This window comes from Anguilla rostrata, chromosome 2, assembly GCF_018555375.3.
Source record: "Anguilla rostrata isolate EN2019 chromosome 2, ASM1855537v3, whole genome shotgun sequence".
Taxonomy (NCBI): Eukaryota; Metazoa; Chordata; class Actinopteri; order Anguilliformes; family Anguillidae; genus Anguilla; species Anguilla rostrata.
Window position 1 is genome coordinate 57,825,751 of NC_057934.1, and position 142,804 is coordinate 57,968,554.

Genomic DNA, 142,804 nt, shown 5'->3' on the forward strand with positions numbered 1-142,804 from the left:
GAAAACACAGCTTTACTGAGGAAACTACCCACTGTGTACACCCCTGAAAACACAGCATTACTGAGGACACTACCTACTGTGTACACCCCTTGCTAACACAGCTTTACTGAGGACACTACCTACTGTGTACACCCCTTGCTAACACAGCTTTACTGAGGACGCTTACCCACTGTGTACACCTCTGGCTGAAGCCCTTTTACTGACACTCACCAGTATATATATATATATATATATATATATATATATATGTATATATATAACATTTTTTTTATGACTGATAGAATACTCCAGCACAGTAGATTCCCCCCCCCCCCCCAATTTTCTGTGTCAAGCCTTCTAAACGAGACGGAGGACTGAAACGTCCCTTCTGCCCTTCAGTCTTTGTTGTTTCTTGCCTGTATTGCCTTTTATTTTCTTTTATTGGTGGATTTTTGGTTTGCTTTAATGTCTCCGCTTCATTCTGGAAACCCAAACCAGCGAATGTTTTGTGGCTGTTCCTTGCCTTGAGTGTATGCAGTACACAAATGCTGTAATCTTAGGAAATGGAAAAGGAGAAAACATGCAAGCTCAGGCAAGAGAAATCCTTCTGGGGAGGGTTCATTTTGGAGTGGGGTAGCCTATGTAGCCTACAAGTGTCTCCTGATTTTCTGTCTGTCTGGCTGGAGAATGTGACCTCACAGAGAGCGTCCCCCTGGCCGCTGCTGGTGGGGGTCTAATAAATGGAGCTGATTGGTCAGATTACCTCATGACCTAACAGGAGAGCCCAGCGAGATCAGAGAATCGATTGCCCTCCTATGTACCTGTGCTGTTTAGTTTTTTCATTTTGGCTGGTCTAGATGGAGTGGGGTTGGGGGGGCATTTTAAAAAAAATGACTCCTCATTTTGTGCAATGGACAAAAAAAAGAAATGTTTTTATCATGCTGCCATTTTTTTCTCTTCAAACAAAACACACCAGGTACAGAAATGAATATTAAAAAGAAAAAAAAGAAAAAAAAAACTAAACCTACCCGTTTGCTTTATTTTCATTGGATAAATGATGCACTGAACTTTGGTCCAGTTTCTTTGGGAAACTGATGTGTTGTGTGACATAAGGAAGCCAGTCTGTTGCTGCCTTCTGCAGGTATAGTTGATGCATTGCATCATGGGATGTGTCAAAAGTAGGTGTGAGTTAATGATGCCTGAAATCAAAAGGTTGCAGGTAAAATTCCCTTATGTCCTTGTACCAGTGAGACCAAAATTAATCTTGATTTGCTTGATTTTTCAGCTGTGTAAATGGATAATATGCCAAATGTGAGATGTGTAACTTTAAAAGGATGAATGAGTCTGCCAAGGAAAACACTGATGTAAAAGGAGACGGGTTTGTTTAACTTTTTCTTTGAGAAATATGAAAACGTTAACGTTCTCATCAGTGCTTGCCTGGAAGGAATAAGCAAAACAGGGTGAACTCCTGGCAACATCACCTGAAGTCACGTGTGCAGTCGTTAGTCTCCTGGGGACCTTTCAGAAAGGAACTAGTTATGAATTATGAAATGTTGCTTACTGTGTGGCCTTCAGGACCTTTCATGGGGCTATTGCCTATTCACAGATATGGTGACCAGATTCAAACAATCCAAATTCAGGACAAGAAGGCTTATTTTGTGGGACCGGATCAAAAGATACTGTTAATATCTACATATTTTTGGGAGCCTAGTCTTGCATTTTTGTTGATAGAGAGTTGGAACAGCATAGCATAGTTGTACACTTTTCCAATGATCAGTTGAAGCAAAATATCTGAGTATTTGGACAAATAAGAGTAGTTCAAAGGGGAGACACAAAATTAGGTTAAAAAAACAATAATGTAATCACTTGCACCACTTAAGAAGAGTTCATGTTTTAATATTGTTATGGATAGGTTTGGTCATTAGATTCACTGGAATTGTAAAAATAGATGCAGAGTAATAGCATATTTGTAATTTACGGTCAGGTTAAAAATTGTAGGTACCCTTGATGATGAAAGGAAAAAAATATGTAAAGTGTATGTATAAAATAGACACTACAGATAATGAGCTGTTTTTTATGCTCAGACCTATGGGGAAACTATATATTTTATTCCAAGACATTTTATTTTAATATAACCTTTTAAAGTAATACTATTGATTTCTCAAAAACAGGTGTCAAAATTTTGGGAACCGTGAACAAATTATTTTAAATAAAATCATGCAATAAAATTCTACTGATCTGAGCTCATCTCAGTCTTAATGAACCGTAATGTGTGCATAAAATGAGGTAACCCACGTGTAAAATCCCTGTGTCATTCATTACCATGGTGAAAGCCGAAGAACTGTTCAATGAAAAGGAGACAGATGGAAGTTGACCAACACACAGAAAGTATTTGGTACAAAAAATGAATAAACGGTCCACCAAGCACTGTTAAGACAAAAATCTAATGGTTTCATATATCTCAAACGATTGTGAACATGCCAGGGGAGCAAGTGTATGATATCCCAAAGCACAGAGAGAAAAATGACATGGGTGGCGAAGAACCCAAGATTCACCTTTTAAGTACTGCAGTTTAGCTACATCCTGCACCAAGTCTTAATATCAACCCAAAACAAATGCAGATGTTATTTGGAACTATGGCTGGAGTGTGAGTGCTCTGGTCAGATGAAACCGAAATTAAACTTTTTAGCCTTGTGCATCGTCTGTCTGATGACAAAATAGGGATGTGAACAAGGAAAAGCACTTATCTACTGTCAAATGTAGTGGTGGATTATTGATGCTTTGTTTTTTTTTTTGGTGTCTGTTGGGCTCTTGTTAAGAAAAATGGCGTTTATAATTTAATCATTTACCTGGACATTTTGACCAAAAACCTGGTTGACACTGCCAGAGGTCGGAGACCTGGCCATAGGTGGACCTACTAACAAGACAATGATTTCAGACACTGGTTTTGTGGAAACAAAATAAATGTTTTCCAGTGGCTCCAAACTTAATCCCTATCAAAAATCTGAGGCCTGAATTGAAGAGGGCAGTGCATACGTAGAAACCTGAGGAAATTAAGGATTTTGAAAGGGTCTACATGGAGGAATGGATCAAGATGCCCAATGAGTTCTCCAGCCTTGCCAAACATTATAGGAGATTGATTGTGCTTGCCTGGGAGGTTGTACAAAGTACTAATCACAGGGGCCTCAATAATTGCAAACAATTTAAAAAAAAGAATTTTTCATTTGATACCACACGTGGGAGAATTACAGTAGATTACATCTTATCTTAGTAACGGTAGTACTTGTTTTCTACGGGTTTATTTTGAATATTAATCAGGTATGTCAATTTTGGACCTGATATTAGCTCAATTAGTGTCCACCAATGTGGACATTTTGAAGTAGGGAAATAAATCATCTAAAAATGTATGTATTTATAAAATGTACTGAGTTTTCTCCTGCTAGTAATAGCATATTATTCTGTTTCTTAAATATGCGATTTGCCATTTTACCTAAATTATTCAGAAAATCTTCGGGATTTTCCGCCCCTAGAGGCAGTTTCGTCAAATCTCGTGTGACGCACACCGGAGAAATATTAGCATAGGTTTGCGTAGGGCGTGATTGCGTAGCCCCTCCCCCTCCACAGTCTATCTGGAAAAAGAAAAAAAAACTTTTTGTATCGAAGGAATCAACAGCCGCCATCTTGTCGCGGGTCGGAATCTGGATTTCGGTAGATCATTATTTTTATTTAGCGACGGGACATCCAAACCTTGAACAAAGGGCTTTATTCCGCCTGAAATTAAACGCTTATGCGGTTTTGAAGAAAATTATTGCGAAAAACGGGGAATTGGGTCGGTTTTCGTCGGTCAGAAAACCCCCCAGTATATCTGATTTCCCCTTCAGAAAGCGCTGCTTCCCTCCGTATCTCCGTTCCTGTCTGTATTGTTTACCGGGAGCTACCGACGGAGAGACAGCGGCAAAGGAGCGAATTAGACCCGGTAGCTATTTTTTTCTCAGTGGTGCATTTTATCGGGGGCAAAAATGGATTTTGCAGAAATTAATTTGACGTCAGAAAAAATGGGTTATTTAAAGATGCAGCTGTAACGACTCGTGGGCGAAGGGACATAAACCATTTTTTGGGATTATTTTTTAATTTATTTTATCTTTTATTTTTTTCGAACTAAAATATTTTTCTTCGGTGCAGTTATTAATGATAATAATGTGGGTGTTGGGTGTTGGATTATCATGGGTTGAATGGCGGTGGCGAAGCGGGGCGCTATTGCTACTTTTTTGAAAAAAATTGCTCCTCGCTTACTGCTGGGCTAAACCAGCTAATTATTTACTCCAAAACCGTGAGGGAAAAGGAAAGCTCACGGGCTGCTTGGTTCAGATTTGTCCCCCCCCCCCCGACAACGTGGGATTTTGGCATATTTTTCGGTTATTTGATTAGAAATAACCATATTTTGGGTCACGATGGCTGAAAACCTTCTGGATGTCGGACCTCCCAACCCAAAGCGACAGAAGCTGAATTCACCTGCCCTGACCGGCTCGGATGGTCCAGGTAAGGGAGCCCGTATCGTCACTTTCGGTTGTGCACCTCCCCAGTAAAGTTCCCTTGCAACTTTCCATACGTATTCAGCTGGAAGATGTTAGATGGAACGGTATTTTCCTCGCTAGCTAGCATGCAGAAGTTTAATTTCTGAATGGGCAATTGTCTAGCTGGCCAAATTTAACTTAACCTCGTATAGCTAGCGTTCGTGACTAAAGTTGATGCAAAATCGCAAGCAGGCTCAACGTTGTTAACCCGACAAATGCATCAGTTCACAGGTTATCCCAATGTTTCTGACCGCTTCGCTGTTCTGACTTGGAGTCCTGTGGAAACAATTGACAGTATTTGCAGTGCAATCGAATGTAGCACGCGAGCTAACTTTCCAGTGTGAGCTAATCCATGCTGCATGATTTCACCCAGTTGCACGGCTAACGTTAGCAAATACTGACAGCTCTGGATAGTCAGGCCAAGTAGCTAACCGATTAGTTGGCAAGCTAATGTCACTCATGAGCATGTAAGTAACTAACGAGCTAACAGTGATTTATTTGTAGCCAGCTTGACATCACAATCTTAAACAAAGTACGTAACGTTTGCTAGTGCTTCAAACCTTAGCCAGTCTTCACTTTTGCGTCATTGTCATTAAAACATGAGCAATCGCATTCATTGCATCGAAAGGGATGCCCGACCACCCGTTGTATCCAAGGGACGGGGATATATCATCAGGCATTGAAATTGGCCATTGCTGGATGTCTGAGTTGGTGTTTAAATGTCAGTTTGATTACTGGGAAGACCTTTCTCCTGGTCTAGCGCGACCCATCCATACATTGGATTGCATTGATAGGTTTTCTCGTGTGCCTGTCAAGCGTTATGTAAAGCATAACGCTAGCAAACTGGGAAGTGCTTTACATTTACCATACGTTTACAGGGGGTTCGTAACTCCACGGACGCAGAGCAAAGCCGCTGTCCAGTGACTTTTGGTTTAGTTGACGCTTATATTGCTGAAATCTGTTCACACTCCAGACGGCAGTGAAGCAGATTGCGAGTCGGGGCTATCGGAAGCGTGGGCCAGCTCGGTCTTGCACATCGTTCGCGGCTGCCCGTGCGGAAGACTGCGTTGTCCAGACACTCGGTATAATGCTCTTACAAGCAAGTTTTCGCTTTTATGCCTCCAAAGACACGGCCTTCTGATCAGTGCAGTCAACCATAAATGCAAGTAAAACGATCAGTTGCAGCTAAAAGAGGTAGTAAATAAGGGAACGTGTTCTCCGTTGTACACATACGCATAATGAGAGGCTGTGTCGTTTCCTATGTTGTGTGATTGCAGCGTGCTTGGCACAGATGCAGTTTCAAAAATATTTTTTAAATGACGGGGACTAAAGTTGTAAGAAAATGTAAAACAACATTCCATAACATTACTCGCTTGTGTGCTCTGCATCAGAATTCGTATTGTATTTTTCATATCGAAACGTGAATGGATCACAATGAAATCTTGGTAAAATATCGACTATGACGCTTTCCTTGTTGACAAGCCAAACAGTTCCAGTACCGGTCTGAAACACTGTTTCAGAAATCTCTCACAAGGGCGAATTGCGTCAGTAGATGTACAGCCTCTGCCGCTACAAGAATGTAACGCCGATATATTTACGCCGTTACTAGGACTGCTTAAAAGTGTAAGAAAATGGTAAGAAAATTGTGTCACACTGGCCCACCTCGCAGCGCGTGTGCTTGTTCTCGGTGAGCTACGCGGTGCATGCGTTTCAGTTAGATAAGTATTGAAGTCAGCACGCTTACCATTGTGGTCTTTCAGTCGGTTATAATACGCGGTCAGTAGCCCGCGCGGAGCGTTCTTAATCCGGTTAGCTGCCCTGTTGTGGTCGGGCGTTGCACTGAAGGGATGCTCGCCGCCCGCATTCACGCCGGGCTGCAGCAGTATCTGTCTAAGCCAGAGGAGGGGGGATGAGAACCACACCCCCCTCCCTGTTTGTGAGACCCTATAGGGCAGGGCTATTCAGCTGGTGACCCAGGGGCTAAACGTGACCTTGCCGTATACACTGCCTGGTATATTTGCTCATTGAGACAATTCCATTCCGATGCATCAGAAACGGTCTAGGTCTGCACCTCTGCGGTGTAAACATGGCTCCTCTTAATGACAGTAGTAATGCACAGCTGTGCATATGTAATGAAGTCATCTTCTATGTTTACTCGCCTACAGCACACGGTGTGCCCGCGTGTTTGTGAATGGCATGTGGAGTGGGTTGGGCTCGCATGCACCATTTTGAGAGCCAGGAGGAAGTAGTCAGAGAGTGCCGTCGCAGTGTTCCGCGCGTGGTGGAGGCGTCGCTGTGCGCGTGGCTCGGAGCCTGCAGGACGGGTGGAGTTCCTTACGCCGAAAAGGCTGACGACACCCTCACGTGTTCACCTCAGGAGCGGCTGCTGCTGCTTCTGTCTCAGAGGTTGTGTGCGGGTTTGGTGTTACCGCTGCTTCTCTCTCAGAGGCTGTGTGCGGGTTTGGTGTTAGCGCTGCTTCTCTCTCAGAGGCTGAGTGCGGGTTTGGTGTTACCGCTGCTTCTCTCTCAGAGGCTGAGTGCGGGTTTGGTGTTACCGCTGCTTCTGTCTCAGAGGGTGAGTGCGGGTTTGGTGTTACCGCTGCTTCTGTCTCAGAGGCTGTGTGTGGGTTTGGTGTTACCGCTGCTTCTCTCTCAGAGGTTGTGTGTGGGTTTGGTGTTACCGCTGCTTCTCTCTCAGAGGCTGAGTGCGGGTTTGGTGTTACCGCTGCTTCTCTCTCAGAGGCTGAGTGCGGGTTTGGTGTTACCGCTGCTTCTCTCTCAGAGGCTGAGTGCGGGTTTGGTGTTACCGCTGCTTCTCTCTCAGAGGTTGTGTGCGGGTTTGGTGTTACCGCTGCTTCTCTCTCAGAGGCTGAGTGCGGGTTTGGTGTTACCGCTGCTTCTCTCTCAGAGGCTGAGTGCGGGTTTGGTGTTACCGCTGCTTCTCTCTCAGAGGTTGTGTGCGGGTTTGGTGTTACCGCTGCTTCTCTCTCAGAGGTTGTGTGCGGGTTTGGTGTTACCACTGCTTCTCTCTCAGAGGCTGAGTGTGGGTTTGGTGTTACCGCTGCTTCTCTCTCAGAGGCTGAATGCGGGTTTGGTGTTACCGCTGCTTCTGTCTCAGAGGCTGAGTGCGGGTTTGGTGTTACCGCTGCTTCTCTCTCAGAGGTTGTGTGCGGGTTTGGTGTTACCGCTGCTTCTCTCTCAGAGGCTGAATGCGGGTTTGGTGTTACCGCTGCTTCTGTCTCAGAGGGTGAGTGCGGGTTTGGTGTTAGCACACTGCTTCTCTCTCAGAGGTTGTGTGCGGGTTTGGTGTTACCGCTGCTTCTGTCTCAGAGGGTGAGTGCGGGTTTGGTGTTACCACTGCTTCTCTCTCAGAGGTTGTGTGCGGGTTTGGTGTTACCGCTGCTTCTCTCTCAGAGGGTGAGTGTGGGTTTGGTGTTAGCGCTGCGCTGCAGTGTTGAGTGTTTGGCCGGTGCTGAGTTTGTCAGAGAATGAGACGGTCGTGCGGGCGGTGTGCTGGGTTTCTCTGTATGAGCTGCATTTCCTCTCCAGGAGCACGCCGCTCTCCCTGTTTTTGCAGAAGAGTGCAGAGTAAAGCTCTGCTGCTGGGTTTTGGGGGGTGGGGGGTGGGGGGGGTGTGGCCCGTAGCGGGAGCAGACAGCCTCTCACTTCTCAGAGGCTGGTTCTCACGGCGGTCTCAGAGTGCCCTAGACAGCAGCGCCGCCCTGAAGCAGGGCTCTGCGGTGCGCCCTTTCTCACAGCGCTTGCTCCTGACCACTGATGTGCCCCTGAATGGATATCCTGCGCTCCCTGAGGATCGGCTTTTCTGAAGGACCGCTGCGCTGATCCCCTGAGGGGGAGCGGGGGGCGTTAACGCGCGCGGTGTGTTTCCCGCGCCGGAAAGCGATGGCGGAACCCCTCTCTTCCCTTCGCGCTGCCTGCCGTTCACCCCCGACGCCGGATTCCTCAGCGACGCCGTCGCGCCAGTTAGCGCCCGATCGCGCATTTCACGACAGCCGCGGGTTCCCGGAAGCGCGCGCTACGCTCAGCCCGCGTCGTATCGGGGCACAAAAACAAATTCTTCAAGAGCCGTCACGTTTGATTCCATTCGCGGGTAGGAGCGGAACGTGTCCGTCCGGAATGAAATGGCATCCGAACGATGATGACATCAGAAAGATAATATGCATTTGAATAACGGAGGCTTCTCTAGTTCCTTGCTTGTAGGTATGCTGCCTTAATGTTTTCAGTTGTCATGTGGTGTGGTGCACAAATAGAATAATTTAGTCGGTTGAAAGTGGAGAGCATTCAGAACCGGGCAGATGTAATGTGTGGGACGGCATGGCACGTACCTTCCTGATCTGGTCTGGCTGGGACTTGTAGTTTGCGTTCAGCACAAAGTAGCCCAGGCAACTTGAGTGGTGTTTAAGAGTCAGATGATGTCACCGATTGTCAGCGGGGAATGTTTTGCCGTGGAGCAGGACGGGCGAAAAATGTTCTGCCTTGTCCCGCGGGCTGGAATTCGTTCAGGTGCTGCGTGGACTGCTTCCTTCTCAGGAAAGCCCTTTTCCGCCGAAGGTCCTGGTGACGAAACCTGGGTGCCGTGCTTTCTCTCTGCTCGTTCCTCTCTGGGTGTGCAGCCAGGACTGTCTGTGTGGTTTTCCTGTCTGCAGAAGACACGTGAGCTGGGCTGATTTGTGGTAGTGTGCTGGCGCCCGCGCGGGTGCCCAATCCGCTGGGGTTTCTGTGGAAAGCTGCAGTGCTGCTCAGGTGTTCGTCCCTCTCTTTTTTTTGGCTGTGATCTGTCAGACGAATCTGAATCCTGGAGCCGATCCGCAGCTCCTGGACTCGGAGGGAAGCCCAGTCCGACTGTGCGTTGCTCTGAGTGCGCGGACCTACCCCTCTTACGGTGGTCTGTCCCTTTTTATGGAGGTCTGTTGCCTCTTTCAGGGGTCTGTCCCTTCTCACAACAGTCTATCCCATCTTACGGCAGTCTGTTCACTGTTACGGCAGTCTGTCCCCTTTCGGTGGTCTGTCGGTGGTCTGTCCCCTCTTACAGAGGTCTGATTGCCCTTTCGGTGGTCTGTCGGTGGTCTGTCCCCTCTTACAGAGGTCTGATTGGCCTTTCGGTGGTCTGTCGGTGGTCTGTCCCCTCTTACAGAGGTCTGATTGCCCTTTCGGTGGTCTGTCGGTGGTCTGTCCCCTCTTACAGAGGTCTGATTGCCCTTTCGGTGGTCTGTCCCCTCTTACAGAGGTCTGATTGCCCTTTCGGTGGTCTGTCCCCTCTTACAGAGGTCTGATTGCCCTTTCGGTGGTCTGTCCCCTCTTACAGAGGTCTGATTGCCCTTTCGGTGGTCTGTCGGTGGTCTGTCCCCTCTTACAGAGGTCTGATTGGCCTTTCGGTGGTCTGTCCCCTCTTACAGAGGTCTGATTGCCCTTTCGGTGGTCTGTCCCCTCTTACAGTGGTCGGATGGCTCTTACGAAGGTCTGACCCCATAATGTGCGATGTCGTCTCACATCTTTGTCTGATAACAGCTCGTGAATTATGGCTAATACAGTATTCATTGGCAGGAGGTCTGTGCTGGAGCAGCCAGTTTTTCCTGGGGCCTCATACATAATGTACTCAAACTGCACAACCCCCCCCCCCCCCCATGAGACATGGAGTAACCCGACACGGCTGGCCAGTCTTCCATGACGCTTTACGTTTAGCGTTTTCGGGATTTGGCAGACGCTCCTATCCAGATCCACTCGTGTGCAGCTTTCGGTCGTCGTACCTCCAGCTCATTCACTCAGCTGGATACGTGCCGAAGCGATGCCACGGCGATGCCTTGCTTAAGAGTGCAGGGCCAGCGTCCCACCTGGGAATGGAGCCTTCATCCTCATGCACTCCCTTCCGAAAAACTGGCGGGGCAGTTCTGAGGTCTCAGGGCTGGGACCGCACTCTCTCCCTTTCTATATGTATATATATATATATATGTGTGTGTGTGTGTGTGTGTATATATATATATATTTATGTCCATTCTCTCTCTCTCTCTCACGGATGCATTACCCAGAGGGCCGTGCGCTTCACCAGCTGTGTGGGATTTAGCGGCGGGACTCTTTCTCTTTTTCAGAGCGGTCTGCCGACGCTGCAGGTCCGCTCCGCTCTGCGCCCCCCGAATTCCGCACTTCTGCGGGGAACCGAGTTAGCCGCCAGCCCAAACGTGCTCAATGTCCCGCACGCGTGCGGGCAGTGAGCACGCTAACATGGAGGGCGTGCAGCGCCTCACACGCCCCAGCTGCTCGACTGCGCGTCGCAGTGTGACGGGCATAACAGTGAATAAAACTTGCGTGGATGTCCGTGCTCTGAGTCGAGTTAACGGAGAGGGCGATTGAGACGGCAACGCAGAGAGAGTGCAGTAACACACTCTGGATTACATCAGCGTCTGTAACATTGATTTGCAAAATATTCTGAAATTTGCAGAGTACAAATTTTTTTCTCTTCACAGACGCTTTTCGGAAAGTTAAGTTGGTCATCGCTGAACTCGCCAAACTTTGTTTGTGGAGGAAAATGAAAAATAAAAAACTAATAGGGCTCTACGCTAACATTGTTTCCAAGCAGAGCATGGGCTCCTAAGGTGAAAAATTTAGGAGCACATTAATGCAGTCCAGTCAGAAGATGATTTTTCCAGCTCCTAAATAATTTTTACAGTTAGTGCGCATCAATCTTGAAGCGGAAATATCACTAAAATGAGAGCACTGTCAAGCCCTGTCGGGCACTTGGGTTGCAAACCAAAATGAAGGATGAACTTAAAGACAAATGTCGATTGAATACCCGTTTTTGTGTCGGATTTAGATTAGATTCCACCAGCTGCCATTCAGGGCACAGCAGGTAGAGTGGGCGGAGCCTGTGAGGAGTGGGCGGAGTCTGTACAGAGCAGGCGCCTGAGCAGCAGTGTGCACAGGCCAGTTTTGGAACTGAAGCGTAATCGCGGTTGTGTGGCGTGTGTGCTAGGGGTGGGACCGTTTGCTTGAGTAAACCAGTACTCGCCAGTACATTCTTAAACCTTTAGAAATAAAAATAAGAAAATGTAACAAATGTCTTTCTTTGCATTTTTCAAAAATAATTGCCATAATAATGGGTCAAATTGTGTCTGGCTTATGGTAATGCTGGGAACAGACCGTTGTGGCATGGGTTATAGCCTATACTGGAGAAGATGCTCTGTGGCACTGTTAAGCAGGTCTGCTGCAGTAAAAGGGGTTAAAAAAGAATACCTGAGGATAGGGCTGCCAAGCTTGGGAATTTTCCAGGTAACTTTCTGTAATTGTCCAGGAAAAATTACCGCTCGCTGTAATTTTGGGAATTTTCGAACTCCTGACACCACACATTGACACTAGCTGTGGTTGAGAGAAATAATTAGCCTAGCTCAAGCAAATCAAGGTAAGGTTTCTTGTTTAGCCATATTTTATGAATGGAGAGAACTTCACAGCCCTACTCAAGTAAACGTGAGAACAAATCAACTTGTTGAAAATTTGGAGAAAATGGCCTTCCCTTAGTGTGTAGGAGGCCACAGTGCTGTTCTGAGGTTAGGGAACTGCAGGCTAACGGCTGGCTCATCCTGTCACGGTGCGCGGATGAACCCGACGATCCGAGTTTGAATCCGAACTGTGCCTCTGCCCTGGTGTGTCCAGCGGCTTGGCTGAATTAGGCTGTCAGATGGAAAAGTGACCCCGGTAGAAAAGCGACTTGTTTGTCATTTTTCTATTATAATAAAAGGTGACCCCCCCCCCCCTTTTCAACCCACTGGTAAAATGTGAGTGAGTGTTTGGTTTCATAAGCTATGATGGTTATTCTACCATGGTAAATTCACCCCAATTGAAAAACCCACATTACACCTCGTGGGTCATTCTACCGTAATTGGGGTCAGTCTTACATACTATAAAAACGACCCAGGGGTCGTTTTTCTATATAGAAAGGTGGCCCTTGGGTCGGTTTTCCATGGGGTCATATTTCTGTATGACAGGGGCGTAATTGGCTATGACATCACCCTGGGAGGTTGGAGCTTCAGGTGTCGAGCCCTTTCTGGCCAATGGGATTCCCTCTGCCTCTCCCGGCTCAGTGCCTGAGCTAGTTTAGCTGGCGGTAAGCGGTGCAAAGAAGAAACAGCTTGATGTAATTTGTTTTTTGGGTGGGGGGGGGCAGGATGAGTGTGTGCTTGGCCGGTCGCTCCCAAATTCACAGAGGGTCACAGCGATGGGCACGAGCACTCACAAAATGAACGTCTTGTTTTTGGAGGAAATGGGCGTGAGATCCTTTAATAAAAGAAAGAAAGCGTGTTTGTGTCCGGAGAGTTGCGCAGGCTGGATCTGAAGCAGGGTCCTGCTGTTACACCTGTCAGGGAGGTACCTGCCCACAGCGGCTTCAGTACGTAGCCTTTCTGCACTGCCCGGTTTATAAACGGCCTGCCGGTTAAGGCCGCTCGCCCTCCCCATGAATAATGCATAGGACCAGCGTGCTTCTGCAAAATTTATGTGCCACTTGTCGGATGTATAAGTACATTTGCACCGGTCTGTCGGGGAGGAAACTGCACCTTTCACAGCCAAAAGGGTTTGCTGACGGGCATTGCCAGCACGGTCCGGAGGGAGAGGGTGTCGCTCCTGTGGCTCTGCGGGTTTTATCTCCCTCCTCTACGCTGGCGGCTCAGCCCGGCCCGAGCGCACGCAGGTGATTTCTGTGCGGGAGGACAGCGGCCGTCGTCAGGGCGATAAACTCCGCTGTCAGCGTTGGTCCGAGACGCCGCCGGCGAGCTCCCCCATCCTTTCCTGGGCCCCCCCCCCCCCCCCCTCCTGTGGGGAGTCCTTTCGAGGTGCAGACCTGAGTGGCCCCAAGCTTTCTGAGAAGCGGGCCGGGTGCCAGGCCAAATGCCCGGGTAGGGGCGGGTGTCGAACTTTCACACCAGGAAGTTCCCCTGGCAGTAATTGTAGTTCCCTTCTCCTTCCTTTCCCAGCCCACTCAACAACATTAATGTCAACTTTTTCAGTCTCCTTCTGCTGGTTCCATACCAGCCGCGTATCTTCTCTTTCCCTTAAAATGGCTGACGGGAGCTGGAGCGAGCGTCTGGCTCAGCGCAGGCTCGGTCGCAGCTCTCGGCTCCCAGCATGCTTGGGTGGTTAACAGCGTCTCCAGCTATGTGCTCAGCTGTTGAGCTGCGCGGATGTCGAGCTTTGGTGTGCCTTTCTGTGTGAGCTGTGTCGCTTGCCCCAGGGGCGGGTCCTGCGTGTTTCTGAGTCATCTGCCTGATTGCGCCTCGTTTGTCTTTGAAGTCGCTGTCACTGATAAAGCCTGGCAGGTAAGCTCTGTGACAGCCATGTGGACATCTGTCTTTGTATTGTAACCTTTCAAACGTTTGGTGTGTTACCCAAAGGTGAATCTGCTTGAGTTTGCACTAGTGCACGGAGTGGTGTGTCTTTTAAACACAGGTTTTTCCATAAACTGCATTTTACGCTAATTCACTTGGGTTCTGATCAAAATAACTTTTTGCCGTAATATACCAACGGTAATACGTTAACGCAATAAATGTGTGTCATTTCTATTTTTATTACAACATTTATAACAGAAGTGGGATTGAACAGCAGGATTATTTGGATGAAACAAGATACAAACGTTCTGACATTCTGATCAAAAGGAAGTTTTGCCACACAGGCTAATAATATTAAGAAACCCTTGGGAGTGATTTCTGTTTTAATTTACTCATGTTGAACTAGCTAGCTAGAGCGAGACATCTCGTTTTGGTCTTTCATTCAAATGAAGCATCTGCTCTTTGAATCTCACAGTGCTACCAACTGTGTAAATGTTATGATCAGTGAACAACACAAATGTCAGACACCGAAAGATGATTGGCTCAAAGGACACTGTCTTTCTCCCCCCGCATTTTGGCTCTTTTTTTCCTGCTTAAAAAATGCTAATTCCTGCGCTAACATGGTTTATAGCATGCGGTGTATTTTTCTTTGTGCTCTGGCTTTTCGTTCTTGGTGTGGAAAATGCAAACGCTCCAGCCTGTTGCTCACTTGCAGGGGCTGTTTTTAAACTGGTGTTGTGAAGAAAACCGACCCCGGCTTAAATTCTGCCTGCGGCTTAATCTTTTGGTGGGTCTGTGCTGTTTTGTTGTGATGTGCATTAGCGTTCACAGCTCTGTGTGAATACTCTGCATCCGTCTGGCACCCTTTGCATATGGCTTCTTCTGCTGGATGATGATGATGATGAGATTAAAGAGGATCTACAGGCTGTAATCACCGCTTCATGTTCTCCAGTAAACTGCAGTCCGATACACGCAGGTGTTAAATGCATTTGGCCCTGATTTCAGCGCTGCAATGTTTTCCTGAGGGCTGTGTGACCCCTGATGGCTTGCCTCTTTGTCTAAAGTACTAATCGTGCTTCATTTTGGGCAATTACAGCATTCCGATTGATACATTTTCAATTAAAATGCATTCACATTTAATAACTGTCAAAGTAAGCAATGCCACTTGTAACATTGAAATGCTGGTAATTTTGCAATTCGAAGTGATATTTTTCTGTAGAACGCGCATTAAATATTTAGTATGCATTAATGAATCCTAGCAGATCTGCTGAGCTAAGATGTTGAATGTGCATGCCAAGCAATGATGTCAGTGCTTTTAATTAATAATGAAAAGTAATTGTTACGAAAGTAATGATGAGTGCTTGCGTATATATTCGGTCACTGGAATTCATTGTTGAACATGCTAAATAGACACCATTTCTTATTTTTCACTATTCAAAACTCAGTTATCTAAACACCATGTCTACAGCAGAATTAAATCCTTTTACCTTCCTTTGTAGCAGCAGCATGTAGATTTATTTTGTAGATCACCTTGGTGGTGGTCCTATGAGACTGACCATCTGAGGCAATTTTTTAACTAGGTTGGTGATAGTCCTGGATGTCCAGGTGCTCCTAAGATTTGGTGCGTTGGGCATGTCGGTTTGTCAGGTTTGTCCCTCCAGTGCAGATTCACTCTCCTCAGTCACCTCCGCCCTTCACTGTCCTTATCTTCTTAGTTTTTGCTTTACTGTCGCCATTTTCCAAACCAATCACCGCTTGTAAATGTGTGCGTAACCTTTGTACTTAATGAGGGATTAAATGCGAAGGAGATCTATGTGATATTTCAGATTTATTGCATGCAGGCCAGGCTGTGTGCAATTGCAAATGACCATGTCCTTTTGAAACTTTCCGTACTTTCTTTTTTTCTTTTTGTTTATGTGTATGAACAGTGCGTGTGTGTGTTTATACATGCCCAGCCTAACTGTGCTCTGAGTAAGGGGTTTGTACGGGATATGGGATAAGCTGGCTGCAGTGTGAGGTCTCTGCTGCTTGATATTTGTGTGTAAATTCCTTTGTGGAAAACGGCTTTAGGTCTCCCTCCCGCATATTTTTTTGTTGCCATTGGTTGGCTAAAGAGTCCGCTCACCTTGTTCCCAGTTCCCGAATTGGCAGCTGTTTGAAAGGAAACCACCGAAATCTTCAGCTCTCCGGGGCTGGAGTGTGAGATCACAGCACTACTTCATCTGGAAAGAGAGGTTTGTGCGTGAGCTGTGTGCGCTTTCCCACAATCCTATTGGTTTTTCCAAGTCGTAGTCAGTGTTCTGTTATAGCTGTTTATATTTTGGATATGTTTTTTATTTTTTATTCAACCTTTATTTAACCAGGAAAATAAACCCCAATCGAGATTGATATTTTTTGCGAACACAGAGTTTCAGACAGCAGGCGACAACTTATAGACATCACATGGTGAATGAAACACTTGTGTGACGGGAATTAAAAGCACAGCAGAGCGTATGTCCAAATGGAGCCCCACCTGCGTGAGGCTGGGGTTTTTCAGCAGTAGTAAGTGATCATTGGTTTATAATTGGTGTTGATTTAATTTTTCCCTGATGAATGTGGAAATGCTGATTTTCAGACCCAAAACATCGCTGGGACCAGCAGCGTTTGGTCTTATTGCTGAATCTCCCGTCCTCCTTTAGTATGTGAAGAGAGAGCTGAAGCTCGGGATGTGTGTGCATGTGTCACACACCCTTGTGTCTGGCGGGCGAGGGGGAGTTTTAGGATGTGTGAAGATCGGGGGGAAATCAGAAGGGGGGAGGTGGGGGGGTGCGCACAGGCTCACACAACCATAAAGACCGCTGCCTGCGTTGAGCGGCGGGGCTTAGTGGGAGATGTGCGTTTCCCGCCGCGCGGAGTGGACGAGAACGTGCTGTTCTCTCCGCTCGAGATCCGGCTGCCCGCGCTCTCATGAAATAAAATAGAAAAGGGCCCCATGGCTGCCGCACCCTCTTCCCGGGCTGTGCTTCGTTGAGTAAAGACGTCCTGAGGTAATTGCACCCGACTTGTTGAAACACCTCAAGCATGTTATCCACTATTATCACAGACCGCAAAGCTTTGCCATTGCAATTATAATTAGAAAACGGGCTGAAAATAACAAATAAACAAACAAAGAAAAAAATTGGTCAGCAGTGCAACATTTGTAATTAATTTATTTTAAAGTTACAATCTCGAAGATTTCCATTTCGTTCTCTTTGGCGGTACCAATGGCGAGAAGCAGTAATTGCAGGTGTGTTTTTGGACCTCACTTCCCATAGATCCAACTGGATCCAACCAGTGTTGCCTGTGTGACGTCAGTCAGTTGGCACCTGGGCCACGCCAACTATAACGATATTTACTGAATAAAAAATGGTTCTATAAAAGTAACGTTATGTACATACTCATTCGTTGTCTAGCATTAGGCTAACTTAAGCCGCGTTTCCACCAAAATTACCCGGAACTTTCAGTCCCAGGAACTACTTTACCAGGAACTAAAAGGTTCCTTCAGCCAATGGTTGTCTGCGTTTCCACCGGGGTCTAAAGTACCGCGAAGATTAGGCAAATTAGCCCACTGACGTTGTCGTCGGTCCATCTGTCATATGATTTCTTCTATAACCCCATACTACCACCGAAGTAGCCTACATTATTTTCTAATAACTGGGACAGCCCGGAGGGGTTTATTCCACTTATATACAACGGGTTACCAACAATGACTATATATGGTTACTTTTGTATTTATTGATTTTCATATATCCTCTCAAACGCATTCATTAACAGCAGAAAACATGCACACGTTGTAAACAATTTGCTCTTTTATTACTTTCTCGTCGTCAATTCCATATAGGCTAATCGCAAAATGACAAGAATAGAACGAAAACTCGGACTTGCGTGAAAATGTAAATTAGTAGTGGTACAGCCACCGTTTGCTTTCCTTCGAAGTTACTGCTAGCCGAGCAGCGAAGTGTGCCCTCCAGATGCGAACCATGCACCATAAATGAGTCCATAGTCTTCCTGGTCTTTTCGTGGAATTGAAAAATGGCAGTAAAATTGAGTAAAATTACGGCAGTCTGAAAAAGCTAAAGCGAAGATTACTAGAATTAACCTGTTATTTTACCCGGATAAAAAGTGCGGAAGGTGATTTCCAGTTTGCTTGTACTGTATCACCAATTATGCAGAACTACCGCATACCTCACATAACTGTATCAAACGTTTTGAGTCAATTACAACGGACTAAGAAAATCCGGAAGAAAATATTCAGCAACCGAATTAATCCGTTTGAATGTTTTGGTAGCCTACGTAATATGCTGTCCCAGCACGAATGCTTAGCATTTTATAAAACGAATACTAAAGCAAGAAAAGAACAGAAGAGCACACGTTATAATTCCAAGACGTTGACAGGTTATAACCAAAAGTAGGCTACTGCGCCGCATAACATACAAGTTTGATTTGAAGTTATTATGAAAATAAATTGGTTTGCCGCTGCATATTTTCAAACATGCGGGTAATGGCGGAAAATAAATACAACACAAATGCTACGAGTACTCGACCAATCAGAAATGTTCAGCGCTGCAAGCTCCACCCAAAAGGTTCCTGTACCTTCGGAAAGTACTACCCCCCGAGCAGGAACGTTTTGGGGGGTAAAACAAAGCCCCCAGAACTAAATTTAGACCCTAGTTCCTGCGGTGGAAACGCACTGAGTTCCTCAAAAGGTTCCTAGTTCCGGGGTATAGTTCCTGCGGTGGAAACGCGGCTTTAAACTGTCTTTACACTGCCGAGCCGGGTTAAAATGCTGTAGCAGACGTGGGGTAGAATTAGTGATGATCAGTTTCCACAAACGTTCTTTATCCTTTCGCCCGGTATGAACATCTTTACACTGCAGAGAAGAATTTGCGGGATTCGCTGTGGCTCGTGCAATTATGTATCTCGTGCACAATAAACAGTCTTTTTCGTGAATTATTGTTGTGTGATACTTTTTGAAACAACTGCCTTGCAACAACTGCCCTGGTGTTTCTGGTTTTGCTAGCTAAACTGTTCGAGAATAAAGCTGAGCTGGGTGTTAAATTAGCAATCAGAAGAAAAAAACAAGAATAAAACAAAAATAAAGGAGATTTCATCAAAAAGGGCACCATGGCTGAAGGAGCATATGAGGAAGCGTAATAAAATAATAACGCTAATCCATACTGCTGTATTCTTTTATTTAGTTTTCTCCAGCTTGACAGCTTTACACAGAAATCAGACCCGGCTGTGCCCCACCTATACCTCGGCTTTATTCCGATCATTATAATATATTGATGAACTTGATGGCAATGTAAATAACGGTAACGTTAAGGCCAGTTCAGATCAATGATTTGCAACGAGACAAAACTGAATGTTGCAGATAAAATTGCAGCGGTGTGAACTGGTTAGTAGCAGAGCTGTTGCCTGCCCTGGGGTCTCAGAAGACCCACCTTGTCAAATCGCCAAGTGCAGTTTTAAAATGTTTACAATCAGACGTCTTGGAATTTAGCATGTTGCATCCAGTCTCGTTGCGAATCATTGATCTGAACTGGCCTTAAGTTAGCTACACTGCAACGTTGCATCAAGGTAGCATTGCATTCGAGAGACGGTTTGCGAGGTCGGTACCGGTTGGTAGCGTTAGCTAGCGTTTTTTCTAATTGTTAGCTGACATTAGATTGTGTTAATTACATTAACTAGCTAGCTAACGCAACATTACCTGATATGAGAGATGGATACTGTGCGCAACGTTGTCTAAACTAATGTTGTCTTTCTTGACATGGTCCGGTAGCTAGCGTTAGCTGTGCAAATAGCTATGTAATTTAGTAACGTTACATTGTCATCAAATGTAATATGAAATCTACATCAACAAATAATATTACCTCTCATGTTACACAAAAACGTTTTAGGGTTCCATAACCACCGCCGCCCCCCCCCCCCCCTTCTCTGTTATTGAAAAACAGTATGCCGCTCACACACAAGTGAGTTGAAGAGCAACCCTGTTGCATTAGCTCTGCCTACCCTCTCTGGCGGACCAACCACTGATGGGTGATGGAAAACGCGTCACTAACTATGCACCGCTTGTGATTTTTTCCCGGGAATGTCGCCACAGACACCCAATTCTTTAATCATAAATAATAATAATAATATAAATTCATATAATGCTCAATCACCATTGTGTTACCTAATTCGGCGATAGATAGTGACTTAACAGACATTTATTTTAATGAAAATCTTTGAGATTATTACTTTAAGAAGCCGTTTTAAAACTGAGTGGTTCAGTGCTTTGTAGTTTATGAATTATGAGTTTATAAAATTTCCCTGCACTGTGTGTGCATGTTTATATGTGTGTTTGTGTGTGCGTGTGTTTGTATGTCCATGTGCATGTAGTTGCCCACACTTACCCTGCTCTGCGTAAGCGATACTATGGGATTTGCTGTTTTTGGTGTGAGAGCGCTGCTGCTCGATAAGGATAAGTACACAGGGAGAGAGAGAGAGAGAGGGGGAGGGGACGGAGGAGGGGAAACCGCACCTGAAACCCGAGCCTGTGGCAGGAAGCAGCGGAGCGTCTGCAGGATCATTAGCGGCGTGTTACCAGACCGCACTGGCAGGAGAGTCCCCCTCACCGCGCGCTGTGTGCGCACGCTTTACCGCTAGCTCCAGGAGCGTCGCGGGCCGCCGCCCAGCGTTCTTACCTGCCCAGGCCGTCCGTCCGTCCGTCTGTCCCCAGCGCAGCCTCCTCCGCTCCTGCTGCCTGCGGGGATCAGTTCTGTTTTGTTGGGTTTCTGCTGTCGGGCGTGGTGTTGAAGAAAAGGAGAGCCGCCCCTTCGGCCTAAGCTTTGGTTCTGTGGGTCATGTGATTGGTCGTGCTGGCGGTCTTGCTCTCCTAATGTGGAACCAGGGTCATAGCGGAACTGGGTCATAGATGTACCGGGCTGTAGCTGGACCGGGCCGTAGCTGGACCAGACTGGCTTGGTGCAGCCCAGCTGCTTTAGCTCTCCTCATCCGGCTCAGTTCTGGCACGTGTCCAGGACTGGAACACTGCCCAGATCGTATACAGTCCAAGGCCGTGTTCCAACCCAGGAAAGAATGAAATCCATATTCTTTTACACACGTTGGTTCTGTCGCTGCGCTGAGTGAAGTGGACTCATCTCCTCAGCTTTCGTGCGAGGCGCGTCTGTCTCCTCTAACGTAATTAAGTCTGTCTTGCGTTAAATGAAAAGCGAAGGGCCCGGTTTATTTAAAGTGGGGACACACGTCAGTCATCCCCGGTCCGGGAACCGCAGTTCTGTTTGCAGAGAAAACACGACCGTCTCCTGCCTCGTCTGCTGCCGTCTGACGCTCCTCTTGCCAGCTGCTAATCAGTTCCACAGGTCCTCCGTCAGGGAGGCCGACAGCGATGGGGACACTGTGCTGTGCGAGCGGCCCTTCAGATAGCGAGCCAAGCCAAAGTCCTGACTCTGTAAAGTGCAAATCAAACGATTTTGACATTCAGCAGCTTTCCTCTCCATGATTCACGGAGAAGATGCTGATGTGCATTAAAATATTTGACGAATAAAAAAGGTTGTTTCAGTCCGCGCAGGAGGTGTGGAGAGTCGAGGCCGGCGCAGGTTCGAACGGCGGTCAGGCCGCTTGTTTAGCCTTAGGCTGCACCGCCGCATTCCCTGTAAGACGATTTACCCTCGAGCGGCGGCAGACGAGGACAGAACGGGTTACTGCCTCAAACCCCGGTGGAGCCCAGCTCCAAATGAAATGCACGTTTTTACACGCACGCCCTTCATGTTTAATCTGCATCCGTTGCCGTCCGACGGCAGAGAGGGAGGATTTCTCGCTGGTCTAAATTACAGGGCACACGTGCTCTTCCGTCAGAAAAGCGTGCGGCGCGCCGTTGTTTGAACTTTGAAAGTGCTTTTCGAAAAGGGCACAGAGAAAGTGCTATGGGAAAACTGGAGCTTACAATGCGGGGCAAAATTAGAGTGCCTTATTTAAATCAGAAAATCAGTCGTTTTGACAAGGCGCAGTCATATGCTTGTGTTCTGCCTTCACAACGAGCACACTCCAGGTGAATAGAGATCTCCTAAACTGGCTAATGTGAGTCATTATAATGTAAGAAACATGAAACTAGTACTTTTTGGCATTTGTCATCATTCCTGTTCTAATTTTCGTTAACGATTTAAATACCGGCTCATGAACCATGTGATATTTTCTATGCTCCGATTGGTCTTCACATTCGTGCTGATTTTGCTATGACTTCTGATTTTGCTATGATGGGTTGTTACTAGTACTGTGTGTTGTCTGACTGACTGACTGACTGACTGTGTGACTGTCTGAATGACTGTCTTACTGCCTGACTGTCTGAATGACTGCCTGCCTGCCTGCCTGCCTGACTGTCTGATTGTCTGACTGTCTAAATGACTGACTGTCTGTCTGAATGACTGACTGACTGTCTGTCTGAATGACTGACTGACTGTCTATCTGTCTGACTGCCTGAATGTCTGAATGATTGACTGTCTGTCTGAATGACTGTCTGACTTACTGTCTGTCTGAATGACTGACTGACTGTCTAAATGACTGACTATCTGTCTGAATGACTGACTGACTGTCTGACTGCCTGACTGTCTGAATGATTGACTGTCTGTCTGACTTACTGTCTGTCTGAATGACTGACTGTCTGACTGCCTGACTGTCTGAATGATTGACTGTCTGTCTGAATGACTGTCTGACTTGCTGTCTGTCTGAATGACTGACTGACTGTCTAAATGGCCGATTGACTTTGACTGATAGTAGGGGTCTGGGGGAAGGGGAGGGGAGGCCTTGCTGGTATTTTTAGCCCAGTGTTGGTACTGCATGGTGCACTCAAGGGAGAGGGGGACTGAGGGAAAGAGGGAAGGAGGGAGAGAGGGACGGAGGGAGGGGGGCTGAGAGAGAGAGGGAAGGGTAGAGCAAAGGGAGACTCCTGCCAGGGCTCCCGTTCCACAGCACCGCTAAACCAAAACGGTGCTTTTCATTTTGGCGGCAGTCCAAAGGATTGCAGGGGTATCACTGTCGGCAGCTGTGCGTGTGCGTGCGTGTGTGTGCGCGTGTGCATGTCCGTGTCTGTCTGTCTGTGTGTGCGTGTGTGCGCGCGTGTGCATGTGTGTCTGTGTGTGCGTGTCTGTCTGTCTGTCTGTCTGTGTGTGTGTGTGTGCGTGCGTGCGCGTGCGCATGTGTCTGTGTGTGTGCATGTCCGTGTCTGTCTGTCTGTGTGTGTGTGTGTGTGCGTTTGCGTTTGCGTGTGCGTGCACATGCACTTTTGTGTGCATATGCCTGGATGTTTATGTGCCACTTACTTGTCTAATGGGTGGAAAATAAAATTGGAAAAATAGGTATAATTTTCTTTGGGGGGGGGGGAAGATTGTGGCTTCCCAAGTCATTTTGAGATTCTATATGCCCAGAACATGTGAATCACAAAAACAAATTCCACATCTGGTTTCCTGACCTCAGACCTCTCTTACTGTGTTTGCGCTGGACCTAATATTATTATTGCTAATATTAACTTGCCAATAAGGTGACATGCTCCTATGGCAGGGGAGACATTCCTGAAATTATCAACTACCTCCCAAAAAAAGCCAAGCCTGCATCTTGTGAATGAATACAAATGACAGTTTTCCTACCAGAGCCGTGATTCAACTTTCCAAAATACACATACAGCAACTGGACCGGCTACAGTTGAGTGCTCCAATGCTAGCCAATGGGATTAATTTAAATCCTTTATTTGAATTCAGCTTGGCTAATGGTGATTTGTAGAGATTACTTTCACCTTTATTTTCCTATTGTCATTATGTGCCTAACTGAAGGTAATAGGAGGTTTTATCAGAATCTGTGAGAAGCTGAGGCTACATCTGATAGCATTGTAAGGTTAAACAGTATGGAATACGAGACATGCCCGCAAATTTAGATAGAAACCTCTCAATATCTTTGATTTTCCTGTTTCCACAAAGACACTTCCTACGGAGGAAGAACTTTTAACACGCATTTGGGTCACTTGGACTATTTTGGAAACATCCCAGCGCCAGTTTTAGGGATATTTTGGCCAAAAAGACCCTGGAAATTTTCTTAACTATAAATTGTTTTGACAAATATGATGAATTATTATCCTTAATAGGTGTGCTAAATTATGAACATAATAACAATTCTGTAAGATATTTTTGTATAATAATGACAGATATTAATGATGGATAATGAGGTTGGATTCTATAAATATTAATATATCAAAACGACATTTTAGATTTTGCTCTTAAACGCAGAAAGTTAGGGTGGGGTGTGCTTTTTGAGCTCCAGCTCAGATATGATAGTGTGGCCCAGGTAACGTGCGCTCTTAAAGTCATTCAGGAGTATTTGGACAGAACCCAGAAGTGTTTGCTTTCGCAGTTTCCTTGTGGAGGAATTTCAGAAAGATGTCGGGACTCCGAATGTCTCGTGCCTGGGAGATGTAGGGCCCTATGAAATCCATTTTATTTTTTTCTAAATTCTGTTTTATTTTTCCCCCCAAATTCAGTGTTTACCGTTTTAATTTTTCTGGATGCTGTGTTTTATGGTCTAATCCAATTTTATCATCAGAAATAGCATCTAATCAAATGAATTCATAAAACATTAACAGTTTAATAACAATTTATCATCCTTAATCAAATGAAAATATTAAATAAATATATAACAATGAACAGAATAGCTTAATCCAAAACAAAACATTGCTAATTTTGGTCAAATAAAGTGCTGCACAAAAGAGCTTCACAATGACAACATCTGAAAAAAAAAATCTGTTGTAGCAATGAACAAAACTTAAAGAACTGCTTAATGAACAGAGCTATCTGTGTCTAAGTTCCATCTCTCAGAGACCTCTCCATTGAAATACATGATTGTCAGCCTCTTTGTGTTCACCTCAGTGAGTGTTGTAATTTAACAGGTTACATGGTTAATTTATTGTAATTCTTTGAAAGCTGTTAAAACTATATCTATATTATTTACAGTTAAAAGAAAGAGTTAAAAGAAATACATTTCATTTGTATTATGTTTGATTGATATTGATTCGAGATGCATTTTTATGTTGTATTGGCGTTCGAATGGCTAAAAAACTTCAAGTATCAGAATGCCTTGCAGCTAGAAAGCTGCTGTTTTTTGTTTTTTTTTGTGATTTTATACGCGACTGAGACGTTAATGCCAAGTGAATAGCCTAGCGTTTGTTTATTGTTTGTAAGTACAAAATGTACGTCAACTGCTTTTCAATATAAAGAAAGCTTTCGTTTTCATATCCGACGTCCTGCTATTATTTCGAAGTTATACTACAGTTAGTGCCTCACGCTTGCCTGTGAGGAGTTTATTTTTCTAGGTTCGTTGATGTGTTGGACGCAGTCGCGCGCACATACAAAACCCCGCCACACACACAACTCCCCAAAACGGGGAAATGTTTCTCTTCGTCATTTTATTTAAGCAATATCATATGAGAGGGAGTGCTGTTATACTGTTTACAATAATTTATAAAGCCTTTTGATTAGTTTAATCAGAAACCTGTTAAATTCCACGAGATTTTGCGTTTCACCGTTAATTACATTTTTATGACTGGATTCCGCGATTCCGTCAGCGTTTTCCGCATCACGGAAAGATGGCGACAGAAACAATTCAGTGTCATTCAGAATTAGGAGTCTCATCTTAGAGGCAGCTGTTGGTTATAAAAGTAAGGTTCGAATTCCGCTGGCTGCCTCTGTGCTCTACGTGCGTGCAGTGAAATGTTTATTGCTGACTGTTCAACGTGCGGTGCTGTCGGTTGAGGTAGGAGGGAGTGGCTGAGTGGAACAGCCTCCCATTTAAAATAAGAGCCACAGACTCTGAACTTTGGAAACGAAAGTGTAAGCCAGTTTAGCAGCTTTCCTTTCCTCCTTTGAGCTGGCAGCTTTCTCTAACGACGGCCGTGGCTAAATGTGTCAGGGTGGGTCTTTTAGGACTTCAGGGAATACCCGTACCCGTAGAGCCATAGCCCTAAACCTGAGAAAGAAGGCCTGCTGGTGTCTCTGTAGATGTGTGGCTTCAAGTCAGGTAACAGGCTGAAACGGTGTGTGGTTTGGCCTCTGTTCATGAATATTATAATGAGAAATAAACCCGTTCCTCCCCTCCCACAGTAGCTAACGTAGTATTTTTTTTTTGTCATGTGGTCCCGCGTGGTGATGGGTTGATTGGGAAATTTCAGTGTCATCCCACCCACCCTGTGGACAGTGAGTAGGGGCTGAGTTAGGTGTTCGTTTGGCACATGGTAGTGCCATTTGCTCTCTCCTGAGGTGGTATAGGATTCCACTGGGCACGGTCACTGACCCTGGATCAGCATTATTATAACCCTGAGCACAACTGTGGACGTGCACAGCTGATTCAGAGTCTGTTTTCAGAATGCGTGATGATTAATATGGGCCATTAGGTCCAGCCTAGCTCATCCATTTACCTACAGGCCAGAGAGCAGCAGCACTGCCTCTAACCTGGATTTGAGCTGCCTGAGGTTCTGGGGCCTGTATCACGACACAGGATTACTGAGTTACCTGGGAAACTGCGCTGAGTAAAAACCTGGAACAGCACTTTTTACTTGAGTCCATGTTCCAGATGTGGGAGGGTTCTGGGTTTTACTCAGCGCAGTTATCCAGCTAGCGCAGTTATCCAGCTAACTCAGTCATCCTGCTTTGTGACGCAGGGCCCCGGGTCCTGCTGAGGACGCTGCAGCTGCACAGTTGCTGTTGATGCCTGTCTGTCAGAGCGAGCGGGTGCGTTGGTGTTTTCACCACACGCACGTCTGCCGTACGGGGGAACAGAAAGCCGCGGTTTCGCTGTGCAGGGATTTAAGGTTAGCGTAGCGACCGCCGCCCGCCGTCTGTGGCACGTCTGGGGGGCGTGGGCGGTCCCCGGGGGCTGATTTGTGCTGTGGCAAGTTTGCGGATAAAGCTGGTTTAGGCCAACCCCCCCCCCCCGCCCCCCCTCCACGTGCAGCTGTGCCCAGTGCCCATGGTTTCAAACAGAAAGATTTCTTCTGTGCAGCTTTGCCCTCAGACGTTTGCCTCAGATATTTGTGGCTGTTCGGCTTGTCGAGCCTCTGTGCTTTTTTTGACCCCCCCCTCGCTTTCAGCAGCATGTCTGCATCACTTAGAGCGTGTGGAAGTGTTGAGTCCTGCTTGTGTCGCTTATCTGCTGAGACAGTGCGGCCTGTGGGCTCCGGAGGCCTCTGCTGAGCGCCAGTCGGTTTCGGTCAGCGTCTGCTTAGCCAGATGGTCTGAGGGTCCGGGAAGAGCAAAGGGCTCGAAACAGGACGAGGGGTGCAGTCGCATCAAAGGGCTCAATTCGGAACAGAGCAGCAAAGCTTCAGGATCAAGAGAAATGTCGATCCCGAAGGAGGGATTTCCCAAAAATCGCCCTCTGGCTCCCTCCACTCTCTCACTGGAGTTAAATCGGTAGTCGTGGATCGTCATTTGCAGTGCATTTGTCTCGGTCAGAAATTATTTTTTGAAACATTTCCAAACAAAATTAAACCGTGTCTTCTCTGGTAATGTCTAACCACCTGTAAACATTAGCAGTCCTATTTCACATTAGATGCGCTTCTCTGCATGATGTCTGGCCAAAACAGGGATTTTGGGTAGGATCTTGTGTGGAATCAATGGACGCTGTTAGTTTAGAAAATGCCGTCTTTCAGTCCGTACTGGAGGAGGAGGAGCGTCACGTGGTGAACATAGGCAGTGACTAACTTTATCCTTCTCTCTCTCCTTCCCTCCCTATCTCCCTCAGTTGACTTGGTCTCCCTGTTCGACTTGGAGAACGACCTGCCGGATGAGCTGATTCCCAACGGCGGCGACCTGGGCCTGCTGTCCATGCCCTCAAACGGCGGGGGCGGAGCAGGGGGCGGGGCCTCGGTGGGCGGGATGGTCCAGGACGCCGCCTCCAAGCACAAGCAGCTGTCGGAGCTCCTGAGGGCGGGCAGCGGCTCGGGCCTGGGGCCCAGCCCGCAGCCACAGGGCATGCTGGGAAAGAGCCCCCTGAGCCAGGGCTCGCCGTCGCCCTCGCACCCCTCGCAGGCGCAGAAGCAGGCCGTCCCGCCCGGCTTCCCCCAGGCCGTGCTGAACAGCGCCCCCCCCCACGGCCTGCGCGGGCAGAGCCCCCAGCCCCCGCAACCTGCCCAGGTGATGAACGGCTCCCTGGGCCCCGCCGGGCGTGGCCGGGGCGGGGCGGGGCTGCAGTACCAGGGCTCGTCCATGCAGGGAGCGGGAGGGGGCGGAGCCGGCGCGGCGGGGGGCGGCGGAGCAGCGAGCGCGCTGGCGGAGACGCTGGCCCAACAGGGGGCGCCACAGGCAGGCGGTCACGCGGCCGTGAACGCCCAGCAGGCCGGCAACATGAACAAGGTGAGGCTCAGCATTATTCTCATTACACTAAGGTCTCGCTGGTAGTTGAGTCAGAATGCAGTTGGGAAGGGGCGGGGGGGTGGGCTCAAACACTTTTCGAGCCCAATTGTCTCATCCCAGAAAGACAAAAATGAAAAATGCGGGAGAGCGCTACATGTGTCCTGCATCTTAATTAACACGGTTCTCCAAGTGTTGGCAGTAACGTCGTCTTAAGGAAATGATATTTCTAATTTGGTGAAGGGGAAAAAATGAAAAGGTTAAAAGGCAATATTCAGCTGTGGCTGAAAGTTAGACTCGCTCTGAAGCAGGGTAGGAAATTAACTTTTTTTAACGAGGGCTTTTTTTGCCCTTGTGAAATATGTTTCGGGGGCATTTTGGATCATTTCCAGGGCAATTTTATCGGATCGCGTGCATGTCTCGTACCAAGTTTTTTATGAAAAGGGAAGGAATTAGACTTTACACACACACAAAAACCACGGCTGCTCTGGATGTAATTTCTTATTTGTTCGTCATGAAAGATGCACTGTTCGGAACCTCGTGAGCTAACTCGGTGTTTGGAACACAGTGAGTCTGCGTTACACTAGCAGGCTAGCTAGCGTGACTAGAACGGGTTACTCAGTGGTGCTCGCTTACCGTACGCGATCTTGTGAGCCCTGCTCTCTTGGTGCCGTTCAGCGGTGCACTTCTTCAGTGCTTTCGTCCCGCTGATGAAGCTATCCACAGTTCCCCGACACCGCTTCTTTGGAGGAGGTGGCGTATCGCGACAGGCCTGGCAGTATAGTGAAGTGTCTCCAGATGTTCTGTCGGTACATGTCGCTATCCAGTCCATCCTCCAGCCCACAATAGTAGACTCTTTGACAGCTTTTTCAGGGCCTGGGCAGACCGGGAGAGGGCCAGCGAGTGTTTCTGTTTCAGTTTGATCTGTTTCTAGTCGTGACTCAGCGGGTGGTTTGCGTATTGAGAAACGCTCCGTGTTCTGAAGTTAACGTTAGTCTAGCTAGTGAACTAGCTGGCGCTGCCTGTCTCTGTCTGAGGTAAATAACGCTAGTAGGAGGAGGGGGCAGGGGTTGTGCAGGTACGGACGCCTAGATGGCCTTTTTTTGAGTCGCGCTTTGCACAAACACAACAAAATCCGGACACGTAACATTAAAATACTGAAAGTTAACTCTTTATTTTACTCTTTATTTAAATGCCCCCGTCATCCCAATTCCAGGGCAATTTTAAATTTTTTAAGGGCATTTTGCCCTGAGCCCCCATTAATTTCCGACCCTGCTCTGAAGTTTCGGGGCCGTCTGGGCTGCAGCGGCGTTCGGCCGGTGCCCAGCTTGTGCCTGAAGGCGTCTGCGTCTCTTCGTTTGTGGTTTGTTTTGTATTTGTTAAGGTATCCTTGGATATGCCCAACAAGGCTATTGCGTTTCTGATTCTCCATCCAGAGTGCCTTCTGACTTTGGAAGGTTAAGCACAATAGCTAGTGAGAAGTGGATTAATGCCAAATTTGTAAATGAAAGTAAATGCATCTTAATTTCATTTCTTCATGCATCTTGTGAGAGCATGGCTGCTGTGGGTGTAGGCTTTTGTTTTTGCTGAGACATTCCATGTTTGACTTTGATTTTTCACTTAAAATACATTTATACAGCTGGGTATTTTCTGAAGAGATTCAGGGTAATTAGCTTTCTCAAGGGTACAATGGCAGTGCCCACGCTAGAAGTCAAACCTGCAACCTTGGAGTGCTCAAGCCCAGTTCCCTAACCACTATGCCACACCGGCCATTCTCAGATGAGCCAGTCCTAGCCTCTATACCAGGGCTGTGTGAGCCTCTATACCAGGGCTGTGTGAGTCTCTATACCTGGGCTGTGTGAGCCTCTATACCAGGGCTGTGTGAGCCTGTATACCAGGGCTGTGAGTCTCTATACCAGGGCTGTGTGAGTCTCTATACCAGGGCTGTGAGTCTCTATACCAGGGCTGTGTGAGCCTCTATACCAGGGCTGTGTGAGCCTCTATACCAGGGCTGTGTGAGCCTCTATACCAGGGCTGTGTGAGCCTCTATACCAGGGCTGTGTGAGCCTCTATACCAGGGCTGTGTGAGCCTCTATACCAGGGCTGTGTGAGCCTCTGTACCAGGGCTGTGTGAGCCTCTATACCAGGGCTGTGTGAGTCTCTATACCAGGGCTGTGTGAGTCTCTATACCAGGGCTGTGAGCCTCTATACCAGGGCTGTGAGCCTCTATACCAGGGCTGTGTGAGCCTCTATACCAGGGCTGTGTGAGCCTCTATACCAGGGCTGTGTGAACCTCTATACCAGGGCTGTGTGAGCCTCTATACCAGGGCTGTGTGAGTCTCTATACCAGGGCTGTGTGAGCCTCTATACCAGGGCTGTGTGAGCCTCTATACCAGGGCTGTGTGAGTCTCTATACCAGGGCTGTGTGAGTCTCTATACCAGGGCTGTGTGAGTCTCTATACCAGGGCTGTGTGAGCCTCTATACCAGGGCTGTGTGAGCCTCTATACCAGTGCTGTGAGCCTCTATACCAGGGCTGTGTGAGCCTCTATACCAGGGCTGTGTGAGCCTCTATACCAGGGCTGTGTGAGTCTCTATACCAGGGCTGTGTGAGCCTCTATACCAGGGCTGTGTGAGCCTCTATACCAGGGCTGTGTGAGCCTCTATACCAGGGCTGTGTGAGTCTCTATACCAGGGCTGTGTGAGCCTCTATACCAGGGCTGTGTGAGTCTCTATACCAGGGCTGTGTGAGCCTCTATACCAGGGCTGCGTGAGCCTCTATACCAGGGCTGCGTGAGCCTCTATACCAGGGCTGCGTGGAGCTCTATACCAGGGCTGGTGAGCCTCTATACCAGGGCTGTGTGAGCCTCTATACCAGGGCTGTGTGAACCTCTATACCAGGGCTGTGTGAGCCTCTATACCAGGGCTGTGTGAGCCTCTATACCAGGGCTGTGTGAGCCTCTATACCAGGGCTGCGTGAGCCTCTATACCAGGGCTGCGTGAACCTCTATACCAGGGCTGCGTGAGCCTCTATACCAGGGCTGCGTGAACCTCTATACCAGGGCTGTGTGAACCTCTATACCAGGCTGTGTGAGCCTCTATACCAGGGCTGTGTGAGTCTCTATACCAGGGCTGTGTGAGCCTCTATACCAGGGCTGTGTGAGTCTCTATACCAGGGCTGCGTGAGCCTCTATACCAGGGCTGCGTGAGCCTCTATACCAGGGCTGCGTGAGCCTCTATACCAGGGCTGCGTGAACCTCTATACCAGGGCTGCGTGAGCCTCTATACCAGGACTGTGTGAGTCTCTATACCAGGGCTGTGTGAGCCTCTATACCAGGGCTGTGTGAGCCTCTATACCAGGGCTGTGTGAGCCTCTATACCAGGGCTGTGTGAATCTCTATACCAGGGCTGTGTGAGCCTCTATACCAGGGCTGTGTGAGCCTCTATACCAGGGCTGTGTGAGTCTCTATACCAGGGCTGTGTGAATCTCTATACCAGGGCTGTGTGAACCTCTATACCAGGGCTGTGTGAGCCTCTATCCCAGGGCTGTGTGAGCCTCTATCCCAGGGCTGCGTGAGCCTCTATACCAGGGCTGCGTGAGCCTCTATACCAGGGCTGCGTGAGCCTCTATACCAGGGCTGCGTGAACCTCTATACCAGGGCTGCGTGAGCCTCTATACCAGGGCTGCGTGAGCCTCTATACCAGGGCTGTGTGAGCCTCTATACCAGGGCTGCGTGAGCCTCTATACCAGGGCTGCGTGAGCCTCTATACCAGGGCTGCGTGAGCCTCTATACCAGGGCTGCGTGAGTCTCTATACCAGGGCTGCGTGAGCCTCTATACCAGGGCTGTGTGAGCCTCTATACCAGGGCTGTGTGAGCCTCTATACCAGGGCTGTGAGCCTCTATACCAGGGCTGTGTGAGCCTCTATACCAGGGCTGTGTGAGCCTCTATACCAGGGCTGTGTGAGCCTCTATACCAGGGCTGTGTGAGCCTCTATACCAGGGCTGTGTGAGCCTCTATACCAGGGCTCGTGAGCCTCTATACCAGGGCTGCGTGAGCCTCTATACCAGGGCTGCGTGAGCCTCTATACCAGGGCTGCGTGAACCTCTATACCAGGGCTGCGTGAACCTCTATACCAGGGCTGCGTGAGCCTCTATATCAGGGCTGCGTGAGCCTCTATACCAGGGCTGCGTGAACCTCTATACCAGGACTGTGTGAGCCTCTATACCAGGGCTGTGTGAATCTCTATACCAGGGCTGTGTGAGCCTCTATACCAGGGCTGTGTGAGCCTCTATACCAGGGCTGTGTGAGCCTCTATACCAGGGCTGTGAGCCTCTATACCAGGGCTGTGTGAGCCTCTATACCAGGGCTGTGTGAACCTCTATACCAGGGCTGTGTCTGTGGCGGTGCGCTGTGTCTCTGGGGTTGCGCTGTGTCTCTGTGGCGGTGCGCTGTGTCTCTGGGGTTGCGCTGTGTCTCTGTGGCGGTGCGCTGTGTCTCTGTGGCGGTGCGCTGTGTCTCTGGGGGTACGCGGTTTCTCTGGCGGTGCGCTGTGCTCTCAGGCCAGGTCGTCTGGCTGTTTGCTTGCGGCAGACGCTGTTTGCTCAAGCCTAATTGGTCGGTTAATAGGTGTAATATTGTTCAGCAACGCACTGGGGAGGATAAGCCCCAGCTGTAATAGGGGGCGGGTTTTGGACGCGGAGTCCGTGCTGACGGGAGAGACGCTCCGCACAGACGAGCTCTTTCGCCTGGCCTCAGCTCCTGCCCTCGGCCCTCGGCTGGCTGGGCCGGTTCTGCTCCGGCGTGCTGGCAGTACACCCCCCCCCCCCCACAGGTCCTGCATCTCTCTTTACCCCTTTCCCTCTCTCACTCTTTCCCCTTTCCTGCTGTCTCCCTCCTTTTCTCTTTCTCTCTCTCCCTTCTCTTCTCTCTCCCTTTCCCTCCCCCTCCTCTCTCTCTGTATGTCTATCTCGATGCCCCTCTTCTCTCTCTCTCTATCCCTCTCTCTCTCCCTCCTTCTCACTCCCTCCCTCTCCCTCATTCTCTCTCTCTCTCTCCCTCCTTCTCTCTCTCCATCCCTTTCCCTACTTCTTTCTTTCTTTCTCTCTCGTCACTGTCTCTTGCTCTCTCCCTCCCTCGTCCCCCGTATCCCGTTTGAGAGGGCGTGCCGTACTGCAGGCTTATCTGGACCGTGGGAAGATCAGGTTCTTTGTGGTCCGTGTTTGACCGCTCAGCTGTAGAGCCCCAGGTCTCCAGCGGCCATGTCCATGCGTCCGTGTTCCTCACTGCTGGGGATGTTGGGCCTCTTTACTTGCAGGTGGCTGAAATGAATCATGCTTGATTGAGCTGGTGGCCCATTGGCTTGTTCAGATTTTATATGGCCAGCAGTTAGATGCTGTTAACGTTGTAAAGAGTAGTTGGGGTCGTGCCTGTGCTGCTACAATGATAGATTTATGCCCTTAATAATACGGGTTGCTTTTGAGGTAAATTATTGCTTAATTTCTGATTTAATTAGTTGTTTGTTTATTTATAGGGCTTCAAACAGTTTAATTGGTGGCCTAATCAGCGGAGGCTGCTGCCTTAATGTAGTCTGAGGGGAGGTACTAAAGCAAAAGGGACCGCACACACATTATTACGCACCGCTTTTACGGCCTGATTTACTACGACCTTTACCGCGTAAAACCAGTAACAAGGCCAATGATTGGTCATGGTATTTGTTAGGCACCAATCATTGCTTGTGTTATTAGTTTTCTGTGCGCTAAATTGTTTTGCACGTGTTAAAGTTCTTCGTAAATCAGTCCCTTAATCTGTTAATTAACTGCAGTTGACTGTTGAGCGATTTCCAGGGCAGGTCAGAATTGATGCACCGGGACAAGGTATGGAAACTACTTTAAGGTCCCCACAGGGTTTCTTTGGGCCTGTATGTATTTTTTCTCTTCTGGATTTTGGCATTGCAGTTTTTTTGTGTTGTGCCAGTTTGATTTGACGTTCGGTCTCTTCTGTGGGTTAATTTAATGTGTAAATACTTTCTGTAGAAGTTTATTCTGGGGCTCTGCTTATGGGACAAATGCAGTTGCGAGCGCAGTAAATCGCACGCGCTCTCGGGGGGAAGAATGGAAGGCGTGTCTTTTAGTTGGGTAATGTCCCGAGACTTGCGAAGCACCTGGAGCAGAGGTCAGATCCCTGACGTGCGCGGGGGCGACGGCGATGGTGGCGGCGGTGCCTGTGAGGCGTCTCTGGCTCTGCGTTCGTGCCCCCGGCCTGCAGGGACTGCGCGTCTGTGACTTCTGACATCTGCGGTTTGGCAGGAAGTCGATCGGAAGCCAGCGCGCTGCGGCACTCTCGGGGGGGGACTCGGGCGGCGTCTGCCACATGAAGAAGCGCCAGTCGCTTTGGGGGGGGGGAGGATATAGAAATGCTGAATGAATCCTCGCTCACAGACACGGGTTTGAATAGAGATGGTAGAGCGGGACAGTCCTCTCTCTCTTTCTTTATTCTATAGTGTCAGACAGTGCAGTCATCAGTACAGTACGAGAAGCTAGTAGCAGAGCAGCAGTAGTATGAGTAGTAGATACAGTAGTAGTAGCAGAGTAGTAGTAGTACGTAGTAGTACAGTAGTAGTAGTAGCAGTACAGAGTAAGTAGCGTAGCAGTAGTAGTAGTAGTAGCAGTAGTAGTAGCAGTAGCAGTAGTAGTAGTAGCAGCAGTAGTAGTAGTAGCAGTAGTACCAGTAGCAGTAGCAGTAGCAGCAGTAGCAGTAGCAGTAGTAGTAGTAGTAGTAGCAGTAGTAGCAGTAGCAGTAGTAGTAGTAGCAGTAGCAGTAGTAGTAGCAGTAGCAGTAGTAGTAGTAGTAGTAGCAGTAGTAGCAGTAGCAGTAGTAGTAGTAGCAGTAGCAGTAGCAGTAGCAGTAGCAGCAGTAGTAGTAGTAGTAGTAGCAGTAGCAGTAGTAGTAGTAGCAGTAGCAGTAGCAGCAGTAGCAGTAGCAGTAGCAGTAGCAGCAGCAGCAGCAGCAGTAGCAGCAGTAGCAGTAGTAGTACTGGGTTGTTGCTGTGCTGTGTGGGTTACACGGTGTTGCAGTGTCTGGTGTGGTATCTTGGCAGTGCTCGTGCTGTAGTAGAACGCGAGCGTGTGTAATCCCCAACCCCCCTCCCCTCTGTTTGTGCTCCATTAAGGAAGGAAGCCCCGTAAATCCTCCTGCAGGACTGGGCACACGCCAGTGTGTTAGAGCCAGTCTGCGAAACGGGTCACTGCCTGAGGCATGGGTCCCCCCCCCCCTCTCTCTGTCTGCTGTCTGTCTGTCCCTCCCTGTTCTCTTATGTTTTTAATCTCTTTCTCTCTCATTCCTTCTCTTCCTCTGTCTCCATCCCTCCCTCTTTTCTAGCCTCATTTTGATTTAGCAGTTGATGCTCAAACTGCTGTGTCTGGCAGCAGTGTAGCATAATAGGTGAGGAACTGGTCTTGCAAGCTAAAGGTGACAGGTTCGATTCCCGGGTAGGACACTGCTGTTGTAACCTTGAGCATGGTACTCAACCTGCATTGCTTCAGTATATTCAGTGTATTCAGGATGTGTTTTCTGGTTGGCTTGCTTAGCACACTGAAGTTGCGCCTGTGCTTCAGTGATGTCATACACTCGCTTGTCTGAGAATACTGTTGGCCTGGTCTGGCACTGTTGCTCATGCTGGAATTGCTCATTATGTTCTCCTGTACTGTAAGCCACTCTGGATTGAGAGCATTAGCTGGATGTAATGTAGTGTAATGTAATTTAGTGTAATGTAATGTAGTCTAATGTGATGTAGTGTAATGTGTTCTAATGTAGTGTAATGTAATGTAGCCCAATGTAATATGGTGTACTATAATGTGGCCTAATGTAATGCTGTTTAATGTTATGTATTGTATTTTAAACATAATGAGCCATTTTAAAGCGCTGATACTGTAGTGTATGAAGGCCTGTCAGCGTCTTTGTTAGCTGGAAACATAACTTATATTTTCAGCACAAGATGAATTTGATTCCAGACATTGAGGTGGCTGGCCTTGTGTAATCATTTATATGGTTTAAAGTGTGTGTTAATTATAGCGTTTGCGCCTGATGGAATGGTGATCAATGTTTTAAAGAGCGAGTAGACATTTTAAAGGAGGACTTGGAGCTTGTGAAAGCTGCCCTGAGTAATAAAGAGCATGGGATGTATTGAGTAAAGGGAGAGAGGGGGAGAGGGGGGATGAGAGAGAGAGATGGAGAAGGGGGGAGACAGAGAGAGGAAATGAGACAGAGGGAGAGGGAAAAGGAGGAAGGGATAGACAGAGTCTGAGAGAGAGGAAGACAGAGAGGGAGAGAAGGAGGGTGGGAGAGGGATAGGGAGGAAGGAATAGACAGAGAGCGAGGAAGTGAGACAGAGGGAGAGGGGGAGAAGGAGGGTTGGAGAGGGAAAGGGAGGAAGGGATAGACAGAGAGAGAGGAAGAGAGACAGAGCGGGCGACGGGGAGAAGTAGGGAGGGAGAGACAGAGTGAGCACAGCCTGGCCAGCGAAAAAGGCCGACACAGGCAGACCTGGCTGTCCAGAGAGGACAGACTGTGCTCACACTGCAGTCAAGGAGTGGTGGAGACAGAGCTACACTTTCTCACAACATGTGGAAAATACCTGGACATAAGAGAAACTCTAAATGATCACCAAAAACTCCCCTATTTATTAGGAGAACACAAAAAATGCATCAGACTAGCGGCAAATTATATCACAGCTTGCCATAAACAGAGGGACAACCAGTGAGCCTATTTGGGTAAGCCTATATGTCTGTAAACTGTATGTCCATGTATATGTTCATGTGTTCAATGGTGCATGTTCTTTATATGTTCTTTTCTATGCTTTGGCAACATAAGGTGCATCTTGTCATGCCAATAAAGCATTTTGAATTGAAAATTGAAATTGACAGGGAGGGAGGGAGAGTGAGAGAGAGTTTTAGTTACACCAACCCAGTGATGAAAGCCTGGCTGGTGGAATAATAGCTAGTGTAGCGTAGCGCCGTGCAGTGTAGATGTGCGAGTTTGTCACACTTCTGTTTGTGTGCTACGCAGCTAACAGAGACTGAGGGAGACTGAGACTGTTACTACAGTTTAAAAAAGAAAAAGTTCACTTTACTCAAATGGGTTGAGGAGATTGTTTGCCTTGAACCATTTGAGTAGGGCATCTTAACCTACTGAGCTATTCACTGGACATTAACTTTTATACTTCTTCTTTACCCTTTTTAAATTAATGATAATGATTTAATCCTTTTACAAAAAACTGCTGTGTTCATTTAGTAAATCTCTTCTCTTCCATTTCCCCTGGAAAATACCACTGAAAGGTCTTCATTCCCGCGTGGGCAGCGGCTCTTCGGATGTACTGTTTTGGAAATGGCACTTTCAGGCCACCGTCGGTGGAGTCTCCGGTCCGGGTGTTGCGATTGGCCCTCGCTGGTGACACCGGTTGCCTGTGGAGACCAGAGATTTCAACACTTTTGTGCACTTATTTATAGAGATGTTCTCTATTGCCGAGACCAGGTGTAAATTAGGCGTTTGCATTAGGGGTTTTCGGTGGAAATGCTGAAGTCCCTCGAAGAAATGGGCTCCTTACAAGAGGCTGAAGCAGAGGGGTGAAGGGTCGCTGGTTTTTGGGTCTGGAAGAGGACTGTGGGCCTGCCTGGGTCTGTTGGAAGGCTCTGTGTGTGTGTGTCAGCGGGACGCCTGCAACTGCACACCCCTCAGCCCCTCATACCCCTCCTGCTGCAGGGGTGAACCCTGAGCACACTGTGCGTGCGTGTGTGTGACTGCTGCTACGTCTAGCAGTGTGTGTGTGTGTGTGTGTGTTGCCACGTCTGTAGCAGTGTGTGTGTGCTTTGTATTCATGTGCGTTTGTGTGTGCACGTGTGCGTGTGGAACACACAAGTAGTAGATGTTGACCTTGGACCATGCGGGTGACAGTGGGCTGTGTAGCGATGGGTCCTGTGTCCTGTTCCCCACTCTGTGGGAGTGTGAGGGGAGGTCACTGTGAGAGTGCTGCCTAAATCAGAGGGATGCTGTTTGTATGCCTGCATAAGAACTGCGCTCTCATAGCAGTGTAAAATAGGGAAGGAAGCGCGTTTTTACCGCTGACAGCTATTATGGGGACCGAGTACGTCAGCTAGGCGTGAGAGCCAGGTGTCACTTCTGAAGCGTTTGACTGAAAATGCTTTTTTTTTAGCGGGTGAGAGAGTTGTAAGAGGGGTTTCTCATTCTGGGAATGATTCTGTAGCTGCCGTTTGTATTTCCTAGAGAATGTGCAATAGGTAATGTGCTGGGAGACCAGCAGAACTGAAGAAGCAGCAGCAAGCAGCTCAGGGTTTTCCATCTTTGGGAAAGGCCATGTGAAGAAAAAGTCTGTGGAGGTCGAGTCAGAAATCTGTGTACATCGCTGGAAAGCCATACGTGCCAAGCAGCAGGCCTGCTGAATGGTGAACTATGATAATCATATCAGTGGCGGTTTTGGTGTGTGAGCGTCTGCCACTGGTGTCTCCACACCTATGAGTGTGTTGGGGTTTTTTTTTTTTTTTTCATAAAACTGTGAATTTTACAGCTGATTTTAGGCTGCCTCAGTCCTCGACTTTCCACCAGTGCTACTCAACCTTAACTTAACCTCCCCTCCATCCCTCCCCTCTCTCCCCCTCTCTCTCTCTCTGTGCAGATGGGCTTTGGCCAGGCGTTTGGGCAGGGCTCGGGGGTGGGCGCTCAGCTGCAGGGCAAGGCGGGGCTGCCATCCTTCCCCTCGGACCTGAAGAGCGCGCCCGTGAGCGGCGTGCCCGGCCTGGTGAGTTCGAGTGCCATGGGGGCGGGGTTTACAGCGTTACACCATGCCGCTGTCTGCGGAGGGAGTGTGAAAGTGTAATAATGCTAATGATCTCTCTGTGTGTTTCTTTATTTTCCCCCTTCTCTCTTTCTCTGTGTTTGTCCTCTCCTCCGGTTTCTCTCCTGCACTCCGCCTTTCTCTCCCCCTCTTTCATTTTTCTCATTCCTTATTTCTTGTTCCCTCTCCTTGCCTTCTCTCTAATTCTTCCTTCCTTTCTTCTCGCTCTCTCCATACCTGTCCCCCCACCCCGATCTCTTTCTTTCCCTCTCTTTCTCCCTCACACACTCTCCCCTTTCTTTTCGCCTCTCTCTCCCCTTTCTTTCCTCTCTCTCCTCTCTTTCCATCTCTCTCCCTCCCTCCCCTCCCTCTCCCCTCCTCCTCACTCTTTCTGTCCCACCTCTCTCCCCCCTCTCTTTTTTTCTCCCCCCTCTCTCGGTCTCTCTCCATCTCTCTCCCTCTCCCCCCTCCTCTCTCTCTCTCACTGTCCTCCGGACCTGCGGGGGGCGCTGCAGTCTCAGATGCAACAGCAGCAGGCCCAGGCCCAGGCTCAGCAGCAGGTGCCCTCGGTGGGCGTGGTCCCGGGGCAGGGCGTGTCGGCGGGCCCCACGGCCGACCCGGAGAAGCGCAAGCTGATCCAGCAGCAGCTGGTCCTGCTGCTCCACGCCCACAAGTGCCAGCGGCGCGAGCAGGCCAACGGGCAGGTGCAGGCCTGTGCCCTGCCCCACTGCCGCACCATGAAGAACGTCCTCAACCACATGACCCACTGCCAGGCCGGCAAGTCCTGCCAGGGTGAGACCCCGTCATTACTGCTGCTGCTGCTCTACCGGTCCTTATCACTGCTGTTTTTGTCTTCGCTTTCGATCAGTGGGTGGAGCTTCTGTGGGTCTAATGGGGCAGAGTGTAGCGTTAGGGGGCGGAGCTTCTGCAGCTCTGATGGAGTGGCGTGTAGCGATCAGTGGGTGGAGCTTCTGCGGGTCTAATGGGGCCGAGTATATCGACAGCCATTTTTTTTCAGTTTGAGTTTTTTAATTTTTAATTAAAATCTTCTTTATCTAGAAAAAAAAGTGACGGACAGTTTAATTGTGCGCAGGGCTCGTGATGAAACAGCTTTGCAGTGTTATCTGTCGGAATGGGGCTTGTGGTGTCATAGAAAATGTTGAAATAAGTCATTTCCAGCATGTGGTAATTTGAACCCTGGGATCAAAGCCCTGGCCAGGGGCGTTTTGTGTCGCCCTCGGCGATCCCACTTCGCCTCGTGTTGAAGTGTTGAAGTACCACGCTCTCTCTGACCTGGGGTAATATTAGCCTCATTAGTCTGTGTCTGTGCTGGTTTCCCTGGTTACTTTCTTCAGTGTCTCCAGGTTTATGAAAAGCACTTTGTTACTAATGAGGAGTTTATCAATATGCTGATTTTTTTAGGCCCTGCATATTTCTCAAGTTGCTAGTTTTTCCCACTTTATTATTGAAAATTCTCTGTTCTTGCTGTCAGCCTTTAGAGAGTGCATTCATCTCTATAACATGGTTATAACAGCCTTCAGTGTGCATAAATCTCTATAACATGGTTATAACAGCCTTCAGAGAGGGTGTTAATCTCTATAACATTGTTATAACAGCCTTCAGAGAGTGCATAAATCTCTATAACATGGTTATAACAGCCTTCAGAGAGGGTGTTAATCTCTATAACATGGTTATAACAGCCTTCAGAGAGTGCATAAATCTCTAACATGGTTATAGCCTAGCCTTTAGAGAGTGCAGTAATCTCTATAACATGGTTATAACAGCTTTCAGAGAGACTTGATCTTTATAACATGGTTATAACAGCCTTCAGAGTGCATTAATCTTTATAACATGGTTATAACCGCCTTCAGAAAGTGCGTTAATCTCTGTAACATTGTTATAACAGCCTTCAGAGTACGTTAATCTCTATAACGTGGTTATAACCGTAATTGGTGAGTTGGAAGGTCTCAGGACTGAATGGCGAGGCCTGAGTGAGGTCACTGTGGGGGGTTTCCACTCTTAGTCACATTTCCCTCTGCTTTGATTTTGCCTTAGCCCTGTAAAGCGTTGGGATAGTTGAGGCTTAGTTAACCTTTCTGCTGGTCGCAGCTCAATATTTCTGAGGGAACTGGGTGTTAATGTCTGGCCTTTCGAAAGTAACTAAATTTTATTTAATACGGCTAGCCTGTTAACGTGGAATATCATTTTGGTAAAAACCCTGTTCGACTGTACGTGCCCGTGCCGTGTTCTCCTCATGGGTCTCTGTAATTTTCTTCAGGAGGATCACGAGCCTAATAGTGATGGTTGTAATTCAGAGCGTGTGAAATGTCAAGTGCAGTTCATTAAAGTCGCTGTTTGCACTGTGAGGCAGTCGCTGCTGATGGTCATTACGCTCCCTGTGTGCAGAACCCTGGGGGGAGGGGGCGGGGAATTCCTCTGAGGCTGTCCCAGCCCCGGACGGCCGACGCGTTTAACACGTCATTCAGGCATTTACCGGACTCTCTCACACAGCGCAGTCTGTAACATACTGTCCCTTCAGAGAGCTGGGTCCTGATGCAGTTCAGCTCAAGCACTGCGGCCTTTCACTTTCAGGTTGAGCTAAGCCTGCAGGTCCCTCCCCACGGGAAACAAACCTGCCACTCAGAGTTTGCGGGTTTGATTCCCCCGTGGGGCACTGCTTGTTGTCCCCGTACAGCTGGCGCTGAATCTGATTCCCGGCAGTGCATATCCAGCTGTGTAAGTGGAAGTGTGTGTTGGAAATGAAGCCGGCTGTGTGAGTCATGGTGGGGAGGGTGTGTGCTGAAGGCCTGAGTTACGGGCTCAGCTCGGAGCTGGTGTGAAACCGCTGCCGTGCGTTGTGCCAGGCGGGAGGGCCGAGCCGTGGAACAGGCCGCGCGTTTGGAGAAAGCCTTGCTTTACCGCCTAGCCTCAGCTCAGCGCATTCATTCAGTCACTGATAGAGTTGCCTTACTCACTCATTCAGCCCTAACCCAACCTGTTCATTCAGTCACTGATAGAGTTGCCTTACTCACTCATTCAGCCCTAACCCAACCTGTTCATTCAGTCACTGATAGAGTTGCCTTACTCACTCATTCAGCCCTAACCCAACCTGTTCATTCAGTCACTGATGGAGTTGCCTTACTCACTCATTTAACCCTAACCCAACCTGTTCATTCAGTCACTGATAGTTGCCTTACTCACTCATTCAGCCCTAACCCAACCTGTTCATTCAGTCACTGATGGAGTTGCCTTACTCACTCATTCAGCCCTAACCCAACCTGTTCATTTAGTCACTGATAGAGTTGCATTACTCACTCATTCAGCCCTAACCCAACCTGTTCATTCAGTCACTGATAGAGTTGCCTTACTCACTCATTTAACCCAACCTGTTCATTCAGTCACTGATAGAGTTGCCTTACTCACTCATTCAGCCCTAACCCAACCTGTTCATTCAGTCACTGATAGTTGCCTTACTCCTCATTCAGCCCTAACCCAACCTGTTCATTCAGTCACTGATAGTTGCCTTACTCACTCATTCAGCCCTAACCCAACCTGTTCATTCAGTCACTGATAGTTGCCTTACTCACTCATTCAGCCCTAACCCAACCTGTTCATTCAGTCACTGATAGTTGCCTTACTCACTCATTCAGCCCTAACCCAACCTGTTCATTCAGTCACTGATAGTTGCCTTACTCACTCATTTAACCCAACCTGTTCATTCAGTCACTGATAGAGTTGCCTTACTCACTCATTCAGCCCTAACCCAACCTGTTCATTCAGTCACTGATGGAGTTGCATTACTCACTCATTCAGCCCTAACCCAACCTGTTCATTCAGTCACTGATAGAGTTGCCTTACTCACTCATTCAGCCCTAACCCAACCTGTTCATTCAGTCACTGATAGTTGCCTTACTCACTCATTCAGCCCTAACCCAACCTGTTCATTCAGTCACTGATAGAGTTGCCTTACTCACTCATTCAGCCCTAACCCAACCTGTTCATTCAGTCACTGATAGAGTTGCCTTACTCACTCATTCAGCCCTAACCCAACCTGTTCATTCAGTCACTGATAGTTGCCTTACTCACTCATTCAGCCCTAACCCAACCTGTTCATTCAGTCACTGATGGAGTTGCCTTACTCACTCATTCAGCCCTAACCCAACCTGTTCATTCAGTCACTGATGAGTTGCCTTACTCACTCATTCAGCCCTAACCCAACCTGTTCATTTAGTCACTGATAGTTGCCATTACTCACTCATTCAGCCCTAACCCAACCTGTTCATTCAGTCACTGATAGATTGCCTTACTCACCTTCAGCTTAACCCAACCTGTTCATTCAGTCACTGATAGGTTGCCTTACTCACTCATTCAGCCCTAACCCAACCTGTTCATTCAGTCACTGATAGAGTTGCCTTACTCACTCATTCAGCCCTAACCCAACCTGTTCATTCAGTCACTGATAGAGTTGCCTTACTCACTCATTCAGCCCTAACCCAACCTGTTCATTCAGTCACTGATAGTTGCCTTACTCACTCATTCAGCCCTAACCCAACCTGTTCATTCAGTCACTGATAGTTGCCTTACTCACTCATTCAGCCCTAACCCAACCTGTTCATTCAGTCACTGATAGTTGCCTTACTCACTCATTTAGCCCTAACCCAACCTGTTCATTCAGTCACTGATAGAGTTGCCTTACTCACTCATTCAGCCCAACCTGTTCATTCAGTCACTGATAGTTGCATTACTCACTCATTCAGCCCTAACCCAACCTGTTCATTCAGTCACTGATAGTTGCCTTACTCACTCATTCAGCCCTAACCCAACCTGTTCATTCAGTCACTGATGGAGTTGCCTTACTCACTCATTTAACCCTACCCCAACCTGTTCATTCAGTCACTGATGGAGTTGCCTTACTCATTTAACCCAACCTGTTCATTCAGTCACTGATGGAGTTGCCTTACTGTCTCGGAAGCTGTGATTGACTGACAGTCTCTCTCTCTCTCTCTGATTGGTCCCCAGTGGCTCACTGCGCGTCCTCGCGGCAGATCATCTCGCACTGGAAGAACTGCACCCGGCACGACTGCCCTGTCTGCCTGCCGCTGAAGAACGCCAGCGACAAGCGCAACCAGCAGCGTGAGTACCCAGCCAATCGCCTCCCACCACTGCCCGCCACCCACCAATCACAGGGTACGGAGACCCAGGCGGCTGCACGTCAGCCGTCATTACTGTGGCCCCTGCCAAACCAACGCCTTCTGGTCACTCACTAATTAGCATCCTAGTGTCTCTCTCTCTCGAATGGCCCAAAACACAGGAAGCAGACTTTGGCCTTAAGAAGTATCATTTTAAATGATCCACATTCCTCTTAAAGAATGTAATAAATGAATGCAAATTTGCAGCATTCTGCGCAAGTTTCCCAGTTAATTTGGGTGGGGATTCGCACGGCTGTGTGTTTGAGGGAAACTGCGCCCCCTGCAGGATGGCAGTGTCTCTCGGCGCTGACTGTGAAAGCATGAGAGACCAAGTGGATTCCTGCAGGGCTGGTAATCTGAGACCCAGGGAGAGGGCTCAGAAAAGGGGGCGGAGTCCACTGGCAGCCCTGCTGCGATTGGCCGGCTGGCTGGTGACTCATTTAAATCCCCCTGCTGTACTAGAGTGCAGCAGCAGCCTGGCAGTTTTTCTCCTTCTTTCTCTTTCTTTCTCTTTCTTGTGCTCTCTCACTCACTCACGCTTTCTCTTTCGCCCTCTCTCTCTCTCTCTCTCTCTCTCTCTCGCTCTTTGTGAGAACCGTAGTGAAAAAGTTGGAAAGGCCTTTGTTGCTTTTGGGAATTTGATTTGTGTTGGAAAAGAACATACGATTTTTTGTTTTTTTTTTGGGGGGGGGGGGGGGCGTGTTTGTGTGAAAATCTATTTGGGTTTAATAGAAATGTGAGGACGTTTTTTCCTGGATTTCTCTTCAGTCAGCCCACAGTCCTCCACTGTTACACTCTGGCAGCTCTGTGGCCCTCAAAGCCAGAGTCAGCAAACCCTTTTCTTTCTCTGCGATTTCCGTCTAATTAAAGCCAGGAGAGAGCATGTGGAGCCAATACAATCATTGGCTCCATTAGGCCACGCACTGGGGGGGTTGTCGCTAGGCGGGCGTCGGCCGGTCTGTTGAGGGCCACGCCCTCATTTGAGATGGTAAATGGTAAATGGACTGCATTTATATAGCGCTTTTATCCAAAGCGCTTTACAATTGATGCCTCTCATTCGCCAGAGCGGTTAGGGGTTAGGTGTCTTGCACAAGGACACTTCGACATGCCCAGGGCGGGGTTTGAACCGGCAACCCTCCGACTGCCAGACAATCGGTCTTACCTCCTGATCTATGTCGCCCCAGAGATGATCTGCCGTCATAAGGATGCTGCTCAGCTCAGTCCTGCAGTTACACTCTGCCTGCTCCCCATTCTCTGCACGCCGACTCCTGCAGCACACACACACACACTCCTGCTACACTCTTACAGGCTTGGACGTTGTCTTTAGGGCAGGTTTGATCTGTGAGGAATGGGAGGTTGGCATGGACGTGGGCAGGATGTGCAAATAGACTATTCACTGATGAAAAACGTAGTGACTGGCAGCCTGAATAGTCACTTATGAGTTGAGGTGACTGCGCTTGCCTTACGTCATTAATGGAACAGCGTGTGTTCGATAAATACGAGACGCCTACACCATGAATCAGGTCGTTAAGAGGAGTCCAGAAAACTGTTTTCCATGTGAACGCCTTAAGGGTGTCTGTGTGTGTGTGTGTGTGAGAGAGCGTGCGTGCTTGTGCAAAGGCTTACTGTGTCTTACTGTCTCTCCCCGCCTCTCTACAGCCATGCTGAGTTCCCCCAACGCGGGGCTGCAGAACGCCGTCGGCACGGCGGGCTCCGGCCCACAGGCCACGCCCACCATAAGCACGGCCACGCCCATCGACCCCAGCTCCATGCAGAGGGCCTACGCCGCCCTGGGCCTTCCCTACGGCAACCAGCCGGCTGCGCAGACGCAGGTCCCCGGGCAGCAGAACGCGCAGACGCCGCAGCTTCGCACCGTCAACGCGCTCGGTAATGGCCCCGCCCCTTCCTGTGCGTGTGCAGGAGCGACTGACTGTCGGTCAGGAAAACCGTGTGTGCTGGAATTTCGCGCACTGACAGGGATGGACACGGATGCACGTTCCTTCAGTTCAGTTGAAATTTTATTTAATTGATTGAAAACAAAACATTACGGCCAGTTATATTCATGAAGTGGATTTTCAATGGATTTCCTGAAATGGCTGAATTGAAATTAATCTTTCACCCAGATCTGGTCACTACCCGGTTTTTACCCAGGTTGGGTCACTATCCTGTTTTAGCCAGGTCTGAGCACTACTCTGTTTTGGCTAGATTGCTTGTGTACCTCGTGTTTGCGCGTTGTATTTCCCCACATTAGACCTTGGTGGTTTGACTCTGACCCTTGCCCCTTACAGGCACTGGCCAGATGAACATGGGGGGCGGGGCAATGGGCGTGGCCTCGTCGGAGCAGACCAACCTGCAGTCGGATTCTTCTCTTCCGTCCTCGCTGAACACCAGGTGAGTCTGATCCCCACCCACCGACCTGCCTAGATTGATTCTAGATAAGGGCTGCACATCCATGTTCCTGGAGATGTACCGTCCTGTAGGCTTTCACTCCTACCCTAATTTGGCACACCTGCTTCCACTAATCAGCAGCTCAATAAGATCTCTAGCTCTTGAATGAGCTGTGCTTTTTCTGAGTTGGAGTAAAAACTCTAGGAACAAGATCTCCAGGAACAGGGTTGGGCAGCCTTGCTCTTGCTGTGAAATGAGGCGTGCTTTGTTAGGGTTGGAACGAAAACCTGCAGGACGGTAGATCTCCAGGAACAGGGTTGGGCAGTTCTGCTCTAGCTGTTGAATGAGCTGCACTTTATTAGTGTTAGATTGCAGATCTACAGGATGGTAGATCTCCAGGAACAGGGTTGGGCCACCCTGCTTTTGACAAGAATGAAATATCTGAGGACTTAAAAGCTCAGTTATGGCTGACTTAATGATGTAACTTAACAGCAGTCTGATGAAATGAGAAGCTGTTAGCCTGCGTTAGCCACCTCCTCGTTTCACACCGAGCTGTCCTTCACTCTGCCCCACAGCCAGCTGATGTCAGACGGGCCGGGCGTGGCCAACATGGGCAGCCTGCCCACTGCCGCTCCGCTGTCCACCAGCGGGGTGAGGAAGGCGTGGCACGAGCACGTCACTCAGGACCTGCGCACCCACCTGGTGCACAAACTGTGAGTCCCGCCCCCTACTGTAGCCTGACATACTGCACACCTGCTCATAATGTACGCTCATTACACACCTGCTGATAATGCACAGACTCATCACACACCTGCTGATAATGTACATACTGATTACACACCTGCTGATAATGCACAGACTCATCACACACCAGCTGATAATGTACATACTGATTACACACCTGCTGATAATGTACATACTGATTACACACCTGCTGATAATGTACATACTGATTACACACCTGCTGATAATGCACAGACTCATCACACACCTGCTCATAATGCACAGACTCATCACACACCTGCTAATAATGCACAGACTCATCACACACCTGCTGATAATGCACAGACTCATCACACACCTGCTGATAATGCACAGACTCATCACACACCTGTTGATAATGTACAGACTTATTACACACCTGCTGATAATGCACAGACTTATTACACACCTGCTCATAATGCACAGACTCATCACACACCTGCTCTTAATGTACCTGTGTACAATGTGTTCACAACACACCTCTTCATAAAACACCTATTTGTAACGTGTACCTACTCATACTGTGCCTGGAGAGCTGAAGGACCAGTGTGTGTGTCTGCGTGTGTGTCTGCGTGTGAAGCAGCATGCTGACGTAGCTCCTCTCCTCCTGCAGTGTTCAGGCCATCTTCCCCACCCCTGACCCAGCTGCGCTGAAGGACCGGCGCATGGAGAACCTGGTGGCCTACGCCCGCAAGGTGGAGGGGGACATGTACGAGTCCGCCAACAGCAGGGTACGGCTCGGCTCAGATCGGATCGGTCCGCGTGTGACCCGTCCTGGCCCGTCTCACGCCACAGTACCGCCCACGTGCAGAAAAGTGCAGAGAATACCGCAGCTGTGAATGCACGTACCCATCAGACCTGGATCCAGTGTGGTTTTATTATACTTTAACCCTTTATCTGCTGGCAATACACTCCCGTGGGACCCTTGAGAATATCCAAGAAATATTTTTATTGCTGAACAAAACATATAGTCAATTCACGAGAGAATTCTGTTTCAAACATTTCTGAGAACTACAAATTATTTGGTTTATGATGGTCAGTTTCTGCAGCCATCTGCAATTTTTACTGGTGTCTAATGTGTTAAAGCCTTTTAAATGATTATTTTATCCAGGTCTGGTTCTGACAGTGCAGTGTACAATGAACAAGTATGTTTCAGGCTTATTAAGTGACAACTTGGCGTAATGTCATTGTGGGTTGGAAGCGTTGTTGGACTGTGGATTACCCAGAATGCCCCGGCGAGCGCCTTACGTGTGTCCGTCCGTCTGTCCGTCCGTTTCTCTCAGGACGAATACTACCACTTTTTGGCGGAGAAGATCTATAAGATCCAGAAGGAGCTGGAGGAGAAGAGGCGGTCTCGGCTGCAGAAGCAGATCATTAACCAGGCCCCGCTCGTAGCCCAAGGCAACCAACAGCCCGGCCTGACCCCCCCCAACGCCCTGGGGCCCCCCCAGCCAGGCCTGACCCCACCCAATACCCTGGGCCCACCCCAGCCCGGTCTGGCCCAGCCAAATGCCCTGGGGCCCCCCCAGCCCAACACCCTGGGGCCCTCCCAGCCTGGCCTGGCCCAGCCCAATGCTCTGGGGCCCCCCCAGCCCGGCCTGACCCCGCCCAACTCTCTGGGCCCCCCCCAGTCCGGCCGCTCTCCCAGTGAGTACCCAGCACGAATGTTTGTGTTCTGTGTCCAAGTAAAGGGACTTGACTGACTCACTCAGTCTCTTGCTCGCTCACTCACTCACTCAGCGTCTCACACACTTACTCAGTCTCTCACCTCGCTCACTCGCTTCTCAAGATCGCTGTACCTGTGGATGCTGTTGTGAGTGCATGTTCTTTTTTCCTCTCTCTGATGTGGCTGTCTGTTGCCTTCTCTCTCTCTCACTCCCTTCAATTTTTCTCTTTCCCTCTCTCTCTCTTCCTCCCTCCCTCCCTCTCTCTCAGATGGACCTGTGCCTATGCCCAATGTGCCAAATCAGATGATGAATCGCATGCAGGTTTCTCCAGGTACATGTCCCCTCCCCTCTCTGCTGTGTGCGAGTGACACAGCAGTCTTTCACATTCAAACCTCTGCCTTTGCACAGTGCACCCAGCCCTTCAGACTGCTCGCTATAGGAATAAGAGCGTGGAGAATACAGCCCTTCAGACTGCTCGCTATAGGAATAAGAGTGTGGAGAATACAGCCCTTCAGACCACACGCTATAGGAATAAGAGCGTATGGCGAATACAGCCCTTCAGAGTGCTCGCTATAGGAATAAGAGCGTGGAGAATACAGCCCTTCAGACTGCTCGCTATAGGAATAAGAGTGTGGAGAATACAGCCCTTCAGACCACACGCTATAGGAATAAGAGCGTATGGCGAATACAGCCCTTCAGACGGCTCGCTATAGGAATAAGAGCGTGGAGAATACAGCCCTTCAGACTGCTCGCTATAGGAATAAGAGCGTGGAGAATACAGCCCTTCAGACTGCTCGCTATAGGAATAAGAGTGTGGAGAATACAGCCCTTCAGACCACACGCTATAGGAATAAGAGCGTATGGCGAATACAGCCCTTCAGACGGCTCGCTATAGGAATAAGAGCGTGGAGAATACAGCCCTTCAGACTGCTCGCTATAGGAATAAGAGCGTGGAGAATACAGCCCTTCAGACTGCTCGCTATAGGAATAAGAGCGTGGAGAATACAGCCCTTCAGACTGCTCGCTATAGGAATAAGAGCGTATGGCGAATACAGCCCTTCAGACTGCTCGCTATAGGAATAAGAGTGTGGAGAATACAGCCCTTCAGACTGCTCGCTATAGGAATAAGAGCATGGAGAATACAGCCCTTCAGACCACACGCTATAGGAATAAGAGCGTATGGCGAATACAGCCCTTCAGACGGCTCGCTATAGGAATAAGAGCGTGGAGAATACAGCCCTTCAGACTGCTCGCTATAGGAATAAGAGCGTGGAGAATACAGCCCTTCAGACTGCTCGCTATAGGAATAAGAGCGTGGAGAATACAGCCCTTCAGACTGCTCGCTATAGGAATAAGAGCGTGGAGAATACAGCCCTTCAGACTGCTCGCTATAGGAATAAGAGCGTGGAGAATACAGCCCTTCAGACTGCTCGCTATAGGAATAAGAGCGTGGAGAATACAGCCCTTCAGACTGCTCGCTATAGGAATAAGAGCGTGGAGAATACAGCCCTTCAGACTGCTCGCTATAGGAATAAGAGCGTGGAGAATACGGCCCCTCAGACTGCTCGCTATAGGAATAAGAGCGTGGAGAATACAGCCCTTCAGAGTGCTCACTATAGGAATAAGAGCGTGTGGAGAATACAGCCCCTCAGACTGCTCGCTATAGGAATAAGAGCGTGGAGAATACAGCCCTTCAGGCTGCACACTGTCGGAATAAGAGCGTGGAGAATACAGCCCTTCAGAGTGCAGGCTATAGGAATAAGAGCGTGGAGAATACAGCCCTTCAGAGTGCAGGCTATAGGAATAAGAGCGTGGAGAATACAGCCCTTCAGACTGCTCGCTATAGGAATAAGAGCATGGAGAATACAGCCCTTCAGAGTGCAGGCTATAGGAATAAGAGCGTGGAGAATACAGCCCTTCAGAGTGCAGGCTATAGGAATAAGAGCGTGGAGAATACAGCCTTTCAGACTGCTCGCTATAGGAATAAGAGCGTGGAGAATACAGCCCTTCAGAGTGCAGGCTATAGGAATAAGAGCGTGGAGAATACAGCCCTTCAGAGTGCAGGCTATAGGAATAAGAGCGTGGAGAATACAGCCCTTCAGACTGCTCGCTATAGGAATAAGAGCGTGGAGAATACAGCCCTTCAGACTGCTCGCTATAGGAATAAGAGCGTGGAGAATACAGCCCTTCAGACTGCTCGCTATAGGAATAAGAGCGTGGAGAATACAGCCCTTCAGACTGCTCGCTATAGGAATAAGAGCGTGGAGAATACAGCCAGTGTTGAGCACTAGAGCCATTAGAGCAGAGCTGTAAGCAGAGTGGCTCAGGTGCTTTTACACACCTTTCTCATTATGTCTTATGAGTGTGATTGTGGCAGAGGCCTGCTCAGCCTCCTGTATTTCTCGGGTTTAAGCTCAACATTAGAAAGTGGGTATGAAGAGTTGAGAGTTCCCTGGAACATGGATGTCTTTTTTAGCTTAGCACACACCTAGCTTCCAGGTGCACTCGATCGCATGATATTGGTTGCTGTTATGGACTTGCTGTCTGGGTGGCTGCAGTGGCTTCACGTGGTGCACTGTCAAGCTGTCCTCTTTGAGGATGTCAATTCCCTCTGGCCCCCCCTAGTGGTCAGACAGGGCAGAAGCGGGGCAAGGCAACAAGCTGACGAGGGCACTGTAGACCTGCAGCTGTGACTCAAAGTGCTGATTCTGATTCTTGGAGAGAAAATGCATGCATTAATAATTAACATCCTACTTCTACTACTACTACTAATCATAATAATAATAATAAACTCAACACTTCCACTCGCGGTCATGCTCTGACAGTGTTGTGGTGGAGTTTGGCTCAGAGCTGTTCAGTAATTAAAAAGCAGCCGGCCCTGCTCACCTTTATATTTTCACTTTTAAAACGATGAAACGTTAAATTTAAACACAGATTTTTAAACATGCGGCAGACCCTGTCATCCACTGCTTACATGCAGTCCTCCTTGGCTTTTACTGAAGCAGTTCAGGTTGGGCACTTTTAACACAGGTGCTTATGGCAGGTGGGAATCAAACCTGCAACCCCTGAGTTGGCAGCCCAGTTCCCTAACCTGTATGCTGCGCTATATATAATATATTTTTTAATGTATTATATTAATTAAAAGGCTTTATATTTCAAAATATTTTCCCGAATGTGTATATAGTATCTGATGAGTGTAACAAACCTATGGTGCGTGTGTGTCCATGTGTTTCTGCAGGAATAAACCAGTTCAGCTCCATGCCCATGCAGAACGTGCAGATGTCTCAGGCGTCCATGGGCACCCGCGCCGCCTCCCCCATGAACCACCCTGTGCAGATTAACATGGGCTCCGTCCCAGCCGTGAGTCACACCGCAGACACGAGTCTGTCTGTCCTCCCTGTGTCCCTCTCACACTCATTTACCGTGTTAGCCAGGTTAGAGGCCCTGTGAGTAACTGTGTTAGCCAGGTTAAAGGCTGTGTGAGTAACTATGTTAGTCAGGTTAAAGGCTGTGTGAGTAACTATGTTAGTCAGGTTAAAGGCCGTGTGAGTAACTGTGTTAGCCAGGTTAAAGGCTGTGTGAGTAACTGTGTTAGCCAGGTTAAAGGCCGTGTGAGTAACTGTGTTAGCCAGGTTAAAGGCCGTGTCAGTAACTGTGTTAGCCCGGTTAAAGGCCATGTGAGTAACTGTGTTAGCCCGGTTAGAGGCCGTGTCAGTAACTGTGTTAGCCCGGTTAAAGGCCATGTGAGTAACTGTGTTAGCCAGGTTAAAGGCCTTGTGAGTAACTGTGTTAGCCCTGTTAAAGGCCGTGTGAGTAACTGTGCTAGCCCAGTTAAAGACCGTGTCAGTAACTGTGTTAGCCAGGTTAAAGACTGTGTCAGTAACTGTGTTAGCCAGGTTAAAGGCCGTGTGAGTAACTGTGTTAGCCAGGTTAAAGGCCGTGTGAGTAACTGTGTTAGCCAGGTTAAAGGCCGTGTCAGTAACTGTGTTAGACAGGTTAAAGGCCGTGTGAGTAACTGTGTTAGCCCGGTTAAAGGCTGTGTGAGTAACTGTGTTAGCCAGGTTAAAGGCTGTGAGTAACTGTGTTAGCCAGGTTAAAGGCCGTGTGAGTAACTGTGTTAGCCAGGTTAAAGGCCGTGTGAGTAACTGTGTTAGCCAGGTTAAAGGCCGTGTCAGTAACTGTGTTAGCCCGGTTAAAGGCTGTGTGAGTAACTGTGTTAGCCCGGTTAAAGGCCGTGTCAGTAACTGTGTTAGCCAGGTTAAAGGCCGTGTGAGTAACTGTGTTAGCCAGGTTAAAGGCTTGTCAGTAACTGTGTTAGCCAGGTTAAAGGCCGTGTCAGTAACTGTGTTAACCAGGTTAAAGGCCGTGTCAGTAACTGTGTTAGCCAGGTTAAAGGCCGTGTGAGTAACTGTGTTAGCCAGGTTAAAGGCTGTGTGAGTAACTGTGTTAGCCAGGTTAAAGGCCGTGTCAGTAACTGTGTTAGCCAGGTTAAAGGCTGTGAGTAACTGTGTTAGCCAGGTTAAAGGCCGTGTGAGTAACTGTGTTAGCCCGGTTAAAGGTTTGTCAGTAACTGTCTTAGCCAGGTTAAAGGCTGTGTCAGTAACTGTGTTAGACAGGTTAAAGGCTGTGTCAGTATCATTGTGCCACTGTGTTTACTGAGACATGTTCTTCACTGAACATCCTAATGCTGATGTCACAATCACTACTGGTGACTGAAGCGATGGAGTTCTAGAACACTGACCTACTTTTCAAATGGGTGTATTATTTTATGAGCTCAGTGGTTTATTTGATCTGGGCATTGTTTTGATGATGTGATGATCTAGATCAGGGATGGGACACCCTGGTGTTTGAGTGCCAGGCATGGTCCTGGTTTTTGCTCTATCCTAAGCTGTAACTACATAGCTGATTTACTATATTTTAATTAATCAGGTTTAATGAATGTAGGTGAGCATGTGCTGGAGGCACCCAATGTTTCACCATTGAGAATATTCCAGTTTATAATCATCCATCAGACTCTGGAGATGAAGCTCAGAAATGTCACCGGCACTCCTGGGCCAGGGTCGCCTAACCCGAATCTCGAACATGCGCATGCATCATTGGGGAAACCTCCTTTTTTTTTCTTTTCTTTTCTCCCCTCAATTAAAGTGGTTTTGTACTGTGGTCTCATAGAGATTCAGCGCTGGTGTGTACCAATAGAAACTGCTGAAATTAAAACAAGTAGTCCTCCCAGAATGCGGTTGTGCATCCCGGATTTTGCTCCAGGCATGCGTGGGTTTTTGGGGGTCCTGTGCTGATACTGTACCGATGTGCTTCTGTCCCCCTGCCCCAGATGGGAATGTCCCCATCGCGGATGCCGCAAGCGCAGGGCATGATGGGAGCGCACGCTAACAGCATGGTGGGCCAGACGCCCAGCCAGGCCCCCTTCATGTCCCAGCCCCAGTTCCCTGCATCCACCTCAGCCATGAATGTCAGTGTGGGCCTGAGCCAGCCTGGAGCTCAGAGCAGCGTCACGCAGGTGAGTGCATACACACACACACACACACCCACACATACAATCACATACACACACACACACACACAATCACATACACACACACACACCCACACATACACACACCCCCACACATACAATCACATACACATACACACACACACAATCACATACACACACACACACACACCCACACATACAATCACATACACACACACACACACACAATCACATACACACACACACACCCACACATACACACACCCCCACACATACAATCACATACACACACACACACATACAATCACATACACACACACCCACACATACACACACACACACACCCACACATACAATCACATACACACACACACACACATACAATCACATACACGTACACACACATACAATCACAAACACACACACACACACACACAATCACATACACATACACACACCCACACACACAATCACATACACACATACACACACACACACACACACACACAATCACATACACATACACACACACACACACCCACACATACAATCACATACACACACACACACACCCACACATACAATCACATACACACACACACACACACAATCACATACACGTACACACACGCACACACAATCACATACACACACACCCACACACACAATCACAATCACATACACGTACACACACGCACACACAATCACATACACACACACCCACACACACAATCACAATCACATAGACACACACACAGTCACATACACACACAGTCACATACATACACACACACACACAGTCACATACACACACAATCACATACAAACGCGTGCACCCACGCACACAATCACGAAGACACACACACGTAGAACATGTGTGCGGAACATGTCTCAGTGTGTTTGGGTTCCCTGCTCCCCGGCATGGGCTCTGCTTCTCAGGGACACTTCCACTGTTTCTCTGGCCTAACAGCAGCACAGATGTGCTCTGCACATATGCTTAGAGATGACTGTTGAAAAATGGTGAAATGTGTAAAAAGGAGGTGCTGTTTACGGAGCTGCTGTGCCTCTGCTCCCTGTGTCCTCCTCTTCCTCCCCCTCCTCCTCCTCCAGCAGCAGCAGCAGAATGCCTCCCTCCCCATGAGCGCCCTGAGCTCTATGGGCTCCCAGCTGCCCTGCGCCCCACCCCGCGCCACGCCCCCGCCTGCCGCCTCTGCCACCGCAGCAACCGCCAACCTGCAGCAGATCCAGCCCTCCAGCCGGGCCTCCACCCCCACCCCGGCCCCCACGCCCGGCATCCTCCCCGGCTCCACCCCCACACAGGGCACCCCGCCCAGCTCCGCCCCCGCCCAGCCCCGCACGCCCCAGCTGGACCCGCCCGCGCAGACTCAGCCGCCCTCCACTCCGGTGAGGCTCCGCCTCCCCCGCCCATGTGACATCAGCGTCAATTACAACTATTATAATTCATGTGTGTGACATGCTTTATGCTGTCAAGCCTTCAGGAGTGGACATACATATTGTGATCATATAAATATGCCAGTTTTCAAGTTGAAAACTGCATTTGGATGTGTTAGTTGATTAGTTTTTGTTCCTGCGTATCTGTATGCATGCATGGGTGTGTGTGTGTGTGTGTGTGTGTGTTTGCGGATATTGTTAATGAGTTCATCATGGACCTAATCAGTAAGTATAAACTTAAACTCCTGCACCAGAAAAGGGTTGTAAATGTACTTCTGTTGGCTGTGCACAGGACGTTAGCGATTCAGTGTTAAATTGTCCAAAATTGCAGCTTCTTGTGGGTGTGGGGCTGGAATGGGGGGATTTGAGAAAGGGCTCCGCTGGGCCTGCTCAGCTTTATCAATCCCCGGCCACAATAAACGAAACACTGAAACTTTTCATTTTCTCCAAAACAATGTACGTGGCGGATATGTTACAAAAGCGTAGCCTCTAAACATTAGTGTGATTATTAAGCAGTGTGGCCCAGTCACTTTCCCCCTGGTGAGCCGAGGTGTGAGTGCTCTGCTCCGCTCTGCTCCGCTCTCTTGCTGAGCGGCTGCAGTGGGGTGGGAGCAGTGCTACGGCTGGTTTGGGCATTAAGGAAGGCCCCCTCTCTCTCTCTCTCGGGTCTGTCTCAGCTCTCCCAGACAGCGGCCAGCGTGGACACCCGCGTCCCCACTCCAGCCTCCGTCGCCAGCGCCGACGCCCACTCCCAGCATGCCCTGCACGAGTTGCCAGCCTCCGAGCCCAAAGCCGAGGCCCGGGATCCAGAGCAGGGCTTTGAGCCCGGCGGAGCCAAGATGGAGGCCAAGAGAGAGGTGTGTCTGTCCTGCTGGAAGGGGCGGGGCGGGGTGGGGCGGGCTTGCGCCATCTTCATTAGGGCCCAGCCTGGGCGTACTGCTCTGGGGAAAAAAACAGCTGGGACTAAGATGGAGACCGATGTGTGGAGAGTTACACCCAAAGCAAATCGAAATGTTCTAAAGTGCTGTTAATTGTTGCCATGTTTGCGAGTCATATGGCGGTTATCATAGCTGTGAATGTGATAGTTATGAGCAGGGATCTCAAACTCTAGCCCTGGAGGACTGGAGTTAATCTTCCAGACATTGCGGCCCTCTGGGACTGGAGTTAAACCTGCAGCTCTCCTGTGGTTTAAGATCCCTGGTTATAAGTATGATTATATGTGGAGCTGCAGATGGTTCTGAGACACTGTGTGTATAAGTGGGCGGAGCCTCTCCCTCTGTGGGGTGTGGTCTGGTAAGTGAAGGTGGAGGTCAAAGGTGAGGGAACAGTGTGCTCACGTTGCTGCTCTTCCTCTGCCAGGTGGACGAGGATGGAGGCGCTCTGTCGGGGAAGCTCAAGGAGGAGCCCAAGCAGGAGGGCATGGAGGTGGAGGAGAAGAAACCCGACGTGAAGGTGGAGCCGAAGGAGGAGGAGGAAGGCGGTGCCAACGGCACGACCCCGTCCACGTCCCCCACCCAGCAGCGACGGAAGAGTGAGAACCCTGAAAACCCGCCTCTCAGCCCCTTTCTTAAACGTTTAAGGCCTGAGATTACACACACGTGATTAGACTCTTCATCACTGGACATTCTGATGCTGATGTCACAGTCATCACTGGTGACTGAAAGCAGTGGAGTTCCAGAACACTGACTAAAATTCTGAAAAAACAATCCAGACAAAGCCTCCTCTTGAACGGGTTAATATAGAGCAGTACCACAGCTTCCCAGGTGGGGCCTGGGGTTGAGACTGTAGAGTTAGCAGCAGTTTAAGCAAGGTTAGCGCCAGTCCTCAGTGCAGTTCTCAGTTTCCCTCGGGAGTCCACCGTGCGGTGTTCAGCTAGCAGCGTGTCTCATACTGTAGCATCCGGGGTCTTCCATACCATAGAAAGGCTTAGGCGCAGCGCCTAAGTGATTTTGCGGAGCGCCTTAAGCCGAATGAACGTAAAAAGGCATTTAGGCCACATTTCAGAATGAATGTAAAAACAACGGTGATGCGCTGACAAAAAACAAAAAAAAACAGAGAGGTGGCTTTATGGTTTTAAACACTCCGCGCTATGATGCCATTATAAATAGTAGCTGGTGAATGACGAGCGTTTTTATGTTTTTATACATGGTAGGTTAAATGCATTTACAGAATATAGCGTTTTTTTCCCCCAAGATGGTACTTCTCGATATAATTGTGCCGCCGTGTTAACACATTACTACGGTTGCGGCCGGGTCAGGCACTCTTCAGGGTAAAAAGAAATTTTAGGATAGCGCTTCCGAATTGCTTGTGTCGAAAGTGCTGCGACGGAAACAGCGATAGATTTACCCACGAGCCACATCTGTCCAAAATGTAAACAAGTAATCCAGTTTTCACGGTCGGGAAAACTTTTATGACAACGTTAGCCAGCGAAGCTAGTAGGTTGACGTTACGTAAAGATACCTCGATTGAGCTAACGTTAGTATCTAACGTGGCTTGGTAGCTAAACAAAGTTAGGCTGTGTTCACACGTAACGTCTTTTTCTGATGAAAACCGCTGGTCAAAGCGTTTTTCATATATTAAAAAAAAAAAAACACTGTTGTTCCAAAATATAGCTGAGAGTGCCTAAGCCCTCTGAAAACCTAGGGAAAACCCTGGCGTCTGTCTGCTGCAGCTGCGCAGAAAGTGTGCTCCTGTGGCCTCTGGGCTGCAGGGGGCGCTGCAGTGCTCGCATGGGCCGTTAACCACCGCCCAAATGAGGAGAAAAAGCAGGGCTGAAGTGTCCGTTCTGAGAGTTACAGTGAGTGATACTAATTAAGGGCTTTCTCCTTGATCCAGTGTATCTGTGCTCGAGGGTAGAGTTGGCTGGTTTCAGCCTACTCCTGTGAGATTGAAGTGGATTGAAATTGCATTAGATGCACGGCTTTAATTGTAATGCTAATTAAGTGTTAGCGATTAAACCGCAGCGTAGCCACGGGCTTGTTCTTGTGCCCTTCAAACTTTGAGCACTGACTTTACTCACTGTGGGAGATGTGGGGGTTGAATTTGGGGGTGCGTGATGCTGTACCCCGTCTCTGTGGGGGTTGAATTTGGGGGTGCGTGATGCTGTACCCCGTCTCTGTGGGGGTTGAATTTGGGTGTGCGTGATGCTGTACCCCGTCTCTGTGGGGGTTGAATTTGGGGGTGCGTGATGCTGTACCCCGTCTCTGTGGGGGTTGAATTTGGGGGTGCGTGATGCTGTACCCCGTCTCTGTGGGGGTTGAATTTGGGGGTGCGTGATGCTGTACCCCGTCTCTGTGGGGGTTGAATTTGGGGGTGCGTGATGCTGTACCCCGTCTCTGTGGGGGTTGAATTTGGGGGTGCGTGATGCTGTACCCCGTCTCTGTGGGGGTTGAATTTGGGGGTGCGTGATGCTGTACCCCGTCTCTGTGGGGGTTGAATTTGGGGGTGCGTGACGCTGTACCCCGTCTCTGTGGGGGTTGAATTTGGGTGTGCGTGATGCTGTACCCGTCTCTGTGGGGGTTGAATTTGGGGGTGCGTGATGCTGTACCCGTCTCTGTGGGGGTTGAATTTGGGGGTGCGTGATGCTGTACCCCGTCTCTGTGGGGGTTGAATTTGGGTGTGCGTGATGCTGTACCCCGTCTCTGTGAGGGTTGAATTTGGGTGTGCGTGACGCTGGACCCCGTTTCTCTCCAGTCTTTAAGCCCGAGGAGCTGCGGCAGGCCCTGATGCCCACACTGGAGTCGCTGTACCGCCAGGACCCCGAGTCCCTGCCCTTCCGCCAGCCTGTGGACCCCACCCTGCTGGGAATCCCGGTGAGTGCCTCTATGCAGGAGTACCCCATGCCCCCGTCTCAGGAGTACCCCATATTCTGCATGCAATGATCTGCATGGCCTAAATCAAAACTCCACTTTCACCTATGTAGTTGTCTCAGCTGAGTGATTGACAGGCATATGCTTATGTACCCTGCCTGGCCAAAAAAAAAGTCGCCATTTGGATTTTTTTGGACAGTGCCCACTGTACAAGCCTCTTTAGGCAGTGTTATGATCTGAGGTTGCTTCAGTTGGTCAGGTCTAGGCTCAGCAACGTTATAAAATGAAGTCAGCTGAGTACCTGATGGCTTGTTGAAACTCAGGGGTGATGGCCTGTTGAAGCTCAGGGGTGATAGCCAATTGTCCATCTGTTCGCAGGACTACTTTGACATAGTGAAGAACCCCATGGACCTGTCCACCATCAAGCGCAAGCTGGACACGGGCCAGTACCAGGAGCCCTGGCAGTACGTGGACGACGTCTGGCTCATGTTCAACAACGCCTGGCTGTACAACCGCAAGACCTCGCGCGTCTACAAGTACTGCTCCAAGCTGGCCGAGGTGTTCGAGCAGGAGATCGACCCCGTCATGCAGGGCCTGGGGTACTGCTGCGGCAGGAAGGTGAGTGTCCGTCCTGTGCGCGGGAGAGAGAGAGAGAGGCAGTATGGAGGCGTGTACAGGTCCTGTGTGCGGGAGAGAGAGAGAGAGAGGGAGAATGGAGGTGTGTGTACAGGTCCTGTGTGCGGGAGAGAGAGAGAGAGAGGGAGAATGGAGGTGTGTGTACAGGTCCTGTGCACTGGGGAGAGAGAGAGAGAGAAAGAGGGAGTGAGAGAGAGAGAGAGAGTGAGGGAGTATGGAGGTGTGTGTACAGATCCAGTGCATGGGAGAGAGAGAGTGAGGGAGTATGGAGGTGTGTGTACAGATCCAGTGCATGGGAGAGAGAGAGTGAGGGAGTATGGAGGTGTGTGTACAGATCCAGTGCATGGGAGAGAGAGAGTGAGGGAGTATGGAGGTGTGTGTACAGATCCAGTGCATGGGAGAGAGAGAGTGAGGGAGTATGGAGGTGTGTGTACAGATCCTGTGTGCAGGAGAGAGAGAGTGAGGGAGTATGGAGGTGTGCTGTGCACAGTAGAGAGAGAGTGACGGTGTGTGAAGGTTTGTGTACAGTCACAGTGATGATGTCACGGCCTGGATTTGAACCCTTAGCCACCACAGACGTCTTCAATGACCCCTCTCTCTCTCTCTCTGTCCCTTTGTCTCTCTCTCTCTGTCCTCTCCTCCTCTTGCTCTCCACAGTACGAGTTCTCTCCACAAACTCTGTGCTGCTACGGGAAGCAACTGTGCACAATCCCTCGAGACGGAACCTACTACAGCTACCAGAACAGGTGAACCAATGGCAATGGTGTGCGTGCGTGTGTGTGTGTGCGTACGTGTGCGTGCGTGCAGGCTGACTATCACTTCTCGGCCTGTCAGCCTTGTTTCAGAAGAGTGAAAGCAGCTGTCGGTTGCGGAGTGAGTAGGAGCCACCTGTGTGCTGTTTGTGTGCAAGGGAGATGGTGTGAAGTGTCGCACCACGCGGTTAGCGGTGCGCTTATGGCCAGGGTCTAGTATTTTTCTGCAGAATGTGCTCCCTTGCTCCTCCTGCTGTTCAGATCTTGGTACTGCAGTTGACTTGACATTCCATTGAAGAAAAAAAAATGGTTACGTTATCTGATATGTAATGCAGTGTAGTTTTTTTTTTACTGGAGAGCTCGGAATAGTAGGGATTTTTTTTATTATGTACACATTTTTAATGTACATCTGTTCTTCAGTTGCTGCTTAAAAAAACGCTGATATGTAAATGTTGCACGGAATTCCAAACAAAACAGGCTGCTTTTCCATCAAGTTTAGCACGCAGAGCTGTGTGTTTGCGTTTGTGTGTGTGTGTGTGCATTTGTCTGTGCTTGCATGTGTGTGTGTGTGTGTGTGTCCGTGTGTGTCCGTGCTTGCGCATGCACATACATTTGTGTTTGTGTGGGTATGTGTGTGTGTATGTACGTGTGAGTGGTTGTATGTGTGTGTGTGTGTACGTGTTTGTCCGTGGTTGTGTGCGTGTGCACGTATATGTGTGTGTGTTTGTGTGGGTATGTGTATGTGTACGTATGTGTGAGTGGGTGTATGTGTGTGTGCTTGTGTTTGTGTGGGTACATGTGTGTGTACGTATGTGTGAGTGGGTGTGTGTGTGTGTGCTTGTGTTTGTGTGGGTACGTGTATGTGTACGTATGTGTGAGTGTGTGTCTGTGTGTGTGTGGTTTGTGTGTGTGCTTGTGTTTGTGTGGGTACGTGTATGTGTACGTATGTGTGAGTGGGTGTATGTGTGTGTGCTTGTGTTTGTGTGGGTACGTATGTGTGAGTGGGTGTGTGTGAGTGGGTGTATGTGTGTGTGCTTGTGTTTGTGTGGGTACGTATGTGTGAGTGGGTGTATGTGTGTGTTTGTGGGGGTATGTGTATGTATGTGTGAGTGGGTGTGTGTGTGTTTGTGTTTGTGTGGGTACGTGTATGTGTATGTATGTGTGTGTTTGTGGGGGTACGTGTATGTGTATGAATGTGTGAGTGTGTGTCTGTGTGTGTGTTTGTGCACATGTCATTTGGCGGTCACGCGTTTATCCTCCTCGCTCTGGTTCCCTGCAGGTATCACTTCTGCGAGAAGTGCTTCAACGAGATCCAGGGCGACAGGGTAACCCTGGGAGACGACCCTGCCCAGCCACAGACGTGAGTGGCTCCGCCCCCTCGGCCTTCCCTCGCCGTTTCACACTCCCTGCGCTCAAATTCATGCCGACAGACTTGTTGCCGCCTGTAAAAAAAAGAAAAATTATAGAAAAATAAAATAAAAAATGAATTCTTAACGTGGCCGTATGGGAACAATTACTGGCTGGCCATCAACGTGTCTTTTCTGACAGAAGTCCAGCACTCTTTCGGAAAAGTGTCTGCTCTGCGCATTTCCGTTTTGTTTGGAGGAGAGCGGAGGCAATGCTTTGAAAAGCAGTCGGGTGCTCAGTCGTGCTGAAGACTGCCTCTGGTTCTAAGACTGTGTCTCTGGTTCTAAGACTGTGGCTGTGTCCCAATACAAAGTCAGCTGCCTTAGAAGGCAGCATTATCACCAATTTTCACACTTGTCCTTCGTAGGCATGTCCCAAACCAAAGTCATCCAAAATGGGTCCTTTTAAGGTGCCTCATTTGGGTTAAATTTTAAGGCAGTGTCTGATGCATCCTTCAACTGGAAGGCTATCCCATAGGTCTGTGCCATTTCCTCAGACTTCCCACTTCCGTTAAAATAATGGCGGCCCCAGCAAGCAAGGCGGTGGAAATGTGAATATGCAGTGTTTTAATCACATATAAAAGTGAATTTTAATTATTTAATACACTGGGATAATGTATTTAATGTTTTTAAACCTCGGTCAGTGAAACAGAACTGGCTAGCTAACTTGCTTGTAATCACATTACTTCCTAACGGAACAATGTAGCTAGCGTCAACTTGGCTTAGAACATACAGCGAACAACTGAAGTCATGATAATCCGGTTAAAACCAAAAAAAGTATCAGAACCAGTGGCTAGTTATGTAGTTAGCTGAACATAAAACACATTTTGTATTCCCTTAAATAGAGAATCAGAACAATTATGGCTGCAACGACAGAATCCGCATTTATTTGCGTAGAATCTGTCAGTTGGAAAGTTAAAGACGTCAGCTGTAACAGTAAACACTGATCTCGAGCGAGCACGAAAACTCTGTGACGTCATCCTGCCATCAAAGTCCGTCCCAAATTTGCTGCCTTTTGAGGTTCCTTTACCCTTAGGGTAGTGCCTGCAGATGGAGCTGCCTTCTAAGGATGCAGGCACCGAGGGGTATTGGGACCCAGCCTGTCTCGCCACACGCAGGCTGTCCTGTTAGAGCAGAGCTGGCTAAAGAGAAGCACGCGTGTGTGCAGGCGTACAGACTCAGCCTGCTAAAGCCTTCATATTAATGCTGTGATAAAAGCCTTCATACAGCACTAAACCCTTCTGTGTGCCTGGCCTGCATACAGCACTAAACCCTTCTGTGAGGCCGGCCTGCATACAGCACTAAACCCTTCTGTGAGGCTGGCCTGCATACAGCACTAAACCCTTCTGTGAGCCTGGCCTCATACAGCACTAAACCCTTCTGTAAGGCTGGCCTTCATACAGCACTAAACCCTTCTGTGAGGCTGGCCTTATACAGCACTAAACCCTTCTGTGAGGCTGGCCTCATACAGCACTAAACCCTTCTGTGAGGCTGGCCTTCATACAGCACTAAACCCTTCTGTGAGCACTAAACCCTTCTGTGAGGCTGGCCTTCATACAACACTAAACTCTTCTGTGTGCCTGGCCTCATACAGCACTAAACCCTTCTGTGAGGCTCACCTGCATACAGCACTAAACCCTTCTGTGAGGCTGGCCTTCATACAGCACTAAACCCTTCTGTGAGGCTGGCCTGCATACAGCACTAAACCCTTCTGTGAGGCTGGCCTGCATACAGCACTAAACCCTTCTGTGAGCCTGGCCTGCATACAGCACTAAACCCTTCTGTGAGGCTGGCCTGCATACAGCACTAAACCCTTCTGTGAGGCTGGCCTGCATACAGCACTAAACCCTTCTGTGAGGCTGGCCTGCATACAGCACTAAACCCTTCTGTGAGGCCGGCCTGCATACAGCACTAAACCCTTCTGTGAGGCTGGCCTGCATACAGCACTAAACCCTTCTGTGAGCACTAAACCCTTCTGTGAGGCTGGCCTGCATACAGCACTAAAACCCTTCTGTGAGGCTGGCCTGCATACAGCACTAAACCCTTCTGTGAGGCCTGGCCTCATACAGCACAACCTCACAAACCCTTCTGTGAGGCTGGCCTGCATACAGCACTAAACCCTTCTGTGAGGCTGGCCTTCATACAGCACTAAACCCTTCTGTGAGGCTGGCCTGCATACAGCACTAAACCCTTCTGTGAGCCTGGCCTGCATACAGCACTAAACCCTTCTGTGAGGCTGGCCTGCATACAGCACAAAACCCTTCTGTGAGCACTAAACCCTTCTGTGAGCACTAAACCCTTCTGTGAGGCTGGCCTGCATACAGCACTAAACCCTTCTGTGAGCACTAAACCCTTCTGTGAGACTGGCCTGCATACAGCACTAAACCCTTCTGTGAGGCTGGCCTTCATACAGCACTAAACCCTTCTGTGAGGCTGGCCTCATACAGCACTAAACCCTTCTGTGAGGCTGGCCTCATACAGCACTAAACCCTTCTGTGAGGCTGTAATCACTGCAGCGTTTATCGATTACGGCTCATGTGTGCCGATTGTGCCTCATGTACCTGCCCAGACACCTGGCGCAGGGCGGCAGTGTAGCACAGTGTTTAGAGAACCTCCCATCTCTCACCCTCCCCTCCTCTCCCCCTTCTCTTTCTCTCCTATCCTCACTCTTTCCCCATCTCTCTTCTCCCCTTCTTCTCTCCCCCTCCTCTTTCTGTCCCTCCCTCACTCTTTCCCCTCCTTCTCTCTCCGTCTCTTCCTCTCTCTCACTCTCTCTGTCTTTCTACCTTTCTCCCCCTCACCCTCTCTCTCTCTCTCTCTCTCTCTCCAGTATGATCTCTAAGGACCAGTTTGAGCGGAAGAAGAACGACATGCTGGACCCCGAGCCGTAAGTTTGCGCCGCTCCTCTCATCGATCGCCATGGCGATGTTACGCCCCCCCCACTCTCTGACCCCCCACATTTCCCCCTGTGTGGTTGCATTACCCCCCTCTCCGGCTCTACCAGGTGCAATCAGATCCCCCTGCTGTGTGCTAAACAGCGCCCCCTGCTGACCCTTTTGTAGGGTCACAGCAGCACAGTTCCCCGCTCGGTGAAGAGCACGCATCTGACTGTGGAAGTGAACGTGCTGCCACGCACTACCCGGGCGTGCTGTTTGTGTTCGTGCTGCAACACAGTTTGCACACTTCAGGCTTTGAGCGCACGCTTTCAGACAAAGTGACTCTGCGGTGGCTGCGTTCACCATTGAGCTACTGCTGGACTGTAAATGCATGGAGTAGAGATACAAGGCTAACTCCCTACAAGTCTAACGCCACCGAGAGAGAAGGGTTGGCTCTTATTTTTTCACTCATTACCCGAGCTTACTCTGCCTTTCTGAGCCAGAGGAAAGCTACATCAGAGGGAGACTCCAGCACTTCTGTAGGTCTGTATAGCCGTGTGTAATCTGGGCAGTTTTACTGAACAAGATTAACCTCCTTGAATAATCTGCACATACGGCCTGGATTCGGTCAGCATTAACATGGACACAAATGTATGAGCTGTTCTTTCTCTTCACAAACGCGCTTTGGCGGGTTCTGGCCAATTGCGGAACTGGCCAAACTGCGTTTCAGGTTGGGCATGACCCCCGTCTGTGATCAGCCTGAGACTCTTTTCGCCAGATTACTGAGGGCAGGAGCTTGACAGGGCTCATGGCGTTTGAAACTCTGACTTTAAACGGAGTTAGAAACTCTTAGTGCTGACTTAGTTTAAAGTCAGAGTTATTTAAACACAGAGTCAGACTTATTTAAACACAAAGTCAGAGTTATTTAAACACAGAGTCAGACTTATTTAAACACAAAGTCAGAGTTATTTTAACACGCTGTCTCCCTCTCCCCTGCAGGTTTGTTGAATGTAAAGACTGCGGGCGCAAAATGCATCAGATATGCGTGCTCCACTATGACGTCATCTGGCCGTCCGGGTAAGCCCTGCACTGCTATTGGCTGGTAAAGAAAGCCCTGCCCATCTGCCTAGTTCAGCCTTTCCACTGCACGAGTAGATCAGCTTTATAAAAAGTATATTAAGTAATTGAAATGAAGATAATTAAAAATCGAGCAACAGTGGGCTATACTTTATAAAACAAGGACAACAGAATATCCTGAAGACCTCTGGGGTGGGAATTTCAGATGATGAAGCTTTACTTGCAGGGCACCGCAACAGGGAACTTGAGCAGCACTGAGTTTCATTAGGACCAGTCTCTTTAACAGCAAGGGCATGACTGGCCATGGTGTTGTAAAAATTAAATAAAAATAAACGAATTGAAATAAAAATGTAATTCATCCCCTCTGACAGATTCATTTGCGATAACTGCTTGAAGAAAAGCGGGAAGACGCGGAAGGACAACAAGTTTTCCGCTAAAAGTAAGTGTGGGACACGGCTGTGAGCGGGTTTGAGAGGTTTAAGCAGGTTTGAGCAGGTTTGAGCAGGTTTGAGCGGGTTTAAGCGGGTTTGAGCGGGTTTAAGCAGGTTTGAGCAGGTTTAAGCAGGTTTGAGCGGGTTTAAGCGGGTTTGAGCGGGTTTAAGCAGGTTTGAGCAGGTTTGAGCGGGTTTAAGCGGGTTTAAGCAGGTTTGAGCAGGTTTGAGCGGGTTTGAGCGGGTTTAAGCGGGTTTGAGCAGGTTTGAGCGGGTTTAAGTGGGTTTGAGCAGGTTTGAGCGGGTTTGGGCGGGTTTGAGTGGGTTTAAGCGGGTTTGAGCGGGTTTAAGCAGGTTTGAGCAGGTTTGAGCGGGTTTAAGCGGGTTTAAGCAGGTTTGAGCGGGTTTGAGGGTTTGAGCGGGTTTAAGCAGGTTTGAGCGGGTTTAAGCGGGTTTAAGCGGGTTTAAGCAGGTTTGAGCAGGTTTGAGCGGGTTTAAGCAGGTTTGAGCAGGTTTGAGCGGGTTTAAGCGGGTTTGAGCGGGTTTAAGCAGGTTTGAGCAGGTTTGAGCGGGTTTGAGCAGGTTTAAGCAGGTTTGAGCAGGTTTAAGCCGGTTTAAGCGGGTTTGAGCAGGTTTAAACGGGTTTGGGCGGGTTTGAGCGGGTTTGGTGCACTGGAATGGTGAGGAAAGGGCAGTGGTAATGGTGTCTGTGCTGGTGAGAGACTCTGTACCCTGTACCTATAACTGTAGCTGTACCCTGTACCTGTAGCTGCAGACGCACTGCCTTGCTCCTGGTGCTAGTTCAGTTCTCCCACAGCGGCGTGTGTGTGCACGTGCTTACGTGAGCATGTGTGTATGTGTCACAGGGCTTCAGCCTACCAGGCTGGGTATGTACATTGAGGATCGGGTGAATAAGTACTTGAAGAGGCAGAACCATCCGGAGGCCGGGGAGGTGTTTGTGCGAGTGGTGGCCAGCTCTGACAAGACGGTGGAGGTCAAACCTGGCATGAAATCCAGGTAACCACCCTCTGACACACACACCTGACCATCACTCACACACACTTGTACATCACTCACACACACCTGACCATCACTCACACACACCTGTACATCACTCACACGTACCTGACCATCACTCACACACACCTGACCATCACTCACACACACCTGTATATCACTCACACACACCTGTATATCACTCACACACACCTGACCATCACTCACACACACCTGTACATCACTCACACACACCTGACCATCACTCACACACACCTGTATATCACTCACACACACCTGACCATCACATACATCACACACCTGACCATCACTCCAACACACACCTGTATATCACTCACACACACCTGACCATCACTCACACACACACCTGTACATCACTCACCACACACCTGTACATCACTCACACACACCTGACCATCACTCACACACACCTGTATCATCACCACACCTGTACATCACTACCACACACCTGCCATCACTCACACACACCTGTATATCACTCACACACACCTGACCATCACTCACACACACCTGTATATCACTCACACACACCTGACCATCACTACACACACTGAATCACTCACCACCCTGACCATCATCACACACCCTGCACATCACACACACCTGTACATCACTCACACACACCTGTACATCACTCACACACACCTGACCATCACTCACACACACCTGACCATCACTCACACACACCTGTACATCACTCACACACACCTGACCATCACTCACACACACCTGTACATCACTCACACACACCTGACCATCACTCACACACACCTGTACATCACTCACACACACCTGACCATCACTCACACACACCTGAACATCACTCACACACACCTGACCATCACTCACACACACTTGTACATCACTCACACACACCTGACCATCACTCACACACACCTGTACATCACTCACACACACCTGACCATCACTCACACACACCTGTACATCACTCACACACACCTGACCATCACTCACACACACCTGTCCATCACTCACACACACCTGACCATCACTCACACGTACCTGACCATCACTCACACACACCTGTACATCACTCACACACACCTGTATATCACTCACACACACCTGACCATCACTCACACACACTTGTACATCACTCACACACACCTGACCATCACTCACACACACCTGTACATCACTCACACACACCTGACCATCACTCACACACACCTGTACATCACTCTAATAGCCCTGTACACCTGTAGCCCTTTACATCTTTTTCTATTGGGTAGTATGAGCCGAGGGGTGAGTAGTATTACATTCACTGTGAGAGAGGCGTGACCTTTTAGAGTTTCTCTCTCTCCTTCCCTCCCTCACTGTGATTGGCGGCAGGTTTGTGGACACGGGCGAGATGCCTGAAAGCTTCCCATACAGAACCAAAGCACTTTTCGCTTTCGAGGAGATCGACGGCGTGGACGTCTGCTTCTTCGGCATGCACGTGCAGGAGTACGGCTCCGAGTGCCCTTTCCCCAACACCAGGTAACACACCTGCCCTTTCCCCAACACCAGGTAACACACCTGCCCTTTCCCCAACACCAGGTAACACACCTGCCCTTTCCCCAACACCAGGTAACACACCTGCCCTTTCCCCAACACCAGGTAACACACCTGCCCTTTCCCCAACACCAGGTAACACACCTGCCCTTTCCCCAACACCAGTTAACACACCTGCCCTTTACCCAACACCAGGTAACACACCTGCCCTTTACCCAACACCAGGTAACACACCTGCCCTTTCCCTAACACCAGTTAACACACCTGCCCTTTACCCAACACCAGGTAACACACCTGCCCTTTCCCCAACACCAGGTAACACACCTGCCCTTTCCCCAACACCAGGTAACACACCTGCCCTTTCCCCAACACCAGTTAACACACCTGCCCTTTACCCAACACCAGGTAACACACCTGCCCTTTACCCAACACCAGGTAACACACCTGCCCTTTACCCAACACCAGGTAACACACCTGCCCTTTACCCAACACCAGGTAACACACCTGCCCTTTCCCACACCAGTTAACACACCGGCCCTTTCCCCAACCCATTAACCACTGCCCTTTCCCAACACAGTTACACCCTGCCCTTTACCCAACACCAGGTAACACACCTGCCCTTTACCCAACACCAGGTAACACACCTGCCCTTTACCCAACACCAGGTAACACACCTGCTCTTAACCAGGTACCTTCCTGTCCTTTTCTGGAGAGTGTAATGACAGCCTGAGCCTTAAGCACGTGGTCGTGCTGGATGCTTGTGGCCGAGGCTGAGCTCTCTCTCTCCTCTCTCCTCCGCAGACGGGTGTACATATCATACCTCGACAGTATTCACTTCTTCAGACCTCGCTTGCTGCGGACCGCAGTCTATCACGAAATCCTCATCGGCTACCTGGAATACGTCAAGACGCTCGGGTAGGTTAGCCTGTGCCAGCGGGTCCGATTCTGCAGCGCTGGCCCGTGAACACCCTATAGGCTCATTTACACCAAACCCTGCCAATGGTATGTTTTTATTATAGTGCGCTTTTTAAGGTTAATTTTATTAGCAGTTCGTGTAAATGAACTGTCACGCAAGAAATAAAGCACACAGAATCAGTGTTTTCATTGATTCCATCCTGTCTGCATGGAAGCAGAAGCACATTAACCTCTTCAGTTTGGGGGCACACTGCACAGCTCATGGCAGAACACCTGCAGTTGGATCATATTTTATATTGACAGCATAACACCTGTTACTGAAATCCACTTTTCTTCAGTGCTGCCATTGAAGCTGACAGTCTGAATGACCCTTTAGCTGACTTGTTTGATAATGGCGGTTGGTGACATCTCTCTCTCTCTCCACCTCTCCCTCCCCCCTCTCTCTTACTCTCTCACACTCTCCCTCCCCCTCTCTCACATTCTCTCTCTCACACTCTCCCTCCCTCTCTTTGTCTCCCTCCCTCTCTCTCTCTTCGGGACACAGGTATGTAACAGGGCACATTTGGGCCTGCCCCCCCAGTGAGGGGGACGACTACATCTTCCACTGTCACCCGGCTGACCAGAAGATCCCCAAACCAAAGCGACTGCAGGAGTGGTACAGGAAGATGCTGGATAAGGCCTTCGCTGAGAGGATCCTGCACGACTACAAGGTGTGTGTGTGTATGTGCGTGCATGAGAGAGAGTGTATGTGTGTGTGTATGAGTGTGTGAGAGAGAGAGAGAATGTGTGTGTGTGCGTCTGAATCCTTCCCCGTCACACCTTGGCGGTTAACTGACGTCTCTGGGTGTGTGTTGTGACAGGACATCTTCAAGCAGGCGACGGAGGACAGGCTAACCAGTGCTAACGAGCTGCCTTACTTTGAGGGAGACTTCTGGCCCAACGTCCTGGAGGAGAGCATCAAGGAGCTGGAGCAGGAGGAGGAGGAGAGAAAGAAGGAGGAGAACACAGCATCCTGTGACACCCCAGAAGTAAGGGAGGTGTGGCTCTGGCACAGACAGGAAGTAGAGGGGCGGGACTCAAGTTACACCAATTAAACAGCTGAGACAGACAGGAAGTAGAGAGGCAGGACTGTTACACCAATAAAACAGCTGAGACAGACAGGAAGTAGAGGGGCAGGACTGTTACACCAATAAAACCGCTGGAAGAGACAGGAAATGGGGGTGTGTGCGTACCAAAGCATTCGTTTTGAACAGAGAGGATTAATAGGATGTGTTTTTCTTTTCTTTTCTTTTTTTTCCTAAGGGGACACCAGGTGACAGCAAAAACGCCAAGAAAAAGAACAACAAGAAAACCAACAAGAATAAGAGCAGCTTGAGCCGAGCCAACAAGAAGAAGCCGGGGATGCCCAACGTGGCCAACGACCTCTCCCAGAAGCTCTACGCCACCATGGAGAAGCACAAGGAGGTGCGTCTCTACGGCCCTGAGCCCTGAATGTAGCCCAGGGGTCTGGGGTCCAGATCCCGTTCTGCACTGAAGAGCCTCAGTAGCAGCCCATGTGTGTGAATGTGGACGGTGCAGAAGCACTGGCTGTGAGCACGTGCTCAAAAATGAGTGCCGGACATGCAGAGCAGAGGCTGACGCACGTGTGGCCCCCGTTAACCCTTTAAGGTGTAAGACCACACGTGATTGGAGTGTTCACTTCTTCAAATTCTGCAAGAATCTGTAGATTTTGAGAGATATTTGTAGACAAATAATAGTTAAATCCAGCCAGTTGTAATCTCCACCTTCAGGCAAAATATTTTCCATGTAACGAAACCAAATCGCACTGTGTTGGTTTTCACTTGAAACCAGAGCTGCTTCTAAAAATGTAGATTTCAACTATCAGACCTCAACAACCATAATCTGTGTAGACATTAAGGTTATCTACCAGTGATTGCAATTGAATGTCACAGATTGCATTGCGCTACTAGAGCCTTATTTGTTAGAGTATGCAGCATATTTGAGGCAGGCCCCTGGTTGTGGTGGAAATTGACCCTCCGGCCCCTGCTCCAGGTGTTCTTTGTGATCCACCTGCACTCGGGGCCCATGGTGAACACGCTGCCGCCCATCATGGACCCGGACCCCATGCTGACGTGCGACCTGATGGACGGGCGGGACGCCTTCCTGACGCTGGCGCGGGACAAGCACTGGGAGTTCTCCTCCCTGCGCAGGTGCAAGTGGAGCTCCATGTGCATGCTGGTGGAGCTGCACAACCAGGGCCAGGACCGCTTCGTCTACACCTGCAACGAGTGCAAGCACCACGTGGAGACGCGCTGGCACTGCACCGTCTGCGAGGTGAGCTCCGCCCCCCCCCGCGTGACATCATCGCGTCCACATGACATCACCACGCTGCCCACCACACGCTACAACACCCACAGTCACCCAGCTTCCCTATTATTTGGGTTAAGGGAGAATCAGTGCAGGAAGATGTTTTCAAGCTGTTGGTTTGTCTTTCCTGTGAAAATATTTGCTGTATGTGAAATGTTTGCTTGCAGGAATGGTCAGAGACTGGGCAAATTTTGGGAAGGTGGTTTGGCCTGCTGTGGCCACCGTTTGGCTAATGCTTTGTGTCCATTTGTGCCTCTGTGTTGCGCTGCAGGACTTTGACCTGTGCATTAACTGCTACAACAACAAGGGCCACGTGCACCAGATGGTGAAGTGGGGGCTGGGCATCGACGACGACAGCAACAGCCAGGGGGCCGAGGCGTCCAAGAGCCCGCAAGAGAGCCGGCGGCTCAGCATCCAGCGCTGCATCCAGTCGCTGGTGCACGCCTGCCAGTGTCGCAACGCCAACTGCTCGCTGGCCTCCTGCCAGAAGATGAAGCGCGTGGTACAGCACACCAAGGGCTGCAAGCGCAAGACCAATGGCGGCTGCCCCGTCTGCAAGCAGCTGATCGCGCTCTGCTGCTACCACGCCAAGCACTGCCAGGAGAACAAGTGCCCCGTGCCCTTCTGCCCCAACATCAAGCACAAGCTGCGGCAGCAGCAGCTGCAGCACCGGCTGCAGCAGGCGCAGATGATGCGCCGCCGCATGGCCACCATGCAGGGCCGGGGGATGCCCCAGAACCTGCCGTCCCCGCCCACGCCGGCTGCGCCCGGCACGCCCACCTCCCACCAGCAGCCCAACACGCCGCAGACACCGCAGCCCCCTCCCAGCCAGCCACAGACCCCCAACGCCGGCGTCATGCCCGCGGCCTTCCCCAACGCTGCCCGCGCCAACCAGCCCCCCTCTGCCGCCACCCCCCCGCAGCCGTCCCAGGGCAAACCGGGGCCGCAGGCCTCGCCCCTCCACCAGCAGCAGTCCCCCCTGCCCCCTCCCCCGCCCCCCCAGCAGCAGCAGCATCCGCCGCCGCCGGCCGCCGTCAAGATGGCGCAGCACATCGAGCGGGTGGCGCAAGCCCAGCAGCACCAGAGCTACCGCAATGTCAACGGCCTCCCCATGGGCCACCCGCAGCGCGTGGTGGGGCCCATGCAGCCTGGCATGCACGTGGGGCCCCGGGGCCCGGCGGTTATGCAGGCCATGCAGCCCGGCCAGTGGCCCGCCGGCCCTCAGGGGCCCATGCAGGCAGGCCCCGCCCAGCAGCCGCAGCAGGGCCCCCCCATGCAGCCCTCCATGACCCCCCCGCAGCAGCAGCAGCAGCAGGCCCTGACCATGCAGCGGCCCATGATGTCAGCACAGCAGCAGCAGCAGGCGCGCATGCAGGTCCCGTCGCAGCAAACGCCGCAGCGGGGGGCGCCGGGCAACATTGCGCCCACGGCACTGCAGGACCTGCTGCGCACGCTCAAGTCGCCCAGCTCGCCGCAGCAGCAGCAGCAGGTGCTCAACATCCTGAAGGCCAACCCGCAGCTCATGGCCGCCTTTATCAAGCAGCGGACAGCCAAGTACCAGGCCAGCCAGGGCCAGGCGCAGGGCCAGCCGCCGCAGCAGGGCCCGCAGGGCATGCAACCGGGCCTGCAGGGCATGGCCCCCATGCAGGCGGGGGCGGGGGTGGGACAGAGGCCCGGCCTGAACCCCCCGCAGCAGCAACAGCAGCAGCAGCAGGCCCCGCCGCAGGGCATGGGCTCCATGGGGCCCCAGGGGCAGCTGATGAACCCCGGGCACAACCCCAGCCCCCAGTTCCAGGAGATGTACCGCCGGCAGCTCCTGCACCGGCAGCAACAGCAGCAGCAGCAGCAGCAGGCCGCAACCATGCAGCAAGCCCATGGCCAGTTCCCTCAGCAGCAGCAGCAGCAGGCGGCTAGCTACTCGCAGCTCCGCATGCAACAGCAGCTGGCCATGCAGCAGCAGCAGCAGCAGCAGCAACAACAACAGCAGCAGCAGCAACAACAGCAGCAGCAGCTCCAGCCCATGGCACAAATGGGCCTGGAACCTCCTCAGAACCTGCTGCACCAGCGCATGCTCCAGCAGCAGCAGCAGGCGGCGGCTGCCATGAAGCCGCAGATGGGCTCCCCGGCGCAGCCCAACCCCATGAGCCCGCAGGCGCACCTCCCGCCGGGCCAGCCGCTGGTGCGCTCGCCAGCGCCCGTGCAGTCCCCCTGCCCGCCCTCGCAACAGCCCCCACATTCCAGCCCCTCCCCCCGCATACAGCCCCAGCCCTCGCCCCACTCCGGCTCGCCCCACGCCCTGCCGGGCCTGGCCCCGCCCATGCCGGGCTCCCTGGAGCAGAGCGCCATGCTGCCGCAGCTGGCCACGCCCGGGCGCAGCGGCCTGCCCGCTGACTTGGGCATGGTGGGGGACACCACGGGGGACACACTGGAGAAGTTTGTGGAAGGATTGTAGCATTTACAGACAAAACACACACACACAATAACACACACACACACACACACACCCACACCTGCAGCCTCCTCCTCCCACTATTTTGGGCCTCTTCGTGTTTTCACTAAAGACTTTTTGTACTGACAATGTAAAAAGTTTAAAGGAAAGTTGAAAAAGAGGGGGAAAAAAACAATAAATCAATGCGTGGGGAATGTTTTCCTAAACCAAGGGACTGCTATTTCTTCCTACCAGTCGAGGGATTTAAAAAATGAATTGCTGTTTAAAGAAAAAAGAACTCAAAGAATATATTTTTTGGTTCAGACCACATGTGGTCTGCTTTCGTTATTTTATTTTTTGGTTTCTATCTGGTATGGACTCATGCCTTTTTTTAAAGAAAATTTACAAAACTATTTCATTATATTATTCATACTTTTATTTTGTACCTTTGCAAACTTTACAGCATTATTTTTTTTTGTGTTGAGAGACTGTAAAATAATTAGTCTGGGAATCACACCAGGTGTTCTGTCATCTCTCCTCATTCCTGGGAAACGCGTTTGTTCTGTACCAGTTTTCACAAAGGACATGCACTCTGGAACAGTTCCTTTTCTGATCGAAGTCTGTGACCACGGAAATGTATAGATAGGAACTAGACTATCACACGCAGGTAATTTCACACTCGTAAGGAATAACGGGACGTCCAAGCTGGCAGAGTGTTCGCAGGAGACATCTCATTGGGCCGAAACCAGATTTTTATTTTTATTTTTTTTACGTCTCGCAGGTGTAGAAAATCGTTGCTTCTGTTTCTCATTTGAATTCTCTGAAATGAGTCGTGTGTGTAAAAGAGAAGAATCCACCCCCCCTAAGCTGAGCAGAACAGGCGATCGCTGACTGCTGAACGGAGTAGAGAACGGGCCTTCTGCCACCAAGTCCTCATTCCTCTTACACAAAACTTGAATTGAGGGTGAACTTTTTCTCTAATGTAAATCATGCAAGTTATTAAACAAAATACTATAAATATAAGGAAAAAAAAGAATTAAATCATTGTATAAACTGGTTAAAAAACTCATTTCTTACTTATATACCATATTGTTAAATAAACTGTGTGCAGCAGACAGCTCTGTGTCATTTCTTGGTGTGTGAATAAGAAGGGTGGAGAAAAATGCAGAAAAAAGATTAACTAAGCATGCTCCTCTTGGAAAAAGTTTTTAAAAAATGTAATCTTCCACTTTAATATATGTTTGTTATTACTTAAATATTACAGTACATTATGAGCCTCTAGCAGTCCCTCTTATCCAGAGCAAAAAAAGAAATTACCCATTTATACAATTAGCGTTAACACAAATGGCTCCTCCTAACAGCGAATCGTGTGGCTGTGTATAAAGCATGGGGACATGGTGAAGAGGTCGAATTTCTTGTTCGACCGAACAAACACGACATTCGACTGGGCAAGATGCATGATTCTAAGCGACTTTGACCATGGTGTGATTGTTGGTGCCAAACATAGCGGTTCCAGTATCTCAGAAACAGTGAGATTCACTGGGATTTTCACACACTGGTCTAGAGTTTACAGAGAATGATGTGATTAAAAAAAAAAAAAAAACCTCAAATGAGCAGCAATTCTGTGGCCAAAAGCACCTGGTTACTGAGAGCATCAGAGGAGAATGGGCAGACTCCTTCAAGCTAATGGAAAGGGCACAAGTGCTCAAACAACAGCTGGTTACTACAGTGGTGTGCAGAAGGGCATCTCTGAGCCTACAAGGTGTCGAACCTTGAAGCGGACGGGCTACAGCAGCAGAAGACCATGCCGGGTTCCACACCTGTCAGCTGAAAACAGGAAGATGAGACTACAGTGGGTAAGTGATCACAAAACTGGACAACTGAACACTGGAAAAATGCTGCCTGGTCAGGTGAGTCTTGATTTCAGTAGAGACATGCAGGTGGCAGGGTCAGAATTTGGTGTAAACGGCTTGAATCCATGGATCCATCCTGCCTTGTGGCAGCAGTGCATGCTGGTGGTGGAGGTGTATTAAGGCCCCTTAATGCCATTTGAGCATCATTTGAATACCTATACATCGTTGCTGACCACGTGGATCCCATTATGGCCTTTTTTTTTCAAAGGGAGAGTACCAGCAGGATAATGCACTAATGCCAAAAAGCACGTCATCTCAAGCTGGCTCCACAAACATGACAGTGACTTTGGTTTACTCCAATCGGATGAAGAGTCCCCAGATCTCTATCCAATAGAGCACCTTCACAGCATGAATGTGTGGCAAAAAAATATCTGCCGGAGCTGTGTGATGCTATCGATTCGGCATGGACCAAATTCCCTAAGGAATGTTTGCAACACCTTGTTGCATCAGTGCCACAAAGAATTCAGGCTGTTCCAGAAGCAAGAGCGGGTCCTACCCAGTAGTAGATGGGCGTGCCCAATGAAGTGACCACTGAGTATACATTGAAGCAGTGCAGGTTAGGTATCTTTCTCAAGTGTTCAACAGCAGTGTCCGACCTGGTATTCAAACACTGTTACACTGCTGATAGACATGACCTAATGCTCTTTGTGCATTATGATGATGTAAGGAGATCAGCAGCCACAGTGTCTGTCGCCTTCGTGCCACAGGTCCTAATTGCTTATTTGACCTCCTTGCATCCTTTCCTTGAATCCTTTCCTTGCTTCCTTAACTCCACCCATCAGAGGACGCAAGGAAAGGACATGAGGACGGAGGGATTGAGGAAATATATATTAGGCTAATGGAACGTCTTTGTTCAGTCAAGCGTATGTTTGAAGCCACGTCAGTTACAGTTTGTAACCGGATGCCTTTGACCCTGTGTGGAGCACAAAGGGTTAAAAAGCCCTGCTTTCGGGCAATGGCCATACATACTGTACATCCAGTCATAGTTGAATGGAACTTACTGGGGTAAATACCTGACTGCAGACAGTAATGGGGGGCTGGTTGTGAGCAGTCGGCTGCAACGCTGCACTCTACAGTAGAGCTCCCCTGTTCATTGGCTCCGTTTCACAGCTTGGGTGGGATGACTAAACATCTGATGCACAAACTAAAGAACTGGGGGTGCAGGAAGTTTTTTTTTTTGTTTGTTTTTCTTTTTTTCATGGTTCATTGCTGCCTAATGCTGCAGCTTTCTCTCCAGTCATAAACTAGGAATAAATAACGGTCAAAAAAATGATGATGTGTGATCTTTCATGCCCACACTCATTCAGGGCCTTGTTTTAATGTCGCTGTGATTTTGGGTTTTATTTCATCCAGAGGAAAAGGCGCCCCCTACTGAACCAAGGATAACTTTTATTACCGGGAACTAAAGAGAATCCTGCTTAGCTTTAGCTGTTCAATATGGGTATGTGAGAGGATGCTATGCCTGCACCTTGCTAGCATAAATATACTTTCTTTACTATTTTTTCCACAAAGTATTTTAACACGTAGCCTATCTGCGAAACTGCATTATGAGACGAATGCTTTAGTATGCTGTAGGGTTGCCAGGATCGGCAAAATGTTACTGTATTTGAGTCACTGTATCATTGTGATTTACTGCCACTGTTGACTTTCAAGTGATTTCACACTTTTCAGAATGGGAAACCCCTTGGCAGCATGTTTTTTTTTTCCAGAAAGAAAGGCCTATTCAGAACAAGTCTGAGAACAAAACCGTTTACATTTATATTGCATAACAGTCCCTATAGCTTTACAGCACATTAATGTAGCGTAGGTGTATTTTCACTATTCGGGAGCAGTAGAAAACTAATCTAGGAATTTAGACGCTTCTACAGGTAACACACACAAATTTTAGTACAGCAAACATGTAACAACAACAAACAAAAACAGACATTGAGAAACGCCCAATGTTTCGTGTTTCACTTCGCTAAATTAACAGAATGTTCTGTGGTTGAATTCAATGTGACGCAATTACGCTTTGCGTCATGACGTACAACACATGACAGGAAATGCAAACCAAAGCGGTTGAGAGTAGGTATTTGAATTTGTTTATAGCTAATGTCAATTTGTGTTTTTCTGAAATGTTGGGGTATTTAACAAAATGCAACAAACGTGTTTTCCACATACATACTTCCTATTTCGCAAATAAATTCTGAAAGCGCTGTATCTTGTTAACGGTAGAGTTTTCCCCGATATGTCAATAGCTAGATAGCTTGCAAGCTACCCTAGCATAGCCAATGCAAGGTTAGATTCGTTTGAATAATGTAGGATTTATTCTGTTTCGTTATAACTGAACTTGGTTAGCTAGCTGAACGGCGACCAGAGGCTAGCAACTAACGCGGAAGTCACCACATAATAGCTAATTCTGTCTGGTTAACCAAATTGTCTAGAACATCCTCACTGGTAGTGGTAGTGATAATTCTCTCTTTTCGAATTTCAGACCGGGCATAGTCCTGTTATGAACTCGGGGATGGGCAGAGCGAGTCGGTGATGCGCGTGATGTATTGATTCTGGGCTGTGGGGTGTCGGGACAGACGAATGGACGACTCTGACCTGGACTTCGCCGACCTCTGCTCTAAGCTCCTGAAGAGAGTGCGCAAGAAGGAGAGGGGTGAGTCGGGGGACGAGCGTGGGATTGCGGCGAGCCAAAACCGGACACAGAATGTATACCCGGTGCCGACCCAAAGCAAAGACTCGACAAAGAGGAGAAAGCCAAAGCAAGATGCGGAGTCGAGCTCTCGGAAACAGCTGGACTGCCAGTCAGTCAGCGCGTCCCAGTTTAACCGCCCGGTCCGGGAGGAGGGCACAGGTCAGCAGTGTGTCACCGTGGAACGCGCTCCTTCCGTGGCTGTTACTCAGACGCCCAGCTCTCAGGCATCTATTGAAAGTGCGGCAACGGTGCCGGGTTTGGTGGCGAGTCAGAATGCGGACGTTAATTTGAGGGTGAAGGACAAAGTGGTACTCAGAATGCAACAGTTTAGATGGGTCAGCCCTCAGAAAATGACGCACATGGACAATGACCAGCCCAGGAGAACAGCACTGGTCGCTGAGGACACGATACCCCGATCGACAGTGCCACATGGTAATTATCTCTCTCTTCTTCTCTGATTTATAATCACATGCTTAACAGCAGTTTTCTTGTGAAAATGATTTTCCTGGAAATATATATATATATATATTTGGTTATTTACGCTGTAATTAGTTATGATTGTTAAATTAATTACTTCCAAGTCTGTACCACACAAATGAATGTAAAGTTCACATGAATGACACTGACAGGGAAAAGAAAATGAGGAAGAGCAGAGATTTAGGCCTGTATTTTCAGGCAGTGGTACAGAATGTCTGCAGGTTTACTGAATTACCTGTAAGTGTAGTGTATGTGTAGTGTTCCTACCCTCGCACGTTCACATCTGTGTTTGTCTGGCCAACTTCTGTATGTATGGGTGTGCGAATGTGTGCATTTGCATTTGTCTATACCTGTCTATGTGTGTGTCCATGAATGTATGACTACATGTGTTTTTGTACTTGGTATATATGCTTGTGTGCCTATATGTACGCATGCATGTGTACGTATGTTTGTATGTGGTTATTCTGGTGTGCGTGTTTACATGTGTGTGGTGTGCACACCCGTTCATATGTCCCCTCTTCATGTTGACGTGTCTGTAGCGGGAGACCCACTGCAGGGGCCCCCGGGGGACGAGGCCCTGGCCCTCCGGCTACAGGAGGAGCTTGACCGGGAGGAGCAGGGCCCGCAGGAGATGGTGGACCTGGAGCAGGGCGGCCTTTTCTTCTGCCAAATCTGCCAGAGGGATCTGTCTGCCCTGAGCCCCCTGCGCCGCACCCAGCACATCAACAGGTCTAATCCCGCTAACCACACACCCAGCACATCTACGAGTCTAAACCCACTAACGCTGCACCCAGCACATCAACAGGTCTAATCCCGCTAACCACACACCCAGCACATCTACGAGTCTAAACCCACTAACGCTGCACCCAGCACATCTGCAGGTCTAAACCCACTAACTCACACCCAACACATCAACAGGTTTAAACCTGCTAACCCCACACCCAACAAATCAGTAGGTCTAAACCCACGAATCCCACACCCAGCTCATCAAGATTTTGGTACGTGTGCTTTCAGTAGTGCTGTAGGCTGTCTGGGAACAGCAGGGGTGAGGCTCATGGTACAGGAGCCAGCACGCTAGGTGTTGAGTACCCACTCTCTGCTTTCCTATAGGTGTCTGGATGAGAGCGAGGGGAGTGGCCCGGCCGCCCCCGCCCCGCCCGCCGTCCCAGAATGCCCCATCTGCGGGAAGATGTTTAAGCACCAGAAGAGCCGGGCCAGCCACATGAAGCGCTGCTCCGCAGAAATGGGCGTGTCCTCCGCCGTCCTGCTGCAGGCCCTGCAGAGACAGGCCGCTGAGACGGCCAGCGACTCCGCAGCCAATCAGCCGTGAGTCACAGCAATCGCTTCCCCAGCGACTGCGCACAGTGCTTTAAGAAACCTTATAAGAATCATGGAAAGTGGTTGAATATTCTGCTGTCCTTGAAACATTATTTATTTATTCTATATTTACGCATATTGACATTCATACCGTACTTTTGAAATATACGGTGCTTTGTCTTGGTTGTCTGTTTGCCTCAGTGTCTGCTTCCACTGTGTGTTTATACTTTGTTAGAGAGGGGAGATGGCTGGTACATTCTGTGGGGTCTCCTTTCTAACTCCCCCCCACCCCCCCCCTCCATTCCCTCTCTCCATCCAGCCCCCCAGCAGGCGGGTCCAAGCGGAAGGGCTCCTTGGACCCCCCCCGGCCACCCAAAAAGAGACAGAGGAAGAAGGCTGCGCCCCTGGATGAGGACACCATGGTGGCGCTGGCCTTGTCCCGCTCCATGGTGGAGCAGGAGAGGGAGAGAGAGAAGGAGAAGGAGGCCATGATCACTGCTCCTGCTGAAGACTCTGTGAGACCAGGCTTACAGTGGAGAGCTGATGCTGGTAATGTAGATGTGTGTGTGTGTGTGTGTGTGTGTGTGTGTGTGTGAGTGAATGTGAGTGAATGTGAATGAGTGCGAGTGCTCTAACCCGTCACACCAGCTGTAAATGTACCTGGCACTGCACCTGATGAAGCTGCTGTGGCAGTCAGTGTGGGTGTGTGAATGCTTTGCTCTGCAGGTAAGAGGAGGGGCAAGAAGAAGGGTCATCCCCCAGCCCCGCCCCCTATCCTCCTGGTTCAGGACTCTGCTGAAGCCCTGAGGCGGCTGCAGGATCGGGTCGCCAGCCTCCTGCTCCGTGCCCGCCCCCCCACCCCCCCGACCCCTCCCCGCCCAGCCAGCCGCCTCCCCGGCTGGACCGGTGCTGCCCCCCTGTGGCAGAAGAGCGCGCTGCGCGACGAGGAGCTGGGCTTGGAGGCGGAGTTCTACACCCCCGCTCTGTGCCCCCCCGTCCAGCCGTGGGCCGTGACCGAGGTGAGGGGCTGCATGTCTAACGCTCGTGCTGTCCACACGGCTCTGGCTCTTTCACCTGGCCCCCGACTCACTCTGCCACTCTTATCCATACGTCTCTCTCTCTTTCTCTTTCTCTGTGACTGCAGTGGAGCTTCACTGTCCCTTTTCTCTCTTTCTCTTTCTGTCACCATCAGTATCTCTCTCTGTCTCTCTCTCTCTCCATCTCTCTGTCGCTCTCTCTCACTCCCTCTTTTTCTCTGTCTCTCTCTCTCTCCATCTCTCTGTTGCTCTTTCTCAGTCCCTCTTTTTCTCTGTGTCTCTCTCTCTCCCGGGTTGAATCTGAATTTACCCCCTGTGCAGGAGATGCAGACGGTGGCCCCTCCTGCTCAGGCTCAGGTGTTACCCCCAGCCGGGCCCCCCCTCCCTGAACCCTCCACGCCTTGCCCTCCCTCGCCCTCCACCCCAGGTTTGGGCAGCCAGACCTTTGGTGACCTCATGGACCTGGCAGAGGAGGGCCTGACGCTCAGCCAGTGGGGCTATGCCCCCAAAGCTGACCACGCCCCCGACTCCGCCCCCAAACTCACCCCAGGACCCACAGAGGGTGAGTCTCCCGCAGACACACAGGCAGATCGCACTTGCACTCACACACGCATGCGCACACACAGGCACAGGCACACACACACACGCACACGCACACACTGCCCCCATGCTGCACACTGTTTGATTGACACGCGCTCGTCTCTCTGCCGGCCCTCAGACAGAGACGTCGGCGCGGGCGACCTGCGGCTCAGCGGCTTCCTCCCGGAGAGACGGCGCTCTGCAGCGGCCGCAGAGAACACCGTGAGAGCACACCCCTTCCTCTCCTCCTCTTTCTGTCACCTTCTACCCGTTTCTCCGCCTCTTCCTTCCCCTTCTCTTTTCTCACCCCCTCCTTCTGCCGTGCCCTGATGTGTGTGAGTTGTGCTTGCACCCCCGTTCCTGCAGGGGGCGCTGTTCAGGCTGACCGCAGATCTGAGCAGCATGGTCAACAACCCACAGCTGAGTGACGTGCAGCTGCAGGTGGACAGCGGGGAGGTGTTCTTCGCCCACTCATTCATGCTGTATGCACGCTGCCCCCTGCTGGTGCAGATGGTAAGTTCACCCTCTGGCCCCTGTATGTTTAGTTTACATTATCTTAAATAATTTGCATGTATGATTTAAGTCTAGCAAGAACGTGTCTATAAATAAGCCATTGAAGGGGAATTATCATTAATAGTAGGCAGGGGTATGAAAATCTCCCCCTCTGCTCCTCGGGTGCAGTGACGACTTTTCCTTTACGCTGGTTTTGTTTCTGTCCAGATTCATGCAAACTTTAGGGAACATTTGATTATCTAAGCAGCACATCTGGGGATATAATGTGGTGTAATGTTAGGCAGTGTTGTCTGATGGTAAGGGAACTCAAAAACCAAATTCAAGATCAAACTCAGGACCAGATTTTCTGGAAGTGTTGAAGAAATTCTAACCTAACTTTGGTGAAATTTTGATTCATTTTGAAATACAGGGTTTTTTGCATATCAGCGTCCTTGATTGTAGTCAATCATAACTGTCACCTTTAATTTTGGGGTGAACATAATATGTATAAGACCTTTAAATGATATTAGAACCTTTTATCTATGATCTAATAGTAATGTAGATATTACAAGTCAAATTCATGGAGGAACTTGCCCCAACTTCCATATTTCCTTCATAAGGATCAGAGACAGGGTGTCATTTTAGTTCCAGGGGTTTTTTATTAGTGTGTGTGTGTGTGTGTGTGTGTGCGCGAGCGAGCGTGTGTATGTTAGGGATACCTAGCCTGGGTGTGTATTAGTGATGTGGATGGATTGTAGTCTTGGTTGTGTGTGTGTGTGTGTGTGCGTGTGCGCGTATTTGTGAGTGTGTGTGTGTGTGTATGTTAGGGATATGAATGTGACCTAGCCTGGGTGTGTATTAGTGATGTGGATGGATTGTAGTCTTGGTTGTGTACATGTATGTGTGTGTGCACGTACGTGTACGTCTGTGTGTGTGTGTGTATATGTTAGGGATATGAATGTGACCTAGCCTGGGTGTGTATTGGTGATGTGGATGGATTGTAGTCTTGGTTGTGTATGTGTAGATGCGGTCGTGTTGCGATAAGCGTCACAGTCTGGTGCTGTGGGTGGTGTGTTGCTGCATTTAGGGAATGAATGTGACCTACCCTGGGTGTGTATTGGTGATGTGGATGGATTGTAGTCTTGGTTGTGTACATGTATGTGTGTGTGCACGTACGTGTACGTCTGTGTGTGTGTGTGTGTGTATATGTTAGGGATATGAATGTAACCTAGCCTGGGTGTGTATTAGTGATGTGGATGGATTGTAGTCTTGGTTGTGTACATGTATGTGTGTGTGCACGTACGTGTACGTCTGTGTGTGTGTGTGTGTATATGTTAGGGATATGAATGTAACCTAGCCTGCCTGTGCAATTGTCTCTCAGGTCCATGACTCAGGTTTTGGCGTGGAGGAGGAGGGCATGCCCAGCGCCCGAAGGGTGTTGCTAGGAGACCTGCCCCCAGAGGCCGTCCACGTCCTGTTGCAGTACCTTTACTGTGCCCGCTGCCCCCTCACACCCGTCCTGGTGCCACACCTGATGGAGCTGGCGCTCAGGTATGCCCACCTCCACGCCCGTCTCAGGACGCAACATTTCAGTTCATCCTCAGCATCGCACTTTAGTGTAGTTCCAAGAGCTGTTTCCCAAGACCCTTTGAGTGACATTGTGTGTGTGCGTGTGTGTGCGTGTGTGTGTGTAAGACAGGTTGGACCTCAGGGAGCTGGAGCAGGTGTGTCAGGGCTTCACAGGTGGAGCAGCAGTGGAGCCATGGGTGGAGTCGCGGGAGCAGGAGCAGAGAGATGAAGAGGAGGAGGAAGAGGAGTGTGTGGAACAGAAATTCCTGGAACTGCTGCGTTCAATGTGGGAGGAAGAGGAGGAAGCAGAGGACAGTGGTGGAGGAGGAGATGGAGAAGGGGAGGAGGTGGAGGGAGGTGGAGAGGGGAGGGTGGATGAGGAGGAGCTGCTGGAGATTTACCAGTTTGCCGCCACACAGAGGAGGTGCAGAGAGGAAGAGGAGGAGGAAAAGGGGAACGTTGGCACAGAAACGGAGGAAGAGGTGGAGCACAGAGAGAAGACAGAAGATGGCTTTTCTCCTGTTCAGACTGCTTCCCATCACCATAGCAACTGCCTGGCAATTATTCCCTCAGAGCCCGGACCCCTTGATTGGCTCAGCACCGATCACATGAGCCAGGAGGGGTCAGAGGCGAAACAGGCTGCACCAATCGCAGACCATCACAGTGGGACAGAGGGGGCAGGACTGGACAGGACGTCCCAGCCCAGCCCTGGTCGAGGGTCCAACACCAGCCTGGAGAGGAGTTACGACCGGCTCTTCTCCGAAACCTGGGGGGACTACGCAGGGCCGTCCCAGCAGAACGTCCAGTCCTCCCGCAGCCAGGGGGCGCTCATAGACCTGTCCACCAGCCCTCTCCCTGACCTTAGCGGCTCCTCCCTCCCCATCGCAGGCGTGTCCCCAGAACCAGCGACGGGCCAGAGCTGCAGCCCCCACACGCCCACAGGGCAGGCCCTAAAGCAGAAGAGCTTGGGCTGTTCCCAGATCAGCCGACCGCAGCAGGAGGGCCCGGGCTGTTCCCAGATCAGCCCAACGCAGCGGGAGCCCGAACTCATCGTGCTGTCCGATTCGGGAGAGGAGTGCTACACCCCGGGGCCCCCCTCACCCCCTCCCAGGCCCCTGTCGCCCTCTCCCCGCCCCCCCCAGGCCCCGGCGGGAGACTTTGGGCGGGGCGGAGGCAGCCCTGAGGACAGCTGTGCGGAGATGTCCTGGCTGGTGCCGGGGACCCCGGACCCCCCCGCCAGAACCACGCGCGTCAGCTCCACTCAGACACACTGCAGCCTGCGCCGCACACGCCTGTTTGCCACGCTCACGCATTCCTCCTCCTCCTCCTCCTCCTCCTCTGCCTCCCTCCGCACAGGAGCCGCCCCCGTCTCGGTCCGGCTCGCAGAGTCCAGAGAGAGCGCTGTGCCTCGGCCCGCCCCCCACTCCCAGCACTGCACCACAGTCTGACCCCGCCCATGACCTCAGCAGCCCCGCCCACACGTCCGCAGCCCCGCCTACCTCGTCCAGGCAGTCCAGACCCCCCTCCTTCGCGCTGGCCCACCCCAAACGCCCCATTCTGGACGGAATGCCTTCCCGCGCCTTTCCCTATCTCGCCAGCAGCACCCCTCTGCCCCCCCAGACCCCCTCGAGCGTCACGCTCCCGCCACATGAAGAGCGCCACCTGGAGTCCATCGGCATCAGCGCGAGGTCCAGCACCGGGGGCAGCCCGCCTCTGTGTCTCTGCCTCTCAGACTCCTCCCCCTCGTCTCCACGGAAACGCGCAAGTCCTGAGGGCGGACGTTTTTCAGCACGTGAGGATGAACGCGGGGAAGAGGGGATGGAGGGAGGAGCAGAAGAGGAGGAGGCTTTTCCCGCTCACATGGAGGACCCGCCCATGGCATTCGACGAGTCGTGGGGCCTGGACGGGGGAGGGGGGCGGGACCTGCGCTTCAGCCTGAGGTTAGACTCCAGCACAGGGGCCAGCCAATCACGGCAGGGCTCAGGAGAGACCACGCCCCCTGCTCCTCCTCCTCCTTCACCTGGTAACCACGCCCAGCCCTACACCAGCCTGCTGGACTCGAAGATCTGGGATGACTGGGAGGCACAAGGGGAGGATGAGGATGAGGAAGGGGATCGAGCCAGCCTTCCTCTCTCCCAGAGGGTGCAGCCCATGGCCGTCGGACAGAGAGTCAGACAGCTGAAAACTCCAGGTACCCCTCAGACACCAGCTCGCTGCAATGTGGGGTTCAGACATTTAGACAGCAGCCGCCGGTCGCAGTGCTTCCTGTAGCGGTTCTGTCCCAGGACCGGATTTAGCCTCCACCGCTCCGCGGATGGAGCACCGCAGGACTGCTATCATTTAAAAATACTAATGAAGACCAGTTCCTGCCTAGAAAGGAGTGCTGTAAGTCTGAAATGATAGAGATTGTTTCAATTTCAGCAAAACAAGTTGTCAACAATGTAGGAACAGCCATGATAAAGGGCTGGAACAATACAGATAGCGTCACAATACGCTAGCGCTACTCTTAGAGCGCTTTTTAGAACACATCTCCAGTTATGAAACGTGTAACCAGTCAGTGCTGTACTCTGTCTTTGCACCCAGCAAGCGTGAACAAAAATGAAACGTAGTTTCGTTTGTTTAGTACAGTTTTAATGGAAACTCAGTGGCTTGAATTTTTACATGAGACCCATTCTCTCAATTCAGGGTGCATTACATTGCCCGAGAGTGCATTGCCATTGCCCCCACTTGAGATGAACCTGCAGCCTCCCAGTTTCAAGCCAGATTCTCTCATCACTATGCCACACTGTTGTCCAGGTTTTTGCGGAATCTGGATGTTTTATTGTGTTCGTGTTTGTGACCCGCAGTGGCATCGCGCAGGAACGCTCGTGCCCCCCTGGTGCCCATCACCCCCATGCCAGGCTACTCTGACATGGACACGCCAGAGCTGAAGAACAAGCTCAACAGGTTGGGCCCCTTCCCCTGCCCCCACCCCACCCTGCCGCTGCCCCGCTCCTGCCCCCTCCCCCTGCCCCCAGCCCCACCCTGCCGCTGCCCCGCCCTTAACCCTCGACCCTGGCAAACCCTCATGGTTTATTTTCATAATAATCCCAGGATCCCAAGTGTTTTGTTGAATGTTCAGAGATTTTATCAGTCACCAAATTTTTTATCAGTCACCAAAAACTTAATCACAACCCGGACCATAATGTGGAACCTGATCCAGAGTCAGGGTTACTGTAGTTCATTCTAAATCAGTGTTCTGGAGCTCTGTGGCTTTCAATTACCGGTAGCGACTGCGACATCAGCATTAGAATGTTCAGCTAGGAACATTCTAATCGCTTATCTATTATGTCACAAAGGTTCAGCACGGCTCTTTCACTCAGCTCTCCCGCCCACAGGTTTGGGGTGCGGCCGCTGCCCAAGCGCCAGATGGTTCTGAAGCTGAAGGAGATCCACCAGTACACCCACCAGCTGCTGAGCTCGGGTTCTGAGGAGGATGGCCCCGCCCCTGACCCCATCCCCAAGCCCCACCCCAGCTCGGTTTCCATGGCGTTCAAACAGCCAGAGAGACCTGCTCCTGTGGGGGCGTGGTCTAAAGACTCCACCCACAAACAGGTGGGGCCAGAGCAGGAGGGCGAGGGACTGTCTGCCTCTCAGGGGTCCACAGCCTCCTCTACTGCTGCCAGCGAGGACTCCGAGAGGTGAGGACTGCACCCATGGCCCAAATAACTGCCCTGCCCCAGCCTGGCACACTGCCCAAATAACTGCCCTGTCCCAGCCTGGCACACTGCCCAAATCACTGCCCCGTCTCAGCCTGGCACACTGCCCAAATAACTGCCCTGTCCCAGCCTGGCACACTGCCCAAATCACTGCCCCGTCCCAGCCTGGCACACTGCCCAAATAACTGCCCTGTCCCAGCCTGGCACACTGCCCAAATAACTGCCCGTCCCAGCCTGGCACACTGCCCAAATAACTGCCCTGTCCCAGCCTGGCACACTGCCCAAATCACTGCCCTGTCCCAGCCTGGCACACTGCCCAAATCACTGCCCTGTCCCAGCCTGGCACACTGCCCAAATCACTGCCCTGTCCAGCCTGGCACACTGCCCAAATCATGCCCTGTCCCAGCCTGGCACACTGCCCAAATCAAATGCCCTGTCCCAGCCTGGCACACTGCCCAAATACTGCCCTGTCCCAGCCTGGCACACTGCCCAAATACACTGCCCTGTCCCAGCCTGCACACTGCCCAAATCACTGCCCTGTCCCAGCCTGGCACACTGCCCAAATAACTGCCCCGTCCCAGCCTGGCACACTGCCCAAATAACTGCCCTGTCCCAGCCTGGCACACTGCCAAAATCACTGCCCTGTCCCAGCCTGGCACACTGCCCAAATAACTGCCCCATCCCAGCCTGGCACACTGCCCAAATCACTGCCCTGTCCCAGCCTGGCACACTGCCCAAATCACTGCCCTGTCCCAGCCTGGCACACTGCCCAAATAACTGCCCTGTCCCAGCCTGTCACACTGCCCAAATAACTGCCCTGTCCCAGCCTGGCACACTGCCAAAATAACTGCCCTGTCCCAGCCTGGCACACTGCCCAAATCACTGCCCTGTCCCAGCCTGGGATGCTGCCCAAATCACTGCCCCGTCCCAGCCTGGCACACTGCCCAAATGACTGCCCCATCCCAGCCTGGCACACTGCCAAAATCACTGCCCTGTCCCAGCCTGGCACACTGCCCAAATAACTGCCCTGTCCCAGCCTGGCACACTGCCCAAATCACTGCCCCGTCCCAGCCTGGCACACTGCCCAAATAACTGCCCCGTCCCAGCCTGGCACACTGCCCAAATAACTGCCCTGTCCCAGCCTGGCACACTGCCCAAATAACTGCCCCGTCCCAGCCTGGCACACTGCCCAAATAACTGCCCCGTCCCAGCCTGGCACACTGCCCAAATAACTGCCCCGTCCTAGCCTGGCACACTGCCCAAATAACTGCCCCGTCCCAGCCTGGCACACTGCCCAAATAACTCCCCCTATTCCATCCTTACTCCTCACACTGCACCAGAACACACACCCCCCAGGACAGTCACTGGGTCTGTCTGTGTCCTATACGGTATGTGGAGTTGATTTTCTATGAGTGTGTATGTTTGCCTTTTATATATGTGTGTGTGTGGGTATTGTGTGTTCTGTATGTTTGGTGTGTATTTTGCATCAGATTGTGTGTAGTTTATATTGGACTGTGTGACGTGTTGTACATAGGAGTATGTGTGGTTTATACTGGAGTGTGATGAGTGTTAGTTGTGTACTTTGTGTGTGGTTTCAATGAGAGTGCGCGTCTGCGCTGCCTCAGGTCGAACCCGGAGCTGTGTTCCCTGTCGGACTCGGACGGCTCGGAGAGCGAGGGGGTGACGGCGTCGCAGGCGGGGGCGCGGGGGGCGGAGCGGCTGCAGGCGGTGCGCAGCTTCATCCTGTCCGACCCGGAGCTGTACGGGCAGGTGTTGCGCTACGAGCCGCTGGTCCTGTCCCAGCTGCAGGCCCGGCTCAAAGCCCGAGGCATCCGCCTGGCCGCCGCCAAGCTGCTCGACTTCCTGGACTCCCAGTGCATCACCTTCACCACCGCCAAGCCTGCCAAGCCCGGCCCGCCCAGGGGGAGGGGCCGGGGGAGGGGCCGCAGGAGGGGACGGCCGGCCAAGGCCTCTGACTGACTTAATCAGGGCAGAGATAAACAGAATGCTTTTTTTAACTGAGAGACAGGATCACAAAGCTGAAGAGGAGGGCAAAGACGGAAGGAGATGAGGCACAAGCACTGGAAACAACATTCATCCAATCAGGACATGAAGCCATGACAATGGAGTGTCTGCGTCCAATCAGATGGCCCTCTCTATCACACTGCTGGTAACTGGTTGGTCTGTCAATCAGGCAGCAGGGTGACAATTCAGGAACTTCATAGAAAATGTGTGCGCTTTAATGTAAAATAACGTACATTTCACTGTTTATATGTGAAACCTGTTGTGAAAAATTCCCTGTCTTCGCAAGTACGTCTTGCAAAGAGTGACAATTTCACAAATTTCTCTCGCTGGCTGTGGGTTTAATAATTTCCCCTAATTCCATAGCATTTTCTCATTTCATGGTGATCAGTTATTGTGTGTCAGTTTGTGTTTTGATGCAATGTCTAATTTAATAATGAGACATTTCAGAATTATGAACTTCAAAAGAGCTCACATTCTGACATTGAGGATGCTAACATTTTTACTTGAGAACAGAGCTGTCCTTAAGTTTGTAGCATGAATTTCACCACACCGCAAGAAAAGGTTCTGAAAAAAGATATGAGCTGCAGTTTGTATGTTGGAAGGTTTGCAGCTCCTGTATTCACATTTTAACCCTCTAATGAGTATGTTTTTTTGGTAATGTTTTTTCAAAATTCAAAGTCAGTGTTCTAGAACATTACTCTCAGTTACCAGTAGTGATTGTGGCATGAACATTAGAATGTTATTTAAGAACATTCTAATCACCCATCTGTGATCTTACACCTTGAAGGGTTAAAGACTATGTTTTGGGGCCCTATGGGTGTGCCCCGCCCAGTCTGAGTTGGTGCAGTGATGCCCTGATCCAGGACACACCGGTGCGGACTGCCCGCTCTCCTTCAGGCACCCATGCCAGTCACTGCTCAGCTGACAGACGCTGTGAGTCAGGAGAAAAGTCAGATGGCATTAAAAAGGTAAAGAAAAACCTGACATTGTATTTCTCTTTCTAAATCACAATTGCAGTGATGTGCTTGTGTGCTGCTTATAAGATAATGGGAAGTCTTAATCAGCAGTAAATTAGTGTTTCATGATTATGTGGTTAGCATTTAGTTTTGAGTTTAGTATCCCATTGACTGTTTCTCTAAAGTAGTGTACAGATGGGAAAAACCAAACAAAATATGTGAAGAAATGGGTATTCCCGATAAAAAAACTTGGTGACATCTTGTGGAGGAATGTAGTACTACACAAGTTCAGAGCACAAAATGCCACGTATGAACTGTGCTACAGCATGATAGAATAATTTAACCCTATTATGCCAGAAAGTCAAGTTAGATTGCTTGTTTGTTTGTTTTTTTATTCGTTTTTTTTGTTTTGATGTAAACACCAGCCAGGTTAAACAGACATGCTCTCGATACACAGCGTAGGGGCCTTTCACAGGAAACAAACGTGAGACATGATAAACAAATGCATCTTCCTTCTCCTGATTGGCCAGCTGGACGGAGGTCAGTGGACGCAGGGCTGTAGACAGAGGCCACTAGGAATCGTAAAATAGCGAACTGGAAAATGTCAGGGTCGCATCGCACGTGGAGGGGCTGGGGTCTCTGCTCCTCCCCCTCTGTGCTGCAGCTCAGAAACGGACCGCCCTCCTGTCTGCTTGGGTCCCGTGAGGCTTCCTGTGCTCCTTTCACCTTTGACCTCATGACAGGTTGGCAATGTTGGCCAGGAAGCGCTGGGCCCACCACTCGTCCAGGTCGATGGGCACAAAGTCTGAGAGAGAGAGAGAAAAATAGACCCACTCAAAATCCAGGACAAAGTCCACTGGTTCAAATTATAATATTACATTGTATTGCCAGGCACCTTCCTGGACACTCAAGGTGCCCTTACATGCATGTTTAAAAAGTGCACGAGTAGTTGCAGAAAACAAACAGAGAGCACAAGATAACACTACACTGCATATACAGGACAGGTTGATGATTGATAAGCATTTTAAAAACACAGGGGTAAAATTGATTCACTAAAATACAGAACAACCTGGAGGAATTATGCTGAACTAAGCAATTTTATTTAATGTGGGCGCACGGGACAGTGGGCAGGTGAGTGTTTATGGGTCCAGTTCCACCGTGTTAAATTTGGGAGTGGTGGCATCAGGCCCCATCACGTTACTGAGCAGAGGCACATCTGAGCCCCCACGCAGTCATTTGACCTGGACATACTTGGCCTGACTGACTCCACCCACCACACGCCAGACCAGCAGCAACCCGCCACCGAGCAGAGCTGACCGGATCCAGAGCAGCTTAGCAGGGGTCTGTGGATCAGTTAGCCTCCACTTTGTGTCCACGAAAATGCAGAGATTTGATCTGGGGCGTTTAAATATGCAGTCACACCCCACATTGCTCGTAGTACAAGCCTGTGTCCTGGCCAGTCGCTGTCTGTGTCTGCGGCTTGATAAATGGTTCCTAACCCCTCAAAATAACCCCAGGGAAGTGGGTGTGTCCATCAGATGCAAGAAGTAAGATAGGCCATGGATTGATTCTGGGGTCTGTTAATCATGTTTCAGCCTACCAATCATCATCAGGCAGGGTATTTCTGTTCCTTCCCACAAATTTCAAACACGCCTGAATCACTGATTACTGGGGACACCAGGTATACAATCACATGGGTTATCTGACCCAATAAGCGATCCAGTCAAGCAGTTTTAAGATTCAGAGCACCAACTGAAGCCATATTGAAAAGTCAAGGGGTCAGGAATGTGTTATGCAAGTCCGTATTTGCGTATAAATCATAACTCTTCTACCTGTCTCGCAGAGGACAAGCTATCTATAAGCATTGGCATAGGGTGTGTGCGTGTATGTGTGTACATAAATCTCTTCTACCTAAGCAGAATTGGGATGTGCATGGCACTGTGTACACACACATACATCCAAATTCTCCTTCGTGCTACCGTTTGCCGAATAATTCTTTGGGGTGATTCCAAGCATGTCCTGAAGGATTTGAGACACTGTTGGTGAAATGAGAAATGACCCCTTCTTAGGTGAAAGTCACTCACATCAGCATGCCCTAAAACCTCATGTATACATAACAGTCTATCCAGCACGTCTCCCCACTGTTAAACACTGCCTGCATGTGACTGAACCCCCCGGTTCTGACAGATTAGACAGCATGCTAACCTGCAGCTGCTCTGCACAGGACCAGCAGCTGTGGGGCGGAGGAGGGGGAGGGGAGGAGTAACGGTAACTCCAAGGAGGACGGTGTGAGAGAGTGGGCGAGGAGGAGATGGAGAAAAGCAGAGAGATGGTGTGAAAGAGACGGACGGGAGGAAGAGTAGGTGTCGGAAAGGTAACTCACTCTTCATAGCTGGGCTGGAGCTCTTCTCTGAGTACTGCACTAGGCTTTGCCGCTGCTCCTGGTGGCCGTTCTCACACTGACCGCCAGAGCCAAGCTGCTGCTCCACCTCCTGCCAGGCTGCGGGACCAGAGAGGCCACAAATGTGAACACACACTCATACACATTACACACACTCATACACATTACACGCGCACACACATGCATTACAGGCACTCACGCACAAAAGCACACACTATCAGCACGTAGGCGCCTCTATTGGGTGCATCAGGAGGTGGGCACTGGGAACGTTATAATGCACCAAGCCTTGGTCACCAAGCTAGTGTGTGTGTGGTGCCCAGTGTGGTCCACAACACCATTGAAACAAGAACATCCTCACCTCTTTTTGATGTAGCAAATCCAGGGCTGAGGCTCAGAGGTTCCTCTTATGATTACTGGCTTGAGTGTGATGAAACTGATTTTTTTGAAGGCCTGTTTAGCCTAGCGCAGGTTTTTTTTCCTATTTCATGCTGCAGACAATTCCTTTTTGCTAAATAGTTCAATCTGTCTGTCTGTTCTTTAACTCAAACGGGAATGGACTTGCGGCACCGGTAAGCTCACCTTCGTACACAAACTTGACATTCTCCTCGTGAGCTGCGGTGAAGCACTCTGTTTGCCTGTCGACCTGCGGGGCTGGAGGAGTGTGGTATCGCTTCCCGTTCAAACGGTTAAACACCAGCTTCGGCGCAGGAAAACTTCAGGGACAGAAAAACGCAGTGGGTAAGCACACACAGACAAAAAGTGGCACCGTAGCAAATAACATCGTATGATTGAAGTCGGCTAACATGACACAAAATGCCTTTTAAAACAATATATAGTTATTCTTAATAAACCAATGCTTGTCCGTTCAATTAAACGGTTATTTAGTGACTCGACGCATGGGAATGAAAAACTATAGCAAGAGTATCTGCGTGCTGTATGTCTAGGCTAAGTTAAGGTTGTTAAACGTATCCTGGAATAGAAATAAACTAGCTAGTGTTAGTTTTGCAAAGGTGAATGATCTGCCCGTCCAAGCTAACATTACTAATCATAATGCTTCCGTAAATCTACCCAGGTTGACGTTAGCACTTTCAGCTCTGATCACTGAACTATCCTGACTTGGTCGCGCCTGAAGTTTCCCACGCCGGAGGCTACTTCCGTACACAATTCTGTTACCATGGCGACGGAAGCACGACTATGAAGGACAGACAGGTTTGGGGGCAAAGACAGTTTTACTTTTCATACAACGTTTGTACACATTAAATTTAGTCAAATTATACAGCAGTATAACAGATAGCAGGCAAGTTCGCTATCGACAGCAGACGTTGGACTTTGGTGATCAGCAACAGCTAGGGATAGATTAGTCGTCAGTGTCCTTTTTAACCAGCAACTAAAGCTATTATAAAACTAGTAGCTTATAATGTTACGAAACTGGGAAGGTTTACATATTACAATTTCAAGTGTATACATTTCAAATTTACCGTATAGGTAACGCTAGCGAATTCACGTGTCAAATTAGTTAAATGTGAACTGATTTCCAGCAATTATAACCTTACCTTGCGGAAGGTCAAAATGTGTCAGTTTCATCCCGACCTGACGCATTCTCAAAAGTTTACTAAAGTAGGTGCGTCTGACGGGAGTTAAACTAGTTCTGTTTCTCCGCATGCAAGTTAAAATAAGTGAGTTGAAACTGGAATAACCTAAGTTAGTTTAAACTCGCTTTTAGTTGTAATGCTGTCTAACCTAGACCACATACTGCCATTGAACCACGTGTTATATTTGCATCTTTGTAACTTCAGCTAGCTGTTATAAAATCATTACATTACACCGTACCATCGGCTAACTTACTTTGCGTCTGGCCAGGGGGTCTGCTTGTGTTTCAAATCGTTGATTTTGTTTTCAATCTGCTGCGTGGGACCTCCAAAACGAAAAGGAAAAACAGCTCACCGTTTGTACATGGTTAGATCGACTAGCTAGCTAAGGTTATCCAGAACACATGGCTGGCTAACGACATAACATTCGAATCATGCAACCCAGGAATGATATCAGACATGGAAAATTTCAGGCTTTTATGTTTACTGGCTAGCTACCGTTTTTTCATTTTTACAAATATATAATTGGACTTGCTAGTTGTTTTGGCAATTGACAAGTCACGTGCACAAAAAAACCATAGTGTTAACTTAAATATATCTGAACTTAACATTCACGGCTAGTCACTTAGTCTAACTAGCTACTGTAAATACAATCAAATAACGTTATAGCGACTTAGTTTGATCACTGTGTTGGTTTAAATGACCAGCCCCCACAGCTACAGCAAGCAAATGTCGTCGATAGCCCTCCGTGTGCGCATGAGTAGTCGTATTGTGTTCTCACCTGTTCTTCGTTGTGTAACAAGTTTGCTAGGACCTCTAGTTATTGTGTACATCATGTGATAGTAAATTCCTTGTTAATTTCAATGTGGCACGATGGAAAATGTTCACTTGCACGCCTGTGTTAGAAGTCAGGTTACAAAAAAGAAAAGGTCGCATTTATGTGAAATCCCAGCAATCCCACTTTTCAGTCGGGTTCTCTTGGCGCTGCCACAGTGGAAAAAATATCGCAGCTTGTGTTTCCAAGTCAGCTGGTCTGCGTCGGCTACTTCACGTCCCGTCAAACGTGGGAGCTTCCCGGCCACCGGAGCGATCCTGGTGTTTCAACGTGTTTCTGTCGCTGAATAGGCAGCTGGCAAGCAAGTGCGGATGACACGCTGTCTGTCCTGGTGTAGGTCAAACATGCGTTCTCTTCCAGTTCTGAGACATGCCCGGTTATGTATCCGAGTTAGTTTGAACGGCTTCGTCGCCCTTGCGTAGATTAGCCTACCGTACTGTATTTGCCCGAACCGGTTCTGAGAAATAGTTAACTTTGCTTTTCTGTGCGGCAATCCAGTCGGTCTTGCGCTGCGTCTGTGCTGAAGAAACCAAAGTCTTTCAGGCTCTCCGCGCACGCCGATGAAACCAGCCCACCGGTGACGCGTAGTCTGTACACGCCTCCACACGCGACTTGAATCTGGAGTGTGGTTAACGCCGGGTGTTTTACAGTACATGTGAAACCGTGAAAGTGTATTTCACACCTAGAAGTATGCTTTCGTATAATAATAACCAGCTGAAAATTTTCTGTGACATGCTGCATTGGCATTTTTTTAACGAAATACACATTTCTACTGCTGTGGCAAAACTGTCAACTCACGAACTAAACAGCGCAGTTTATAATAATTTCTCGATCTCGGAGACGTACAGATAGGCCATGACAAAATGTCAGACAAAGACATTTTAAAAGTGAACAGCCGCTATTAACAGCATTTATATTTCCGAACTAAAGTGCTGAAGTAGTCTATATGTGAGTAGTCTACATTCGTTACGTTTTGTAAGGAGGAACTCGCTGAACAAATTTAAGGCGGTTCAACAGGACGCCACTGAACTAGATATCTCGGTGTGTGGTGTCTTCGACATTAGGGACAAATCGTTTATTCGCTCATTCGGTTTCTCTGATGTAAGCGGACTTGCTGATGTTATGTATTAGCCTACATTATGAAATACTTAATTTGGGTGCTCATTGGTATCACACAGCAACATGGATACGTGGTTTAGTCAATGCTGTGTGTAAAGCAATCAAAACTATAAGCCAATATTAGCCTAAAACTATGGCCTAGAATCATGTATTTGTGAATGGCTCTCTCTCTCTGCCTATCTACAGTCCATGTCCCAGTTTAGCACATGGTGCGACATTAACTTTCTTTACCTTAGCATCTCAAAACTAAAGAACTGCTCATTAGCCCCCCCAAAACACTGGTCCACCCCCCCAGCCTCACCATCAAAGGAGATAAGGTAGAGGTGGTGGAGTCTTTCAGATACCTTGGCATTACACTGGACAATAACCTCAGCTTCAATCAGCATACCATGGATATTTACGAACGTTGTCAACAGAGACTTACAGGCATCCATAAACTAAGACACCTGTCTGTCCAACCCCATCTTCTTCTCCTCCTGTACGGTAGCATTATTTAGCCAGTTCTTCTGTATGGTGCCATCTGTTTTTTCCATATGCTTACAGTCACCAGTAAGAATTAACTCTTAAAGATAACTAATTTAGCCAGCAAACTCATTGGTATTCCCACCCCCAACTTATCCGATTGTGTCCCTGATCCGCAAAGCACTCACAATCACACATGATCCAGACCACCCACTCCACCAGCACTTTACCTCCCTTCCTTCTGGCCGTAGGTATAGACTACCCATGTGCAGAAAAGCCTGTTTTAGCAAGAGCTTTGTTCCCACAGCCATACAAGCTTTAAATAAGTAACCTCTTAAGTTACAAGAAATCCAGTCTGTGGTGTGTAGAGAGTGTCAATCCATGCCTTTTGTCTCTGTTGTGTGACCCCCTGTGATGAAGTGTTACTGTAAATCCTGTGTTTTATATAATTATGTATGTCTTATCTGTTTGTGTTATGTATGCACCTGCTGTGGAAAAGAATTTCCTCCTTGAGGACAAATAAAACTATCTATCTATGTCTTACTGTAATCGTACCTACATAAACTGCGCCAGAATATCCTCAAGGGTATGTGGCTTGGTGCGCTGCTGAAAAGTGTGCTGCTTTTTTCATTCATTCATTCATTCATCCATTCATTTCATTTCATGCAAGTTTTCATTCAGTTTCTCCACTCCATTGCAGAACATTGCGGGAAATTTTTGTCCGACCATAGGCGGATCCCCGGATTACTCTTGAACAAGACACTGAGCACGTATTGCATTATTCAATATTCAGCTGAATACGTGGAGGAAAGTGTGTATGTCTCTGTGTGTGTGTCAATGACAAAAATTATTAAGAGTTGACAGAACATTCGTCCTCTCAGGTCAGTATTAATATTAATCAAACCTAGCAGTGGACAAGGCATTTATGAAATTAATAAATTGGAATGTTTTATATACATGTAGGATGAAATCAATATTTAAAATGGAAGTTCTGAATGTTTCTACAAACACATGAACAGTAATATGCAGGGGGTGGCATCCTGGTTAGGAGACAATATTAATCATATCATTTCAGTGGTGGCTCATTTCAAATGACATGCATCCTCCTGTTCGCAATGGCTACTCGATTTCTTATACACCACGACAGTGTCTTCCAACACTGGGTCAAAAATGAATGAAAACGGCAGAATAGCTAACAGGTAGGCGGTCGTGCAAGCCGTCAATCTCATACTACATACGTACAGCTTGCAGTTTGCTTAGCGTCAACAATAGAATAGAGATTCTAGCCTAAAGTCACTTTAACAGTGGTACATATCCTTGATTCTAGTTCAAAAATTTTACCCAGCATAATATTTTATATACATCTGTAATGGATTTGTCCTTCAATGTCAGTGACCACATTACTTAGTGACAAAAGATATAAAAAAAATATGTGGGCAACTCTCCGCTGTGCTAACCTTGCTGTATAGTTATATGGTTTCAGCATTTACCAGCTTGATACGACAGGAGTCGCATATTAATACTGTTTAGATAAGAGTTTTCAACTGTGGCCCTACCCGTGTATGCTTGCATTTTTGCTCCACGTTGGGCTGTATTAAATCAGGTACAACTGGTCGAGTGGCCTGAAATGGAATCATTTGGCTATCTATTGTGTGTACAGTGCCCCCCGGGCAGGCTTAAACCTAAACAAGTAACAGACAAAACAAAATGGCTAAGAAAGACAGTCAACTGATGGGATCACTTGCACAATAAGAGAGTTAGAGACATGTGAATATGATCATCTTTTATCTAGTGAAAGGGAGTATCTCCATTTAAGAAACACCTTCACAGTAGTTTTCCTTGCTAGCACCAGCCTAGTTCTTAAAGTAACTTTTCCAGTTCCATAATTAGTATTATTATTAATTTTAAGTATTCCAAGTATAATGTTTTTTTTATTCCTTTATTGACTATAAAATAGAAACATACCTCATTACACATACCTCTTACATAATGACCAATTTCTGACCACTTAATTTGTTAACCTAACATACAAGAATGAGACAAAATAAATAATTAAAAGGACATTGGAAAAGCACATTTTAAAACTAAGTAGGACAGTTTCAGTCTGTAGAATCAGTGTAAATTTGGTGATATAATTGTTAGGGAAGTGAGGAGGGTACATGTTGAGAAAGACATTCATTAGATTATTTCAGTCACTTAGGCAGGCGTAGGATGCATTACCTGTCATAACCTGGCATAAAAATGTATTACAGCTCAAGATAAATTTCCTGCCATAGTTACACAGTAAATATACAAAACTTTTACAAAATGGCCACTGCATACATGGCTATGACATCTATTATGAGCTGTAATGTGCTGTTAAGACTACTCATGCCAGTTGACAGTATAATGCAGGCTTTATAGCAGAGTTCAAGTAAAGGGTAACTAAATGGTTCCATTACACTATAGTAACAGTTCTGAGGTAAATATCGGCGCTATACCGTATCCATTAAACTCCCTCTTTAAAGAAGAAACCAGAGGCAAAAGGCAAAGTGTGGTTTTGTTTTGGAACCTGATTGAAACCCCCCTGTCCGTACTAGACAGGTGACATGATGGGCAGCAGCCAATAAATATTCACGTATGGGTGAAAAAAAACCCCATTATTTCCTGTAGATTTCAGAAAGTGAGATTGGGGGTGACATAGCTCAGGAGGTAAGAGAGGTTGTCTGGCAGTCGGAGGGTTGCCAGTTCGATCCCAGCCCTGGGACCTAACCCCTAACTGCTCTGGTGAATGAGAGGCATCAATTGTAAAGCGCTATATAAATGCAGTCCATTTACCATTTTCCATTTGAATTGTGTGAGATACAGTGAAAATGGATGGGGGTTTTGGCTTTGGGAAGTCCTATAAAATTGAGTGTTATGTGCTTCTGAATGGGTACGGTTGTGGGTGTGTGTGGCCTACTGCTATAATCATGAACGTGTGCGTGTCTTTGACTTGACGTGGGATCTCTCCCAATGCAATATGCTGTGCTCTGTAACAACTTTTAAGCACTGTAGATAATGGTACACGGCTGTGATGACGTCATGAACTCGGCACTTGTCAAAGGGGTTTTGGCACGCAGGAGGCTGGGCCCGATTCATTCCAATCCGTTTTCATTTACTCTTCTCTTTTGATCTTTAGTAAAGTAAAATTATAGCAATTAAACTTCAGCAATCGCAATATTTTGGACTTTGGGGTTTTCTTAAAATCCCTTCTTCATGCTCAGAAAGGAAAACTGTGTGTGTGTGCGTGTGTGTGCGTACATTCACGAGTGTGTGTGTGTGTGCGTTCCCTGTAAATTTCTTCAGTCAGTAATGCGGCTCACAGTCCTCTCTCAGGCTGTCGGTTATGTAGCTGATGTTCAGCAGGCGCTGGTGGTACTCCTTCTCCACCTCTGTGTTAACGGTCCAGCTCACCACCTCCACCCCTCTCTTTGCCCAGTACTGCACAGTGTCCCTGCAGAAGCATGGAGGAGAGACAGAGAGAGAAAGAGAAGGAGAGAGAGGGAGGATATGGAGAGAAATAGAGGGGGGGGTTAATGTCACTGCACCACTTGTTTGCAGTTCATTACTATTGGTGGGTACAATATAGGCTATGATTGTAAGTGTATTTGATGGGTCCCTGGTACTAAATTTATAATTTTGCTCCCAATATTTAAAAGGTTTCAGAACCAGTAGCCTAAATATAGCTGAAATGCAGCAGTACTTCATGGTGCAATAGGACTTTGCTTCCCTTTGGGAGACAACTGGACCACCTATTCTCCCATAATCAAACACCAAGTCTCACAAGCACATCAGCTGGTCTAGCAGTTAATTCATACAAAAAATACAAGGGATGACATGTCTCCCTGTCTGCCCCAAAACCTACATGCATGGGCAAAGTGTTAAAATGGCACTTATGATAAACGTTTTCTTTTTAAAGACTACATCAATATGCAGAGTGGTGACTATGATTGTAAAACACTACCCTTGCCTGCTGGACCTCCTTTTACAAAGTTTTGCTTGTCAAAATCTGTGGTCTAATCGTACCTCTTGTACAGCGTCGGCCTGCCCCATTACACAAACACGTTTGCCTGCGAGGTGTTCTGGCTAAGAGCGTCTGCTGAGTCAATAAATAAGCAAAGCAAAACTAGTGCTACTATGTAAGATAGTCACCTACGACCTCAGCCGCTGCGGCTCTAGTTAATGAGTATGTGTGCGCAAGCAGTGAAGTGCAGGACACCCACGGGGAGATGTAGTTCTTCTGCAGCAGGAAGGCCGACACTCCACACAGGTTCCACAGTAGGTGGTGATGGGCCCAGTCCAGCACCACGTCCAGCACCTGCATCAAGTGCCGTTTCCACGGCGACGAGGAGCGGGGTGTGCCGTCGCCCAGGTGACTCAGGCTCCACGGCCGGTGCGTCAGCGCCGTCACCACCTCCGGGTCCGCCTGCCGCATCTGGACCGGGCCGCGAGAGAGGGGACATGGCGAGAGTCGGTTCGTTTCGGGTTCATTTATTTAACAGTGGCACTAAATGCGTTCATTCCACCACCACTGGCCACTCTCTTATACGTGTCTGTGCATGATTTAAATTTGTACTTTTTTTAATTTGTAAATATACAGTTCTTTTGTGAATGTTTTGTGATATATTCTGACCTGTATCATTCCCACTGAATTCACTTCCCGTAGCTCCTTTCTGGCATGGCTCTGTAGCTCACTGATTGGCTGTTTTGCACCAGATGCTAATTAATCAGTAACACATCACCCAATGAAGTGACGAAGCCCCGCCCCCAGGGTACCTTGTAGATGACATTGGGCTCAAAGGAGCAGACGATGCTGCTGTTGTAGAGAACCGGGTGCTTCCTGTAGATCTTCTTCAGAGCTGCAGCTGCCTGGTGCAACAAGCACACATGCACACGCACACACATATAAATGCATACGTGCATACAAAAACACACACACACAGGTTATGCGCTACGGGCTCTCACCTCCTCTGCGTGACCTTTGACATCAAAGTAAATGGTCAGCTGATGTCTGAGACACTCCTCCACGGCCTCCTGCAGAGTGGGGACCTTCTCCCCTCGAAACCTCTCCCTGTGTGCACACAAGACAAACTGTGAGCCACAAAACACTGTGCAGAAAGTGTTCCATAAATAAATATATTTATTAATTATTTATCTATTCTCCGTATTCCATAACTGAATGAAACTCATTGCCCTGAATGACCTACATTATCTTATCCTTCCTTAGTTATATAAGGAACCTAGTCTATATTATCCTGCTCTATATTACTCATGGCCTAAATTATCCATATTATAAGGTTCCTTTGCTTCCACTTTCTTGCTTATTAAGTTCACTTTAACATCACTGACTACAACAGATTTCCAAAACCAAATGGATGCACTTCCTGCTCTGTGACACTGCTCTCTTTAATGAATACATGCTCACAACCACGCAAGGGAGCTGCATGGCCATTTGGCAGTGGGCGGCAGTGTAGTATCACAGATTGGGAGCTGGTCTTGTAACCTAAAGGTCACAGGTTTGGTTCAAGTGTACACTGTTGTTGTACCCTTGAGTAAGGTGCTTAACCTGGATTGTTTCAGTATATATCCAGCTGTATAAATGGATGTAATGTAAATGCTATGTAAAAGTTGTGTTGGTCACTCTGGATAAGAGCGTCTGCTAAATGGCTCTAATATAATGTAATTCTAACCCAACATTGAAACAACCAATTTACCCAAATGAAGATTTTTACATAGTATGTATTCATTTATACATACACATTCATACCACTGGATATATACTGACGGTGCTATTTAGGTTAAGCACCTTCCTCAAGCATACAATGGCAGTATCCTACCTGAAAATCGAACCTGCAACCTTTAGGATACAAGCCCAGTTCCATTATCCTACCCCGCCGTCCACCTTAACACTTGAGCTTGAACCTACACTGGCCCCTCTTGGAAAAAACTGAATATACCAGTACTGGGACACCCCCCTCCTCCCCTAGGGACGGTTCCCACTTGAGCCTGTGATTGGCTGAGGCGTCCAGCTTGCTGAGCTCTGCGAAGTGGATGTTGCTCAGCGCTCCGGATCCGTTGGTGGTCCGGTCCACGGTCTCGTCGTGCATCAGCACCGGAACACCGTCGGCCGTGAACTCCAGGTCCAGTTCCACTCCCGTCGCCCCGTTCTGACTGGCCTGGCAAAGGAGGGAAAGAGAGAAAGATGGAAAGATGGTGAAAATATACATGGGGTACTGATGGTAACAGAATAGAATATCCCTTTGTTCCCATCCCGAGTTGGGGGCTGCCACAGGCTATGCTGGGTACTCAACACTAAATTGACCGATTTATTGAGACTAGTTTATTGCACAGTGAACACATTTCACCTGGTTTCAGGAGTCCAAATTGTTTGCTGATTTCACGTTCAAATTAGCAACCAATTGAGGTCCCCAGGACCAGAGCACATCCCCAGAGCACCCTATACTGACACCCAATGGAGAAATTCAATTTGCCACCTCCAGTAAACACTAACATAGCTAGATAAAACACACACACACACCATCACATACACATGTGCACACAATACATGAGGGTGATGATAAAACAACCAGTGAACTGTATTTACAGGTGATCTGAGACTATTTTTCCAGGGCACAGGGAAGGGTCTACAGACATACCACAGATATGTGTGTCAACACTTATGTCTACAGCTCAGTGCTTGGCTATACCCGCTCACAGCCGGGGCACAGAGGCTATGGTGGATCTGATCCTGCAGAGCTGTTAGTCATACAGGGTTTGCGGTTATAGAGCTATTCATTAAGGCCTGACATAATTTAATAGGATCGGTTATTAGTCATTGTGAAATAAATGCATAACTGAAACGCCAGACAGATATACAGTATTTGTGGTTAAGATATTGATCTGCACAAATCGAGGCTAGAACTGGGTCAGGTATGGCCTAGGCTACATATATTTTATTTTTTATTTTTTGGGGGGAGGGAGGAGTGTAACTGAAATACACACTGGTTAATATATTTCAACACTCTTACTATACAGCGATACATTTTTTTTTTAAATCAACGGTCATCGTATCTAAGAGAAAGCAAGCAACTTCCTTCCTGAAGCGTCAAAAACAAGTCAGAATCTTCCGCCTCGGACTTGTTCGTGAGGTTAAACGAGTTCAATCAAAACTAACTTTGACCAAGGTGATTAAGGAGCTGATTTCGGTAGCTCTGGAAACAAAACATAAGATTCAGGCTCCGCGAGTCTCAGATTCAACTGAATTATGCTATGACTTGCTGTTTAAATGAATGATGAGATGAATCATGTTTATTTATTTCTGTCCTTGCAAACATTATTAATCTTGTCATTATTGCGGCATAACGCTAAATGTTGCACTGCCTTACATTTGTAACTCGAAGTGCAGATACATAGCCTATTTATTTAAGTAGCCTATCAACCAATCTAACCGTATTTAATATCAGAACAAAGCTAACTAATAAGTTACTATCATCGTAGGCTAGTACGCTCAGTGGTAATTTAACTATATGTTCAGTGTTTATTAGTTAGCCTACAACTTGGCATTAATTATGAACTTATTAGTAATTTAGTTCTTAATCGGTATGGAACCGAAAGTTGTATTTCCTACCTCCCGGATCGCCGCAAGTGTGTTCTCCGGAGCATCGTACCCACCACCCCGGTGAGCCACCACAGAGACGCCGCCGGTTTTGACCGTCTTACTGGGCCGTAACACCTGTCCCACCCGACTCCGGGGGACCTGAGGGTACCGGAATATTAATAGCAAGATGTAGAGTGATGCTGTCAAGCCGGTGGCACAAATGGCACTCCTGGTTACGAGGAGAACCACGACGAACACCACCGAGAAAAAAACAATCCCATCTCCGATCTCCAACATTCCTTAATGTGTACACCTCATTCAATGGTTATACAACTTGACAGCCTTCAAGATATATCTAGTTGTGAAAGAGCACAAGGCAATGCAGTCCAGATAGCGTACTAATATCCAGATGTAGGACAAGCAGATATCAGCACAGTGTTCGCTCAGAGGCGATTCGCTGACACTACTGAAATACTGTCCACAATCCCTTTGGGTTTCCGTTTGGCGACCTTGGTTCTTCTTCTTCTCTCGGTTTTACTTGCGGAATAACAACAACTTAAATGTGCATACCGCCACCTACTGTATAGGAGTGTGTACCATCATATAATTTCATCCCATTACTTATATTCTACCCACCAACCTTGTTTTTTAAAAAAGATAAAGAGTGCCTTTCTGGCAACTCTTACCCCCCCTCCCTCTCCTTTTGTTCCCAGAATCCCAACCAGATCCCCTTCCCCTCCCGCCTCTCTGACTTTTTCACGCAACCTTTCTCTTTCTGCTTCATACATGTTACAATGCATTAAAATAATGTTCTCCGTTTTCTTTAACTCCACAGTTCCCACACTGTTTCCTGTTCCTTTTCCCCAGCACAAACACAGTGCCATTTCACGGCTTCACGGCCTTCGGGTTGGTCCGTGGGCACAGCCTTTTGCAATGCAGGCTGGGTAGACAAGATTATGACTTGTGCAGTACCATGTTTACACCACCAGGGGAGGTAATTGACCAGCGCACAGATTTAACTACTAAAGAGGGAATTTGTATTCTAATCTCTACCAGGGCACTAGAAAATCTATTCTTCCACATCACTGTCCTCCTTTGTACTCTGCTCTTGATATCATACCAGTTCTTTATTCATTTGCACTGTAATGTAGACATCACGTCATTATCCCTCGTTCTTCCATACTGTAATGTGGATATCACTTGACTTCACAGTATTCTTTGATGAGAAGATTGCAGACATCCACAGCTCCTTTGCGCCCTCTGCGCCCTCCGCCCCCTCCGCGCCCTCCCCCTGTTTCTCCACATTCTCTCCCCTCACAGACTCTGATGTTTCCCATCTCCTGCTCTTCCACCGCCCTACCACCTGTGTTCTCGACCCTATCCCCTCATCTCTCCTCCAGGCAATCACTCCAAATATACTCCCATTTGTCACCTCCCTTGTGAACTCCTCTCTGTCTTCCGGATGTTTCCCCTCATCCTTCAAGAGGGCCCACATCACCCCGCTGCTGAAGAAGCCCACACTAGACCCCTCCGTCATCCAGAACCACCGACCGGTATCTCTCCTTCCTTTTCTATCCAAAACGCTTGAACAAGCTGCATCTAACCAACTCTCTGCTTTCTTCTCTCAGAATAACCTGCTTGACCCCCACCAGTCCGGCTTCAGGCCTGGCCACTCGACCGAGACTGCACTCCTCTCTGTTGGTGAGTCACTTCATGTCGCATGAGCAGCTTCCCTCTCCTCTGTCCTGATTCTGCTAGATCTCTCAGCTGCTTTCAACACTGTGGAGCACTCCATCCTCCTGTCCTCCCTGGCAGCAACAGGGATCTGCGGCACAGCCCTTGACTGGATTGAGTCCTATCTCTCTGATCGCTCCTTCCATTACATTATTACATTATAGGCATTTAGCAGACGCTCTTATCCAGAGCGACTTACACAACTTTTTACATAGCACTTTACATTGTATCCATTTATACAGCTGGATATATACTGAAGCAATGGAGGTTAAGTACCTTGCTCAAGGGTACAACGGCAGTGTCCTTACCCGGGATTCGAACCTACGACCTTTCGGTTACAAGCGCAGTTCCTTACCCACTGTGCCACACTCCGTCCTGTATGTTCCTACACACGTAGGAACATACACACACGCATGTAGGAACACACGCACACGCACCCCGTACACTGGGGAAGATTTACGGGCGCGTTCCACAGCAAACACACACAGGGTAGCTCATTCGTCACTCAGCGCAGAGGTAAAGAATGGAGGGCAGAGCAGAGAGGAGACAGGGCAGTAAAAGAGCTCAGCCACGCAGGGCTGCACTCTGTCTTTGACCCTGTCGGGAGCTTTCTGTGACACACCCAGAACTAATGGCAGCCCACCCACTCCCGAGGACCCCAGCAGCTCTTATTTACTGTACCAGACCGCTGTCCAAACGCCGCTCTGCCTCTGTCTGAAGGCGACTAGTGTAAGCAGCGACACGCACTGGCACCTTTCTGTATACAGCGAAAGACAGGGCACTGGACGGGGCACGTACTCTTCGAGGCCAGCGCAAAAACAAACAGTTACGGCTCGTAACGAAACGCAGAACTGCTCGACAGAGCTGGGACAGAGTACAAGGCCGAGAGCGGTGGCCGTGACCTCACCAACACGAAGCACGCTACACGTTTCCGGCTCACGTCTTCTTCAGGGAGCGCGAGCGGGTGATCATATGCAAAACCCTCCCTGGATGGCAGGCATTTGCACGGCGCAGGTGATATCAACACTTTCGAAGAGAAGAACGAGGGAGAGAAGTGATATTCACAATATAGTGGAGAAAACGAGAGAAAGTGAGGTGATATCTATGCTGTATTTAAATGAATGAGGAAGAGTGAAGTGATGTTTGTACCGTAGTACAGGGGGGAGGGGGAGTAACATGATATTTACATTACAGTATAGAAAAAGACGAGAGAGCATAGTGATATCTTGGCTATAGAGCAGAAGAATGCGAGAAATATCAACACTACGAGAGAGAAACTAAAGTGATATCTACAGCAATATACAGAGACAGGTGGGATAAGGATGTGATGACACTGCAGTACAGTTGAATAAAGAAAAGCTAAAGTGACATCTACAGTGTAGTACAGATCACTGTGAGAGAGTGAAGTGATATTACATTACATTACAGGCATTTATCCAGAGCGACATACAACAAAACCAGGAACAAGTGTGTTGAAAACCCTAGAGGGAAGTACCGTTCCAAGTGCAGGGAACGACCAGCGTAGTTTAACTTGGAGCCTGTAGGTTAATCTGATTAACACAACAAAAACAGCAACAAAGCAGTCTATGCAACTAAGACAAGCAATAGTTGAATAGGCACAAGTGTAATAATTAAGTTAACTAAGATAAACAGCTTACCTAGCTACAACCTTAAGATTACAAAGTCAATTAGAGACTACAGGGAGGTAGGGAGGGGTGGGGAAAGGTGCAGCCTGAAGAGGTGAGTCTTCAGTCGTTGTTTGAAGGTGGTCAGGGTCTCAGCTGTTCTGACTTCCACGGGAAGGTCATTCCACCATCGTGGAGCCAAAACAGACAGGAGACGTGACCGGGAAGCACAAGTGCGAAGAGGGGGAGGGGCCAGGTGTCCTGAGGTAGCGGAACGGAGGGGTCTGGGTGGCATGTAGGGTTTGAAGATCTTGTGGAGGTGTGCTGGGGCTGATCCCTTGACTACCTGGTATGCTAGGACCAATGTTTTGAATTTTATGCGAGCCATAACAGGCAGCCAGTGGAGGGTAGTGAGCAGGGGGGTGACGTGGGAGTGTCTGGGAAGGTTGAAGACCAGATGAGCTGCAGCATTCTGAATGAGTTGCAGGGGTCTGATGGCAGCTGCCGGTAGGCCAGCCAGAAGAGAGTTGCAGTAGTCCAGGCGGGATAGTACCATTGCTTGGACCAGGAGCTGGGTTGAGTAGGTGGTGAGAAAGGGGCGTATTCTCCGGATGTTGTACAGGAAGAATCTGCACGCCCGGCTTACCACTGCAATGTTCTTGGAGAGGGATAGCCTGTTGTCCATCACCACTCCGAGATTCTTGGCACAGGATGATGATGTCACTAAGGTGTCCCCTAGGGAAATGGAAAAATCAAGGAGAGGAGAGGTTAGAGCAGGAATGTAGATTAGCTCCGTCTTACCCAGGTTGAGCTTCAGGTGGTGATTGTCCATCCAGCTCTGGATGTCCCTCAGGGAGGCGGAGATGCGGGCAGGGACTTGTGTGTCCGATGGGGAGAAGGAGAGAAAGAGCTGTGTGTCATCAGCGTAGCAGTGATAGGACAGGCCATTGGCAGAGATTACAGGGCCAAGGGATCTGGTGTATAAGGAGAAGAGAAGGGGACCGAGGACTGAGCCCTGGGGAACTCCCATGGCAAGGGGGACGGGATGGCGATACTCTACCAGCCCAGGCAACGTGGAATGTAATGTAATGTAATGTAATGTAATGTAATGTGTGTGTGTGTGTGTGTGTGTGTGTGCATGTGTGTATGTTCCTATATGTGTGTGTGTTTGTTCCTACGTGTGTGTGCGTGTGTGTATGTTCCTACGTGTGTGTGTGTATGTATGTTCCTTTGTGTGTGTGTGTGTGTAAGTTCCTGCATATGTGTATATGTATGTTTCTACGTGTGTGTGTTTGAATGTGTCTGAATTTGTGTGTATGTGTGCATGTATGCGTCTATGTATGTGTGTGTGTGTGTGCACATGTATGTGTGTATGTTCTTGTGTGTTTGTATGTATGTCTGCGCATGTGTGTGTCTGTGTTTGAGTGTGTTTGTGTGTATGTGTGCATGTATGCGTCTATGTATGTGTGTGTGTGCGCGTGTATGTGTGTATGTTCTTACTTGTGTGTTTGTATGTATGTCTGCGCATGTGTGTGTCTGTGTTTGAGCGTGTGTGTGTCTGAATTTGCGTGTATGTGTGCATGTATATGAGTAGATGTTGTGTGTGTCGATGCGTGTATGTGTGTCCACGTGTGTGTGTGTCCGCAAGTATGGTGTGTTTGTCTGGTCTTTGTTCATGGTTCTGTGCATTAACACTAGAAAGGTCAGAGCCAATGCCGTCGGGCAATCGGACGTTAAAATTAAAATGACTCAAACATCACAAATTACTTAGCTTTAAATTACTGCATTTTAAATTTCCAATTCTAAAAAAATTGACTCAGTAAATATATACAGGCAGTTTGAGACATTTTCTTCCCAAAAACCCCCCGCCAGAAAATAGGCAGCAGGTGCTGGTACCCATGCAGGTGTGAATGTATCACTCTCTCCTCCAGCACGCTACTCAGCAACCGAATGACCAACCTTTGATGAATCGCTCAATCAAGGGCTATCAAAACTAATTTTGCATGTATAATCACACATACTTAATTCATTGCAATTCTGTGATGAAGTTGAAAGAGACTTTAGGGTGGGAATGAATAATTGTGGGCATAGTAGCTTGTTATAGAAATAATAGGTTTAGTACACTGCAGAGATAACGCCTGCAGCTTATTCTCAGTTTTTCTCTGAAACTGAGATTTTGAATATACGGAATAGACACGTGTGTGTACGTGTGTGTGTGTGTGTGTGTGTGTGTGCGCGCATGTGTGTGTGTGTCTGTGTTTGCGTGTGTGCGTGTGTGTGTGAGTGTGCATGTGTGTGTGTGTCTCTGTGTGAGCGTGAGCGTGTGCGTGTGTGTGTGTGTGTGTGTGTGTGTGTGTGTGTGTGTTGACCCTTGTTGAAGTAGCAGCCCTGCTCTCAGTGTTTGTACAGGAGTGAATGACAGATTCCCCTCCTCCTCCTCTTCTGTAGGTCAGCAGGTTTACACCGGGGAAAGGTGTGTTCTGAACCTGCTATGCCAAACATATCCTCAGACATTCTCTCTTTCGCCCTCTCCCCCACCTCTCTCTCTCTCTCTCTCTCTATCTATCTATCTATATATCTATCTATCCTGTCTGTCTGCTTGTCTGTCTGTCTGTCATGCATGCCCATTCACTCCTACTCTACAGCAGATGTTTCCATGGTGACCCGTGACACACCTTTGCTCTGCTGCCGGCTGAGTGGAATGTACATTCAGAGACGTTTCAGAGGCATGTCATAAATGAAGACGTGCCGGTCGAATAAGTTTATAACACGAGAACGTACACACATGCTCGTGTACACAATGCAAGCTCTCAAACCTTTGGTTTTAACCTGCAATGCTACTGTCTGTGTGACATCAAGAGTAGTTTTCACTGTTTATGTTTCCAAATCTGTGATATTTGCGAGAGCAGGAGGAGGGGGGGTGGGGGGTGCATTAAGAGTGCTATCACTTTCCAGATCTGTACGGATGTCTGCCGTTCCCAGCAGACCCCCATGTTTTCTCTTCAGCTTCTGAAGGGTATTTATGCTTCAGTGCTCAGACCTCTTTTCTCCTTTGTGCATGTCAACATTTCCATAAATGTTTACGGGATCAAAGACATCTTTTTTTTTTTTTTAGATTCAGTGTTTACTGTAAAAGCAAAGCTCCCTATTCCACAGTTGCTCCTTTTGGTTTTTAACAGCAGTGTTTTCCTCCTCCTCATCCATCTACGCTTTTTCTGCACTGTGCTTCAGTGGGGGTCTTGCTTATACTGTGTGTCTCGCTTGCTGTTGGGCCCTTCTCAGCCTCAAAAAAATTTGTTTTTTTTAAATTCCAAAAATAATTGAAAGCAGACGGTAACACCAACAGACCCATGTCTCACAGGACCCCCGGTGCCCTCCTTCCCCTCCCCTTACCCTCTTGCCCCGCCCTGCAAATTCTGTTGTATTGTAAGTTATTATTATTATTATTATTATTATTATTATTATTATTATTATTGCCATCTGCATCCCAAACAGGAACATTCTTCCAGCCCCTCTGGACCTGTGGGGGTATGGGTGACTCATCATTGTTCTGGCTGGAACTGACCTGGGACCAGAGCTCTGCTGTATCCCAGTATCTAAGGGGAGTGAGTTCAGGATGGGAGAAAGCGGGGGGAAATGGAAGGTCCCGGATCTAATTTTCAGAACGACTCGAGGAATGCTCTCAGACTGCAGGCCACAAGGGGAGGCGTCCCCGCTGGGAGAGAGATGGACTGTGAGAGGAGCAGGAGCAGAGCTCCCACAGTGTGCGAGAAACACACACACACACACACACACGCACAAACTATCACACACACACCATCACATACACGCACACACCCATTATACACACAAACACATATATATACATGCATTACACACACACACACACAAGCAATCACACAAATGTTTTACATAGCATTTTGACATGGAATCCATTTATACAGCTGGATCAACGCACGCTAATTACCTTGCTAAAGGGTACAACGGTCATACCCAGGAATCAAACCTGAGATCTTTAGGTTATAAGACCAGCACCTTACCCATTATACTACACTGCCACACATCATATGCACATGCACATACTGTACACGCAAATACGCATATACACACACACACACACTGTACTCACACACACACACACACACACACAGACACGTATATACGCAACCATATCTGGTGGTTGTCAAAGTACTTTATATGTTTGTTGTAAAAAAAAAAGATCACAGCATAGACAGCATACGCAAAGTGCATGAGGAACCTTTTTTTCTCATCATCAGTTCTGGCTGTACGCATCCGCAAAGCTCTTTTCTGGCTGAATGCAACAATTTCGCTTTTTCACGTGTCTGCCGTTAAACATCCCCTCTTTTTCCTTCGCCCCGCCCACTTTCACCCTCATGCGGTTTGATTGCCTGCCTCTCAGCACCTGCTGTGATGTCATCACTCTCATTAAAATAGCCCTGATCCAGCAAACTAGGCCCCGCCCACCAGCGATGACCTCATCAGCATTATAAGTGACAGCGCTATAAGGCCTGTCAGAGCCCCCATACTCAGTGGAGTTAGCGTCCTGACTGCCCCACCCCTCGCAGCTATCGTGTCCCGTCAATAACAGTAACGGAACAAGAATGGAAGAGAACATAAGATGTGACAGCTGAACTCAGGGCAGTGCAGACTATTCATGTTCAGGCAAAGACAAGCACGGAGAACGCAAAATTTTAAATGACAGTGTTTCACATTTAGGGTGAACTCTGTTGAACTGTTCATTGGGTTCAAACATACGTGTACACACGCACCCATAAACACACACACGCACACACACACACACACACACACACACGATGCTGAGCTTTAGAAACTGTTTATTGAGGCTTGGTGACAGAGTGATGGTCCCTGCCGTCAGTACACACCTGTGTCCACACACACAGGTGAGGCCAAATGGCTGTGGAACTTTGACAGCCCTATTAAATGCTGTGGCATTAGTGACCATGGCAACGGAATAGCCACGATTCCATGCGCTGGCATGATCGGTCGCTCGGGGAGGGGGCACAGGTGGTGACCACAGGCAACCCCTGTGTACTCACCACGCTTTTGTTTATTGCCATGGTTACCCTAAAGAGCAGAGATGGGGCCTTGTTTGTGGGGAGCCAGTTTGAAGGTTGGGCGTAGACGGGATTGGGTTACACAGAACTCAGCGATTCGCGACGGGGCCTTTCGACAGAGAGCGTGACATGAGGTAAGGCTCCACATCCGCCCCCCCCCAAAACCCATTACACTCTCTTTCCCTTTAACACCCATTTCATCTATCTCCCTTCCTACCCCATCCCATCCGGCCCCACCGCCCCCCGCCTCTCTCTTTTACCCCCCCTTACCCCCATCGCACTCCTCCCTTTCCCTCCTGCCCCCTCCTTTTCCTTCTTCCCTCCTTTTCTACTCATTCATCCAGCTGCCCCTGTCTCCTCCTGCCCCTTGCTACCCCCGCCCCCTCCTAGCTGCCCCCATGTGCCCCTGCGGTGAGAAGGCGTGGCGGTGACACGCCGAGCCGCGCCAGGATAGGGTTACATCGCCGAGGAGAATCCATTCGCACCGCCCCATCACGGCCCTGAGAGAAAACACCGATTATTCGCCGTAAAAAATAAAAGCAATATCATCCGTCTTGGCCAACAGTGTACCATACTACCCCTTAGACACAAGAGCTTCCCCCCGCTGTGAGTCGGGGCTGTTTTTGTCTTTCACAGAGTGGAGAATGTCATTTCTCAATGTTTTTGTGTTTTTGTTTTTTTCCCCTCTTGCCCGGGGTTCCTCGTGTTCACATGTGAAGCGCTGAGGCTCAGACCAGAGCTGTGCCGCATGAATAACTTTCAGTAACGGAATCGAGTGGCAGCGGGAGGGAAAATAGCGCGTGTGAAACGCGGACGCGTGTGCGTTATGTGGGTCATGGCCAACCCAGCGTGAACCCTGTCATGAGGAGCACTGAAATCTGCACTAGTGCTGTAAGCCACAACAGACCCGCTCAGCTAGCCGTGTGAATTACGGTAACTTTAGGCAACACTCGGGCACCATGTTGGATCTGCTGTTTCTCATGCATGTGCTGTGTTGGTTAATAAATCTTGGAGATGAACCGTCTGATTAGCTGCTGAAAACAGATGACACTGTTCTGGATTGGGGGGTTTCTCAGTGGTTGTTCTCACTGGGCTCTGTTTTTCTTCTTGATTCCTGATTGGTTACTTCTGCTGTATTTTAAGTGTAGAGCTGGGTTACTGATTAACTGTTGGATCTGAACTGTAATGTGTGCTGATGTTTTTTTTTCCTGGTTCCTGATCGGTTACTGGGCCTGAACTATAAGGTGGACTAATGTTTTTTTTTTTTTTTTTGCTTCCTGAATGGTTGCTGGGCCTAAACTTTAAGGGGTACTGATGCTTTTCAGGGCTTCTGATTGGCTGTTGTGCCAGTGTGAGTCACAGCCCTGGGCCCACAGCCCTGGGCACAGGCCCCGCTGTGTGAATCATGGCCAGTCATTACTCACTCAACAGCTATGCAAGCTGAACGGCCCCCCAATTTGTTCGTCTCATTATCACCTTATCCTTTATGATTACCATCCAAAAAACAGCATCAGTCTTTCTGCAGGGGCTTCCAAAGCAGAGAATGAGATCGACTGACTCCCCAAAGATGGAGAAAGAAAACATTAAGCTCTGACTGTGTATTTGTGTGTTTATGCTCATTTGTGTGTGTGTGTGTGTGTGTGAGTGTGTGTGTGTGTGTGCGCGTGTATGTGTGTGTATGTGTATGCATGTGTGCAAGCATGTTTGTGTGTGTGTGTGTGCGCGCATGTATGTGTGTGTAGTTGTGTGTGCATGTGTGGGTGTGTGTGGCTGTTGCATGCATACAGCTAAAAACTGTGACTCAGAAGGCTGCAGAACAGCTCAGGTAGAGGTGTGAATATTTCTGATATTAAACTCCACCCAGCTGCCTGTGCCAAACCTGCGATACGTTATCTGCACGCACACACACACACACCATTAGGGAGCGAGCGATCTGCCTGATTTCAGGTTTCTGCGCTCTTCCTGTGAAATGTGTACAGCTTCTCTCCGCTGACTCAAACAGAGCCCAGATAGCTTTGTGTCCCATGACCCCCGCAGGGGAGCTGTTAAGGGAGATTACAGCGCCATATCTGCCGTATCCTGTGTAATGTGACGCTAATCACCCGCGTGGTCAGTACAAACAAGCGTTTTGTCCACATCTGCACAATAAAATGTATTTCTTTGCTTGCATTATAACCCCCCTCCCCCCTACAGGCTCTGGACTTCCTGCAGCTTTGATAAGGCGCATTACGTGTGTTTAATACACCTGCTTCCACACACCTGTGGCTGCACAAAGCGCTGCTGAGAGCTGGATTAGATAAACTCGCCCCTCACTGGGGAAGCCAGTTGTGCCAGGAGGGGAAATGAGAGGCCGCCTGGCAGCAGCCTGGAGAGTGAGTGACCCCAGTGCAGAGCACAGAGCCCTGAACACAGAGCACTGAACCCTGAACACAGAGCACAGAGCACAGAGCACAGAGCACAGAGCCCTGAACACAGAGCACAGAACCCTGAACACAGAGCACAGAACCCAGAACACAGAGCGCAGAGCACTGAACACAGAGCCCTGAACACGGAGCACAGAGCGCTGAACCGGAGTGTTGAACACAGAGCACTGAACACAGCGCCAGTACAGGACAGGGCGGAGAGTACATCACGGAGGTAAGAGTGCATAACTCAGAGTACAGAGAGCAGATAATAGGCAGCACATGGCACAGAGCATAGGGAACAGAACGTAAGAAATGGAACAGATCACAGGAAACAGAACGTAAGAAATGGAACAGATCACAGGGAACAGAGCGTAAGAAACGGAACAAATCACAGTGAACAGGATACAGGGAATAGGGAGCAAGGAACAGGATATAGGGGACCAATCACAGGGAACATGATACAGGGAACGAGTCACAGGGAACAGAACGTAAGAAACAGGGAACAGATCACAGGGAACAGAACGTAAGAAACAGGGAACAAATCACAGTGAACAGGATACAGGGCATAGGGAGCAAGGAACAGGATATAGGGGACCAATCACAGGGAACATGATACAGGGGACGGGTCACAGGAAACAGGTCATGGAGAACAGGATACAGGGGACAGGTCACAGGGAACAGGTCATGGGGAACAGGATACAAGGAACAGGGCACTGGGGGCTGGGTGCATGGGCTTAGCAGTGCAGGCGTTGTTCTCATTCATGTTTCCCTTTATGGGGCAAATGAGCACTAACCCAAAGCAGCCTGATCCCATCTTATTTTCCCAGAGGTGCTTTAACCATCCGCCCCTCTGTGAGCCAGTCTGGACACAGAACTTACCAAAGATCTGCTCATTGTTTCAGGGGAAGCTTAAAAAAGCAAGGTTTCCTGAGAGATTTTGAGGACTACTGAAAACATCTAGGAAAGCACAGGATTGATTTTCCCACATTTTTCATTTACATTACAGGCATTTGGCAGACGCTCTTATCCAGAGCGACGTACAACAAAGTGTATAACCAAAACCAGGAACAAGTGTGTCGAAAACCCTAGAGAGAAGTACCGTTCCAAGTGCAGGGAACAACCGCATAGTTCAACTTCGACCCTGTAGGTTAAACTGATTAACACTAACACAAACGAGAACAACAAGAACGCAGTCTATGCAAAAATACAAGCACTAGTTAAGATGAGTGAAGAGTGGGAGGTGCCAGGCATCCTGAGGTAGCGGAATGGAGGGGTCTGGCTGCCATGTAGGGTTTGAAGATCTTGTGGAGGTATGCTGGGGCTGATCCCTTGACTGCCTGGTATGATAGGACCAATGTTTTAAATTTGATGCGAGCCATAACAGGCAGCCAGTGGAGGGTAGAGAGCAGGGGAGTGACGTGGGAGTGTCTGGGGAGGTTGAAGACCAGACGAGCTGCAGCATTTTGAATGAGTTGCAGGGGTCTGATGGCAGATGCCGGTAGGGCAGCCAGAAGAGAGTTGCAGTAGTCCAGGCGAGATAGTACCATTGCTTGGACCAGGAGCTGGGTTGAGTAGGTGGTGAGAAAGGGGCGGATTCTCTGGATGTTATACAAAAAAAATCTGCAGGCCCGGCTTACTTCTGTGATGTTCTTGGAGAGGGACAACCTGTTGTCCATCACCACTCCAAGATTCTTGGCACAGGATGATGATGTCACTAAGGTGTCCCCTAGGGAAATGGAAAAATCGAGGAGGGGAGAGGTTAGAGCAGGAATAAAGATTAGCTCCGTCTTTCCCGGGTTGAGCTTCAGTTGGTGATTGTCCATCCAGCTCTGGATGTCCCTCAGGCAAGCGGAGATGCGGGCAGGGACCTGTGTGTCCGATGGGGAGAAGGAGAGAAAGAATTGTGTATCATCAGCATAACAGTGATAGGACAAGCCATGGGCAGAGATTACAGGGCCAAGGGATCTGATGTATAAGGAGAAGAGAAGGGGACAGAGGACTAAGCCCTGGGGAACTCCGGTGGTGAGGGGACGGGGTGGTGATACTTTACCAACCCAGGCAACCCGTAAGGAATGATCAGAGAGGTAAGACTCAATCCAGTCAAGGACTGTGCCGCAGATCCCTGTTGCTGCCAGGGAGGACAGGACGATGGAGTGCTCCACAGTGTTGAATGCAGCGGAGAGGTCTAGAAGAATCAGGACAGAGGAGAGGGAGGCTGCTCGTGCAGTATGGAGTGACTCACTGACCGAGAGGAGTGCAGTCTCGGTTGAGTGGCCAGGCCTGAAGCCGGACTGGTGGGGGTCAAGCAGGTTATTCTGAGAGAAGAAAGCAGAGAGTTGGTTAGATGCAGCTCGTTCAAGTGTTTTGGATCGAAAAGGAAGGAGAGATACCGGGTGGTGGTTCTGGATGACTGAGGGATCTAGTGTGGGCTTCTTCAGCAGCGGGGTGATGTGGGCCCTCTTGAAGGATGAGGGGAAACATCCAGAAGTTAGGGAGGAGTTCACAAGCGATTTAGTTTGGCTTGTTATGCCACAAGAAAAGAAAAATTGAAGAACACATTGCAGTATCCTGATCTGGACAACAGTGGATGCAGACCTCTCAATCAGCAGTACACAAAACATCATAAAAAAATATTGCGCTCGGTAACTCAAGAGCTTCATGTTTAGACGTTCCAGCACTGTAAAATAATGCTGTAACGCACAGCGGTACTGGCTGTTATTGTTTCAGTTGCTTGGAGACCGTCGCTATGCTTGGAATTTCGAGGGCCTGCAGACCGATGTTCGAAATCCCCAATTAGGCCCTAAGTTAGGATCATGGGCTGTCTCCTGGCCTGTGACCCCCCGACCCCTTAAACTCTGACCCCTGGCCTATGCTGACGGACCAGGGGCATAGTGACACCAAAAGAGGAAGGCGTGTCTCGCCCTGTGGGAGCCACGGTAAAAGGCTGCTGGTCTGCAGAAAAGACACGGGAGAGAGACAGTGTCAGTGGAACTGAAGTGGATATCATGGCCCTAGACTGTCGCTTTGGGATAGCATAGACTGTTCCAAGGCTACGCTAACTCTGACACTCTTTTCTAGGACAGTCTCTGGACTCATCAATTCTGCAGAGCATGTTGAAGAGTTTGAAAGATTGAATTTGTTGAATCAGCAGCTTGAATGTGTTTGGCTATATCAGGTATATTACATTACAGGCGCTCTTATCCAGAGCGATTTGCGGAACTTTTTTTTACATAGCAGTTACATTGCATCCAATTATACAGCTGGATATATACTGAAGCAATTCAGTATTAGTATGAATTGTTGTTGACATGTCCTTTGTCCATGATTTTTTTTTCTGTTTTCAGGTTTTTATTGCAAAAGAGATAGTTATTCTCGCAGAGAGCTCCTGGATAAACAGCTTAAGTAAACAGCCACTTGAAATGCAGAGCCGTGCTCATTAGAGGAAGCCAGCAGTTTTGCAGTGTGAGAGTTGCTTTCCGCTGGGTGAAGCTGGCTCTCTCCCCCCTTTATTGGACCGTGGCGCTGTTTTGGCAGGCTAGGGTGGGTGGCTTCGCTTCCGGAACGTTCCGGTTCTCCTTGAGCAAAAGCGTGTGAAAAAAAACGGCCCTTGCGAGAGAGACGGGCTCCATGTTGCGGGCTCAGCCCCGGTGGGGTGGGGGAGGGCTTAGATACCAGCTCTCGGCGTGGCGGCGGCACGCTTTCCCAGGGCTCGTTTCCGGCGACGGGAAACGCCCTGACCTGCTCGCACCTGGAGCTGAAGGTCGCGCCTGGAACTGAAGGTTGTGCGAAGCCACAGCTCTGGGACTTTGGCCTTGTTCCCGCCGCTGATGTGGTGGAATCCTGATGCACACAGTGTTCTACCCGTGACTGCTTCAAAACCGTTTAGTTCAGCGCCGGCTCCGATGTTTTATATGCGAGTAATGATGATGAAGATCACGCCTGATGTTTCCAGACAATCGCTGCCAGCTTTTCCATGTGTATGTGTGTGTGTGAGTGTATGCTGTTTCCACATAGATCTGCGTGTATAAGTGTGTGGGTATTTGTGTGCACGTGCATGTGCATGCGTATGCATATGTACGTGAATAAGCCTTTGTAAATTATGTATGAGTATCTGAGTGAGTTCACATTTGCATGTACTTGTATGGACAAACTTTTTTCAGCCTATTTTGCTGTGCATTTACATATGTGTTTACATGTACGGTGCACGATTACGTTGTGAGTTTCTGAGTGAGTTTTTGAGTCAGCTGAGGTGGGTGTTAATTGGAGACCAGCAGTACTGTGATGAAGTGCATCACATCAGCGTAGTGATCTGTATGTGTCTGTACAGGCAGAGGGAGGGTCGTCCCCTTTTCTCCTAAGACACGGCTAATTACAGACACTTACTCCTGTCAGCGCCCGGCTCATCTGGGACTTTCTAACCTGCCAAGTAATATACTTTACTTTTATACCCTCAGGCATACTGTATCAGCTCAGAGAGAGAGAGAGAGAGGGGGGAGGGAGAGACAGAAAGCTGGAAAGGGGGAGGAGAGCACAAATGATGTTGTCTTTTTTAAAAACTGGTGATAGATCGTTCAGCACAAAACCACAGTTTATGTTTCCACAGGCAAGACTGTCAATATTCATTGCGGGAAAGAGGAAGGAGGAGAGCAACAGTTAATCTCCATTGCTGTTAAAAAGCACTCATGACACATGGACCGCCCTGCTTATGTTGGATGCGCTCGTGAGTTATGCAGGAGCTCCTGTTGTGCCTAGAATGAGCAGAGATTTCCAGTCCCAGCCAGTCCTGAGCACCTGGAGCATTCTCCAGCAGTTCTGTTCTATGTCTGTACCACAGAGGAGTGGCCAGGGCTGGTCAGATGTTCGGTTGGATGTGGTTCGGCCATTTTAAATGAGTTATGTATGTTTGAATACACAAAAACGTTTGGAATGTGGAAACACATAGCTGCGTGTGCTGATGAATTTGTGCATATATGTGTGTATGTAGAGTGTGTAGTGTGTGTGCGTGTATGTGTGTGTGCATGCACTGTACGTGTGATGGTATATTTGTTAGGTGAAGTTTCATGGTCCACCCTCCCACAATGCTGTCTGTTGGTGTAAATGTGCTTCTCATCCTGTAGATGGCAGCATGCACGTCCCTCAGCCTTCTCACCCTATGGATCTCCAGTGACTGCCAACACATAGCCCCTTCCAACACTGAGCCACATACCCCCCCGCCCCCCGCCCCCGCCCCCAGCCCCGGCCTGGGCCCAATAACCTGCCCTAGGTCTCATGATCAAAGGGAAGCGTGGTTCATTTGCATAACTGGGTCAGATTGCTGTTTGCTTTTTTGCTTTCAGGAGAAATGAGCCTCTCTTGACTTTCTCAATGTCAGACACATCTCTGGGGAGGAAAAAACCCCAAAGGCCTTTTTGTTCACACCATTAGATAAAACCGAGTCCTGCCATCTGAGGGGCTGTTTCTCCCTTATTAGCTTTGGCACTGTGTTAGCCTGCATGAGATCGGATTTTATACCTACGGCTAAAGGACATTCATTAGAAAGAATATTTTTATCAGGTTAAAATAATTTGCCCACGGGCAGCCCCCTGTCAGGAGTGTGTGACCCTGTGTGGTTTCGGGGGACACACCGGTTCTTTCCGCTGAGGAAATGGCTGCGGTGTGTTTGACGTGCATTTTATCGAGGGCTCTAATCCAGAACGACTTACAGCACATAACGTTTTGCATTTCTATACAGTATCAATTTATACAGCTGGATACATACTGAAGCAATTCAGGGTAGGTATCTTGCTCGCGTGTACAACAGCAGTGCCCTGCCTGGGAATTTTAGGCTATTAGGCAGTTCCCAAACCCTTATGCTATGTACTGCAGAACCCTTCACATAGTGCAGCGTTAGCAGCAAGCTCACGCTGATAACTGTGTGTTTGCTTATGTGTCTGCCACCTGCTTTTGAATGGTGTAAAAAATAAATAAATAAGTGTGTACTCACCAAGCTCTCGGTTATCACCATGGCAACCGTAAAGAGCAGAGATGGGGCCCTGTTTCTGAGGAGCCAGTCCGAAGGTTGGGTGTGGACAGTATCGGGTGCATCGCTTGTCAGTCAGTGTCAGTTCATGACTGTGGTGTTTTGTAAGTGTTTTTGTCTGAGTGAGAGAGTTGTACAGGGGATTGTGCTGGATATTAAGGTTATACTTATCAATGTGCAGTACAGTACAGTACAGTACAGTCCAGTAATCAGCTGGGGGGGGGGGGGCAATGCAGTTTGATTCATGAATTGAGAAATCTCCATGGAACATGATTGCCATTTTTTTTTTCAATTCATGAGTTGAATTACAATCTAGTTCTGGTATCACTGGCATCAGGCCTGTAGGCCTTGACTGCTCAGCGGTGAAAAGGAGACTGGCTTAAAGCTGGCTAGCTGAGATGCATGGATGCTCTGCAGCCTCAGTGCTCGTAAATGTTCAGTGAAGTGGCTCACAGGTTGTGCTTTCAGACAGGGTGTAAAAAGTGAATCGCAGGTGTGGTGGGAACCTTTTTGATGAGTGTGCATCCTCCAGACAATTTAACACCATGAAGAGTCAAACGTTAATCAGATCTGACCTGATTTAAGAATAACTCCCATAGAATAAACTATAGATTTTGCTTTCTTAATATATAATAATATACATAATTAGTATTTTTTCAATTATATTTGTTAAGGTGATGTTGTGTCTGGAACCGATGTGTGTACTGTTGTTATCTACATTGTGGAATACCACAATATATTTAAATTAAATATATTGCCAAGATCAACATAAGTAACACTTCACAATATATGCACAAAATGTTGCCATTATCAGATACATATATATTGTTTCAAATTGCATTTCTGTGACGTATGTTTAACATCACGTTAGAAAAAGCCCATGAATACATGCAATATATTGTTATCTATTTCATTTTCGTAACAGACTTGTGTGTTATGAAGACAGCTTGTAAACTGGGCCCAAATGAACTTCTCTAGCTGGGACAGTGAAAGAGCCCTTTCTTTGACTGGGACCCCCCCCAGGTGTGCTGCTCAGGTGAAGGTGAGCTAAACTTCCACCCCGTTCCCCAGAGACCCCCCCCCCCCCAGTCGCAGATATTGTGTGTGTGAAGCGAGTGTGTGTTGACACAGCGGCTGGTGTCACTCTCTCACTGCTGTTCCGCATTGACTCCGGTGGGCTTGTTGGATTCACAGGCACCGCTGCGCACGAATGGAATGTGTAGCGCTGCTTCCAGGAATCAGAACAGTGACAGGCTGGGGCTGTGGGGTTAGCGGGGGTGTCAAGGGTGTGACCTGTTCCGTCCTATGCCGCTAGCAGCTGCTTGGTCTCCCTGATCACCCTTAACCCCCCCCCAGCCCCCACCCTGACCACCCCCCTTCCCCCCTGTGTTTTCCGTCTCTTCTCTTTGTTTGACATCATGTGTCACCATGGTTACAAGAATATGAGTGTCACAAGACCGCAACTAATGTCCTGAGGAACTAGGCTGGTGACTCATATTTGAGGCTGTAGGTTCAAATCCGTGAACATCTCCAGATCTTAAATCTTAATTCTGTGTAACCCATGACTTGCAGAAATGAGTAGCACCATTTATCAAACATGCGGGAACTCACAGAAATCTGATCTCTACAGAAGAGAGATTGGCGTTTACTCTCCGTACATTAACATGTGGAGCCACACAGCAAAGCGTTTCGGAAACCTACAAGATAGGGTCAACTACTGCTCGTAGGATCGTGAATGAGGTATGTGATGCCATTTGGTTGGCTTTGAAAGATGACTTTGTCTCGCTTCCCAAAATGGCACAATGGGAAGAGATCTCACAAGATTTCGGGAGGTTGTGGAATTTCCCCAACTGTGTTGGGGCCATCGATGGTTAAACGTGTTGTTTGTTGAGAGCACCAGCCCGCAGCAGCAGCCTTTATTTCAACTATTAAGGAACACACTCCATTGTGCTACTGGTATTGTGCAATTCTCGCTACCGTTTCACAATGGTGGACGTCAGGATTGGCAGCAAGATTCAGAATCCTTGGTCGTCCCATCAAGAGCACAGTGGACAAGGCAGAGTGCATTGTGAGGGCATGTGTTGCTCTGCACAATTACCTAATAACCACTGATGTATCAGCTGGGGAAATGTCGCAGTACATTACCTCAAACCTCCTAGACAACACCACAGCAGTAGGAAATGTCCGGCCTGGAGAGTCCGGCCTCTGCGGTAGTAGATCTGGCGCAGGTCAAAGTGGTGTGCTGGACCCGGGGTCCATCAAGGATGAACCTGGAGTAGCTGGACATGGGCTGGAGCTTTGCGCCACAGTACAGCCCAAGTCATTCAAAGAAATTGTGGGAAACTGGTCGTCTGTATCAGTTGTTGTGGGGGAGGGCTCTGATCCAGTCTCCTCCGGGGAAGGGCCATCAGTAGCAACCTAGAGAGGGAAGACATTGTTTAAATTCATTTATATTGGACAAAAATACAGTAGTAATCACACCATGGAATACAAAACCAACTGGGCAGAGCGAGTAAGATTTCCTATGTACACATTCACAAAAGGCAATAAAAATAATCTTGATCTTGATTACGCAAAGTATATGACAGGTCTAAAACAATGGTTTCCAGACCTACAGCCATTTTAGTTTGAGGACAAACAAACACAACCCCAAAAAAGCCACACAAAACCACGATTACCACAAGTTACCTGCCACTGACATGCTACACAACGAGATGTTGTTTTTAACCAAGCTAATTAGTTAGCGTTAGCAATGTCTACACAATCATGCTTTTGTTTTAACGTAACTGGGGTATGTTTATCGTCGTCGGTCAGTGTTGGACGAATGGATCCAACCAGGATAGCTAGGTGAAACGTTTTGGGGCACGTTGTTCATTTGCCCCGTCCCTTGGGACGAATGTACCATCTCATTTGCCTTTTTTTCTTCTTTCGCATAGCTAGACAAACTAAAGCCATTTTAAACTCCTCTCTCCGTCTCTGTCGCATTTGTGCTTCTATCAACGCCGCCATTGTTGTTTTGTGTTGTGATCTCGCGTACCCCTTAGGCTGGTTTGAGATGACTTTCGGCTCGCCTCGAAATCAGGCGAGAGTAGCCGATCGCAGTCGGGGGAGGAGTCAAAAAGTCGGACACTTCTTGGTTGACCAGCCTGCTCGCCTCTTCTAGCAATGGCAGACATCGCGTTCGCGCTCTTTGTTGCCGATTAAGTGGATGCAGTAGAAATCCCACTACATCAGGCAATTTTGGCTAATTATAATTTCGAGACCATTGATAATATTTGGCAATATTCAGCAAACTATTCTTTGGTTTACTGGGGGGTATACGAGAACAGCTAGAAATACTATAACAGTCACTACAAATTGGTGTGAATCAAATCTTCATTTATTATTATTATTATTATTATTATTATTATTATTATTATTATTATTATTATTATTGGATATAGGAGTTTGTGTATCAAGAGCTTCTTCTAATTACTTTCTCATTATATTGTATTCAGGGGTTTTGATATAGTTATTTCAATATAAACTCCATTGCAGAGATGTTTATTAAGACAGCATTTATGAGGAATGTTATAGCGTTCAATTGTGAATGTCAGTACTCTGAAAATAATTTGGTGTCTGTCTGACAGTTCATGAAGTTTGTCTTGGAATAATGATGGATAAGATAGAAGTCTCCTAACTTCCTTGTGGGTGGCAGCTTTTCTGAGCCAATAGGCGCTTCGCTCAAACCAGAGCAATTGGTTTCCCATCATGCATGAAGTTGTGCTGACGGTGGAGGGCAACTGAGTCGCCTAGCCCTGAAAACTGCGAGCACCTCGCTCCCGTGAGATTTCCGCAGCTTGCGCAGTCGCATTTCCAGAGCAAGTCCGACAACATTCTAACGTCATACAATGCGCTTGGCGAGGCGGTGGTCAAAACTGCGCAGGCCTAGCTGATCTCTCTACCGCCAGTTTAAGTATACCACCTACTTAACCCATGCAGCCATGTCCAAACCCTTAATCGTGAACTAGCCTATTAAAGAGTAGGATTTTTTAATGTTTCTTTTCTTTCTTTTTTATTTTTTTATTCTAAGTCAGAATTTAGCAGTTCTTTCAGTTGGCAGTAGTGATTGTTACATCAGCATTAGAATGTTATAGTTCAGTTGAGAACATTCTATTCACAAATTCGTGTTCTTAAACCTTAAAGAGCTTGGCACAATCCCAGAACACACAGACCAGGACCTCTATTTTTAAGATTGGGTCTATGTGTGTTGCTCCTGGTTAATCTGTGTTGTGTGTGTGTTCAGATGTCACTTGGCTAAGAAAACTGGGTCAAATGTCTGCACTTTTTTAAATACTTTGACTTTTTAGATCCTGGCAAAATATGAAAACATTCCTGCAGATCCCTGATAATTTCCTTTTTACAAATCAATATCTATGATGATATTTAAGAAGAATTTTGTTATGAATGTTGGTGAAAATAGATGTTTCTTTTAAAGTGGGTAGAGATCTACAGAATGTTCCCCTGGTTTAAAAGGGCTGAAGTATTTCAGATAATTATTTGACCCAGCTCTGTTGGTTAATTAGTGTTGTACAGACTGTTGTGTTGTGTTGTATGAGGGGGCCTCTCTGACACTATAACTTCTCACAAACCTTTAACGTCAACTCAGAGTGGTCCCCAAGGCTGCAGTGTATCTGGTCATATCTTATAATTTCTGTCTAATAGAAGAAGACTTGTTCCACTGAACAGCATATAAAATATACATACACACACACACACACACACACACACACACTCTCTCTCATCCTCTCTTTGTATTTCTCTCAGTCTCATAAAAATGTGTTTTCTGTCTCATTCACTCTCAAGCTGTCTCTCTCTCCTTCAGTTTTCCCATTCACTTGCTATTGTTGTTGGTCTAATTTTTGTTTTCTTGAGTTTTTTATGCTAAAGGTTTGAAAGTGAAAGACTTTAACAGCTCTTGTACGCCGCATTTCAGGTACATGAGCAAACTAAACACTGCACGGTTCTAGAGCAGGTTATTTAAATACGCTGCATTCCACTTATAAATGAAATGTGTTTGGGCTTGAATGTTTTTTTTTTTTTTTTTTCCAGAGGTCTTTTTATCCGTTTAATCAGCTGCATACCATCTGACTTACAGCAGAATATTTTATATTTTTAAACATGTGATATATATCAAAGACAGAGTGATGGCACTTTCTAAGTGAATGAACCGTAGGTCAACGCCTGTGCGTGTGTGTGTGTGTGTGTGTGAGAGGGAGAGAGAAATAGAGAGAGAGAGGGAGAAATTCCAACTGACACAATGAAAACAAGCAGACAGAAGCACATACACACACACACACACACACAAAGAGGCATAATCATGCACACGCTTTTTGTACAAATACTTAGAGATGCCTTGGAAAAATTGCATGCAACGCCTGGTTAGTCATCAGGAACTGCCACTTTCTCAGCAGCTGTGGATGCTCTCCTGTGGTTTCAGTGGCCTTGAATACTCTCTTGTGGTTTCAGCAACCACAGCTGCTCTCTTTGGTTCCAGTAGCATGGGATGCACTCTGTGGTTACAGTAGCTGTAGATACACTCTGGGGTTATAATAGCATAAGATGCTCTCTGTGGATACAGTAGCTGTAGATACACTCTGGGATTATAATAGTATAAGATGCTCTCTGTGGTTACAGTAGCTGTAGATACCTCGGGATTAGCTCGATACTCTCTGTGGTTACAGTAGCTGTAGATATACTCAGGGGTTATAATAGCATAAGATGCTCTCTGTGGTTACAGTAGTTGTAGATACAGTCTGGGGTTATAATAGCATAAGATGCTCTTTGTGGTTACAGTAGCTGTAGATACACTCTGGTGTTATAATAGCATAAAATGCTCTCTGTGGTTACAGTAGCTGCAGATACACTCTGGGGTTATAATAGCATAAGATGCTCTCTGTGGTTACAGTAGCTGTAGATACACTCTGGGGTTATAATAGCATAAGATGCTCTCTGTGGTTACAATAGCTGTAGATACACTCTGGGGTTATAATAGCATAAGATGCTCTCTGTGGATACAGTAGCTGTAGATACACTCTGGGATTATAATAGTATAAGATGCTCTCTGTGGTTACAGTAGCTGTAGATACACTCTGGGATTATAATAGCATACGATACTCTCTGTGGTTACAGTAGCTGTAGATATACTCAGGGGTTATAATAGCATAAGATGCTCTCTGTGGTTACAGTAGCTGTAGATACACTCTGGGGTTATAATAGCATAAGATGCTCTCTGGATACAGTAGCTGTAGACACACTCTGGGGTTATAATAGCATAAGATGCTCTCTGTGGTTACAGTAGCTGTAGATGCACTCTGGGGTTATAATAGTATAAGATGCTCTCTGTGGTTACAGTAGCTGTAGATGCACTCTGGGGTTATAATAGCATAAGATGCTCTCTGTGGTTACAGTACCTGTGGATGCTGTGCATACTCTCTATATTTATGGTGCTGTTGAAGCATGAACTGATTGCTGATGAATGGGGACAGTTATCAAGTGGACACAATCACTTGATAACTGTCCCCAAGGCACCCAGGGTCATTAAGTTATCAGTAATGAACCTCACTTTCACACTTTTCAATAGACAAGATGCCCAGAGAAAGTTAGAAAGTTCTGTTCCTATAACCCGCCCCCCCCCTTATAAAGAAAACAAAGAAACCTAAGTACAATACTTAATATATTTGTGCTTACATTTGTCCTCATCACGGGAAAGCTGCCTGTCTTATCTGAGTTTCCATTCCGTACATAGTGACTAATGCAACTGAAACCAAATGCCTCGGCCGATTAAGGTTGTTTTTCTAAACCAGGTCTATTGACAGTGTTTAAATATACATCCTCAAAGGCTCAAATGACTGCTCGCGGTTTTCCTCAACAGTCTGAGGTAAGGTCAGACCACTTCAGTGCAACCAAAGAAAAAGAAAGCTTTGCTGTTTTTTTCTGGGAAAGATGGCAGTGGATCTGCACTATTTAAAAAACACAGTTAAAAGGCTCTTCAGGCTCCTATGGGTTATTGTTTTTGGTAGCAGAAGCAATCTTCCGTGCCTCACACATGGCTCTGGTCCATCGAGACGGCAGAGTTGATTTGCAGGGAGATATTTCTCTGAATGATGGTGACTGGATGGGCGGGGTCTCTATAATCAGTGTGATGCAACATTCATTTCTAAAGTGAAATCAGTTCTCTGTCCCTTTTGGGCAGGTGACCCCAGGGCAGGGCGGGGGGGCATGGCAGCCAGTATAAGTCACTTTTGTTTCTGGGGGGAGGGGGGGGTGGTGGCTATGAGTCCCTCTCGTAAAAATGCCGTGATGTGAAGGTCATGTGACCTGGTTATTTAAATATGGGAAAACTACTGTGAGCTTGTAAAACCAATTATGCACTCAGCCAGCCATGGCCTTATATGGCATTGTAGGAGCTGAAATTGTTCCGCTCACATCTCCTGTCAAAAATAATTTTTTTAAATTCCAGAAATGTGTTTATTCAGTGATGAGCAGTGGGATTCAATAGATAATGAGGGGGGGGGGACTTCAGATCGGGATCCTTTTTTATCATTAATAAGGATCTGCCAAAGCTATTTGTGCGTGTGTGTGTGCGTGTGTGTGTGTGTGACAGCTGCAAATAATGTCTGGCTGAATCGTACAGATCCAGCTTGCACTGATGCGTATTTTCCCAGGATACACTGAGCCAGCTTTGAAGCGCTTCATCTGAGAAGCAGAAACAAGAGTACACATGTTGTGGTGGTGTACATTTGTTCAGCCATATTGGAAAACACAGCTAGGCTACATTAGCTTTCAAGTTATGACCCAGCGTTCTAAAACTGAATCACATGATCACCACGGTGACCCAATGAGTCATGTGACTTCAGCAGGGCAGAAGTGCATGTTACCACAGATTCTACAACTCATCAGCTGGAGCCACATATCTGGTGGTTCTGCAATCTGTGAATCGCAGTTTAGACTCCTGCTGCTCTCTCTCTCTCCCTCCCTTGCTCTCTTTTCTGCCTCCCTCCCCCTTTCTCTCCCTCAATCTCCTGTTCTCCTTCCCTCCCTCTCCCCCTCCTTCCTCCCTCCCTCACCCTATCTCTCCTCTCTCTCTCTCCCTCGCTCTCTCAGCCCCCCCTCCTCTCTCTCTCTCTTGCTCTCTCTCTCTCTGCTCAGTCTGTGAGCAGTGTGCAGTAGATAGAGCACTGGATCCTGGAACTGAGGTCAGTACACTATCGCTGAAGTTAATGCAGTGGACTCCAGATAAATCCCAGAGTCACTAAGCCAGCTCTGTGAGCATATGACAGAATACATAAGGTGTTGAACTGTGAGGAAGCTGCCGCTTATCACAAGTTCTGTTTGCAAATGGTAAAAATATAAGTGCGGCGATCTTCACTCCTGGTCCTGGAGAGCTGCAGGATCTGCTGGTTTATGTTTTCGCCTTGATATCAGCAACCTGTTCAGACCCAAGATACTAGGGGAGGTGAGTTAACTGTGTAATAGACTGCTTTATTTGATTAATTAAGCACCAAGAAACAACAAAACCCAGCAGACCCTGCGGGTCTTCAGGGCCAAGGATGAAGATCACAGATGAAACATAATGATCTGGACCAGTGCGTCCACAGGCCGCTTATGGAATACCCGGACCCATGAGGCTTAGGGTAAACCCACACATCCTCCGACAAGAAGCAACTTTGTGATCGCCTCCATTCGTTTAAACGAGAGCCGATTCTTCGCATCCGCAAGACATGTTGGGATAGCCGGCGATGTGAAGCAAGCTAGCGAGGTGACTGGGACGTCGGGGAACAACCAATCAGATGAATCAATCGGATGTGCAAATTGTCCCCCGTCTCAAAATTGTATCACGCTCACGAGCGACATATTGTGGAATGGCAAGAGCCATGCGATCTTGCTGGAGGATGTGTGCCTTTCCCCTCAGTTGTACCTCAGAATGGAGAGAAGGCTGAAGATCGATGATAGAGGGGGCGGGGTGGGGCGCGGGGGGGTTAATGCAGGAGCAGCGCAGTTTCAGTGGGGCGGTAATCTGTGATATCTAATCTCTCCCAAACGGAAGCACCCAGACAGCGCAAGTGCTAATCGTGGGTCTGGAAGCTTCCGGAAACCATGGCGCTTTTGTTTTTAACGGCCAAAGCATGAAAGAGGGAAGCGGAACAAGATACGGGGGGGGGGGGGGGACGAACAGGGAAGATAAAAACGCAAGAGTACAGAAGAACAAAACAAACCTGGGACACTACTTTGCTTCAAAGAGCGATTATAGGGGCTTGATATGAGACGATCAAAGGGCTGATGTGGGATGGAAAGCTGACATGACGTTTTTTGGGGGAACTGAAAGATTCTGATTGGATGCCTCCACCCCGCTGGGTTCAAATAGGGTTAGGCAGGGCAATAATGTTATTGAGGGGAGGGAGGGGTGACTTTTTCGTGTCACAGCTCCTTACCCTAACTCTGATCTCCTCAGTACGTGATGTAACAGTGAGATGGTAATGTCCACAAAGGAATTTATCAACATTTTAATCTGCAAACGGGAGAGATAAGCGGCAATGTTCTTACCAGCCACAGGCAAGGCATTGTACCTAATGCGAACACTTTAGGTAAACATCTGTGTTTATCTGATAGGCATAACACACACATACACACACACGCACACACACATGCACGCACACACACACACACATATAAACACGCACACACGCACACACATGTCAACACATGCACATACACACACCCATACATGCATGTGTACATAAACACACACACACGTACACACAAACACATGCACACATACATACGAATGATTGAGGAGGCCCTTTAGCACATCTAGTTCTGTCACATTACATACTGCCTCAAGCCAAGCAGGCCTCATGCACACACAACACACACACACACACACACACACACACACACACACACACACACACACACACACACACACACACACACACACACACACACACACACACACACACACACACAAACACACACACACACACACACACACACAAACACACACACACACACACACAAACACAAACACACATACATACAGACATGTACACATACACACACAAATGCACATACATGCACATGTACATGTACACAGACATACACACGCACCCACACACATGGTATACATACACATGTACATGATGTTGCATCTTGGGAAAATCCCCCCCACCTGCTTTCCCTCTATCCCCCGGTAAAAATGAGAGGGATGGGATGACAGAGCGGAGTCCGGTCAGAGCACCTCCTCCTGCTTCAATCCTGTCCTGTCAGGACCAGCTGTCCCCAGTGAGCTAGGGCTTCATTTATTTGCCCCCATACAGCCTGCTGACACACACACATACAAACGGACACATCCCCCCCCCCCTCATTTGGTGTCAGAGCAGAGCCCCGACTTTCCCAGAGTGGGACGTCCTGCTGTGGAATGTCTGACAGTTTCACACAATGAGAGAGATCTAAGCACAATTCCTTTGTTTTTACTCAAATAGCAATTCTAAATAACATTTTTGCAACTCTACACACAAAATCTCATCATTTAGCACAGTTTTCATAATCAAAGCTTGCTTGTTCACATGGAAAACACTGGCCTTCAAATGCCAAACTCTAAGTACCAACTGGTCTCACTCACACCACACCTGCTCAAACTCAATTGGCTAAACTTTTCAATTATCTGTCAGAGCATAAAAGAGACCTCAGGTGACCTCTATTGTGTTGGAAAACAATGGAGCAACACACAACACAGAGAGGTAGAGGTAGAGGAGGAGGTGTACGTGTACGAGGTGGACGAGGAAGAGGGAGACGAGCTAACATTTCAAATGAAATATGTGCAACTTTGGTTGATCACAAATGTTATCTATTTTGGCAAAACTCATAATTGCACTGATAAGGAAAATGAAAAAACACTTCTAACAATGTTCAGTATGACTCATGATGGAACCTGGGTTGTGAGTGCAGCCCAACTGAACCTCATTGGCAGGACAATGCAGTAAAATGTGAATTGTATCATACACAATAACAACAACACTCAAAGTGATAACGGTTCACACACTTTACTGTACTGTATTGAATTTGAATTAGGTTTACCTAGCAAATGCACTATTTACATGATGATATATTTACTGTATTGTATCATGGCAACAGTCTTTATATTTACTATAAAATTGCAGCGTATTTTGGGACCCCTCGAAAAGAAAACTAAAACTTCAAAAAAGGATAAAAAAGAAGCAATTTTTACACTTTTTTATACACTTGAATATGTAACATGACCTCATGAGGCTAGAACATATATACAGTATTTTGATGGTTGTATTTTTAAATTTATCGCACCAGTATGAAATCAATGCTCAATAAGACCTATTCATATGAGGCCTGTGTGAATCATTTTGATGGAAAAAGTCAGTTTTGAGAAGAGAGAACATGGTTTTGAATGCATGAATGCATTTTGCAAGAGATTTGTGTAGTTTTGGCAAAAGGTTAACTGTTACTGTGCATTGTGTGTAGAGTTTTGAGAAATTGAGCTATAGTTTCAGGAAACGCATTTAAACAATTGAGAAAAACTGTATTGGCTAGCAGCAACCCCACTCTCCTGTCTTTTTGGGGGGAGGGGGAGGGGGGGGGGGGCTGTAGGTTTTTTCCCCCCCTAACCCTTTACCCGCACATGGCCAGCCTATCCAGGTGAAGCCTCTTCCCCTTTTTATTTGAATGGGAAAATGAAGCTGTGGAATGGGACAAAATCTCCCTGAGTAGACACTGAGCTGAGGTGAGCGAGTGAGTGAGTGAGCGAGCAAGTGTGAGTGTGAGAGTGTAAGTGAATAAGTGAGTGAGTGATTGACTTTGAGAATGAGTGAATGAGAGATTGAGTGAGTAAGCGAATGAATGATTGAGAGAGTGAGTGAATGAATGATTGTGAGAGTGAGTGAATGAGTGTTTGAGAGTGAGTGAGTGAATGAGTTATTGAAGGTGAGTGAGAGAATGAGTGAATAATTGAGAGTGAGTGAATGAGTGAGTGAATATGCAAATGAGTCAGCCAGTGAACAGATCAGTGCATCAGGTTATTCATGCAAATGGATAAGTCAGTGAGTGAGGGAGTGAGTATGAAAATGAGTGTGGTGAAGAGTGAATGAGTGACCTGCAAACAAGAGTGGATGAGCGAAAGAGTGAGAGAGTGAGCAAATGAAAGTAAATAAATGAGTGTGGTGAGGAGTAAGATCACCTGTCTCCACACCCACTGTAAAATTTCCCCAAACATAGACGTAGAACAGAGACAGAGATGTGGAGAGGAGGATGAAGGAGAGGAGAGAGGAACCTCTTCTCTTCCTGGTGGGGTCCTGATGTCTGGTCATCCCAGCACTAGTCACCAGGGGCCCTGTTCTGGGGGCCCAGTGTTTCGGAGGGAACACAGTTACAGCTCTCAGTCCCAGCGAGAAAAAGAGGGAAATTTCCCCGAGGCCCCCAGAGATGGGAGATATTTGGGCTGATTCATGGTCACCTCTCACTCCCCCTCTCTTTCTCTCCCTCTCTCTTCTTCTTGTGCCCGAACAATCCCTTCCCCCCACCCCAACCCTCCCCCCGACACACACACATACAAACGGACACATCCCCCCCCCCCCCCCTCATTTGGTGTCAGAGCAGAGCCCCGACTTTCCCAGAGTGGGACGTCCTGCTGTGGAATGTCTGACAGTTTCACACAGGGTCAGGGGACCAGGCCTTTGGGGAACACCGAGGAGGGCTGCAGGCGAAACACAATTTCCTGCCAGTGTGAGGACCAGAAAGAGCTTCTGCTACTGTAGTACAGGACAGATACACCCACACACACATGGACACATGCATACATACGCACACATCATACACACACATGCATACATGCACACTCACAAACGCTCACACACCACACACACACAGGCACATGCACACATGCATGCATACGCACAAAACACACACACACATGCACACATGCATACATACACACAAATAAACATACAAAATGTACATACACACTCAAACACACTGGCACACAAGAGTCTGCACACATACGAACATGCACACACACACACACACACACACACTCTAACACAATCTTGCACATACACCCTTGCACACACACTCTAACAGTAATGCAGGTGCTGTGATACAGCAGCCATGCCAGTCTTATTAATGGGGCGGGTTTCCCTCTCCTCCACATTCCCTCCCTTCTTCCCTCCCTCTATAATCCGGTATGTAAGTGACAGGCCATCAGGCTAGGAGCACTTGAGAGTGCCGTTGTTGATGCAGCATTTGTGTTTGGAGTGTTGGTGGCAGGTGCCCATTCTCTTTCTGTGGGCTCCTGTGCCTGAAACACTCTGGTTGTCCATTAATTAAGAGGAGAGCGGTGCAGTGGCAGACTCTCAACAGACCTGCAATGCAAATGCCCTGAGGAAAAAATGCGCTCATTTAGTGTTTGTCCCTGAATTAACTCATGCGTAAACTGAAATGCCTCAAGTAGTACCCTATGTGAGGGCGCTGAGAGAGAGATAGAGAGAGAGTATGAGTGTGAGAGTGAGTCAGCTGAGAGTATTTATGTAAGCGAGTGCATTGGTGTCTGGATGAATGTGGATGTGTACATTCATATATGTGTGTGTGAGAGAGTGTGAGTGTGTGTATGTATATGTGTATGAACATGTGTTGTGAGAGTGTGTGTAGGTGCGTGTGTACACGTGTGTGCGCATACGCATGTGCATGTGTAGCCTACTTGTGTGTGTGTACATGTATGTATGTTTGCATGTACGTGTGTGTGTGTGTGTGTGTGTGCATGTGTGTGCCTGCATGTGTGCGTGCGTGTATGCGTGTGTCCGGGTGTGTGTGAGTGTACATGTGTGTGTGTGTGCCTGCATATGTGCATGTGTGTGTGTGTGTGTGTATGTGCCTGCATGTGTGCGTGTGTGTGTCCGGGTGTGTGTGAGTGTACATGCGTGTGTGTGTGCCTGAATGTGTGCATGCATGTGTGTGTGTGCCTGCATGTGTGCGTGCGTGTATGCATGTGTCCGGGTGTGTGTGAGTGTACAGGTGTGTGTGTGTGCCTGCATATGTGCGTGTGTGTATACATGTGTGTCTGTGTGTGTCTGTGTGTGTGTGTGCCTGCTTTGTGCGTGCGTGTATGCATGTGTCCGGGTGTGTGTGAGTGTACATGAGTGTGTGTGTGTGTATGTGTGTGTGTGTGTGTGTGTGTGTGCCTGCATATGTGCGTGCGTGCGTGTATACATATGTGTGTGTTTGTGTGTGTGTGTGCCTGCATATATGTGTGCGTTTGTGTACGTGTGTGTGTGTGTGTGTGTGTGCCTGCATATATGTGTGCGTTCGTGTATGTGTGTGTGTGTGTGTGTGTGTGTGTGTGTGTGTGTGCCTGCATGTGTGCGTGCGTGTATGTGTGTGTGTGTGTGTGTGTGTGTGTGCCTGCATGTGTGCGTGCGTGTATGTGTGAGAATGTGTGTGTGACTCTCACTTGGTTCCCCCTTGGGCAGACAGGAGAGCTGTGGGCTCATGTGAAAGGCCTGTTTTATTTGGTGTTATTTTTGCTCAGTCACAGCCGGTATGTCCCTGGGGTCAGAGCACCCCCCCCCCAATTCCCCCTCCCTCCCCCTTCCCCCCTTTTTTATTTCTGTCTCTTTCCTCTCCACTGCTTTTTCCCATGGACTCCCTCCTCCCTTACAGATTAAATCCCTTCCTGAATATTTCTAAACCTATAAAGGCTTTATATAGTGAATTATGTCATTTAATACTTTTTGCAATGCATTTTTAAATATATATTATGTTTTTATTTAATTAGGGGTGGCAGATAATATTGACCTGGTGCTGACAGAATAAAGTGAGAGGTTTAAAACTCTTAAATGTCTTTCCATATTGAGAACAAATACTGTTCTGTACTAATGCATACATTCGATATATGCATACATATAAATACATACATGCATACATATATACTGTACATGCATACAAACATAAATAATCACATGCACACATGCATGCGTATATAGGTGCATACATGTATGCGTGAGTATATACATACATGCATACATGAATACATACACATGCACACACTTACACGTGCACACAAACATGTACACACAGACACACACACATAAGAATGATGTTGATTAGTAGTTCACTGACAATTTTTTGTTCTCTCTTTCATTATTATCTTTTTTTTTTTACAAGATTTAAAAGTATTGATGTTGGTGCCAGTCTGTAGTGAGATGCTTGGGACGGAAAACAAAGTTTGACTGCAGTTTAGTACTAGCTCTAGATATTTGTCAAATTTACGGAAAGGAGAAATTGGATGCCATGTCATGTCATCTGGATCAGATGTGGTCATATTTATAAAAGCAGAATAATTTAGTTCCTGGAGTTTCAAACGGAGAGCCGCACCGAAACCCTTACCATTTTAACATGAACTGCTGCAAATCGACTTTAGGATTTAGCGATACAACCGGTATACGCAAGCAATCATATTATTTCTGTGTTTTTTTTTTTTTTTTTGCATAATACCGTACAGGAGCCGTATTAACAACATAAATAAATAAATAAATGAATAAATAAATAAATAAATAAATAAATATAACAGCAATGCTGCCACTATCACTAATTATGCCATTACATTGACAAGTGTAAAAACTGTTTTTGAAACAATCGAAACACTTTTGCTCTTGACGCACGCACTTTCCACTCGAAAGTCTGCGCGTGGCAGACCGCCCAGGTCTCAGTCCGGTGGATTGACATGAGATTATAAAGCGCGAGGGGAGGCGCATCGACGACGCAGCTCGCTGAAGTGTATTGTGTATCGCAGACACGCTTCAACTGCACTCAGTAGAGTTCCAAGACGTCGCTGGATCTATCGTAATCGTTTCATTTGCACCGGGAGAGAAATTTTTTTTTTTTCATCTGATATTTTTCTTCCTTATTGGAAACAAAACTGGAGTATATATATTATTGCATTTTCGATCGGAACACAATAACACCTTGACCGATTAATTCATGCAGGTTTCGGCACGAAATCTCCGAAGAATGTTTTCTATGTTGTACATTCAGAACATTGGCCAAATCATGTATCTTTATAGATGCACAATAACGCATATTTAAAATGGCAGTACATAAATTTGATATTTACTGATAAGAATATAACCCATGACTTTTTGCCTGGATTTTTCCACACAACTCTGCAGGGTTTAAATACCATGTTGGTCTTTCGCCGGTTGCTTTCAAAGAAACAAGGCTCGGAGAAGACGGATTTTACAAAGCCAAATGTGAATTTCATTTGAGCACAACTCCGATTGAACTGCTCTTGCCAAGTAGCCAACAAGTGCATTCGACGACGTAGATGACGCCCTCTAAGCCTGGGGCACAGGATATTCTCCATGAGGGATGGTACTGAAATCCCGGCGGCAAGGGGCAGCTTTATCGCTCCTAAAGAATAACTTATTCATGGTTCGGTGGAACTCGAAAAAGGAGATGACAATTTCATTGCTGTACTTCCTCATCTGCACCTCGTGTCTGCCCTATGCCACCGCTGAGGTAAAATAGAAACTTCGGAAAGCTGATACACTGCAGTTGCGGGGGCTCAGTGGACTTGGTCTCCGCAGTGCGTGCGCTTGCTGTATGAGTGCATGTGTGGTTGGTAACGCGTGCGCTGTTGGTGAGTTCATTGAATAAAGCGACCGCAGCGCTGTACACACATCTGTACGTGCATAAACGTTGACAGTCACTCAGGTAATCACTGTGACGGGCGACGAATATCAGGTCAGGTAGCGGTGTAATTTTAATTTCTTTGGTAACCCTCACATGGGTAGCCAGACTGGATTTTGTGGTATGTATAAACTTTAAAACGTATTGGGAAGAACTGGGAGTTGACAGTAGATGGGAAATTTTAAAAGCGGGTAATTTGTGCCGGAGTCAATTAAGGTTAAGGGATTTTGGTAAATGTTTGGGAGATTATTTCCCAGACAGCTGGAAAAGCGGCTGCCCATCCATTGTTCAATTTGGTTGAGATATTCATTGCACAAAACTACTAAGCATTATGGCACGTGCGGCAGCGCTCACCTTGGTGCGGTAATCATATGCTACCTCCTCACTCATTTGTAAGCACGTGCGCTCAAAAGACAAAATATATCTTATGCGAGGTGTTATTTGGAGCACCTTGCCCGCCTATAAATCAGTTAACATGAGATGTTTGAGATTTTTCCGCCTTCTTTTTTCAAACTTAAAAACCTGATATTTAAACGTGTAATTTCTTCTCACCGAGGGACTGACAAGTGTTCTCTTTTTGCGCGTGAGGCTCATTATCTGGACATGGGGTAATTGCGCACCAGTCGGCGGTCCCTGAACTGTACATATATGCTATTTAATCTGTCATCATTGCAATGTATAAACGACAATGTGCGTGTGTGTGTTGTGTGCGCACGTGTATTTGTGTGTGTGGAAACTGCACAGCTGCAAGGTTTGTAGATGTTAATCACATCGCATAATACGAGAATACAAATTGTGCATGAGTAAAAATATTTGTAACATGTTATTCATTTCTTTTTTTTAAATGTTAAATACATTTTTTAACATAACTTTAATTTGTTACAGTTATTAATAAAACAATTTCAATATCAACTTTTTGTCCCCAAGGAAGTCCTTATACCTCGGGAACTGATCGAGCGACTGTCGAACAGCGAAATTTACAGCATCAGCGCCCTCCAGAGACTCCTGGAGATAGACTCCGTAGGTAAATTCCATTTCTTTATTGTTTTTTCCTCTGCTGAACTTTGTTACAAAGCCAGTATCTCAAACTCCATACTATTATGGGGTGTCCCTTTGCGTTCATGATTAACCGAAAGCTATGTGTTAACCTGGCGAAGAGAGTGATAGCGGAGATAGCGAAGGTCACGCACTGAAATAATGAGACAAACAAACCAAGTTCACGTATTGCTACAGCTTTGGTGGAATGGATAATGATTTCGAGGATGAGGGGGGAACGTTCTTAATGTCAAATGGCGTGAAAGGGAAAATTTAATCTCCTCGTCTGCGATCTTAGTGGACTTCTTTTAGTTTAGTGCTACCATTACGAGCATTAAGGGAAAAACACGATTCATACACTTAATGTGTTATCTGCAAGCGCCGCCAACTGTTACTAAGAAATGAATATCCCATTCCCGCAATTTTCGGCCCTATTCGGGTCGCCTGCGTGGGCCCCGTGATAGATGTCATTGATACATTTGACGCAATCTAGCTACGATATTATTGCGATGGTTCATTAAATAGATGGATGAATGAATGAATGAAAGAATAAATGAATTAATATCTCAGGGCAAACCCATGATCGTTCCTTGTAGGCATTCTCGAAGGTCGTGCAATAAAATCTAGCTATCGTTTAAGTGTTGAAGAAGTACAGCCACGCTGTGTGGCCAAGTTCTAATCGATAAGGAAGTACCAGGTACACAGAAACTTTCACTTGGGTATTTGTTTCTCGGATTCCTTCGGCATTTGTCATCGTCGTAATCTCACTCGTTTGCGTCTGCGCGAAATATGAACTGCTGGATATTGAAAACGTAACTACTTCCCCAACAGGAGTTATCCAGTATTACCAAAGCTGAACATAAATATATAAAATCGTCTCCTCAACCCCCTTGGATAATGCCCTTGACAATGGACAATAATATTCTTGATACGTTTTTAAAAAGTACATTTAGAAATAGGCAAGATCGATGTTTTTATAAGTGGCACACAGGCAGTTACATATCGTGCTGTCTCAAATTGCAGTCTCAGCCTCCTCTCCTGGCACGGGATCCGTAGTTTCTTGTATTCTCTTTTTCTCTCTCTTCCTCCCCGCCCCCATCTCTCCCGGTATTTTAAAAGCCGATTATGTTTCAGAATGCAGAGTAAACCGTGCGGTCGTATGATCGAGGCTTTATTTTAAACAGATAACATATAAATATGGGCTTTTAACCAAGTTTGAGACAATACTGCGTATGCAAAGGGAAACAAGGCCTTGTACTGATAATGATAATAATAATAATAATAATAATAATTGTAAAAATCATAATAAGCATAATCCTATTTCAAAAGTAAGAAAAAGACTATGAATAGGAATGACTGAAGGAATGTCAGCCCATTTAACTGCCAGTATTGATATGCAAATAGCTCTGACTAATAACCAGTGCACAGGAGGTCAAGTGGCTAACTTCATTATGCTGTTGTCATGCTAGCTATTATTTCTGGAGCCTGCATGAATGGGCGGTATGTTGATGTGCAGTGTTCAAGCTTGGATTCCTGTGTGTCAGATGAAGGCAGTTTTTCTTTGCCTCTGCGATGCACAGCAAATGAGGTTTGAAAGGAGGCCCTATTCTTCTTTTCTTTTTTTCTTTTATGTCGCTCTCAAGTGGCAACTCAGACATGAGAGGAAGGTGTGTATAACTGAATTATAAAGGCGGTCTTTGGACAGTGGAATGTTTTCCGGCAGGGTTAATGGCCCTGGACCGTGTTATTGCCTGCGGAGTAAATCTGTCTGATGGCCTGACTGACAGCGCTGGCCATTGGCGGCTCGATAATGGCTGTGTTCTCGGCAGAAACGTTTGTGCGTCGCTCTGTGTCCGCAGCTTTCTGGCTAAGCCGCTCTTATTTCCAAACTGTTTCACCATCACCAGGGCCCACTGACGAGTCTCTGACGCGACTGTGGGTTTCACAAAACTATAGACTGTGTGTGTGAGTGTGTGCATGAGTGTGTATGTGTGTGTCTGTGTGTGTGTGCGTGTGGGTGTGTGTGTGTGTG

General features: G+C 48.2%; 5 protein-coding genes across 16 annotated transcripts in view; 3 read left to right on the top strand and 2 right to left on the bottom strand.

Annotated features, from left to right (window-relative positions):
* The first annotated feature begins 3,614 nt into the window (after window positions 1-3,614).
* Window positions 3,615-76,456, top strand: LOC135249256 (CREB-binding protein-like). Of its 3 annotated transcripts, none has more exons than XM_064324689.1 (31): window positions 3,615-4,518; window positions 27,686-28,296; window positions 38,982-39,104; window positions 39,656-39,932; window positions 44,160-44,273; window positions 45,989-46,216; window positions 46,618-46,720; window positions 47,293-47,430; window positions 48,093-48,210; window positions 48,763-49,126; window positions 49,415-49,477; window positions 52,385-52,506; window positions 54,476-54,661; window positions 55,751-56,041; window positions 56,767-56,946; window positions 57,449-57,620; window positions 59,783-59,901; window positions 60,277-60,516; window positions 61,192-61,280; window positions 62,566-62,646; window positions 65,523-65,579; window positions 66,568-66,645; window positions 67,017-67,084; window positions 67,943-68,093; window positions 69,468-69,614; window positions 70,431-70,544; window positions 71,089-71,254; window positions 71,405-71,572; window positions 71,847-72,008; window positions 72,597-72,878; window positions 73,183-76,456. In XM_064324689.1, the coding sequence occupies exons 1-31, from the start codon at window positions 4,431-4,433 to the stop codon at window positions 75,361-75,363; spliced, it is 7,281 nt and encodes a 2,426-aa protein (XP_064180759.1). In that variant the 5' UTR covers window positions 3,615-4,430; the 3' UTR covers window positions 75,364-76,456. The 3 variants fall into 3 exon arrangements, with proteins under 3 accessions (XP_064180759.1, XP_064180758.1, XP_064180760.1); XM_064324688.1 differs by having other exon boundaries at window positions 3,616-4,518; window positions 55,748-56,041; XM_064324690.1 differs by lacking the exon at window positions 49,415-49,477 and having other exon boundaries at window positions 3,616-4,518; window positions 55,748-56,041.
* Window positions 76,457-79,232: 2,776 nt separating this feature from the next.
* slx4 (SLX4 structure-specific endonuclease subunit homolog (S. cerevisiae)) lies at window positions 79,233-92,108 on the top strand. Its single transcript, XM_064324771.1, is given in 15 exon segments — window positions 79,233-79,316; window positions 79,726-80,367; window positions 80,952-81,141; window positions 81,523-81,738; window positions 82,049-82,278; window positions 82,456-82,748; window positions 83,088-83,328; window positions 83,485-83,567; window positions 83,712-83,858; window positions 85,219-85,388; window positions 85,537-86,846; window positions 86,848-87,597; window positions 88,253-88,352; window positions 88,784-89,086; window positions 90,730-92,108. Coding segments are annotated over 14 exon segments (4,932 nt in total). The 5' UTR covers window positions 79,233-79,316; window positions 79,726-79,823; the 3' UTR covers window positions 91,085-92,108.
* A 373-nt stretch (window positions 92,109-92,481) lies between these two features.
* On the bottom strand, window positions 92,482-97,496 carry LOC135249282 (MAPK regulated corepressor interacting protein 2-like). Its single transcript, XM_064324770.1, has 5 exons — window positions 96,857-97,496; window positions 96,332-96,401; window positions 95,066-95,199; window positions 94,469-94,585; window positions 92,482-92,890 (listed from the first exon to the last, which is right to left on the bottom strand). The coding sequence occupies exons 1-5, from the start codon at window positions 96,909-96,911 to the stop codon at window positions 92,820-92,822; spliced, it is 447 nt and encodes a 148-aa protein (XP_064180840.1). The 5' UTR covers window positions 96,912-97,496; the 3' UTR covers window positions 92,482-92,819.
* Window positions 97,497-100,411: 2,915 nt separating this feature from the next.
* On the bottom strand, window positions 100,412-106,624 carry LOC135249272 (glycerophosphodiester phosphodiesterase 1-like). 3 transcript variants are annotated; one of them, XM_064324749.1, is made up of 6 exons: window positions 106,423-106,624; window positions 104,513-104,688; window positions 103,478-103,583; window positions 103,289-103,381; window positions 102,736-102,947; window positions 100,412-101,966 (listed from the first exon to the last, which is right to left on the bottom strand). In XM_064324749.1, exons 2-6 carry the CDS (start codon window positions 104,617-104,619, stop codon window positions 101,819-101,821), a joined length of 666 nt encoding a protein of 221 aa, XP_064180819.1. In that variant the 5' UTR covers window positions 104,620-104,688; window positions 106,423-106,624; the 3' UTR covers window positions 100,412-101,818. The 3 variants fall into 3 exon arrangements, with proteins under 3 accessions (XP_064180819.1, XP_064180817.1, XP_064180818.1); XM_064324747.1 differs by having other exon boundaries at window positions 106,140-106,621; XM_064324748.1 differs by lacking the exon at window positions 103,289-103,381 and having other exon boundaries at window positions 106,140-106,623.
* Window positions 106,625-138,803: 32,179 nt separating this feature from the next.
* LOC135249275 (platelet-derived growth factor subunit A-like) overlaps window positions 138,804-142,804 on the top strand; it is a 14,931-nt gene continuing 10,930 nt past the window's right edge. For 2 of the 8 annotated variants that reach the window (XM_064324756.1, XM_064324757.1), the window contains exons 1-2: window positions 138,806-139,566; window positions 140,665-140,761. In XM_064324756.1, coding sequence (XP_064180826.1) covers window positions 139,417-139,566; window positions 140,665-140,761 — 247 coding nt within the window. In that variant the 5' untranslated portion in view covers window positions 138,806-139,416. Of the gene's footprint in view, window positions 139,567-140,664; window positions 140,762-142,804 lie in introns of all 8 variants that reach the window. The other 6 variants (XM_064324758.1, XM_064324761.1, XM_064324760.1 and 3 more) reach the window with 6 other exon arrangements.

Bases quoted from the DNA above. Each gene is read 5' to 3' on its own strand.
- LOC135249256 (XM_064324688.1), top strand. From the start codon at position 4,431: ATGGCTGAAAACCTTCTGGATGTCGGACCTCCCAACCCAAAGCGACAG. The intron at 46,217-46,617 runs GTAATGGCCCCG...TGCCCCTTACAG, and splicing joins TCGCACCGTCAACGCGCTCG to GCACTGGCCAGATGAACATG. The intron at 57,621-59,782 runs GTGAGAACCCTG...GTTTCTCTCCAG, and splicing joins CACCCAGCAGCGACGGAAGA to TCTTTAAGCCCGAGGAGCTG.
- LOC135249282 (XM_064324770.1), bottom strand. From the start codon at position 96,911: ATGATGTACACAATAACTAGAGGTCCTAGCAAACTTGTTACACAACGA. The intron at 96,402-96,856 runs GTGAGAACACAA...TTCGTTTTGGAG, and splicing joins TGTTACACAACGAAGAACAG to GTCCCACGCAGCAGATTGAA. The intron at 92,891-94,468 runs GTGAGTTACCTT...TCTCTCTCTCAG, and splicing joins CTCCAGCCCAGCTATGAAGA to ACTTTGTGCCCATCGACCTG.
- LOC135249272 (XM_064324747.1), bottom strand. From the start codon at position 106,406: ATGTTGGAGATCGGAGATGGGATTGTTTTTTTCTCGGTGGTGTTCGTC. The intron at 103,382-103,477 runs GTGAGAGCCCGT...TTGTTGCACCAG, and splicing joins TCAAAGGTCACGCAGAGGAG to GCAGCTGCAGCTCTGAAGAA. The intron at 102,948-103,288 runs GTACCCTGGGGG...GGCCCGGTCCAG, and splicing joins AGCCCAATGTCATCTACAAG to ATGCGGCAGGCGGACCCGGA.